The sequence below is a fragment of the Melospiza melodia genome, chromosome 15 (genome assembly GCF_035770615.1).
Source record: "Melospiza melodia melodia isolate bMelMel2 chromosome 15, bMelMel2.pri, whole genome shotgun sequence".
NCBI classification, from domain to species: Eukaryota; Metazoa; Chordata; class Aves; order Passeriformes; family Passerellidae; genus Melospiza; species Melospiza melodia.
Genome location: NC_086208.1, coordinates 1,372,375 through 1,482,765, shown reverse-complemented (window position 1 = coordinate 1,482,765; position 110,391 = coordinate 1,372,375). Strand labels below are relative to the sequence as shown.

Here is a 110,391-nt window from a genome sequence, read left to right as displayed (position 1 = left end):
CCTTATGCACAGAGTTGAGACTGACAAGTTCCCAGGCTGAGGAGAGCTGGCAGGGACCTGAGAGCAACAGAGGAAAAACAGTGTTCTCTTGTTCCCTGGTACCAACCAGCTCACCCTCAGAGCTGCTGAGTTGCCATCCTTGAATCCCTGGTTTTTATTCAGGTCTTTATGCCTTTCCAGGAAGTGACATTCTCCATCTCAACAATCTTGCCTCTGTCTGTAAGGTTCTCTTTCTCATTTTGTCCAGCCCCAGCTGACACACAGCTCTTGCTCACAATTTGGCGGTTTTCTCGGAAGTCTGAGTGGGGATTATGCTGCTGCAATTCAAAACAGAGCCTCAGGTTACAGAGGGCTGGGAAAAAAGGAGGAGAGTGCTGCCATGAACTCTGCTATCTGAGGCTGTGGGCTTAGCAGGCTGGCTGGTCTGGGAAATCTGGGAAATCTGGCACACACCCTCACACTGTGCTGCCACAGGGCTAAGAGCCCTTAGCTTGGATTAGGTAAAACTGCATGGAAACCATTTTGGAGCATCATTAGTGAAGAAAACAATTAATTCTCTCAATTGTTTAATACTGACACAACCCTATTTAGCAGGACCTAAAGGAACCACCCTAGCACCAGACAGTTCCTGCTTGCTTTAGAAAAAGAGTTATTAATATGTATCTTCCAGGAAAGTGCTCATCCAGCATTCCTGATGGAGGAGAGAACAGAAAATTTTAATGGCTAAGCTCTGCAGTTTAGGGACGAATTGAGCTCACAGTGAAGAAAAGGCAACCAGAGGATATTACAAACCTGTTAAGGATGGATGAGCATGCAAGAAGTCTGTGCCAAATATTTCAAACTCTACTCTTATGTTATAAAAAATGATAACTCTTGTGGTTACTTTTTTTTCCCCTTTTTTTTTCTCTATGTGTAATTTATTTTTTAAATTTTATTTTCCTTGCTAAGTATATGACAGTATTGAAATTCTATGAATTGAAATGCTGTGCTTGAAGTGAGAGCAGTTGAAGTAAAATCATCTGTCATAAAATCCAAATGGTGACCATGAAATTATAACAGATGTGAGACTGAGAAACTCAAGCTGCCTGGACATATTGAGTAAATGCTGTGCTGGGACACAAGGCAGGGTAATTGCTTGGTTCATCAAGTAGCTAGAGACCCAGAGCATGAGAATCAGTGCTGACATGCTCCTAAACCAGTATGCAAGATACATAGTAGTGGATGAATAGTTGTGATTTGCAGTAGAGACCATAATGTACTCATATACCAACCCTGGAGGAGGAAAAACATGATTTACTACAGTAATACATAAAAGAAGACAAATGAAGAGGCTTCTGAAAGGAGATTTAATATAAGCTGTGCAGAGAGGATTTAAAGAACTCTTATCAAAGACTTGGATGTATGCACCCCATCCAATGTGTTTTCAAAAAGACTAAACCACAAAGAAAGTGGTATGGCTAAACAGGAATGGGAGCCTTGTTAAAGTAAAGAAACATAAAAAAAAAATCTTATCCAAATCACAAAAATTGAGAAGAGCATAAGTTCTGGTTTTAGAATGAACTTCCCCCAAAAAGGAAGCCATAAGAACTGAGCTGTACCCTTATCATTCTTCAGTTTGCTAGTCAAGCTCTTCTATTATTCTCCTGTACAACTTGCTCACCTGTCCTCTGCTCATGCTAGTGGATACATTTGAATCCATCTTTCTTCACAAGGGGTGGCCAGCTCTAATGAAGGCCTTTGATTTTAGAAGTTCTAACTTGTGTTTCATGAGAAATTTGCAAAAGGCTGTTAAACATGAAGACATAATCTAGTTCTGTGTGCTTTTTCATATTTTATTATTTTAAATGATAAAGGTAAATATTAGCATCACAGAAGCACATCACATAGGCTTAACTACTATAAACTAAAATGAGCAATATTATAATCCAACCAAAATGACAGTTCAGATTAGATTGAGTGTTCACAACTTTATGAAGTCATAAATCTGGTACAGTATGTAATCAAAGCATGTGCCTACCAAAGAGCAGAATGGCTATTTGTTAATTTTACTCCTGTTAATTTTACTCCTGTTCCTGTTAATTTGTTAATTTTACTCCTGTTTGAAACAGGAGTTGTTTCCCTTTGGTAAAGGCCTGTCTGTAACAGAGGACTTGAGCAGCCAGGGATTGCCAGGGCCAGGGTTTGCTGCATGAAGGGTATTGACTGCAAGAGAGGATAAAGCCTCTTTAGCCAGGGTTAAGGAACTACAGAGATCTAAGCAGACCCTTTGCCATTTTCTGCTCCAACACTTTCTCCTGACAATCTCATTGCCTTGCAGAGCTATTGTTTACCCTTTCATTATTTGTTGCCTTTACCTACATGAGCACAAAGCTTGCCAATGGTTTTGCATAAAGGTTCATCTCTGGACCAGCCTCAGGACTAACAATGGTAGATCAATATGACCAACTTGCAGATCACTCTGCAATGATCTCAATTTAATCAACAGGATTATGAGCTGAGGTTTGCTTTTCAGCTAATTATGGACTGTCTCTACAAACCAGTTTTTCTGCACTAGCTGACAGTCAAGTTAATTGTGCACTTTGGGCACAATCTGTGGAACCCAGTCCTCTCCAAGTAAATCTTTAAACTTATGTCCTCTTCAGAAGTGGTGCTCATCCTCTGTGCTACAAATAAAAATCTCAGAAAGAATCCAACTATTTATTTTAGGGTAGGTAACTGGAAAAAATATTTTTTTATTTTTAGTTTATCTGAAAACACGTAATAATTTATGTGCCAGTTGTGTTTTTCATGATTATTCCTCTGTGTCCACTGAAGGTTTGGAGTTTCTGTGTGATCTGAGCACACTTTCTTTCATAAAAAAAGTACAAATCTAAACTGCTGTAAATGTACCTAAGTTGCCATGTCTTCTCTTTACAGTACATAAATGGGTTGTATTTTGGAGTTTGAGCTATTCAAATCACAGTTTAAATTCTATGGCTACATATTATTAGTGCTTCTTACATATTCAGTAAAAGCTAGTGTTATAGAAAATATTTTTAAAGTAAAAAATATATTTCTATACAGCTCATTAGCGTTAACTGTGGAAAAATTGGAAAAAACCTTTTTTTGCAATCATAGCCTGAAAAACTCCTATATGATTGAACTGACTGATGCCTTAATTAATTATGAGATGCTTTTATCCTTTCCTGTCTGCACTGGTTCCCAGAAACAGTGGTGCTTCTGCACACAGTTTAACTCCCTTGTAAACACACCCATCTGCTCAGTGTTTTCCTTCCTGCATAACTTTTACCTCAGAGGTAAAAGCAGCTGACTGAGGGCATTAGGCAAGAAATACATCTGTTCCTGCAGATCACCTTGTTAAAATGAAATGGGAAATCAGGCAATGGTGATTCTCTCAGATAATCCCTATGTTGACAAATGCCAGCTAGAGTTCAAGGGTGTGGGTGACAGGACACCTCAGTGACTTTTCCTTAAATGCTTATGTGTCAAAGAACATTTTTATTTACTTCTTGATATCTCAGCCTTGGAGACTGTTATAATTTAAAGTGGCTTTTATCAGAATTGTGTGCTCTCAAAAGCAATGAAATTTGATGTGATTATTAGCCAAACTGTTGTGTCATGGAAATCATTATTATTCCACTGACTCCAAATATTTTTCTTGGTCTCAAGAGAAGTAGTGTCATCTTCAGATTTGACCATTAAGTACACACAGAATGTTCCTATGAGGTTTAGAGCAGTGGAAGGATCGTTTCAAACTCTGATAGAGGTTGGGGTGGGCCCCTTTCATGCTGGTGACAAGTTTCAGAAGTAGGATGCCAGCAAAATTCAGCTCACCAAGGGCACTTATACTGACTGCCTCTGTACTTCGTGTACAAAAACCTCACGCTCCCTGCTTTATTCCATGGAATTTTTCCAAGAGCAGCTATCAGGTTCACAGGTCCCAGAGCCTCTACAGGAAAGAAATGTCACTGCAGACCAGACAATTTCAACAGCATAGTCATAGCTGCCATGTTATTCTTGTGCTGCTGTACTAAAATGCTGAATACAGAATCTGCTCGTTGCTGTAACGTTGAGTGGTTGTTGTGCTCCCGTTCTCATGAAGTGAACACAGACAAACTACATGGATTGTGTGTTTTGTGGCAATTGTACCCTTAGGTGTGCTCGGCTTCATTGATCCTCACAGGAGAACACTGTCTCACCAGGGAGTTTGCCAGCTTTCAAGCTGAATTTTGCTTGGAAGCTGTGCCTCCCCATGCTGACTTCAACTTCTTCCAGAGGATCAGGAGACATCTTCCATGTTTGGTTGTCCCTGGTTTTTAAAGTGAGGACTGACTGTTCTATTCTTACTGATTTTAACTTTGTGTAGATCTTATCCTGTGCATTTTAGAGGAGAAAAAATAAAAATTGAAATGACACAAACTGTCTGCAGGAGAAATGCTTCATGTTGGGACAAAATACCTGGGAATCTACCCAGGAGACAATCTGGTATTCTATAGGTGAGTAAGTTCAGCATGGACAGGCAGGTTACAAGGTGTGCTGGAGACTACTGTTTAGGTGTGTCAGCTGGATCAAAAATATTTAGCTTGGTATTTAAAGGATTTTAAAACTGAGATTAAAAATAAAGAAAAGTTTGAACAGGAGTGGTTTCTGATCCAGCAGTGGAATTCAGATAGATCCCTGTGTCCATGCAGCTAACCCCTTTAGTGACTAGGACTTGGTATAATGTGTAAGGTAACAGGCAACTTGATGTGTTGTTCAGGATTACTACTTTGCATTCTTTAATGCATAAACCAAGAGATTTATCATTCCAATAATCTGATTTGCACAGACTACTGCAGCACAGCATGTGAGTGCCTAATTCAGGTATTGTTTTTTTTAACACTGTACTTCTTTGTTATAGTAACACCAGGAAAAAAGTACATATGGTTCCTGCTGTCAAAAATAAAGATGTAGGAACATAGTAAGCAGAGGCTTCTAATTTCTTTCTCATCTGCCGAGAACAACCTTCCACCTAAAAACCCCAATGACCTGTAAAAGGTAATTGTTAAACTATTATTTTATTAGGTATTATTAAATAGCTTCCTCCTGATAAGTGACTGCTTACAATATGTGCAGCAACTTAAAATACCATTCGTATCCATAGGCTTCAGCCTTTCCAAGTCACGTAAGCTGAACGTGCAGAGGGTGAATGTTTCATGAGAAAGGCAAGCTTCAGAAATCAGGTTAATCTATAAAGAGCTTCATTATTGAATGGTGGCATTTAGGGCTGTGCAATATTCTGAAAATTAAGGGTTTGTGTTTTCCAGTATTTTCTACAAATAGTTAACGTATACTCTAGGCCAGGTTGCCTTTATTGCTTCCTCAGCAGCATACAAGAGGCTGTGGGGACAATCCACAATCCTGAGAGGTCACAAAGACTGGGATACAGATAGAACTGTCAAAAAAATTAGCCTCAGTAGGATGTTGCCAAAGAGCTCAATTCTTTGACTTTTCTTTTTCTCTGTTTGCATGGAAAGCATTTTATCAATAAAATATGAAGTGAAGGACAAGGAAAAGGAAGTGGCACTAATTTTTAGGAGAGCTGTACCAAACAAGGAGCCTTTCTGCTTGGTGACCATGACACTCCAGTGCCACTTTCTGATTTGGCACAGATGTATTACAGCCTTGAAAAATGTGGGTTCAGCACAATCTGAGTGTCAAACTTGACATCTCCACCCATGTTATGAACTGTCACTGGTCAAGTTTCCAATGGGAGTGAAATCAGGATTTCACTAGAACAGTATCAGTACTGAATCTCCTGTTTGGGTGGTGGCAGTGTTGCACTGTCACATTGCCTGTGGGGAAAAAGTTGCAACTCCTGGCTACAGCTTCAAGTATCTAAAAGTTACAAAAAGCCAAAAAATACTGAAGTTCCAGAGAAGATTGGAAGGCTAAATATAAGAGTGACATTTGAGGCAGACTTTTGGTCTTAAAATCATGCTTGAGCTGCTTAGTATCTCTTATCTGTTGAGAAGAACTAAAGAATTTAAGGGCAGATATTATGTGTTTGAGTTCAAGCACAGTATTTAAATATGTTGTATGTTGTGACCTTCAAGTGCCTCACTTCTGGAATAACTGATAACTTGCTACTTACATTTGGCTACATATCTACTTATATGAGAATCCTGGTCTAATAAATACCCAGATTATGCATATAAAACAATAAAGTTGGAATGGTAATTGTACTTATCTTCAATTGAAATACAATAAACCCTGAATTTAGATAAGCTTTAAAAATGTCATTTTAAAGTTAGTTCCTCATATGAAAGTTAGTTTCAACAATTAAGTGGCAATATAAAGACCATGTTTTTCTGTAGTGAGAAATGACAGTCTTTGCAATCTTGCTGAGGTGTGTGGAAAGGTGATCCCCAAACCCAGCAACTTACCCTCTCTGGAGTGTGGCCTTGCAGGCTCTGGAGAATGTGTGACCCACTGGGAGCAGCATCCACAAGTTCAGCTTTGAGTAGCACATTCTGCACCCATTGAAGCACCCAGCCACTGTACAACAGGGTAAAGAAGAAAAAGAAGATATTGGCATTAAAAAGTTGCTCAGAAGACTGTAATTCTCTTATGACTTACTGGGTTTTGCTGGGAGACTCTTCCAATGTCCAAGTGAATGTGCAAGAAAATGAAATTTCTAGGAAGGGCAATGGTTTGGCTTTGGATTAATAGATGTTTATGTGTGCTTCCACAATGAATAAATTCAAGTCCTTGTCCATGAATGAATTTACACTTATAATATAAAATAAATATGTTCTGTCCAGACTAGACTACTATTGCTTTCTTCCCCACTTGAAGGCAGCATATTCATTAAAATAAGCAAAATTTTATTTCAACCACTTTTCTACCCAACTAGTGGCATTTTCATCTTCACAGCACATCACTGAAACAAAAAGCTGTGACTCTCAAAAATTCTGTCAGACAAAGCCTTCATGAAAAATTAAGTTAGATTGTTCTTATGATAGAACTTAGGTGCTTTTTGAAGCTTCCCTGGCTCAGGATAAAATACAGCAATGTAATTTAGATTCCAAACTTCAGCTGGTATGACATGCATGTGATCAATACTGATAAGATAAACAAAGCCTCTTAGCCTAGAAATTTCATGCAGAAATGCAGATTCTATAATAAATCTTTCAGATGCTGATAAGGTGCAGGATATAAAGGAAATGATTCTTCAAACTCTATTGAGAACCACCTGTCACAGTCAGACTGGCCATGGAGCTGTCATCATCTGTGGATAGAGCATTATTTCATACCATGCAGTGTTTACACTTTGCTGTGCTTGTTTTTTCTAATCACATGGAAGCTGTAAAGATCTTGGGGTCTAGACTTTTAACTAAGGTCAGTGGGAATTCCAATTTTTTAAATCTAGATTTCTCTGAAAATATATTTATAGAACCCAGTGAGGATAATTTTATGCAGGGTTTGTCTTGGAGGATAATGGGTATACATTTATTTATTTATTTAGAAACAGATGTGGCATTTTTATAGGAGGAAAAATATAATCATTGTGTTCAGATTTAGACAACATGTCTGGTTTAAAATTATTCTGAGAAACAGAATTGGGCTTTCTGCAGATGATTGAAGTTATTTTTATGAATAAGACAGGCTTCTATTTGCATATCATTTAGTTCTTACATATTTGTGCACAGCGAGTCTTTTATATTTTATTGTTGGATCACAGAGAGAAAGGACACCCAGTGAAACAGTATCACAGCTTTTTGCAGATGTCAGTTCTTCTCCATTGAGAACTGAGACTCTCCAGCTGTTACAGGGGAAAAGGAAAAGCAGATTGCTGTGTGTTGGCAGCTGCTTAGTGCAGATATATTCAGATATATATTCAGACATCTGAATATATCTTAATCTGTTGGGTTTACTTACTGCTAATAAGATTAGTGTTGCAAAAATTCCTAAGAAATGTCTTAATTGTTAGCAGTGCTTTAAGTAGAAGCAGTTGTTTTAACTATTTTGCTACTCTAGTCCTTGTAATTTGGGTGTTTAATCTAGTATTTGACATAACTGTTTAAGCACCTTTTGTTTTCATTTATTGTCTACAAGTGCATTCAGCTCTAATGAAATCTCCTGTGTATTACTTAGGAAAAAGATTAAAACCAGTGCAAAATGAAGTTATTATAAAAATTTTAAATGAAAAGATAAATAAGAATAACTCCAGTATCACATACTACTATTTTACAGCATACTAAACTTTTCTTTAGAAAAGACAAATTGGCAAGAACATGAATATTGATCTCTTTCATTTGTTAGGTCCAAAAATATGTATTTTAAGTATATAGTTACTTCTGAGACTGTAATAATCCAAAATTGTGACAAGGGAAATCCTCGGTAGCTGGAAGGAATGAAACATCCCTCGTAATCAGAGTCCTCAAGGGACTGGCTGCTCAGAGAAGCTGTGACATAATTGGTTTTTGGAGATTTTCTAAAGTTGTCCAAACACTTTTGGCTTTGGCAACCTGATCTAACTCACCACAAGTCCCCTTATCTCTGCAGACTTTGTGATGAGAGTGATGCAACCTTACCTGGCTGATTTCCCAGCTGCTAACAGGCATACATTCTGTTTAGAGAGGTCCAGTGGATAAAATTTGCCATCTGTTCACTTGCCAACAGTCAGAGGGTAGGAGCTGAGACTTTATAATATTAATGCAGTAAAACAGGAGAAGAAAGCTTGGCTACTGAGCTTTCATCCCATGTAGCCACCTCAGATTTGAACTGATGTGGCTATTATCTATTGATGCATGCAAGATGGTGGAACAAGCAACTCTAAACAGATACTTGTTGCAGTTATCCAGAAAAACTGAAGCTCTAAATGATTCTTTCAATGCAGATTTCTTGTCTTTTTTTAGGCTTCATATTTTTGGTAAAGGTTTCCCTAAGAAGTTTGATCAAACCTGGCCACATAAAATAGCATACATACAAAGTGTCACAATCTTGTATTTATATATTTTTAGTAAATTAGTGCAGTGATGGAATCATCAGATCCTCTTATTTAACAGAGTGCTGCAATAATATAAAAGAAGCCTTTATACAGCAACTAAACCATGTTTTTGATGACTTTCACCTGAGTAAAGCTAATTATTCAATTCATATTTATCAAACCAATCATTAGGAAAAGGCAAGTAGAGTGCCTGGGGTTTTCCCCAGGAAGAATTAACATTATCTGTGTATTCAATGAATGGTGGGCAAACACCAATATTTCTGTTTGTCCTGGATCTGTTCTCCTAGATACAGAATCCTGACATCATACACCTGTGGATGAGGGGGTTTGGGGTTGTTTCCCTCCCCCCACTCCCTTTGGACTGTTTGCCTTTCTCATTGAGAACACCAGGAATGGCACCTACCTCCAGACAGAGCAGCTTTAATTAATCAGTCCCTTCTGAGTGGTGTCCTGTCTGCACGGAGGCTCAGGCAGATGAACAAAGGACTGTTGGTAATAGAGGTGTAATAATATGTGTCTTTATTTCCAAGTAATATTACAGTATTTAAACCACACATATGGTTGATAAAATATCTAATAAAACTGCTCACAGGTTTTCCATTGTTAATTCAATTTAATTTCCCTTTTATTTTTAAAAATTTATGTAGGATTTACTGAAATGGGATCTCTGACACGAATGTGGCTGGCTGGTGATCTTTTCCAGGTTAAATCACACTCCTTCAGGAGCAGTTTCTGATCCACTACATCTCATGCCTCTGTTTTCTGGGTAAGCATGGGATTATTTAGGTTGGAAAGGACCTTTAAGATCAAGCCAAACCTTTTGCCCTGCACTTCCCAGGCCACCACTAAACCATGTCCTTAAGAGTCACATCCACAGGTCTCTGAACATCCCCAGGGATGGATCCTCCACCCCTTCCCTGAGCAGCCTATTCCAACGCTTGGGAACCTGAAGAAATTTTTCCTAGTATCCAATTTAAGCCTCTCCAGGGGCTACTTGAGGCCATTTCCTCAAACAAGATGATTTTATAAATACATGGAGTTCTTTTAAGTTCTTTAGAACAACACTTTATCAATCAGGATATTATTTAACCACGTAAAAATTACTTTTTGTGGTTTTCAACACTCTTTATAGTTGTGATTAAATTTTCTTTGGGTTTTTTTTTCTGTGCAGAAATGATGACCATTATGAAAGATGAATTAGAAAATGGATATATCATCCTGGCTATATTGTATAATTGTTACAGAGAAAATTTACTACCATTGATTTGCACAATTGTTCTTAAATTGATGTACAGCTGCCCAAATTAGCCAGTACTTTTGCTTAACCTGTGGTTTGTATACACAGAAATTAAAATCTTTCAAAACTTCATTTTTAAAAATCACACATGAAAATTCATTACCTAATAGAACGGCAGCAGGAGGTTTATTCACAATTTCCTGACATGTTTTCTTCCATTTTCTCTTCCCAATGATGGGAAAAGCCAAGGCTGTACAAAATAATTAAACAAATAAATTGAACATAAAGGTAGGCATAAATATATGTGTGTGTATATATATATATATATATGTGTATGTGTGTTCCTAGAAAAGCTCTCTGGATTTTCCTTAACTGCAGCAAGAGGGAGCTTGCAAGCCTGAAACACAGGCTGTAACAGAACCTGAGTGGTAACAATTGCTGATGGACCTTTCCTTTGTCAAACTCAAATATTTTCCTTCAGCTTTGTGGTTTTGTAAGTTCTGCTTGCACTAAGCTCCACAATACATTTGAAGGCTATTTAAAGCAATATTTGTCTCACCGTGTCATATTTATGCGCTGCTGATGTATTTTCACATACTTTAGAGGGCGAATCCAATTGCTAATATTGTTTTCTGCTCGCCGGAATACATTTTTAGACTGAATGTGCCATTTCGAGCTACCAAGTGCTGTGCTTCCATGAATAATTGAGCTCCTATGAGTTCAGAATGACTTTACAGAACCAGTTTGAGATTAGCACTCCAGAGATTTAAAAATTTGTTCCAGGGTTGACACTGCTCCCTGCAGGTTCACCACATGGAGCAGCATGTTCCTATGCACATTCTCTGCAGTGCTGTTACCTCTAAAACATCAGGGCTTTGAGATTTTTTCCTCATTTGTGTTTACTTCCTCTGTGACCTTCCTGAACTGCTAGATTAACCGTTTAAACAGTTTAATCGGCAATTTTTAAAGCAGAAATGGAGATTAACCGTTTAAACAGTTTAATTAGCAGTTTTTAAAGCAGAAATAGTGTGAGAACACACAGGTTCCGTCAATCCCAGGTGAACTGACGTGAACAATTCGCCCTGGGGTGGCACCAGCACCGCCAGGGCCCCAGACGACGCGGCCCCACAGGGGGGCCCTGGCGGGACCCGCCTCAGGGGGACCTGAGGGCCGCCGGGCCGGCCGCCTTCCCCGCATCCCCATCAGCCTCCAGCCTAACCCGCACGGCTCTCCGGGGCTGCTGAGGAGCTGCCGGTGCCGGGACGGCGCCTGCGGGTGAGGAGCCGGGCCGCGGTGCCGGTGCCGGGACGGCGCCCGCAGCCGCTCCTCCCTCACGCGGTCTCCTGGCGCCGCGAAGCGCCGGGGGAGCCGCGGATCCGCGCCGCAAGGGGGCGCCGTGTGCCGCCCATCGACTCCGCCCCGCTCCGCGCGCTCCTTCGGCCCCGCGGCTCCGAGCGCTGGCGGCGGGTTCGGGATCCCCCACGGCCGCCCGGGGTCTGTCCATGCCCGGCACGGCAGCCGCTCAGCCGCTCCGCCGCTCCGAGTTCCCCCACGCCCCCCACCTCCGCACCCCGGCAGGCGCTGGGCTGCGCCCCGCCCCGTCAGCTGACTGCCGGGGGCGCGCCCGCGCTGGGTCACGCCGCGCTCGCCGCCCCCTCCCCTGCGCTCCGCTCCCCTCCCAGCCGGCGGCCGCGGCTGCGGGGCCGCCTACGCCATGGTGCTGGAATCCGTGGTGGCGGATCTGCTAAACCGCTTCCTGGGCGACTATGTGGAGAACCTGAACAAGTCTCAGCTCAAGCTGGGCATATGGGGGGGTAAGGAGCCCCTTCCCTCTGCCGCTCCCGGGCCGCCGGAGTCACTGGGGATAGGGTCTCGCTGGCCGCGGTTACCCTGTGAGGGGTGTGTGGGCCGTGCGAGAACCGACCCCTCTGAGGGGCGGGCGCTGGGTTGGCGGCCCCCTGTGAGCAGAAGGCGAGTTCCGGGGCCGCGGCCCTCCGAGACGGACGGACGGACGGACGGAGTGTCGGTGTGTGGCCGCACAGTCCCCGCTCCCTTGGAGCACCGTCGCTCCTTGTGTGCCCGTGGTCCCTGGCGCCCCTTCCCTGGCGTCGGTCTGTGGGGCGGGGGCAGGGGCGCACGGCGCTGGCCTCGGAGCGCTTCGAGGGAGGAAACCAGCGATAAACCCCCCGTTTTTTCTCCTATCCCTTCTCTCGGGTGCTGGGTGGAAGCACGATGGTGCTGTTGTGTCTGTGGGCGGGCTCATGGCGCAGTGCCCCGGGTGGCGGGAGCGCGGGGTGCCGGGGCAGCTGATGGGGTGCTTGGGCAGCCGTGTATTCCAGTTATCGGTGTAAACAATGCGTGTTAAACAGTTATCGGTGTAAATTAAACAGGGGTGCTTGGGCAGCCGTGTATTCCAGTTATCGGTGTAAACAATGCATGTTAAACAGGGGTGCTTGGGCAGCCGTGTATTTCAGTTATCGGTGTAAATTAAACAGGGGTGCTTGGGCAGCCGTGTATTCCAGTTATCGGTGTAAATAACGCGTGTTAAACAGCCAGGATAGTGCGGGTGCCTGGAGTAGCTGTTCTCGGTGAATGTATCACAACATTTCCGTTCGCTGCGCTGTAGTCGTGTAGAAAACCGGCTGAAGTGCTGCCTAGGGAAGCTGGCTGGTTTAGGTGCCTTCCCTAGGTAGGTCATCACCTTATTTTTGCTCGTCATGGTTGTACGTATTTTAGCATTTATGCAGTATTAATACCTATACTTCAAATGGAATATAGCTCTAAGGAATCTGACATGAAAGCACTAAGAGGTATATTATATGGGCTTTCCTCGGGTATAATTCTGTGCCAGTATTTCATTTAGAAATCCTATTACGTTGTTTGTTTCAGGAAAAGTTAATGTGTTTGTGAAAGTAGGCATGTGTTTTTGTGGCTCTGTGATTCATGATTTTTCTTTGATGTGAAATCATGAAAAACAAGATACCATTTTCCAAGTCTACCCTACGTTCTTAGAAGTGCAGTTGTCATTCACACTGAGTAATAAGAAAGGCTTCCTAATCTTGTGGGTGTATTTAATAGAGTAGAAACATGTTGACGTCTAAGTTGGTGATGTTTTTATCATCTCTTCCAACTGGAATTTTTTCTATAACCCATGTTTAGTGGCTCTTACAAATTACATGTTTATTGTACTATTCTGTAATGGAATAAGGTTTTCAGGTTTTATTCATAAGTACTTGGTAGGATTGTGGTTGTGTTCTTTTTTCCAACATAAGTAATACTTGAAATAATTTTTTCTGTACTTCTCCCTTTCTTCTAAACAGGTAATGTGGCACTTGACAATTTACAAATCAAGGAGAATGCATTGGTAAGTATCCTAAAAACTTCAAATTGCTTTTATGGGTCTGAAGACTGAGGCTTAGGATAAAATGTTGCTCACTGTAGTCTCACAAACGGATGCACTGAGTTCTTTTTGACTGGTATAGGAAGTAAGTTCTTGGTTAACTCCTTCTAATTTTGCTCATTTTGCTGGAACAGAGAAAGAAAAGCTGTGGTTGAAAAACAAGAAGTAACTTGCATTAAGTTCCCATACTCTTGTCTGGAAAAACAAATGCCTTGGCTAATTTTCATGTTCTTTAATTTGGCTAATGAACATCTCTACTACTGGGAGAATCTTACTCCAAAATTTAATGTGTTTCAACTTCACTAAAGAGAACTGTTACTATTCTGTGCATTGAAAACACATTGGGTCTTTATATGACCTGATCACTGACTTCTCTTTGTTATTTGAAAGTTTCATAATTTGCTTGTCCATTTCATCCATTCCTCATGGCTTTGTGATACTTCAAATCTCTTGCTACAAATATCTTCATGTCTAGTAGATAGGAAAGGAAAGAAGTGTTACTTTGTACACACCTTTCCTTCTTGTGGGGATGGATTCAGATTGCAGCAGTGCTGATGTAGAAAAATGCAGAGTCATGTATGTGAGTGACCAGAGCTGAGAGTGAGCTAAGACCAAATTGAGAGCATAAAGTAAGGGGTGGTTCTGACAGCCTTAAAATTTCAGTATGTTGGATTTCCATGCAAAAGTTATTATCAGAAGGTCAGTATTGAACACCACTTTTAGAGAAGTAGCCTACTCTTGAAAAAGAAGGGATCAAAGGAATATGATATGGTCCAGTTCTTCTTTTTTCCTCTAGTTTGCCTGTCTGCTGCTGTCTTGTTTTCCTTCTAAGATTTTCCAGTAGAAAAGAAGTAGCTTTTAATTTATGTATGTAAATAAAGTACTTTGCAAATATAATTTAAATAGATTTGATTTTTACTACTTCTGTTTAATACTTTATTTTTGTCATTTACAGAGTGAACTGGATGTACCTTTTAAAATAAAAGTTGGTCAGATAGGTAAGTTTTGGTTCCAACACAACAATTGCAGTGGAAATTTTAATATAGGCTGCAAGGTCAGTCTTGCCCCTGAATTTCTTTTATCAAGCTTTCTTAAGTGTAATTATACTCACTGTTGAAACTGGCATAGAAATTCAACTTGACTGCCATTGATGGTATCTGGCAAACCCTGTTTGTGTAACTTTACAGATTGATATGAAAAACACATCTGAGAGGTTCTTCCTGGAGACAGAAATGATTGAGGGAGCTGTTTAGTGTAGACAGAGAAACTGACAAATATGCCAAAGGTTTTGGAACTCTTAGATTTTTTTTTTTGTAAACTTCTTTCCCTGGTAATCATCATTGGTTTTTCACATGAAACATTTTTAGGCGATTTATATATGTGTCGTATTTTTTCTTCTCCTTCCTGGTAAAATCATATTCATCCCAGTGAATTGAACTTCAGTCATGATCTGAGGTTTTGATTTGAAGTATTCTGACTCAGACTGTGACTTTATGCTTAAAATCATGGCTTATGTTTCCTGTGTATGTATTTTATCACTTCAAGGGCTTTATAAAATGTTCATGTCCGTGTGGTTTCTCCTAACCTTCTAAGGTGTTTAGGATATCAAGATAGAGGATCAGTGCTCTTTAATGCTGGAGGTGTTCTTTGGACCAAGCACAGAACTGAGTGAGATGTTTGTTTTGATGTAACTGTATCTGCTTTGTTTAGATAAACTCACTCTGAAGATTCCTTGGAAGAATCTCTATGGGGAGGCAGTTGTTGCAACTCTAGAAGGCTTGTATCTTCTGATAGTTCCTGGAGCAAGTATGTCAACTTCTCAGCAACAGTTAAATAATGGAAGAGAAAAATATCCAAGGGTACCATGTAAATGAGTCTAGAATAGCAAGTAGTTCATGTGAGCCACCATTTTTACATTCTGCTCCTCAGGGAAGTTTCTACACATATGCTGGCAATTTAGTAGAAGGGTGGGAGAAAACAGCACTTGTTGCTTTTATGGAGATCCTTGGTTGTATCCATTCCAAGTTCAATTCAACAGCCAAGTTTCCTCTAAAATGTGCTTATCCTGAATCCAGCTTTGTGGCATGGTTTAGATCTTTAGCTGTTTATCTGCTGCTGAGTGATAACAGTCAAAATAGTAATTCCATTTGTACTGTGTGGAGGGAGAGGGAAGAGGGTCAAAGAACTTTATTAGTTTTCTCTGAAATCAGAACCTCTGGTGTGATGAGAAAACTTGCAGGTTCCTGGGGTATGAAATATATGTATAGAAGAACTTGAAAAATCTCTCTTATATTGCACAGACCACTCTTAGGAGTGTGAATTTCCATGGAAAATTTCTTCCTGTGAAATAGTGCATAATTGTTGTAAAACCAGCAGTTTTGGAGGCTGCCTGCAGTGTTCAGCAATGAAAAAAGAATAGCCTTTCCCTCAAACAAGGTGTTTTGCAACATGATGTTGTATATGGTGTGCATTGCTTGATAATGCATTTATATAACTTGAGATTTAGGATTAATGCTCTCCCAACTTGGCTTACAGGTGTTAAATATGATGCAGAGAAGGAAGAAAAATACTTGCAGGATAATAAACAAAAGGAACTGGCAAGGATTGAGGAAGCCTTGCAGAAAGCAGCAGAAAAAGGTACTGAGTTAATAATGCAAATCTCCATTGGAATTTGAGGACTTAAGCAGTGCTGTGAAAGAAGACTCCTGGTTTCTAATTGACTTAACAAATTTTGTTTTTTCAAGCATCTAGCTAATCTTACTACAGTGCTTTGAAATGTCTTTTTACTCTAAAGCTTGAAAGAAATGTTATTTGTTTGTTTACCATTCATTTCTCCAGTCAGCTTCCCTGGGAAATGGGAATTTATTCATCTGGTATGTCTTTTATTTTTTTTTTCCCTTGGTGCTTTAGGGGAACAGGACCATACAGAACCATAGAAAGTACATTCTGTGAGGGTAATGTTACCTTGCTTTAGCACCATAATAATAGATAGATGTTTAACTGTGTGGTTTAGAGGTGCAGGTAGGGTATTCTTTGATGAAAGGAACCTTTAAGGGGAAAGGTAAGGCTTTTAAACTTTTGCTGCAATGATAATGCTTTTGTTCCAGTTTCTGCTGTGCTTTTATGATGCACTGAGTTTGGACTGGTTTGGTAAATGAGACTCTTGTGAGCAGGAAATAATTTATGACACAACAGAACAACTGATTATGAACAGGAACCTTTAGGAACCTTAAACTTTTGCTCTAGATCATAAAAAGTGTTAAGCTCTCAATTAAGTCCTGTTAACTTGTTTTGTGGTGGTGATTTTTTTTTTCTGTTTGCTTAGATTGTCATAACCCATACCTTTAATAGAATTATGGTATCAGTTGGGCTTGTTTGGACAGAAACCAAGCTCAGAACCAGTGACAGGTAACTACTGTGTTGGAGGAAAAAGTTGGAGGAAAAAAAAAAACCTATCACTGAAAGTTTGTCTGAATTGAGACCTATTTGTTGGCTTGTGTAATGCTTCTAAAGATGCATTTCTGTGATTCTTGTAATGCTGCAACTCATGGAAAAGTTACTGGGAAAGAGATGATGCTTTCAACACTTGGAAAAAAGATAGTTTGGGTGTCATCTCTTTGCTCATTTAATTCTCCAGTTGTGGGATAGTCTGTGGCCTTTCTCCTGCTCTGCTGGTTTGAGAGGGACATGTGCAGTTTCCTTCAAATGGCAATCTGACAATCTGGCTGCAATAAAGAAAGGAGCTTTGCTTTATTTCTTGTCTTTAATATACCAGAAAATATGTGAGGGCTAAGTGAATGAATTTTGCAGCCAATCAATTCCCTTGATACTGGGGGGAAGGAATGTTGGTAGAGGTTTAACCTCAGTTATGTAGCACATGGAGCCTGTACAGCAGCAGTACTTCAGCCAATGCTCTTTGCACCAGTGGCAATAGCATGAAAGGAAAGAGAGATGAAAGGGTAAGACGAGCTTAACCTAATGAGTGCTGCTTGAGGAATTCCAGTTCTGTAGCTTTATGTATTTAAGAATGAGTCTGTGTGCCTCTGGCAGTTTTCTTTCTCAAGAAAAACTTACTGCATCCAGTGTTTGTAATGCTTTTGAAAAAAGTCATCATGGAAAAATGATGCTTTAGTAGTTAAGCTGGTTATATAAAGAATGGGAGTTAGATTTAGTCATGTTTTGCAGTTTTAAACTTTAAGCCTTGACAAGGAAAAGCAAGAGGATCATTTAAATTGGATTATTTTCTACTCTAACTTGAGAAGTTCTGTTATCCTGTGATCATATTTCAGTGGTAGCCATTTGTATTTGTGGTGCTGTACTAGAATATTGTAATCAAGAGGACTTTAGTAAGTCCTGCATGAGCAGATCCTTTGCTTTTGCTAGATATAGAAATCTTGGAGCCCATGTTGCCCTACTGAACCATTAAATTCTAAGAAATTCAGCTCTCTCTCTAGGCTTTTAAGAGCATGCAATAGCTGCTGGAAAGCTGGGAAATATCTTGAACAGAGAGTTGTCAGGGTTCATGAATTCTCAGTTGTATTTTCTTTTCTGATTAATACTTGGTTTATGGTAACATGTTTAGAATCTTGATTCAGTCCTTAGATTTAAGAGTATAAATAGGCCTAGAGATAATTTTTTTTTGAGATGCTATTCAAATACTGAGCCAAATGGTCATGGCACTGTGTTGGTAAGGATGTGTGAGGGGGAAGTGGAAACTGCTGACACAAGCTGATGAAACTATTTTCTTTTTCTAAGCTGTTACAATCTATCAGACCTCATACATGGACACCAGAGGCTGCAGGTCTTTTGCTGGTTACAAGAAAAAGTGTCAATTGCATGATTTCCCTATGTTGGTAATCACTGAAAGTAGATATTCTGAAGTGAATTGGGCTGTCAGGTACTGTAATGGAAATACTGCTGTGTCATACAGATTTGGTGAACTTAATATGAAATCATGAGTTGATTTCCTTCTTTTAAACCAAATGCATTTCTTTGGTTATTTGCTGCCGTTGGACCAAGGCACCCATTCACAAGACTCCTTGTATGGGTTGGAGAGTCTGGTTTACAAGGACACCAAGCCTGGTGGGTATGCATGGTTAGTCACATTTTATACATGCATGATGAACAGGCAGTTGAGGTTTTTAAATTCCCCCCTCTCCAGAGCAGCCAAAGGTAGAGGTGAAAAAACAATACTTGTTTGGTGAGCATCCACACATTGGTGGTTCTAGAAATAAGATTTTAATGAATATGGATTCAAGTGGAATCTTGAAATGACTTAGTCCCCTTTTTAATTGAGTGGCTGTTTCAGAAGATTAGGAGACCACTTAGATTTCTATCAGTCATGTTGAGCTCAAGAATGTTACAAAATGCTGACGATATTCTACTATGATTTTACAACACCATCTTTAGCTGTTTGGAGAGTAATTACCCTTACTTAATGTGTCTGGGCTTAAGATAAAGGAAGTCCAGGCTGTCTTGAACAAAATGAACTCTAGCAGGTTGAAGGCATTAGCATGCTTTCCCCTGCTTCTCTTTATTTGCATTGCTCTCAAGTTAGCCAAGGAAGCAGCTTCCCTTGAAGTTCAGGGGAACTTTTGTTTTTTGTACATGCTTTATTTTTAACTTCTGAAACCTGATTTTCAGAAATTTACACTTGGCCAAAGTTTCTTGCTTGAGCTGTTGTCTGAGCACAGGTTTAAAGTGAGCTTAAAAACATACATTTAGTGTAGGAATGTGCCCAGTTTCTCCATAGTAATGGATGTGGGTGAAGAAGTGAAATATCCTGTTTCCTTAGTTTTTTCATACATGGGACTGAAAGCCCGAGACCTGCAAATTCAATAGTAAGTGAGGGAAGCTGTCCTTTTAAAGTAACCTTGATAAAGGATTACTTGTAGTGCTAAAAGGAACTATGCAAAATAAAATGTTTCTATTTGTCTAGTTTTTCCTTTTTATTATTTATGTTATGACCACCTTACCTGCAAGACAGGTTGAAATCTTGGCAGGCAATTTCCCTCCTTTGTTTGAACAGGCTTGCAAATGACATCAAGGTGTTCCCCATGGTTAGGTTAGGTACACTGTTAAACTTACTTCCTTCTTGCTTTGTGGGATACACCCTTCCCATGCTCCAACCCCATAAAGATAAGCACAAGCAGCACTATTGCTGAATTATTTTTGCTGGGATGGCCAGAGGAGGAAAAGAAACAGTGCAGTTCACCAAACTGGTTTTCTTCAGAATTGTGGAGAAGCATGAGCATCATTTAAATAATGAAATGGTTGTGATTGTGTGGGTTGTAAAATGTGTGTTAATAATGGAATTTCATTTCATGTACAGCTTTTAGAATCATCATTTTTGTATGTCTTTTTTGTGGTTACTGGATTTGTTCTTTTAGAGTTGATTATCATGAGAATCCTGTTGAAAAGTGCTCTTTGGGTTTCCACATACATCTGTATCTTAACTTGAAAATTATGTCCTTGCATGGTGGAAGCCTCTTCTAGATGTATATTTTATGCTATGTGAAGTAGCTGATTGTTTGCTTACCACAGCTGCAATTCTTGAAAAGCTTTTAATGTCACCTTCTAAGCCACTATGCTTTAAGACAGGCTAAACCTTCTTCCATATTTTCTTATGCTTTCTTACATTTCTGCTTTACTAACTTGAATTTTATCCTTTTTCCAAAAAATTGCTTGCATTACAAAAGGACGTAAGCGTAAAAAGTACAAAAAGCATTTTAAGAGACCCTTTAGAGGTCGTGATCACTCAAAAGGTGGGTAACAGTAATGGCTTTTAACTTTAAGGCTTCTTTTTGCTTTCTGTTTGGATTAATTTTTAACAGCCTTGGCTGTCTGTCCAGTGAGATCTTTTCCTCCTGTTTGAAAGAGAGGTTATAAATTGGAGAGAGCTCTTTCTGCTGTTCATGTTCTCTGGAGCCATGAGGCTGAAGAGAGTCCTTGTTTCTCTTTACCTGGATAGGTGTGCTTGTTCCTTTAATTTGAGCTACCTGTAGTATTTGCAGCAGAACTGTAAACTAGTGGCATTTCACAGTGACTGTTGGAAAAAATGCTTGTGCAACTTAACACTTGTTTGTCTGATTTTTATAAGATTCCAGTAATAGGTAAAGAAAACCTGAAACTGCTGCTATAGCAGTAAACAGTCTTTTTTATCACCTTTTAGCTCTGTTCCAAATAACTGGTGTAGTGCTATGACATATTTAAGCAGGAATGAAGTTGATGTTGTTCCCCAGGAGGATAATCACTGTCTACAAACACCAAAGGATGCAGGATTGAGCATTAGCATGTGTCTAAGAATTGCCATGTCCCATGTGGTTGTGTTGTGTATTTGGTCTTGGAGGAAGCTGCAGCTGTACACAGACTTGCAGTTAGAGAGAAAACCTTGTGGGGACCCAAGATAAGCTCTGCAAGGTGTCACACACATTGCTGCTGGTAGCTGCATGTGGCTGCAAAAATGTTCATGGGTTCCTTGCACTTGGAGATCATGAAGCTTCGATAAGCACTTCTGCCTTTTTTTTTAGTCAGTTAATTGGAGGAAATGTGTGTGGCATATAAAAGTGATACAATGTTTCTGTTTTTTCTGAGTTCCTGACTAATTTTTTGATTGAAATCTAATGCTCTCTTGACTGAAACTGTTATATCATGTTCAGTAGTGAAGTCTTCATTTTTAAGCAGATTTCCTGAACTTCTGAAAGCTTTTAAAAGAAAATTCTCATTTTTTAAGCAGGATGTACAAAGTTAGGTACCTGCTTTGTTCTGTTTTTTGCATATGTAAAATGTTAGAAATAGTTGAAGTAAGCTGAGTGAAAACCTGTAGTCCTTATTTTTCTCTATAGCCATGACTATTTCTTCAACTTGAGCCATTTGTAGCATTTCCAACAAAAATGCATGAGCTTGGTAGGCTGATCAGTGGCATTTGCTGGAGTTGCCATGTTGTAGGGAGGGTACTGAACGCAGCAGTGCAGGCTGTAAAGGCAGCTAGAGGAAAAGCAGCTCACTGATCCAGCCAAACTGCAGGTGAAATGCTGAAACACAGCCTGAGATGGTAGAGCCATATCACTAGAGCCAAATAACGAGGGATTGTAAATATTACTCCTTGCATGTATTATTCCAGGGTAGTTTGTGTTAAAGTACTCTGTCTTACTCATTTGCTTCTTGAAACCCCTCACTGAGGTACTTTTAAGAGAGAACCTTTTACCTTAGAAGGAGTATATTAATCCAGAACTTGCTGTGTGCCAAACTGTTTTGACTGAAATTTAGACAGGTACTTTCATGTGTTTAAGTTGTGCATGGGCAGCTAATATCACATCTTTAGAATACAGATGTGCAGAAAAGGAAAAAAAATAAAAATATGTAATCTAAATAAGTGAAAACTGTAGTGTTAATTTAGAAGAAATATTACATTTACATTGATGTAGTTGTTGGTGTAATGAAATTCAGGATGCAATTATTACACTAAATAATGACTTTTTAAAAATTATTCTTCCAGACAAACCAAAGGAAGAGAAGAAGGATACTTTCTTAGAAAAGCTTGCAACTCAAGTTATAAAAAATGTGCAAGTCAAAATCACAGGCATTCATGTTAAATATGAAGATGATGTAAGTAACTGGGACGTATTGTCTTCATTTTAAATTGGACTTTAATGCATTTCTGATTCTGTTGTCCATAGAGAAACTGTATTTGCCACCTTGAAAAAGTTGCTGTGGTTTCTTCTGCACCACTTCAAATAAGTTGCCCCAGATATGACTGAATGCCAGAAATATGGATATGGGGAACAGATGTTCTCTTTGCCCTTGTCCAGTGCTGCCTTGCTCACTGAATGTGGGCAGTGTCTGTTCTCACACATTGCTGCATGCAGTGGATGCAGAGTTTTTCAGTGTCCTGGGCAGAGTCCAGAAGGGCAGAAGCTGAAGGGTTTACAGATGGGTCTGAAGGCAAACTGTTAAAAACACTTAACTGATAAACAAGAATGTTTGTTTATGTGAACCAAACTGGAATTACTAGTTTTACCTTCCTGTAGTAAAATGATTAAGTGGTTTGTTATGAAACGATTGAGTTTAAAAGAAAAGCACTGGATAAGAGGGTATTTCTCAAAACCTTTCTTTGTGACTGTTTTCAGAGACACTAAAGTTAAAGAAGTGCATATCATAAAGTGATATAGATGACTGAGATGTGGTACTCTAATTTTAATTTTTTTTCCTGTATGATGATGTTAGAATCCAAAAGAAAATTTTCAGTTTGAATTGAAGTCCTAAGTCTATACACTACAGCCATATTAATTTGGCCTATCTGAGTGGGTTCCAGTAATGTTTCAGTTGGATTAACTAAGCAAAGGAAGTTGCTCAGAACAGTTCAGGATTTCAGTCAACTTTAAAGGCTAGGTTTGTCTGCAGCAAGAGAAATAAATACCTTTTACTTTTCTATTTTTGTAGATCACAGACCCACAGTGCCCAATTTCCTTGGGAATGACGTTGGGGGAGCTGAGTTTACTGGTAATGTGTGTGTGACTGCCTGTTCTTGTGTGTTGTTTGCTTGTTTTGGAGTAGCAGAAAGGAAAATAAACATAATAAGGAGATACAGAGACAGTGTGCATACAGCTGGAACTGAAGACAGTCTTTTATTCATGCAGATAGACAGGCAGTATGAGCAAGCAGAAGGGAAGAGGATTGAGGAACATAACACTTTCTGAGAGTTGGTGATTTGTTCTAGTGATCTGAGTGACCTTTGAAACTGGGCAGGTTATATCCAGGCATAGTAAATGAGGGCAAACATTGCATCATGGTGATCAAGAGTTTGGTGTTTTGCCAGGAATTTTGAGAAATGGGAAGTGAAAATTTCAGCTAACCTCTCTTTGCCTTAGCTGTTAAGCATTATATGGGTAGGATGAGGAGTTGAATATCAAAGTATGAAAGTAAACTGACAGATTTTTGTATGTTATCTTGATATGTGTGTATGCAGAAAAACTGGATGCATTTGTTGCTTGGAAGCATAGGATAAACCCACAAATATGTTAGCTAAGATGCACAAAATTGCTTTTATCACTTTGAACTTTTAGACAACAAACGAGAACTGGACACCTTCCATTCTGAATGAAGCTGCAAAAATAATATACAAGGTAATGTATTGTGGTTTTTTCTCCTACACAAGTGAAGAAAGCAAGTGATCTTGAAGACTAGTAAACCTGGGGCTCTAAATGAAGTTGGAAAATAGTCTACTTTTTGAATTCTCCTGTTTTTCTTTATTTTTGATGTAGTTTAAGCACAAGTAGAGCACAAATTACTGGTTTTTATGCAAGGCATAAAGTTAAACAAACTCCATTGTTTAAGTAGTTTATGTTGAATGTGAATGCCCCTTGTTCAATGCACTATACAGCAAGCCTGAGTGGAAGCTGTGATTTCAGACATGTTGTCAAATTACCATTTCCTAATCTAATTTGAATTCCTAGTGTAATTGGGATTCTGGGAGCTAAGCAGTTTCTCTGTTCTCCCTGCCCACCTCCTGAACCATCCCCAAGCCTGTGCAGAAAGGAGTACACAGAGATCTAAGGAATTATAGGAACAATCTAAGAAGGGTTTAATAGTCTTGGCTTCTTCATTAGGCCAAGTACCAGTTTTGTGCACCCTTGCCCTTGTAATCCAGGGTCATGTTTAACAGATGTGCATGAATGTGTGCTTAAAGAACTTGCAATTCAATTATCATTTCAAAATAGTATTGTCAGATTAAATACATCTCAATCCTAATGGTTCATTTGCTGTCTCATCTGCTTTCATATGTTTTCTATTTTCACAAATGGAAAGCTGTATTTGTAGGATGGGTTGAATACAGAGTATGCAGTTTGTTGCATGTTTTCTTTCCTGTGCAGCTTTTGTGCCTGGACAGCCTCAGTGCTTATTGGAACATACACAGCAAAATGTATTATCATGGCTCCCGTGAACAAATACTGGTAATGTAGAAGAAAATGCATTAATTACTATATTGTCTGCCTCTTGTAGTATTCAAAACTACACCACACTGATTTTTACCCCACTCCTCACACTTATGGTCACTTGTTAATCCATTGCACTATTGTTGATTATTTTGTGAACCTCATTTGTTATCAACACCTATAGGGTGATATGATATATTTTTCACCATTGTGTTTATAAAGGTGCTCTATGTGCCCTTGTACAGTACTACTACTTACCCTTTTTCTTTTGTGCTCATCTTTATGGATACCTTTATTTTTGTTTTATTTTGTCCTTAACAAATAATGTACTTAACCCAAGTTAATGTACTTAACTTGGGTTAACATCAAAGATGGAATCAAAACTGTGCAGTACTTAAAACCATCCAGCTGTCTAAGAACAGCCAAGTTCATTTGGCATTGCCTGTCTGTGCATGTTTTCCTTTTTTTCTCTCTCGGAATCTCAGTCTGAAGTGAAAACACAAATTCATACACAGCTTGAATTGACAACTGCAAAAGTCTGCAAAGTACACGTGAACTTAAGTTGGTCTGCTCAAAGTTTTGATAACTCTAAACAAGTAATGCTCTTCAGCAACTGTTAGACAGAATCATATCCCTTTGCAGGACCAGCTGAAAAAAGGAATTCCCTGTCATGGTCACCAGCCTGAAGACTACCAGTACAGTAAGTGAGCTAGGAATGAGTGAATCTAAACTGTTCTGAGCACGTTGGTGTGCAACAGCCTGATCTGATCCTGCAGGCATGGCCATACTACCTTCCTTTTAGAAAAACCATAATGTGATAGGACATATTAGGGCTTGTATGCTTTTTGACTATTGCAGGACTATCTTAATTGTCATTGGTAATAATTGCATCCTGATTCTGGTGGGGCTGGAGCATGCATGTTATCTGTTGATGTGCTTGATCTGTTCCTTGTTATATTTAAGTAAAAAATCAATCTTTTTTTTTTTTTAATCTTCAAGTTTTCAGACCAGTGTCAGCCTCTGCAAGACTCTATATCAACCCATATGCAGAAGTAGAACTGAAAACTCCTAAGGTTGATTGTAATGTAGAAGTACAGAGAATTGTCATTGAATTCACGAAGCCACAGGCAAGTGGGTTTGGTATTTATCACACCTTTCAGTTTTGATGAACTATAGTGTTTTTTCACTGGAACACATTCTTAGGGATTTGTGTGCTTATATGCCTGTAGGATTTCTAAACTGTTTAGCAGTACCTGTGGGAGAAGCGTAGGATCTTTTCCCCCTCTGTGTAACAATCACTTCCTGGTGATTCTTGTGCTCTGACACTCTTACCTGTGGACCCACCTGATCTGTATTCAGCCCTTCCAGCAGCATTCTTTTCACCTAGAGAATGCAATCATGAGTAGCCCTTACCTTGTTAAATTACAATCCAGTTAGAACTGCAGAGATGCCAGAGTACAAGCAAGGGTGGGAATGAATGGAGTGTGCTGGCTTTGGCAACAAAGCCTGCTGAAGTATCAAGGAAGTAATTTAGATGGTTCCCCAGAAATTTTGTGTTCTCATTTATTGAGACATAACTTGCAGTTAGTTGGCTAAAGAGCTTTTTAGCTCTTACTCATGTCTGAATGTATATATATAGAGTTCAGAGCTGTATCAGTAAGGTGCACCAATGTAAATGCAGCTCTAAAATGAGGGCAACTGCATTGACAAACAGAAAAGTTGGTTTGAGAAAGCCTGGGAGGTTGTGCTGAGCAGGCTGGTAAAACTACAAACTGTTGTTCTTGGAGGGAAGCAGGGCTTCAAAGTGGTGTTCTTTGAGAAGAATGGGTGCAGTCAGTCCACTTTCAGTACTAATGAAAATGAATCAACTTAAATTTCTGTGTAGTTTGAGAAATGTGAGGGCCATGCAATTGGAGACTGCAAACAAAACCTGAGCCTTGCTAAGAAACTTTTTCCTGTGTTTAGTACCTCAGCATGATAGACCTGCTGGAGTCCATAGATTACATGGTTCGCAATGCACCCTACAGAAGATTTAGGCCAAATGTACCTCTCCATAAAAATGCCAAGGAATGGTAAGCTGTGTACATTCATGCATTCTCTGGGAGTCTTCTCCAGTCTCTTCATTCTCCTTTGTGATTAGAAGTACTTTTAAAACTACTCACATGCTGATATAACTTCCACAGAGCTTTGCTTAGCCGTTAGATTCAAGTGATAAAAGATCAAGTTGATGAAAATCTCACTTGCTAAGCTGAAGTCCCCGAAATTTGAACAAAATGCCAATGCTCTCACTGGAGGTTAAAATGTAATTTTAGAAAGGCTAAAGAAAAAGCTTGGCAAATGTTATACAAGGGAAACGTGTGTCAGCTGTAGATTTGAACTGATACGCTTTTTGTTGGCTTTTTTCAAAGTACTAACTGATGCTGATTATCAGAGTGCATAAGTTCACTTAGTGCTGTAACAGCCCAAATTTGCAAATGTGCAGAAGTCAATAATGAAGGTTTGTAGCTCTTCACTCATTAAATGTAAGCCCTCTGTATTCAGGGTCTGCATGAAAAATGAAAAAACGTTTGTCAAAAGTGATGTTGAGAACATTGAAAGTTTTATAAGCCAAGTTACTCAAATCACAAGTGGTGAGCAAAGTGTTTGCATACTAATAAACTACCTCTGCAACCTGTAAGTTGTAATGCACAAATGAAATGGCAAGTTGTTCACAAAGATGAAATTCTTATAGGTGGAAATATGCAGGTAACAGTGTTCTGGAAGTTCACATCAGAAGGCGTACTCGAATGTGGTCATGGAGTAACATAAAACAGCACAGGCAGCTTCTGAAGAGTTACAAAAATGTGTACAAGAACAAGCTCACACAGAGCAAACTGTCAGAAGAAACACAGAAGCAAATCCAGGTATGAGTCTTCTCTCTTTGGAGGAATTATGTTTTAGTCCCTCTATGAAATAATTCTTTAGATATAATTGAGAGTAATCCAGGTTGATGGTTTTACAAGAACAAAAGAGGTCTGTGAAAATACCTTCTTAATCTGAAGTTCGGTGTAACCTATTGTGGAAAACAAAATAAAATACTAGTCAAGTGCCATTAAAAACAATCTGTCTTTGGTTGAGGATTAGGGAGCATGGATGCTTTTAATGAAGAGCAAGAGTAATCTAGTTAAGAAAAAAAACTGGACTGCCTAACATCGATTTTAACTTCTAGTGAACTTTGCAACTGGAGGTGGGATATACCTGTGATAGAAGTGAGCAGAGCTAGAAATCAATTGGAATGTAAATATGAAGGAGCTGGTAGAAAATTTACAGTGGAGAGCTTTTCCTAAATGTGTTTTATCAGCAAATAATTTGATAATGCATTTTTGTAGGACCTAGAAAGAAAACTTGACGTCTTCAATACAATCTTAGCAAGGCAACAAGCACAAGTTGAGGTAAGGAGTCATTTCTGTTCAGTAATATTGCAGCACTTCAAATAGGATGGTTTTGTCATGATAGTATTTTTAAAAACATTGTGCTGATGTGTATGATAGGTAGGTTGGAAGACAAGTTTCCTATCTTTCCAGGACATGAGTAAAGTGATTTCCAAGCTGGAAACCAGTTCAAAAACAAGTTCAAAAGTTTTAAATGGTGCAGGATTGGTCCTCAGGTTTGTTACTACTAGGTTAAGAAATCTACTGGATTTAGGAATGTAAATGCTTTTTGTACTCTCTTAAATACTGTCTTTTTGTATGGTTCCTACCTTTCTGTAGTCTAAATGCTGGTGAAATGTGTAGAACAAACTACCTAAAGTAAAAATAAGGCATGCTTGTGTCTGTGCATGCACAGATACACAGAGACATGTCCCTCACCCTGGTCCTCTTTTTGGCTTTGTCTGGTGAGTCAAAGGGTTCTTAATTCCTTGTGGTGTGGTGTTGCTGTCCCTCACTTAAATGCGTGTTCAACATGCACACATACATGGATTATTTACAGAAAAATAGTAATACAATAATTTATGTATTTTGTCCAATTTGTTTTAATTTTTGGTTTGTAGACAATAAGATCAGGACAAAAGCTACTGAAGAAGAAGAGCACTGAAGCAGAAAAGAAAAGTGGAGGATGGTTTAGTGGTTTCTGGGGTAAAAGAGAATCTAAGATTAAAGAAGATGAAGAACCACTCGTGCCTGAAAGTAAGTGTAGATTGTAGTGCACTAGGGAGATTTTACATCTTCTTATACATTAAAAAGAATACAGTATTTTTGCTTCCTACTATGCAGGAGAGAGTATGGCATAAGCAGTGCATTTCATGGCACCTCTTACTGAATATTGAGCTGGCAAATAAGGCATTCTTCCAAATTGGCCATAAGCTTTTCAGAACCTTGGTGAGGAGAAAAATATCTCACTTACAGCTATAGTGATAATTGGCAACAATTGGAATACTCTGTTTCTGGTGATTTGCTGTCTGGATCCAAAGTTTGATCTACTAAAATTCCTGAAATCTGTTTTCATCATGAGGGGCTATGGATCCTTTTGTAATAAAAATTATATTGATTTCTGTGCTACATCTGTACCACCATACATGAAGACTGTTGTGTGAATTATTTTGCAATCTGGAATTTAGTTCAGTATGAAGAATCAATGGAATGCATCACCACAGCTGAAGTAGTAGGAGGCAAATGTGAACAAAAGGGATAATGGTTATTTACTAAGGTGCAAATTGTGTGGGTTTTTGGTTTTTAGCTCTTGATGAACTAATGACCCCAGAGGAGAAAGCTAAACTTTATACTGCTATTGGATATAGTGACAGCTCCCATCACCTTTCATTACCAAAGCAGGTAAGCAACCTATGGGATGGTTTAAAAAAAACAAACCACACAACAAATTCAAGATGCCTTCAGCTCTCTCATTACCCTAAAGAAATGTGAAGGCTTCAAATTCAGGTAGGAAATATTATTTGATCCTTCTGAAGCTGCTGATTTATGTAGTAATAAAATGGTACATATATTGGGAAGTCAGAACCGTCTTTTGGGAAAGCCAAGACTTGACATTTAGCAGTAAGAACAATAAAGGCATACAAGGTGTGTCTTCTGAAATGTAGTTATTTAATGGAATTACAATGATTTTGGTTGATGTACTGAGTCCTCTACTGAATGTAGTTTAGCTATGCTTGCCTCAGGGTTTAAAAAAATTTCCTCAATGCTGAAAAGAGTGAAACTATATTTGCTCTGCCCTAGTTGAATTACACTGTTTTATGTTAAAGAAATGACTGGTAAACATTGAATAAAGTAAAGAATCTGTACTTTTCTTTCTGCATAGAGATGAGTTTCTAATCTTAGTTGTCCGGAAAAACTTAGACACATTTTAGTTTAAAATGAGGAGTTCTGATTTTTTTTCTTATTGAGATGATTCATTTCAGTTTTCTCTATTTTCTCACTAGTATGTTGCCCATGTTGTGACACTGAAGCTGTTAAGCACTTCTCTTATAATTAAAGAAGACAAGAATGTGGCAGAAACTCTAAAAGTGCAGATGATTGATCTGAGCACCAAAATATCACAGCGCCCAGGAGCACAAGCCATTAAGTAATTGGATTGGTATTTTCTTTTTGTAGAACCATCTCTGCCCCTCCTCACCCCACTCCCCAGCTTCTTAACTTTTCTTGGGTAGTACATTGCCTTGTAAATTTGTTGGCATTCTGTAATTGTACTCTGTTGTAAATAATATAATTTGGTGAATGATATGGAGTGGGAGGAAGAAGGGAATGCTGTCTGCTGGTTTTCATGAACAATGGCAACCTTGTTCCTGAATATAAGTGTTGAAGTGCTGAATATGACTTTTGGAAAGTGATAGCTAAGCCATGTGAAATGGTGTGGCCAACACACTCCAGCCAAGCTAGTGAATGTGTTACTCACTGCCTAAGAAATGACAAATTATGTGATGTAGGTGGAAAATCAGCCTGAGCATAAGATACTGAGACCTTCCCGTGTTTTAGGAGAGGGCACATCAGAAATATTGGATTATTGGATTGCACAGTCAGTGAATAAGATTCCCGTGTCTGGAAAATGAATCTGTGCACTTTTTGCTTTCATTTGCAGTTCCTTCAGTTCAGGCTTCATACATAAGATCACCAGCTCAGCCACTGACAATTGAAATATTTCTGCTGAAAACCATTCTGGGGAATTTTCAAGGTGCAGCTTGAATGCTGCACAGAAACTAAGAGCTTTGGCATTATTTTACATAAATACATAACATAAAATTTAGTTGTCAAGACTGAAGCAGTAGAACAGATAGCCTTATAAGTTTTATGTTTCTGAAAAAAATGGAGTTCAGTTATTTCAACAGAGCCAGGAATATTACACTGATTGTGGCCAAATATGTTGCCTTGCAAAGTCAGGGATTTTAATGGTGGAGATGCAGGACCTGAAAATCAGTTTCTTATGTAACAAGTACTTGTAAGGATGAGTGAAGTTGGTGTGGTTTGGTGGTGTTCAGTGGCTTTCTTCAAAGGTGTTTTCCTCCAGGCTCCACTTAATACTGCTGTCAGGGCAGTTCTCAGTACAGAATTCCCATTTGCACCAAAAGAGGTCTGTGACTGCTTTTTGCATCCATACACACTAGTAAACATTCCTACACTTTTAATTTATGTAACATAGATATTCTGCCTGTCTTTTCTCTTGCAACTGATTCTAACCCTTGCCCAATTAAATATTTTTAACTATTCATTTTCTTTAGGGTTGAAGCAAAGCTTGAAAACTGGTATGTGACAGGCCTGAGACAAGAAAACATTGTGCCATCTCTTGTGGCTTCCATAGGGGACAGCAAATCTTCTCTGCTTAAGATTGAGTTTGATATTAACCCAGAGGACAGCACAGCTGACCAGAGCCTTACTATTGAATCACAGCCTGTGGAAGTAAAATATGATGCAGTGAGTAGTAACCAAAACTCTCAGGTGTTCCTGGGTCATCTTTCTCTGCTCTTACTCTCTTTGCTTTGTCCAGATCTGATTTTGAGTTTTTGTTGTGTAATGCTATATAATGCTAATTCTTGTCCTTTTTTTTTTTTTTTTAAGAGAACAATAAATGCAATGGTAGAATTCTTTCAGACAAGTAAGGGAATGGATCTTGAAAGATTAACAACAGCCACGTTAATGAAACTGGAGGAAATCAAGGAGAGAACTGCTACAGGTAAGACAGTAACAAATCTCAGTGAAGGCAAACCCTTAAATTGTTTCCATGTGATTACCCAAACACTTGGCTTATGTTTTGATTTGTGAGCAAATAGTAGCATTGGGATTTTTCCTTGAGTTGCTGCCCACATTTCAGCTGGGATACAGTTAATTACTTCTCACTTCATTGCTTGGAGATTTAGGGAATGTTTTGTGGGAAGGAGCATTGAGTTTAGTAAGAATCAGTAGAATGCTATGAAAGTCTTGATTCAAGAGGCTTTATCTTTCAGATAACATCTTTTTATATGCTGACTGTCACAGTTGTTTCACTTGTGAATAGCATTGACATTTCCATGGCCTTTCCTTTTCCTTTAAGGATTAGCTCACATTATTGAAATGAGGAAAGTCCTTGACTTGAAGATTAATCTGAAACCTTCCTACCTGGTGGTTCCACGGACTGGTTTCTACCATGAAAATTCAGATTTGCTGATTCTGGACTTTGGTACATTTCAGGTATATAAATGATGTCTCTTATAACCTCAGGGGAAGCAAATATTCTCTTTTAACATAGCTGTCATCTGGAAGCATCTTCCTTTCGGAAGGCAGGGTGATCATCTGTGGCAACATATTTTTAACTTATATTTCTAACCAAACAGATTTGGGTCAGCAGTTTGATCAGAGTTGCTAGGGTATCTTTGATGTACTCGAACTAGTTAATCCTCCCCAGGAAACATGATCATGTTACAATCATAATTGTAATACCTTGTCATTTAGTATCATTCATTTCTTCAGCAGAATACCTGAACTTTTGTTTCCTTTTTTGTAAAATTATAGCCTTTTATTAATAAAAGAGAAGATAATTTTTCTCTTGAACTTTGAAAATTAATTGTTTATCTAAAATGGAAAGATTGCAGTCATTTAACTTGATTTAATGACTGATTAAATATTTATTCTAGTGATATTCCATAAGTAAAACTATAGATTAGTGAAAAAAGGTTTTTGAATAGCTTGAATTAAGTGGATTGATAGAAGTAACAACAAAAAAAATCTACTTAGCAAGAATAAGTGAAGTGATTTAATCTTTCTCTGTAAGAGTCCAAATGTCAATTATTAACCCCTATAAATCATCTTTTCATCTTCACTAGAATGAATAGCACATGTCTGTTTTAAAGACTTAACTTTTATTTTGTTTTTTATGTGTTTAGCTGAACAGCATAAATCAAGGCAGTAGTGAAGCTTCTAACTTTTCATCTTTAGAGGAGATTATGGACAAAGCTTATGACAAATTTGATGTGAAAATTAAAAATGTGCAACTTCTTTTTGGAAGAACAGGTAACAAAACCACATAGCTGCTGTTTATGCAAAACATTTTCAAAGGCTACATACCTGTAATAAAGAAATATGTTTTTTAAAGAAAAAAAGACAAACTAAAATCAGTAGTTAATGAAAAGATGCGTTATAAAATATGTAGGGTGTCAAACTTTGAAAAAATTTGTTAGTTTCTGCTCATTTTTTCTTTGAACCTGTGCATCACTACTGGTAGCAATGAATGTAAATAAAAAGAACTATTATATTTTCCATCATACACAGGAAGTCACAGCTAAAATTTGCCTTAGTTCTTCACTTAAGTTTATGTAACCAAAAGAATGCTAGGTTGCTCTTCTATCTTTTATCTGTCTGTCCATTTGTTTTTCTAGGGGTCAATGTAGATACATCTTTTAGTGTAGAATTGGGTTTAGTGCTGCTGAGGCAGTAGTGTTCACAAATGGGATTAAAAGCTCTTAAAATACTTCATCTAAGTTGTTTTACGTTTCTTAAGCTGGTTTTTTACCCTCCTAGTGATACCATTTGATTACTTTAATGATGCCTGAATTAAAGCAATTAGCAAGGGTTGTTTTTTTAATCTAAATTTACTGGACATTTTCAGGTGAAGACTGGAAGAAGGCTCGTTTTCAACACCCATCAACTTTGCATATTTTGCAGCCTATGGATATCCATGTACAGTTGGCAAAATCAATGGTGGAAAGAGATTCCAGGATGGCAAAGTAATGTATTAATGTTGAAAAGACTCATTTAGAATTACTTTGTACTTAGAGAAAAGAAAGCTGTGTTTTCCCTAAGGGTTCATTTGTAATTTGCACCATGTTCATTTGCACTCTGTAATTTGAAGATATTAACTAAGAAACTGAAATAAGTTACTACTGTTGGCAAAATCTTTTTTTTGGGTAGTGATTCTCTGAAGCTTTTGCTGGTTACTAACTACTGCTTAAGTCCATGCCCTGTTTTAATGCAGAATCCCTGGCTTCACTGTGATGTGATCTCTGTAGAGGAGTATCCATGTTGTTAAGATTTAAATGAAGAATTGGTACTTTTGTGTAGGAGTTTAATCAGTTGTTTTCATTTAAAAAAGGTTTAAAGTGTCAGGAGGACTTCCTTTGGTGCATGTCAGACTCTCTGACCAGAAAATCAAGGCAATCTCTGATCTAATTGATAGCATTCCACTGCCTCAGAAGTCATCTGTGTCAGTTCCAAGCACAAAGGTAAGCTGACTACAGCTAAAAAAACTTTAAAAAAAAAACCCAAAACAAGTAAAAAAACATCATTAGTGTCTTTTGATTTACCATCAGAACATTCTGGGCTTCCTCAAGCAATGGTGGAGCTTTGTCATTGTTCTGCTGGTTTCAATATAAGTATTGGCAGAACTGACCTTGCCAAAGAATGTGGGGAAAGCCCTGTGGAACATTCATCATCACTAGAAAATATGAACATATCAAGTTATATAAACTTTAAAATACTGTGTTGGTTATTTTGCTCTTTTCTTTCCCTCTAGGTACCAGCTATTCCCACAATTCCTGTTGTTGGCAAAGGGCTGCTTAGTACACCCCAGCTGTTAGCAGAAATGGTGTCAGGTAAGAATCCACAGATGGGTCTTTGTAAAGGTAGCAGCCATAATAGCTAAAATATCAGCTATCAGGGGATAGCTGATATTTTAGCTATTAATATAATACTAATAATAATATTATAGCTGTTATTATTATAGCTGTTATTGATGTTAAAGCATGTAAGGACAACAGAGATGAGTGGGCTGGGTCATATCTGCCCTCAAACACATAAGGAGATTTGATTAAGATGCTGGTGTTACCTCAGATGAATAAACTTGCTTTTTCTAAAAAGCAAACCCACTTTTAAAAAAAATCATTATACATAAGCAACCTCTTCAAATGAGTGTACTGTAAATACTGACTGCATTAGGTTGTCCTGACTGTTTTGTATTAGCAAAGCGCTCCTTTTTCTGAAAAGGCAGAACTGGAATAGCACATTACTGAGAAATTACTGTTTTGACTCTGGATTTGAGCATTTATTTTCATGGCTGTTCTAGAGAAAAATTTCCTATGGTGGAACCTGGACACTTATTTCCTGGAATTTCTCTTGTTATTACATTCTTATGTGTTCTTGAAAGTCTAAGGATGCCTTTAGACTCTAGTGCTGTCTTTAATAGGGTTTTAATTTTGTTTACTTCTCATTCAGTGGGTAAGAGAGCAGTATAGATCTAAAGTTTATTTTATCAAGTTAGATTTAAAGTGATCAAGCTGTCAAAAATGCAATTGGAATGGGAAAGAGAGAGTGGGATATTTAGTCCTGTTTCTGGAAAAGGTTTATTTACAAAGTAATTTTGCTTCTGTAGACTCTGAAGAAGAATATTTTGATTTTGAGGAAAGCTCTGAACCAACTGACAGTTCAGTAATTAAAGGAGAAGAAATAAGAAAAGAGGAGCCTGCTCAGGAGGAACTGACAGATCTTCACCTCAAGTTTGAAATTAAAGAAGTAAGTCTCTAATTCTGTTTTCCCCTGCCTAAAGAATACTTTAAAAAATTTCTCATATTCTTTTACCAGTATTCTCCAGATTAGTGGATGCAGAAACATAATCACCAAACAAAAATCTTTCATGTACACACATACGTATTTCTATGCATATGAGATATTTCTTGTCTGTATGGGATGCATATAAATAAAACATAAGGCATATGTACAGATGTATTAAAAAAAAAAGGAATAAATTCCTTATTGGAGTATTTTTACTAGAAAAAATTCATACCAACTCATAATTAAGGGGTCAGAAGTGGGAATTTTGCACTGGAGAAACAAACTCAGTCCCAGGCAGGTCTCTTGCAAAGAGAAAATCCCCAAATATTTTTTGTATTTATATCTTTCACCATCAATCACTTCTCCTTTCTATTATATACTCTAAATCTGTAATAAAAACAGTGCTTCTGACAAAGCAGAGAGGGCAGTAATCTTGCACTTTTATTGTTGGTTTAAATGGTGAGAATACTGCATGTGAGAATATGGCATAACTGTATTTCTTTTTCATCCAGGTTTTAGTAGAACTCACCAGACAAAAGACAATTGAGGAAACAGTGCTTGTATTTGATGTAATGCATCTTGGGACAGAAGCTACTGTCAAAACCTACAATTTAGCAGCTGTATCTTATTTGAAGAAGATAAGCTTGGATTACTATGGAACTGGAGGTAATAAGCAGGGGCAGAGAAATGGACTTGTGTGTGTGTAGCAATTAGCTGGAGCTCTCCTGTGCCTTGTGCTCTCTGAAATGCAAATGTTGTTCCAGTTTCCCAGCTCATGTGCTGCTGTCCATTGCAGTGCTTGTGCCACTGATAGAGTTGGTGAGCTCTGGAATCTCACCATAATGCTTATGGGATAAATAAATGGCTTAGAGCTCAGTCTTTGGGTGGAGAAGGGATTTGCCATTTTGGATTTAGCAAAGAGAAACCAGTGACTCATATTTGGTGGTGCAATGTGTTTTAGCAAATGGTACTGAAAGTTAATCCCTACCTTCAAGGCACAAATTTTTTGGTTCTCTGAAAGAACAGAAATGATTCTAATTCTTGTTTATCTCCTGTGGTGTTTTACAGGTAAAAAAGGACCCATTCATCTAATTAGTTCCTCAGACAAGCCTGGCTTAGACCTGCTGAAAGTGGAATATGTCAAGGTATACACAAAGCTTTTTAAAATTATTTTTAAAGCATTTCTACATATTCTTAATATATAGTCTATATATAGTCCTATAGCTACTATTCAGAGCTAGTTGGATTATTTTGTATCTTCTGAAGAGAGCAGTGACTGGTTGAAATGAATATTAAACATCATGCAAATCATTATTTTCAGGCTGACAGAAATGGGCCACAGTTTCAGACAATTTTTAACAACACTGAACAGATGATTCAAGTGAGTATTTACAGATTTTATTGCTTATTTTCTTTTGGTTTGCTTGCTCAGAATGGAGGAATTAATAAGACTTGTTTTGCTTTCCTGTTTTCCTGCCTTCCAGCAGGAGACTTCAGATGTTAAAATGTCCTTGAAAATTTTTATACCACCTTTAGAGCAGAATGTTTGTCTGTTGAACTGCTGAAAAAGTGTCTGTGTAGCTCATGTGGATGGAATTCAAACTACTGTAAAATAGCACCTTCTCATGCATCAGGGGTCATGACATTCAGGGGCCCAGTGTGGGAAGCTACAGTGGAGTCACAAAGTCTTTCACTTTCATGTCAAATAATCTGTGTTGTGAGTGCTATGTATTCAGCACTCTGCTGGCTGTCTTTTATAAGGAGTCTAAACCCATGTCTGACTGTGATTTTTTTATTTTACTGATGGTGTATTTCTGAGGCAGATTTTAGTCTAAAGAAAAGAATGACTGACATCTTGAAATAGATGATATTGAAAGGATGGTGTTTTTTGGACAGGTTATTTCTCCTCTTTATACCTCTATGTCATTATTTTACCTGCCTTATTTTAGTATGAAGACTGAAATATTTCACTTGTTATGTAATAGTTTTAGGTGTCTATAGATTTCATCTGAGATCTTTAATTATTGAAATCTTTTTGCCAAAAACCAGTTCCTGACGCTGCAGCAGGAGATGAGAGTTCTAATACTCCAGTGCTGCTGAGTTACCTGTCTTTATACTATGGGCTAGTGCTAATGTCAAGAGGACTGAATTTTCTGTATATCACCTGGAGTTGGAGCTCTTCAGGGGGACTTGTGTGCCTGGAAGAATTGCATTTGGGCTCTGTTTCCAGTTTCAAACCCGTTCAAGTGGACAACCTTTATTAAACTCCATAGCAGGCACTTACTTACCTTTTAGACTCCTTAGTGGATTTTTGTAAGGAATACCCATATTCTAAATATCTGCATATCAGCCACCTGCTGTAGTACTTTATTGTAGGAGCATTCAAGTCTAAGGCTGTGGTTGACAAAATTAATTTTGCATCACTTTTTTTGTACTGTGGAGGTTACAGGTTAGCAGTTTCAGCTGTAAGAGCTGGGTTGTTGATAGGTTCCCTTATTTTCTAAGCTTATCCCCATTCTGCTTTACAGAAAGCTTTTTCCTTTGTGATCTGTTGCTGGCCACACGTGCAGCTTTTCTGTTTCTAAAGGATGGTTCTGTTACACTGGGTACTTTTGCACCTCAGTCTGATTCTGACACCTTTAAATAACTCTTTGGTCCTATGGACTCTCATGTTTTCAACAGGTGACTTTTTCATCACTGAACCTCCTGTTGCACACAGAGGCCCTTATGTCTGCTGTCAGCTTTCTAACAGCTGTTAGTCCATCCGGCAGTGAAAGAAGTGGAGAGACACCATCCAAAGAAGAAAAAAAGCAAGAAGATGAGTCTAGATTGAAGAAAGGTACAGTTGTGATTATCCAAATGATGGTTCTAGAAGGATGTGTTGCATACAAGTAAATCCAGTGAAACACAATGAGCTTTGTAGAAGTAAAGATGAAAGTGAAAAAAAGACTTATAGGTATCTTGAAAATCCCACCTTCTCTTATTTCTAGTGTCTAAACCTTCCAAGGATAAGGATGTGTTTGACTTCAAGATTTTTGCCAAGCTGGATGCCTTCTGTTTAAATATTTGTGATGAAAAAAAGAACATTGCAGAGATCAAGATACAAGGTATTAAATTCTTTATTAGAAATAACTGCTCTGGTAATTTAGTTTCAAAGCAATTGCTAATCATTGGACTAAAAAATAAGGTGTAAACAGGCAGCATCTGTTTTGATTTATTTGTTTATTTATTGTTATCTGTGCAAGAATGGCTTGTTGTCTTGTTTTCAAAGTCAGCCTTCAAGTCTGTCGTAATGTTTTGGCCTCCAGCCAGAAAGATGTGTTATGTTATTACTCAAATTATTAGGATAATTCTTTGAAGGAGTTTGATTATGGATGGCTTTTCATGTTGCACTAAGTGTTTTTCATGTTGTACTAATATATTTTGTGGTATACCTTAAAGTTATTTAGGATAAATAATTAGGTAGGATAAGAAAACCCCTTCAAAATGTTTTCTTTAGTTTTTAACCCAAAGGGGTTTGTTTGGGTTCCTTGTTTTGGTTTTGTTTCCTTGATTGGTTTTACCCCTTGAAAGGGCTATCAATAATTCTTTGGGGGAGTTTCACTTCTGTCTGACTTCACCTGCCATCCTCATAGTTGCTAACACTCTCACGAATATTTAAGAATGTGTGATATGCAAGATTAGTACTACAGTTAATAAAGTCTTTGCTTGTGCCCATCTCTAAATCATATAATGTATTCACACAAGATTATATATGCAAAATATTGGGTTCAAATAGTTCAGTTTAGTAACATTTTTCCTGATAGAAAATCTCAGTGCACTCACTCAATAACTTGAAATGCACTCACTCAATAGCTTGCTTATTAAGAAGTGGAGGATTGATTATTTTTCTATGAATTGTAGCTCAGTTATTTCCAGAGATGATTGATATTGAGGCAGTATTGTATTACAAGTATTTCTATTTTGTTTTGGCTGAAGCTGTAGTGCAGTCATTCTTAAAGTAACTTAGTAACTTTCCCTCACTTCCTCTGCTGGTGTCCCCACCCTGAAAATAACTGTTACTTCTGCTGTGCAAGCCTCTGTTTCTATTTTTGTACTTTGCAGGTCTTGACTCATCTCTTTGCCTTCAGCCAAGCCAAACTGTATTCTTTGCCCGACTTAAGGACATAGTTGTCACAGATGTTGATTCAAGGACCCTTCATAAAAAAGTACTCAACTACAAGATTTTAACTTTTACTTGATTCTTGGTTAGTTTGATGTGTATAAAAGTGAAATGTAATACACATTCCACTCTTCTAAAAGTATTTGATTTGTCATGAATAAGTTTTTTCAAGTAAGATACATCATAAAAAATTCATATTACAAGAATAGATTTCTAAAAGGATTAGAAAAACTAGAAATCTAACTTGTAATCTGATAGGCTGATGGTATCTTTAGTTCTTTGTGTCATTACCTCTGTAGAAGCTGCTGATGGCTGGTGGGTGCTGTTTCTCTTTCTAGGCTGTGTCTATAGTGGGAGATGAAGTTTTCAGTTTCAATCTGACATTAAATCCTCATGCTACTGAGGGAGAAGCCTACACTGACATGTCAAAAGTGGATGGTTCTGTATGTTTGAAAGTGGGCTGCATCCAGCTGGTGTACCTTCACAAATTTCTCATGTCTCTCCTGGTAAGTCTTATTTCCCTTTCTGTGTTTCTGCAGCATTCTCAGATTAGTCTTCTGGGCTGTGCTCTCAGTACAAGTGTTAGGTTTCATTTCCTGAGAGACAAGGGATGGGTTTAATTTTTCCTGTGTGCTATTAAAAACTTTGGTTAGTAACTAATTTAAATTTCAATTGGGTCACTTCCCACGCTCAGTTTTGGAAATAGAGAAAATCTTGGTGCTATTGAGGTAGCTTGGGGGTTTTATGTTTGCTGCCCTTTCCACCCCTAGCAAAATTCTGAGTTCATTGCAGACATGTCAGAGCTAACACTAGAGGAAAATCTTCCTGCAGGGTGGGTGTCATGATGCCTGCAAATTAACCAGTGTAAATATCAGTGTGTCTGAGTACCCTAATGATAGCTTTTTCAACCAAGTAACAATGGGCTTTCTCTCATTCAATAGGTTCTTAAATAGGAATTCAATACTATTCAGGGAGGGCAAGAGGAGCTTTCAAAATTGTGTCCCTAAAAGCTAATGAGCTAAGGAAAGAAGGAAAAACAGAGATGAATTTAGAATAAGTGGATTGTATGGGTTAGTACTTCTTTGGCCCTCCATTAGAGGTCATGCAGAAGGTACTCAGTTGTCTTTTCTGTGGAAAATTCAGCTCCCATTGATGCAGGCAGCATAACTGGCAGCAATAATTAGTGAATGATGGTGGAAAATGAAAAAGTAACCTAGAATAAAAACTATTTACAGACATTATTCTCTTCAACTGCTTTTCTAGACCTTCTTGAACAACTTCCAGACAGCCAAGGAGACCCTGAGTGCTGCCACAGTCCAGGCTGCAGAGAAGGCTGCTACCAGTGTGAAGGACCTGGCCCAGAGGAGTTTCCGCCTTGCCATGGACATTCACTTGAAAGCACCAGTCATAGTTATCCCCCAGTCCTCCATTTCCCCCAATGCCATAGTAATAGATCTGGGCTTGATTAAGGTTCAGAACCAGTTTGTCTTGGTGTCCTCAGAGGGCAGTTCACTCCCTCCAGTCATTGACAAAATGGATGTGCAGCTGACAAAGCTGAAACTGTCAAGGTAGGGTGAGTAATACTCTGCAGAACGTGAATGTTCATGCCTAGAAACCATGATTGGTGCTAGTGTCAAGTATTTGGTATTAAAATACCTTTTATCTTAGAGCAGTTAGATCAGTAACAAAATCAGAAACTGGTTCTGCTTAGGAAAGTGTTTGGTGCTGCATTTGAGATTGTAAGATTTTCAAAAAATCTTAAGTTGTGCCTTCCATCTTTCCAACTGTTTTCTTTTTTTCCTTTCTGTGTTTCAAGGATCACTTTGGAGACAGATTTGACACATCCAGATATTCAGATACTTCACCCTATTAATTTAAGCCTGTCTGTGAAACGAAATCTCTCTGCAGCTTGGTTTCACAAGTTGCCAGTGTTGGAGGTCACAGGGTATCTGGATACAATGAATGTAAGTCTTGTGAGAAGGTGGTGATAATACTGTGAGAGCAACCCTTAATGTTGTTTCTGGGCACAAATGGGCAACATGCTGCTAATTTTTAGTAGGTGTGGGGTGGATTTCAGCAAAGAAATAGGATTTATCCCCACCTAGGTGAATGCAGTGGTTTGAGAGGATCACATAAATGGTTTTGTGACCAGTTCTCTGAGCAAGAATTCTTTGAAGTGAAGCAAGAATTCTTTTCTTCTTTAGAAAAAGAATCTTCTTGAGAGGAGTTTAAATTAATGCAAACATTTGCTTTAGTAACTCCACCTTCCTACCTTCCCATCACCCTTGAGTTTGTTGTGGCATTTTATGTACTGTGAAAGAAAGTACCAGGGACATCTTGGCTGAAACTGAAATGAAAATATCAAGGAGGGGCATGTCATTGACAAGAATGTATTAAAAGGATAGGTACATTAAATACTGCAATGTATATTGATACAGCACTGGAGGTCAAAACCTTTAATCTCCTCAGACTTTTACAATAAGTGGTTGAAAGAATTTAATTTTCTTATTGAAGGGATGATTCTGCTGGCAAAATAGCTGTAAATAAGCATTCTTCTTGCCAGGAAGCATTGTTCTGCTTTGTTAGCAGGTGATAAGTTCAAGGAACAATGTGTTTTTCCTGACAATTGTCATCTGCAACTTTTTAGGTTGTATTAAGTCAAGAGGATTTGAATGTCTGTCTCAAAGTGTTGATGGAAAACCTGGGTGAAGCAGAAGAAACTCAAAAGGGTGCAAAATCAGTGCTGCAAAAGGAAGGTCAGAGATGGAATTTGTTGTGAATGCTAAGTGTGTTTGCTTTCAGGAGTAAGGAAAAGTATTTATTTTCTGGAAAGGAAGTTTAGATCTGAGAGTATGATAATAAGCTGAGTCTAATCGATAAACTCTTTAATTTTGCAAGGACAATGTTCATACTTTGATACTTAAAAATTGGAAACATTACAAGACAAAATTTGGTAATTTTATTAGCTGAGTTGTCAAGGAACTAGCAAGGTATTGAGATGTCAGTGTAATCTTATTGCCAGAACAGGTTTCTATTTCCCTTTCATGCTCTGAGTTTAAGGGCTCTGCTTGTGGAAATGTTATTAGCTTATCTTAGGTGAATGTAATCCATCCAAATGAATGAAAGAATTGGATGTGTTTCTTGAGCTAAACAAATGATGGCAGTTTCTAAAGTTAAGCAATATATTGAATGTTCCAGGTAAAATGAAAGAAGTGGAGAGATCAGTTTTGATACAGGATAAGAGTGTTTCAGAAGGATTGCTGGCTGAAAAGAGAAAAATAACATTAAATGAAGATGTAATCAATATGCTACTTAATTTTGAAATCAAAGAGGTATGTATCCATCTGTACAACTTACTCAGTCTGAGCTCATCTGTACTCATCTGTTTCTTAGAAGTAATGGGCTATAAAGTCCTTTTTAACAGTTTGACTTGGCAACTAAAAGAAAACTAACAAGAGGAAGAGAGCAGGGGGCCAGGGGAAATCTTTAGCAAATTGGTCTTATAGGGTCTATTTATAAAAATGCAAAATGTCTAGATTAATATTAAGTTTCACATTTAGCCTGTTTATAACTGCCTGCTGTGTCTGAACAGCTTCACTGAAATACTGAACTTACTTTCCTTTCTATATTCAAGGTTGTAATTACCTTGATGAAGCAGGTTCAGAAGGAGAGATATCCATTACATATTCTAACTGTGCTACAGCTTGGCACCAAAACCAAAATTAGAAATCATGAATTGGCTGCAGCAGCATATCTGAAGAAAATTACAATGAGATGCACTGAAATACATGGTAAGTCTTCTAGGGAACTGATACAATCAGTAGAGTGTGTGCAACTGGATTTACAGCCAGAGGATAACATATAGCAACCAATAATGAGGGGAGGGGAAAGGGTAATTTAGATAGAATTAATCTGTTTTACCTGATACCAAGTTTTACTGCTATTGCTGAGTTAATTTATTTGAGTGAGTTGAGTACTTTGAGCAGGAGTGTTCCTGAGAAGTGTTCCAACTGTTCAGTGGGTTTTGATGAGCTGCTGATTCTGTGCTTTATGACCAGTTCTGGTAGCACTGGAAATGCTTCTTTGGTTGGTCAGGTAACTATTCAAAGTGACAGTGAAGTGATAACTGAAATAGCCATTTATCCAAAATAGAAAAGTAAGGTTTTGATTATGAAAACATTAAGGTAGGAATGCAAAGAACTTTCAGTTTTAAGTCTTGCTTCAAGAGCAAGATAAATTAATTTTTACTAGTTTAATTTAAAATGAAGTGAATGCAGCATTTCACAAAATAATGCTTCATTTGTAGTTTCTCAGTGAAAGTAGCTGTTTACTTTCACTATTTCAGCAAGAATAGTATTTAGTTAGTATGTAATAGAGAATTAGCATGGAGTCATTGCATATAGGTGGAATAAAGCTTGAGTGGAAACACTTGACATTTTTATTTCTTTGTTTGCAGACTCAAAAGGAGATCCTCTTTGCATTCTTAATTCCTCGAGTGAGACAGATGAACATCTTTTGAAAATGGAATATATTAAGGTTTCAATACATTTTCAGTAAAATTACATGGGAAGGAAAGTAAGGCTTCCATACTGAGCCTGTAGATTTGTATCTAAAACCTACCCAGGCCTTCTCTCAAATACCTGTTTTTCAGTTTAACATTTAATTTAATTCTCCACTGCTTCCATATAGCTCTTGCTTCATAAGTCAGTGCTATTACTGAAATCACTGGCAAGACAAATATTTGTTTGTGTTCTGTGTGTACAGCACAAATGAGCACCTGTGTGAAACTTAACAGGTGTGATGGTCTTTGTGCAAGTGAAGAGTGACCCTACAGGTGATAAAACTGCATTTGGAGAGTGATATGTTGGTAGCTTAAAAAGCCTTTAAAAATTGCATGAACACTTGGGAATCTGATAGGTTGTAGAACCAGTGGGCTCCTCAGTACTCTTATCTGGACTGGCATCATTTACATAGGGAAAAGTAATTAATTTGTACTGGCAAAGGATTAAGCATAAATGGATCCAGTTTAAGTAGATTCTAGATGAGACAAAGTTTTGTAACTAGCCCGTTGAATTTTCATAAAATATGTGCTATGAAATGTCTGAGCAGAGCATTGTGAATAACCCATTCTGGTTATCTTGCTTGTGCATTATTTCAAGAACTTGTTTGTTCAGACTTCATCACTTTCCTTTGTTTTCTTTTCCAATTGGAATAATCCTAAATATTTTCCAATTGTTTGTGGCCTAAATGCAAATAATTCAGTTAATAAAATTATTCATAATTAATATTAAATTATTGGCTAATTCAATAGAGATTGACTATGTCCCTCTTCTGTTTTTTCCTCTTTAGGCTGATCCTGATGGACCAGACTTTGTTACTACTTACCAAAGCACTAAGCAAAACATCAATGTAAGTTTTGGATGTACTTAATTTGTTTTTTTAAGCTTTTTGAATCATAGCAACTGCATTAGTTACTCCCTTTTGTCTTATTGAAGAGGAAAAAAAAGGGAACAAAACCAACCCAAAACCAAAGCCCTGACTCTCATCATTAAAACCTACTGCTTTATATTTAACTACTTCAAAGACAAATCCAGGTAGAAAAAATGGATTTTTTTTTAACTGAAGTATTTATTGTAATAATTTATTTAAACTAAAAACTATGCATTTTCTGCTAGTTGGAAACACATCCTTATGAATTTTAACTGAGGCCTTTAGCATGTGCTTTGTTTCTGGAGTGATCCACTTGGCACAGGGATAAACCAGGGCCTTGTGTTTCTGAGCTTGTAACAGTAACAGTGAAATTGAGATGTGAGCTGGAATATCCAAGGAGCATTCTCAGGGGTCTTGAGTGCAATTAGTCCTTTTACTTCTCCTGAAAGCAGCTGCTCATGAGTAGTTTTTCAAGTGACTTCTGTAGTAAGCATGTCATTGTGCTTTTGAAATGTTTCCTTTAAAACAGTAGTGGTGGGTCAAGCAGCTTCTTGAGGGCCTTGTGTGGAATAAGTGACTGATGCTGGATTTCACTCAGCAGCACTGGCAGGAATAGTTGCTGCTCACATACTCCCTGCTCTGATTGCAAATTTTGGATCCTAGTGGGTTTTTTGTGGTTGTTGTACCAAATCTCCTAAAACATCTTCACACGTGGCTCTGAAGTTGTCAATCAAAGTGCTGAATGCAAAGCAATGAAAGGAAATGCAGCAGAACTCAAGAGAATGTCCTGAAAAGGCACAACCACATGAGGCCTCAGTTTTCAGATTGGCACAGTTCCTCTGTAGCTGCTGTAAGCTTCCCTTCCACAGTTCCCTCATCTGTTCTGGAGCTTGTGAGATTGAAGAGGATGGAGATAGAAGACTCAAATACTTGTGAAATTGAGCAAGAGGCTTTTTTCCTTGATTCTACGACAGCAACTCTGAGTTGTTAGGGTATAAACTGCTACTAAACCACAGTATGACTTTGTCTCCTTGCCTTCCTCCAGGTCATCTTTTCCTGTTTGGATATAGTGCTTCACACAGAGGCTTTGCTTTCCATCATGAGTTTCCTCACCTTCAGTGTTCCATCAAGCAGTCTTCCCAGTACTGAGAAATCATCAGAGCACAAGCCTCAAATGAAAGAACAGGAAAAAGGAAGCACTCTTAGACCAGGTAGTGTCATGTTACACAGGCTGTACTTGTGTTGTTTAACAGCATCTCACCTTCAGTTTCACAGGATATTATTTCCAGTGACAGCATTGCAGTCTATTTGGTGGAAAACAAAGCATGCACAACTGTAAATGGGGAGAAAATCTTATTAAAAAAAACCCCAGCAGACATTTTTCCTGTTGCTTAATTTTACAGATTCTCCTTACTCAATATAACTTTTCCCTGGGTGGTGGTCTGATTTTCATAATGAAAGTTGAATAAATGGTGTTGCAGTGTGCAGCCTTTCCAAAGGTTTAGTGTCACAGCAGTGGCTTTGCAATCTGAAGGCTCTAAAGAGTGCTTACATTGCTGAAAATAAAGACTGCTCTGGGGAAGCAAAGAGAAGTTCTGAACTGAAGGGGTGGTGTATTTATTTTAGGTATGGGTCTTTGTAACCTTAAAATAGGAAGAGTTTTTGCATGGAAGCTCCTGAATATTTTGTCAGGTCCTGTGTTGTTGATTCTTGTGCTTGTAGTTTTTGTGAAATTCAAGGTTTTCTAATCCAAAAACTATTGGGATTGAGTCCAGTGGCTGCTCCATTTTCTGATTGTGCAGTGTTGCTGCAGCTAATATCCCTAAATTGGCTTTGCTACTTGACACAGAGAGGGGCACTTCTCATGTGCTGAGACAGTGTTTCAAATAATGTGGTGTATACTGCACTCAGCAACTGATGCATGAAAACTAGATATTATTGAGTAGATAAGATACCTTGATGACATTGCTGATTGGTGACAATTTGTGTGCCTGAAGGAAACTCTTAATAAATGACTTTTTTCACATTTTGACTAAAGATTATCATATCTTTTATGGAATGACTGCAGGCTGCTTTTGAATAGTTCATATATTTACAGAACTACTAGTCTAATATTTGTTTAAACAGTGGGCTTGTAATATTTGAACTCCTTGTATGTCTCTTGTGTTTCCTGCCCAGTGTCTGGTGATGCAGCCTGTGATGATGTCTCTGAATTAAAGCTCACTGCAAAGCTGAATGCATTCAGTATTAGAGTGTGTGATCAGACCTGCACAATTGCAGACATTAGAGTACAAGGTAAGGTGGTTTTTATTTAAATACTAAATGAAACTGGCTGTAGCCAGAAATAGGCTGTTTCCCTCCCTTCACTTCTAAAAGGCCAGTGTCTGCATTGTGTTAGAGACACAATGCAGGTGTCTCTAACATTTGTTGAAATATATTTTGATTGCATGAAATGATCTGCAAGGAAAAAAATGTTTGATTCAGAAAACAAAGATGATTTCCAAGTGTAGTAAAATTAAAAAAAGTGAAGGCACTATGTTTTAGATAACACAGACTTCCATTTTTTAATAGCTAAATCCTAGATAGTGTTGGGGAATTGTACTCTACTCTTACAATCAGGTTATGTTGGCAACTTTGTCATGTGCAGTAAGGCCCTGACTTCTCTCTCAGGCTTAGCAATCATTGTTACATAGGAAAAGGCTGGATTTAAAGCTGTTATTATTCTTTATATTCAGTAGTAAATAATTCTGGGGGTTTGATTGTTTGTTTTTTAGCAGAAGTGTTTACTTAGAAATTTGTTGAACTGCGTTTATTTCCTTCCTTCTTTTGTTTCATTCAGGAATGGATGCATCTGTGGCTATGAAGCCTAAAGAGATTAAAGTGTTCTCCAGACTTAAGGACATTGTAATTACAAATGTTGATCCAAAAACAATCCATAAAAAGGTAATGTGTTAAGCAGATTGTAAACAACTGATGAGACCCAGTTTTTCAAGTGATTTAGTGTCAGCACTGTAGTTTAATTTGCTGTATAACAGAATGCAGTGTACAATGTAATACTAAGCAAAATGTATTGGTTAATTTTCTTCCCCTCAGAGAAGCAAAACATTCTTCCAATTAATGTTTAGTTCTTTTTAATTACATTTGCACTGGTATGTTTAATTCTGAGGAGCAGGGGTTAAATATAAAATGGGCTATGGATAAGCAAGTGAGAAGAGGCATGTACTATAAAATAGGGAATTCTGTTTTCTTTTGTGCCTACCATATGTCCAAGTACTGCTTCTGAGTTGCTGTGGATCTTTCTGAGGAAATATTTTTTGTTTCAGAAATACCTGGTAGTATTAACTGTGTGAACTTAATCTTCTAGGCTGTCTCCATAATGGGAGATGAAGTGTTTAGATTTCACATGTCACTTTATCCAGATGCCACTGCAGGGGAGGCCTATGCTGATATGTCAAGAGTGGATGGTAAAATGTCTCTGAAAGTGGGCTGCATCCAGATAATTTACCTGCATAAGTTCTTCATGTCTCTCTTGGTAAGACATTAGTTTAAGTTCTTTTATTGACATTAAAAGTCCTTTTTAATGAGATAAAATGCAATCAGCTCATTTTGCCCTGTACCTGGTGGTGAGCTGATGTGCAAGCACATAGAAGTATTTTGCTTTAGAGTTACCATTTAAGTTGCACTGCTTTACAGAAGATTGCCAAGGAGAATGGTGACAGAAGTAATGAATGGAGCTGATAGCTTTCATAGTATCTTAAAAATTACACAGTTAAATTATGTTTAAGCTTATTCATGATTTTAACATTTTTCTCTTTTGAAACAAGTGTGGTTGAATTAGCAATTTCACATTTAAACCAGAGGTGTAAATTTTTTTAAATTTACATTTTACCTGGACGTTGCCTTTGAGAAGCTTACTTGTTTTCATGGAACTTTTACTTTTTTTCCTACCTGCGAATAGAACTTCCTGAACAATTTCCAAGCAGCACAAGAAGCCCTGACTGCAGTCACTGCACAGGCAGCAGAAATGGCTGCTTCCAGCATGAAGGACTTTGCTAAAAAGAGCTTCCGCCTCCTGATGGATATCAACTTGAAAGCTCCAGTCATAGTTGTCCCTGAATCTTCAGCTTCATCTAATGCTTTGGTAGCTGATCTTGGCTTAATCAGAGTTCAGAATGAATTCAAGCTGGTGTCCTCAGATGAATCTCCTCTTCCTCCAGTCATTGACAACATGGATGTGCAGCTGACTCACCTGAAATTATCGAGGTAAATATGGAGCTGTTTCCTGAGTTGAAGTGTCTTTGTAAAGGAAAAGTGTCCATGTTCTGTATGCAGCATTCTTCTCTTATTTGAACGTGGAGGCAATGAGAACATGCTAAAACTAAGCAAAAAACCATGCCAAGCTAAGTTTAGGAGTGCTTTTAGAGAGAGTCACAGGTCAACAATCTCTAAACCTCCTTGGAAAGAAAGCAATGATAGCACGGTAACTTGAGTTCATCTGGAATGCATACAAGGGTGTAAGTGCCTATGTGCTTATTCTTGAATTAATTATGCCTGTAATTTTGCTAGATTAATGTGATATTATTTTGCCTTCTGCAATCAGTCAACATTTTCCCTCTGTTGCTTCCATTGTCTTTTTTTAGGTGCATTATATCCACAGATTCACAACCAGATTCTGAAATCCTGCGTCCTGTGAGTTTGACTTTACTGGTCCAGAGAAACTTAGCAGCAGCATGGTATCATAAATGCCCAACAATTGGCATCAAGGGAGACCTAAAACCAATGCAGGTAATAAATATCATGAGTAATTATATCAAAAGTTACGCAGATTCTCAGAATAGTCCTCAGTCTAGTTAAGGATCTTTTAAACTCATTTCAGTTAGTGTCCTTTACAGTTTGTTGAAAGACTTCCAGCTGGATCATCCAGTTTATAGATTTCTTAGAGTTTTGATACTGTATAATGAATAGTTTTGGTGTAGCTGCATGCAAGTGGAATAAAATGTGATTTTCTTTTTCTGGAGGTCTATTGGAGCTATCCATGGACTCAACAGGCAGTAAAATCTTTGAGGTTATTTGTTGAGTTGCCATTTAAAAACAAAACTTGACAATTCAAATTGTTTAATCTGTAGCATTCAGGTTATTTGAATGCTTAATAGATGTATTAGGAATGAAAAGGTTATCTCTAATACACAGCAATTAAAATTATCTTTGCAGAGGGAGGGCTCTATTTTTCTTTTCCTGCATTAACGATGTGGATTGTAATGGGTAAAACCAAACTGGGGCACTTTTTCCTTGTTCCTAAGCCCTTTTACTTGTTCATTTCTGTATCTGTGCTGTGGCCAAATGTCACACTGGTGAAGCACAGAGAAATAAGAAATTTAAAGGAGTAGCAGCAAAATGAATCAAATGTAGGAAAAATATTCTTACACTGTGTGCTATGGGCTAAGTGACTGCATCTTGTCACTCAGCACTGCTTGCTTTTCTGTGATTCTGTAATGTTATGACTGGATACTTATTCATTAAATCTTTGGAGGCTTACTGAATGGCAATTGCTTTAGTGTGTACAATGCAAATCTTGGCTTTAATATTTTCTGGTCATGTTTTTGGGTTACTGAATTGTTGAGAAGTGCTTATGTTTCTCAGTTACCCATATTTTTAATAGGCAAAGATCCTTTACAAATCTAGAAAGTATTTATCGTGTGGACTGTTATTTCTTCTTGTAACTCCTGTTTATAACAAGTAAAAAATGATACAGGAGAAATGGGCAGATAATTTTGGTTATTTTGGACAGGATAATTGTGATTGTCCCATTTGTTTCTGCTGGAAGCAGCCCATGGTTTCTCCTCAATGTTTGCATACTGTGTTAGAAGAAATGTTGTCACCAAAACTGAACTTGTGGCTTTATCACTTTACAGATTGCACTCAGTGAAGGTGATCTAACTGTTATCATGAAAATTTTACTTGAAAACCTTGGAGGGGCTTCTTCCCAGCCACATACTGTGCAAGAGAATATTGAGGATATGCAGATAGCTAAAAAAGGGAAAGCTCCACATGAATCTGGTGGCACTGAGGGTATGTTCAGTTCAAAGGCTGAATATGTGTAGGCAGAGGGCTGTTTGCAGATTCAAATATCATATTTTTCTGAAGCATTACAAATTGTTTTAACTGTTACAAATATATTGTAGACATGAAAAGTTATAAGTAAGAACGTATGCACTTCCATGGAGTGTGAGCTCCTGATGGTCAGAAGTTTTTGTGGTGTGTTTTTTGTGATTCATTTCTCATATGATGGTGTTGTTCAGTTTATATCAATCACTCTTCTGTCTGCATGTGGTTAAAAAAGAAAAAAGCCAAATCATCTACCCCAGAATGTTAATGCACAATTATAAAAATTGAGGAAGATATTAGTATTCAAATTGCTCATTAGTGAGTCAGTGTAAACAATGCATGTCTCTGGATGAAATATTGTTAACACTTTGCCACATCTATTTCTTCCCCAAACTTAACATTTTCACTGTCAAAAAATTGCTCTTTAGCCAATAGTTGAATGGCTCTGCTGTGAATAGGAGCTGGAAGGAAGGGTACTGCAGACTCCTTGAGCAGACTTGGTACTTTATATTGTTCTTCAATAAAGTGAACAAAGAACTTCAGTAAACTTATGACAGCTTCTTTTAAGGTTCTCATCCACTCTGTGCTAGATAATTTTATTTTGCATTGGGTAGAACAAAATTAAAAATGTGAATTGAGTAGTTTTCTGAATTTAGAGCTTTCCCTCTTTTTGTGATTTTCTGATCTTAATTTAGAAACCCCCAAACACCAAACTAATCAACAACAGCAACAAAAAAATAAAGCAGCCAACAACAAAAAACCCCAAAACCAGCAAGCCCAGTGTTCAGAAGAAATGTAAAAATGTTTTCTTTTCACTGACAGGTACCCTTGTTGATTCTGGACAAAAATGTGATTCTGCAGTTCAGTCTTCTGTGGAGTGCTCTACATTGCTTAAATTTGACTTCAATTTTGAGTCCCTTTCTGTAACTCTCTACAACAGTGACACAACTCAGGTTTGTGACAAAGCTTTTACCACACAGGTGGGGTTGGCAGCCAGGGCTTCTCACATGGACAGAACTCAGGTCAGAAAAATGAAGTTATATCAGCTGCAATGGCTTTGTAATGCTTTCCTAATGGAGCCTTGAGCTTTCCTGGGCAGGCAGTGTCCTTAAGAGGAAGAAGGTGTGTGCATTTCTGAAAGTCACACTAAAAATAGTTCTAAACCACCAAAACCACCCAGCATTTGATTTGGCCATTCAAACTTTGGTTCCAGTTAGCCAAAATAAAAATGAATATTTGAAAATTAGGAATTGTTAGTTCAGGCAGTGCTAGTTCTATGCATGCTGCCTCTAGAGGTAGTAAGCAGATCCAAGCTGTATATTGCCCATAATTTCCTCTTGCATATCCCTGGGTATGAGCAATCATGGGCATCCTCTCTCTGCTGAAAACAGAAGAGAAAGATGTGAAATGTTGTCTTGTTTTTATGACTTAATCAAGTCTGCTTTGTGTAGATGTGAAGATGCTTGCTTTATGCATCTTTGTGTATAGTGAATGTTTTTTGTGTATAATTTTAAAGATGTTCTTGTGCAGTGAGCCTCACAGGGAAGGACACTGTAGTGGGATGTTATTTTAATTTCACTGCCATGTAATTCCCACTTGTTGCTGAGGTGCTCTTGTAGATGAGTTAGAGTGATGAGAGTGGAGAGATCCTTTGGGAAGGGATCTAGAGTTGAAATAGGTTATCCTTCAGTGAAGCATTCTGAGCAACTGCTGCCAGTGTGGTGCAGAAACAACTTCACTGCAGCCCAGCAGGATTTTGGTTTTCTCAGTGAATTTCTTGAACTCATTTGTATGAGTGGAGGACTGATGACAGCAACAGGCAAGTCAGATCCCTCAGTTCATGGATGATGATGCACATGGCTAGCAGCAAGGCAAATGTGTCACAGCTTTGTTCAGGGTCCCCAGCCCTGCACTCTGTCCTTGTGCAGGAGTCTCTGCTCTCGGTGCACAGTGACAAGCTGCGCCTCGGGGAGCTCCGGCTGCACCTCATGGCATCCGCAGGGGAGATGTTCTCAGATGGCTCCATGGACATCACTGTCAAACTCAAGGCATGCACCTTGGATGATCTCAGAGAAGGAATTCAGAATGTCACTGCAAGGTGGGTTTGAATGCATCAGAAATGACACTACTCCAGCTTACGAGGAAGGCTTTTTCCTTGTTCTGTACTTTGCTTCCCATGGGATTGATAAAACTCAGTAGTGCTGTCAGCTGTGGCCTGTAATACTGTGTGCTTAAGCAATGAACAATTCTAATAATGTTCAAGAAGTTTCTACTCTTTTATGTTGATTTCTCAAGTTATCTAAAACAAAAAGACATCTTGGAGGCTGGCATATTGCAGTAAACTGTAGAACAGCTGAATAGAGGACACCCAGCCTCATCTAGAGAGTTGTGTGCCCTGAAACTTCAGTGTGATTGTCATGTGCTGCATGCATACTTTCAAAACTGTAGCAACTAGTTGTAAATGAAATTACTCTTCTGCTGGAAAAGCCTCTACCCTTTTATTTCTAGAAGAAACACTGCTTGTGTATATAGTAATTCTTCTTTATAAAGGGCATGGGGAGAAAAAATGGCAGTACTTCTGCATCTTTATTTTCCTAGATCTAGTGTTATGATGTTTGAGATGTTTCTTACTGAACTTGTTTTCCAGAATGATAGACAAGAAAGATGACACAAACGACACTTCTATGATTGATATAAGATACAAGCAGGATAAAAATGGAACTGAAGTTGTTGCTGTCCTCGACAAGCTGTACATATGTGCTAGTATGGAATTTTTGTTGGCAGTAGCACATTTTTTCATTAAGTCAATGCCAGTATCTTCAGCTGAAGGATCTGCACAATTCCAATTAAAGCAAGTTGCTGCTGGGAAATCCAAGGCAGATACAGGTCTGTAAAACCAGTTTCCACACACCTCCATTTCCCTCCTTTGCAGATTTCATTCTGAAAATTATTCATTCAAAAGTTTTCAAGATGCTGTCTTGGTATCAGACTTAAGAAATTAGTTTATTCTTCCATAATATGTAGACTGGCCACTGACAGAGTAGATGGCTTTCCTCTTTCTGGTTTTTATATTCAAGGTGTTTTTTTACCTTGTTTTCACAGAGATATCTGTACGGCCAAACATGACAGTAAAAGCTGTGATTCTGGATCCAGAAATTGTATTTGTTGCTAATTTGACCAGTGCTGATGCCCCTGCCTTAAAAGTTTCCTTCCAATGTGACTTTTCTCTGACATCAGACAAGCTTGCACAAAGGATGACTGCTCAAGTGATGGCCTTCAAAGTGTTGGCCTGTGCTTTTCTCAAGGAAAAACAAGGCAAGAATGTTACTACGGTAAGGAAACCAGTGTTTCATGGTGAAAAAAAACAATTAGAAGGGGTGGCAGGCATCTCCCTTAGCTGGCATATCTATAGCACTCAAAACTCAGTTTTCATATCACTGATTATTCAGGAGAGAGGAGGGACCTGTGCCATTTAAAGGTGAATCCTTATCAGTAGGTGCAGGACTTGAGCACTTAGAGCTCTGTCTGAAACCTGTGCTGTGCATTTGTAAATGACATTAAAAGTTTCTTAGTGAAGAAACTGTATGAGGGGTTTAGAAGCCCAAGGCCTTTTGCAGTGTTTTTCAGTGCCTGTTGGTTTCCTTGGTGCAGTAGAGCCCTGAGCAGCATTTTGTCTGGAACCTGGTGGGCACATTCCTGCCAAGGGACCCTCAAAGGTGGCCTATGTGCTTCATTTCACATGTGCTTATCTTCCCTTAAACATTTAAGTTTTTTAAGGATTCAGATTGTTTTTTAAATTATTTTTTCACTGTGTGTGGGGCTTTTGTTTTGTCTGCTTTTTAAGCATTATGTCAGAAGCTTTTATTTCACTGGCTTTTAATCTTCCAGTACAAAGTGGTGCTTGTGCAAATTGGGATGTGGGGTTGTTGCACTATATGGATTGTTTTTGCTCTGAGACATGTTGTTGCTTCATGGGATCAGTGCCCCTTTGGCCTATGGAGTGAAAAAAATGCAAGACCTTATGAAAAGGTTAGATTTAAGGAAATGAAATTGTTTTAATAATGAATAATAATGAAATTGTTAATAATGAAGTTGTTTTCACTCAGGTGTTACGGCCATGTTTTTTGGTCATGGAAAATATGGTGCACACTTCAGGGTTACACACTGTGGCAGTAACAATGGAGGAACTAACTATTAAGGTAAGATTATTAAAATTATCTTTGGAAGAACAGGTACATTTCTCAAACTGTAGCTTTGTTGTTGTGTAGGGTTTAAAAAATTGTTTTAAAATTATTATTATTATTATTATTTTATTTTGTTTGCATATTGTTATTTACATTTTTTATTTCCCCATGAGTCTAATGCCAGAAATATGCATTTTAAAACTGCTCTGTGTTGGAAGAACTCATTGTGTGTTTGTCATTTTGACAGTCCCTTGACTAGAAAGGAATAAGTTAAATACTTCAGATTCTAGGATTCCTCCTACCACTTCCCTCCAAAGTTACAAAATAACTCTTCCCCCTGCTGCTGCCACCACTATTTTTGGGATATTTTACTGGAAAGGAAAACAGGAGGAGGTCCATGAATAGATTCTTTTCTTTGGAAATTAAGTTGCATCCCTGAAAAGTCTTTTCATGTTTGCTATTTCTATTTATCATAGATTTTGTATTTTAATTGAAGACTTTTTTCTTTTTTCGAGATATCACCAATAATTTTGAATACTGTTGTGACCATTATGGCTGCCCTAAAACCCAAAACAACAGAGGAGGATTCTAGAGGAGCAGCAGAAGTTTCTGAGAACTTGTGGCAAGTGAAGCCTGTGGATGAGTGCAATGCTTGGTTCCTTGGTGTTGACATAGCCACAGAAGCAACAGAAACTTTTAGGGACCATGAACAAATTCTGAAGCAAGAGAAATTTGATATTGTAGTGAAATCAGTTCAGATGACCTTGGAATGTGGCCTGGGCCATCGAACTGTCCCTTTATTGTTAGTGGAATCTACATTTTCAGGTGTCCTTAAAAACTGGTCCTCACTGATGGAGGTCACTGCTGATATGTCACTGGAGGTATGTGGGGTCAGACTCTTAGTTTAAAACACTTCTGCACAGTGCCTGAGTTCAAGTAACTTTTTGATATACATTATATGTGCTGAATTAATGATAGCTTTAAATTGAAATGCTCTCAGGATTTCTTTAGTCAGGCAAGTGAGCATAATGTGCTTTGTACAGAAAGTTGGATGTCCAGGAAGTTGGATTTTAAAGGCAGTTGTAATGTGAAATAATCTAGTCCTCTGTTTTTGTATTATTTTTGCATATTGAAGTTCTGCTGTGTGAACAATGAGCTTGGCTTACTTGAATAGTCACATTTAACTCTTCTTGCCCCCCCATTTTGTTTGTTTCTCCAGCATTATGTTTATTGGTAAGGTAGAAGTTACACTCCTTTTGCAAAATGAGATTCCCTTCTGAGATGGTAAAAGCCTCTTATGGAGACAGCATGTTAGAATTTCATACAGCCAGATGTGCAGCTGCTTTATGCAATGCATTTACTACCCCTTGTCATTTTACCAAATTACCTCATTTTTCATTCTGTTCTTGGATATCCAAGTAGCTTTCTTCCATTGCCCTGTGTGCAAATCCTGGTGGAGTTTGGATGCTTGATTGTGTACCCCTGGGGGAGGTCACTGTGCTTTCAGGAGGGACAAGCAGAATAGCTGAAAGGGAGCATCCACAGCTCCTGAGTCCACAGCTTCCATTCAGATCTGCAGTGATGGAGGCAAATTTAAAGCTTGGTGTTGGCTATGAGTTAGAGGAGTCATTCAGTGGACCACATTCAGATTATAGTTGGCTCAAACTAGTTGTTATTTCATAGTACTAAAAACTACTTGTGGCAGTGAAGTTCCTGGTCTCAAAGTATTTCTCTCAAACCATGTGGGGGCAGATAAGAGACTTGATTATGTTAATTGAAAGTGTTAAAAAGATATGGCATTACCAGGATGCTTGGTTGCTCTCAAAGCAAGCCAGAAAATGAACTCTTGAAAAAGGTGTAATTTGTGAAAAATATATGATTTATTACACTTCTGTGTATTGGTTTTTAAAACCATTAAAAGTTAATAGTTGACCTCCAAAACATGAAATTAAGATTTGTTGTTTTCTTATTAATGTTTTTCATAATAATTGCTTTATATTTAGATACCTTATTTAATTTTGTATATTTCTTTAGGTTCATTATTACAATGAAACCTATGCAGTGTGGGAGCCCCTTATTGAACGAGTTGAAGGAGGAAGGAAGCAATGGAATTTAAAGCTGGAGGTATGTAAAGATACTTGACATTATGTGCAATGGTTTGTACAGGCAGCTATTTTTAAATTTCTTTGAAGTTTTATGGGACATTGACCTTTTGAATGCTGTTGCTTGAAGGAGCTATGCAGTTTTACATGAAAAAAAAATTAAAAAATCTTTCTTTAGAGATCTTAAGGTTTATCTGTAATGTGAATTATCAGTGCATGGGTGCAATGAAGTGTGTAACCATGCAGAGAAGAGAAACAAATTTGCCTCCTGTGTTGGTATAAAATTTCCATCTTTGCTTAAAACATCTGAGATTTACAAGGCAAAGTAGATGTCACTTTGTTTGCACGATTGTCAAGTGTAAGTCAAGTAGATTTTTCCTGTTTTGACATAGGAGAAAGTAACCTATAGGTTTGTAATTGTCTAATGGAATTTTTCTTTCAGATGAAGACTAACCCTGTCCAGGAGAGAAGTCTGCTGCCTGGGGATGATTTCATTGTTATTCCTGAGCCACAAACTGCAATTAACATCTCTTCAATGGACACAATGAATATTACAATATCCAAATGTTGTCTTGCTGTTTTCAGTAACCTAGCCAAGGTAATAACAATCAGTTATGTGCTTCCATAGGAAATTCTGAATTATCTTTGTTTTAAGAACTATATTGGCTCCCAGTCAAATGACTTCTATGCAGCTCTGACAAAAGTTGCCTGGAAGGGCTAAGGAGTTTTACTCAGCTCCTTTAGGCTCAACAAAAAGGTGGGGGTATCTTTTCAAAGAAGTAGCTTCTGTGTTAGACCAACAAATGTGCCTATGCAGGATTTAAGGAAGTGTCATACATGCAGGTTAACTGAACGTGAAATGCTTTAATAAACACAGCTGTTTCCTACTATACTCCTTCTGAAATATTGAAACAAAAATTTACTTCCTTTCCATATTTTCTGTTTAATTGAATACTGAGAAAAATGTGCATTTTAGGATTTGCCTTTAAACTGCAGGAGTAGAATGTCCCATGTGTTAAAAATACCTTTTACCCCTGTAGTAGGTGTGCTTATGAATGGTCAAGGATGCTTTTCCCTCCTTTTTTTTTCTGGGGTGGGGAAATTTTGGTCACTAAATCAATCTGTTTTTACAGAATGTGACATATGACTATTTATTTTTTAATTCTGAATGAACAGCAGTTCTCTACGTACTTACTTACACTGTCAGTCTGTGTTGGCAGTCAGTTGCTGTGGCTTCTGTGTAACCAAACAAAAGTTTGTAAGTCCAAGTTGTGATTGAATTTGGAGCTTGTACATGTTCCATCTCCTTGTGACTTCTGTATCCCAGATCTTATGTTTCTCTTACACCCTAAGATTTGGAAAAATTCCCCGTGAGGAGCAGGAAGGCTTATTGTAGCATCAACATTTGCTGCAAATCACAGAAGGAAATTAGATTCTCTGGAAATAACCGTACTTGCCTGAAATATTGCTGTACAAAACATAGATCTACTGTATATAATTCCTCTCCTCATTAAAAAGGTAGTTGCTAGGAACTGTCTTTTAAAGCCCTTATAGGTATGTGATTGTGCCTATTTATGTATGACATATTGTAAATGTTTTTTTTTACAGGCATTTTCAGAAGCAACTGCATCCACCTTTGGCTATTCCTTTAAAGAGACAGCACCTATCATAGTGAAGAATGCCCTGGGTGTTTCTCTCAAAGTGATTCCTAGCTCCAGTTTTCGGATAGTGGGTTCAGTTGAAAAAGAAAATGTGAATGAAATAGAAACTGGCCAGAGCATGGAACTGGAATATTCTGTTTTTGAAGCCCCCCAGCGAGGAAGGTTGTCTGCACTGCACCGACAGGAAAGCTCTGTCTTCTCTTTAAATTTAGGTATTATGCTAAGGAGTGTTGTTTGCTATCACAGGCTGGGCATGGGAAGATGGGAGTTTAATTCAATGTGGTAGAAATTCAAGTCAAGTGTGTTGTGTTGGAATTACCTTTGAATATTGATGCCACTTAAAAAAAAAACACCACAAAACAGGTACTGGGCTTCTTAAAAAGATGGAAAATTCCTCTGCTCCAGTTTTTCAGAAAGAGAAAAGAGTGATATTTTTTTGTACCCCTTGAGAGAGTTGGAAGCCATTCTAGTGGAGTCATTAATAAACCATCTTAGAGGCCCCTGTGATATAGGCCTGTGTGTTCCAGCTCCTTTTTAATTTCTCCTATCACTATTTTTATTTGGCTTTCTGTAGTTACCCAGCTACTTGAGACCAGTTATGATTCTGTGGCTTTAGCTTTGCCAGGAAATAGTCCTAAGAAAACAGGTTACAATAGCCACTAATATGTAATCATCTGAATTTTTCCCTTTCCATCACATTCTATATGAAGGTGATACAAGGCTTGTTCTGTGTTCATTAACTCAGCCAACAAATACCTTTGATAATTGTTTGTAGTATTTCCCATGCTGTGTATAAATCATAATGTAAAGTTGTGGAGTTGAGGAGTATTTGGACCCCAAAGCTTTCCTTCAGTGGTATTTGAGTACCATTTAAGGTGGATACTTTGCCAGAGGATACTTTGGTGTCTTGGGACTTCTCCTGGTCAGAGTGACCCTGAGATATGTCAGAAAGTCTCTTTTCCCAGCCCAGCAGCCGAAGAAGAGGTCAGGACTCTTCTATCTAATTTCTCAAGGTTGTTTATTGTTTCTTATCTATAAAATTCTTTCTCAGGCCTGCCTAGGTCTGTTCAGCAGGTCAGACAGAGGCACTCTGGCTGCCCTCAGGGCAGTGTTATCTTTTTATACTAAAAACTGCGTGTACATTATTGACCAATACCCATTATATGGGTAAACTGCATGTACATAACTTCCCAATACCCATCACCTATGTTAGACAGTGAGTTTCCTCCTTAAACCAATCCAAAAGTGCCAGCATCACGGTAGAAGATGGAGGCCAAGAAGGAGAAAGGCTGGACATGCCCAGATTCCTGCATCTTGCCCCCTGAACCCCCATTCTAAAAACCCCAAAAAATCTATTTTTCACCCTGTGACAAACTAATTATTATTCTGTTTAGACTTTGGTGGCTTGCAGATCCTCATGCAAGGTTGGTAATTTTTTCCATGGGTCATAATCAAAGGCAGAGGCATCTTAGGCTCTGTGCCAAGGTCTCTGAGCCCCCTGGCAGGGGTTCAGGCAATCCAGGACAGCCAGAGGGATGTCCTGAATTCCAACACTTTGGTTCTGGTTGTTGCTGAGTTTTGAGTAGCTTAAGCACTGTTCAAATAGGAAATGGCAGTGTGATTTGTGTTGCTAATAAAGGCTTTTGTCTGTTTTTGTGGATCAGAACTGGAGGGGTACAAGGAGGCCCTGAGCATTCCCGTGGCCAAGCCAGGCCGGCGCCTGTACAGCGTGAGGGACGGCGCCGGCCGCCCGGACTCCGTGCTGGTGCAGATCGACGCCACGGAGGGAAATAAAGTCATTACTGTGCGCTGCCCCCTGCAGGTAAAACCCAGCCCAGGCTCCAGCCCTGGCAGCGCTGCTCTGCCAGTCTCACCTTCCTTTGCTTCCTTAAGGCGTTTCTTCAAGATGGTACTTTTCCAAAATGTTACTTAAAGGCCACTTACTAAGTATTTTGCTCTGTTTGTTATGTGAGTTTTCCTTTGGTTTTCCCTTTCCTGTTTGGCTTTCTAATATCCTCAGCCTTGGGGATATGTGACATCCCAAGCCTGTTTGGCTTTCTAATATCCTCAGCCTTTTATGCTATGTGACATTTTAAGCATGTTTTTCAATTCTTGGGACTTAGAGTTTTCTCATATACTTGTGTATGAACACAGCTCAAGTTTGTTTTCTAGAGGAATTTGGTTAAATCTACTAATGTTGGTTTTCCTTGTTGTTACTGATACTTTTTCCTGTAGAAATTTGTACCATAGAAATATAATGAAAACTTACTCATTCTGATTCCAGATCAAGAACCATTTCTCAATTCCATTTGTCATCTACCAGCTGGCTAAAGGCTCCAAGTTCCTGAAGCCAATTGGCATATCCAAGCCAGAAGAAGAGTTTCATGTTCCTTTGCATTCATACAGGTACATTTCCTCTGCTCTGTAGGGCCAGTCTCTGTCACACTGATGCACAAATACAGCATTAGTTTTGAAACCTTAATTTGCATGTGAAAGTTGTCCTGACTGGACTAAAACTCCAAAGTGCTGTCTTAGGTAATCAGTGTGCTGCAAAAGCCATGACTTTAAAATAGATGAAGTTAGGTGTCAGTGCAAAGCCACTGTGTACAATTCCTGCTGTTTTCTTACAGGTGCCATCTGTATGTCCAACCAACAGGAATATTTGAGGGTCAGTACAAGGAGTCTACAACTTATATTGCCTGGAGGGAAGAGCTACACAGGAGTGATGAAGTCAAGTGCTTGTTACAGTGCCCAGCCACTGAGACCAATTTCTTGCCTCTAATAATCAGCTCAGCAGCTGTACCCGATGAACTGAATTTTATTTCAAGTTCTGTAGACGAGTTGGATCCTGCCTACATTATCCACCTTTGCCCTACACTGACTATGAGGAATCTTCTACCATACACCTTGAGATTTTTACTTGAGGTAAGTTACTTCATGGTTTTATTTGTAAATTCCTTCCTTGGTTTTGAGTAAGAATGCATTTAGTTAGAAGTGAAGGTGAATGCAGTGTGGAAGATGCTGAATGTTGGGTTTTGTATTTTCTGTTGTAAATGAATGAGGCTGATATAACATTCTGGATGTTTTGGAGATTTTTTAAAAAATGTGTGTGTACCTGACCAGCTCTGCCTTGCTCCTTTATCAGGAATCCTGTACTGGATTAGTCTTTTTCTTTTACATACTTCTGAGATTCTATTTCTGTTTTGCAAGCTGTCTTTAGCTTCACAAGAAGAGGTATAAGAGAAAGCATCTATAATTTCTAGAGCCTTTTTTTTCCTATGTAGAAAATGAAAATTCTCTCCATTCTGACACTGATTCTTTACTGGTGACTATTGTGAGGTCTTGCACAAATTGGAAGAATCCTTGAAGGATGCTACACAGACAGTTTTCCTCCTGTCTGTTCAGTATTTTCAGTATCTAGTATTTCTTCATTAATCTGAGTGATTTTAGTAAATACAAGAGGTGTGAGCATTTAGAACCACCATCCTTGTTTGTTCTGTTTTGTCCTACTTGCATAACTGGCTGTGACATTCATTGAGATCTTTCTTTCACTCTTTCCAACATCACATTGGCACTATTCCCAGTTTTCCTCACCTCCATTGTACTTCAGTACTTGGAGTAACTGAAGAATGTAACTACAGAATGTAGAACAGAGTGGTGTTGCCTTGACTGAGGAGCTAGAAACCAGTAATTCATATCTATTTCTGAATTCACTGTACCTGTACAAGGGTTTGTGCTTATTGTCTTCACATCCCTGGGCTAATCAAGCCTGGATGCTACTCCATACAGTTAAATATAGTGTTTATCAGTAAAAATGTTTTATCAGTAAAAAGTAGGAAAGCTGTTGTTGTTGGATGCCACTGCCTGAGCCAAGTTGTGCTACCAAATAGCATGGCAGAACTGGCAGGTCTGTGCCTTGGGGGTTCTTTAGTGTGAAAAATCCTGGCTGTGTATCTGCAGCATAGTCCAGTGCAGTCTTACACCCAGTATTGTAAGAATATGAATAAGAAATCATTGCCAAAATCCTTTGGAAATCATGGAGGAGAGAGGGAGGGAGTGGAAACAGGGAATATGTTAGAGCAAGTTTGCCTCCCTGAGATCCAGAATAACTTGCAGAGCAGTACAGAGTGCTTCAAGTGTTGTTCTCAAATTATTCACAGGATCAATCTCAAGTGAGAGTGATTGGAGGTTAAGACATGGGTTACTGAGGTATCCGAAATGTACATCTTACAAGAGAATAAAACACTGGTTCTTAAACCAGCATTTAAAATCTAACTTTTATGTGTTGAAAACTTAATTTACCTTATCTAATTTTGCTACAGGGAACCGCAGAAGACGGTGAATTAACTGAAGGAAGTACTGCAGATGTTTTTCATTCAAGAATCAGTGGAGAAATAATGGAGCTTGTGTTGTTAAAATACCAAGGCAAAGACTGGCATGGCCATCTTAAAATCTGTGATGGGATGTGTGAATTTTTCCCTGTGCGTTTCGTGTCCCACAGTGCCTCAGAGCTGGCCGTGGATGTTTACATCCATGCCAGGCGGGTCGGGGGCCACATGGTCCTGTCTGTGTTCAGCCCCTACTGGATCATCAACAAGACCTCCCGAGTTCTGCAGTACCGAGCTGAAGACACTCATGTGAAGCATCCAGCAGACTACAGAGATATTGTTTTGTTTTCTTTTAAAAAGAAAAATATTTTTAGTAAGAACAAGGTATGCTTCATTTAGGTCTTTAGGCTGTGTTCTGAGGGAGAAAACACACACACTTGTTATAAAAGGGATATTTTAATGTAGTTTTTAAGTCTAAAGGTTTTAATTTGACTGCTGCTTTCTTTGGTAGTTGGACATTTAAAATGCACACTGCAAATATTCTATTTTGTGTTACATACATTCCTTTTGTTTTGATTTTAGTGTGACGTTTACATGGTCAAGTGAAGAGCACTGCAGTAGAAGTTTTTTTGAATACTTTTGGATTTTGGAAAAAATTTTGGATTTTTTTTGGAATTTAGAATTTTTTAAATAACTTTTTTTACCTAACAATAGTTGAAGAAATGGTTGAAAAACTATTCATTTGATTATTTCCTTCCATCTCTTCAAGTTTGTGAAGCACCACAAAGTGATGGGCTTTTTTTCCCCCATCTATGTGTGCTGTCATGAGCAAGAGTCAATGAGAGCTACTCTGCTTTGATACCTTCTACTGTAACATCTTTCCCAGAACTCAATCACAGATTAATAAACCACAATATGAATAGTGATACTACATTATTAGGTTATCCTAATTTATGGGAGGTGCTAAAAGCACTGAAGTGTTGTGTTTACATTGCTATATGTGATATAACTGCAGTCCATAATGCACGAACCACAGAATGAAAATGAGTTTACTGAATTACTTTGCATGTTGTTGTTTTTTGTGTGTAGATCCAGCTGTGTATTTCAACCAGCACTTGGTCCAACAGCTTTTCCCTTGATACTGTAGGAAGCTATGGTTGTGTCAAGTGTCCAGCTAATAACATGGACTACCTGGTAAGATCTGTTGCAGTGATTTGTGAAGCTCTCTGTGTTCTTTTGGCTTGACTTTTTACTAACATGTAGTGCTCTGTGTTTGAAAACACAATGATGGGTGTGCATGGTGGAGATAATTGTTCACAATTGTTAGCAAGTGTTTGGATCTGCACTCCTTATCCAAGACTGCATTTTCACAACTAAGCAGAGTAAAGAGATGTGGGGAGTTGTGTTTTCATGTACTCTTTAACTGTGTTCTGATGATAATGGTCATTTTAAGTTGTCAGGGTTTACTCTAGAGGGATTTTTGGTGGATTTTCCCCACAAAAACCACAGCTGCAAAATGCTGCTGCTAAACCTGTCAGTTTACACTTGTGTTAGTTGTATTGCATAATCTGCTGATTTTACTGCATGGTTGGTGCTTTTACTTCAGGTGGAAGGAACAAGAGTGTTGTGTGTTAGACTTTGTAATTACACTGATATTGACTTTTCTATCCTGACTTTTCTCCTTAGCTTCTTGCTGATTATTTGCTCAAATTCTCCTTGTTCAACAGGTTGGAGTCAGCATCAAAATGAGCAGTTTCAACCTTACCAGGATAGTTACCTTCACTCCATTCTACACAATAGCAAACAAATCTTCTCTGGAACTTGAAGTTGGAGAAATTGGTCCTAATGGTTCTCTTCCAACTAATAAATGGAGTTATATCTCAGCTTCAGAGGTAATGCTTCATGTTTTTTCTTTTTGATATCACTGTAGACAAATGCCTGATGTTAAGGTGTCACTTGAGGGAAGAGGAGTTCCCTTACAGAAGCTGTCTCTTCTGGTGGCATGACATGGATATTTCACATCCTAAGGGAACTTGAACAGTACAGGTTGCATGTGCTGGTACATTATTCAAGTCCTTCAGTTTAGATGTGGATGTGTTAATCAGGAGATACTTGGCTAAGAACTAAGGCATGTGAAATAGTCTCAGTCACACAACCCTGTTTGTTTTACTGCTGGGTTACCATATTAAACCATATATGAAATGTTAAAATCATGTGTATTTCTTGTCTTACAGTGTCTTCCATTTTGGCCTGAAAACTCATCTGGTGAACTTTGTGTAAGAGTAGTTGGCTATGAAAGCTCATCCAAACCATTCCTGTTTAAAGCCCAAGATAATGGTACTCTGCTGAAACTGGAAGAATTGGTGAGACTGACTTTGTGTAGTCTGTTGTTAATTCTCCATTTTAGCCCTGTGGTAGCTTGACTCAATGAAATCATCAAGATCAAAACCTTGTGCCTTAAGTTATGGGTACACTGCTCTTCATTCAGTTCTGTTGCATTAAAAAAGTTATGAATCAAGTTTGCAGTGTTGTTAATGTTTTCATAGCTGAGTAGTCAAGTTGATTTGCTTGTGATGAGCTTATAGGAAACTGAACAGCTCTATTGCTATTAAGTTACAAAGGTATCTGACATCTGGCATTTTTGCAGAGGGTATGTCTGGGTGCCTTCAGTTTAAGTAGGTAACAAAAAATAGATTCTATTTTAGGATTTCTTGATCAGCTATTATATGTTGGAGACACACAGTTCATGGTTAAATTAATTTGATTCAAATAAAGAATATTATAATTTCAGAATTCACCCTAGCCTGGCATTAGGCAATGTGTTTATAAAGGAACCATGTTCAGTAAAGTCTTTGGATATAATGTTTATCATAGTTCTAACCTGAATTAATGCTGGGCTTTGTCTAACTTCCTCTCCAGAATGGGGGCTTGCTGGTAGATGTGAATGTCTCAGAGCATTCCACTGTGATCAGCTTCACAGATTACCACGAGGGAGCTGCCCCAGCTCTGATTGTGAACCACACTCCATGGGATTCCCTCAGATATAAACAGAGGTATGGGAAAGGAAAAATTCATCATTGCTTATTTAACCGGGGTATCCTGGTTAAACATCACCAAGGTGTCACATGAGTATCTCCAAGAGCTGATGAACCTGCAGCTGGAGCGGTGGAGTAGTGAGCACTGGGGTTTGCTTGCACCACTTCCATCAGTGCTTTTAACCAGTGAGTGCTGTTATTTTGTCCTTTTCTTTTAACCTGCAGTGGATTACAGGAGGAAATGGAGTTGAAACCAAGGCAAGTATGCCTCTTTGCCTGGACAGATCCAACCAAACCGAGAAAACTGACTTGGGGCTACTCTCAATGTTTTGGTGAACATGACCTTCTTAAGGTAAATTTTCTGAGGGGAGAAGGAAATGCTGAACCAATTTAGGACTATTCCAAAATTAAAACTGTGTGAGAAAAAGCTTCCTCAGTAACTTTGTCTCAATCTGTAGGAGACTTATAGGTACCATCAAGAAACAAGATTTTAGATGTTTTGATAGTCCAGTGTGTCTGTCTTTAATTAGCTGCCCACTTGCACCTTACACTACAATGAATTCTTCAGAGGTGGCTTGGTTTTTCTGTTGAGTAACACAGAGTTGACAAAACTGAAAAGTTTTGCTAGCTAAAAGAAGGTATAGGAAAGCAAATTTGAGTTTCAGTTGTACTGGAAATGGGTTTAATTTCACACACCTGAACTCAGACAGAACCAGTTACTGTGTGCTTTACTGTATAAGCACTTCCTTGGGTCAAATTTTTCACATTAAAAAATGGGTTTAGTTTAAAACCCATTTCCTTACCATATAATTATGGTTGCATTCAAGATTCTTTGGGGCTTTTGAGTAAAGGGCTTTAATTATCTCAGTTTTACCTTACAAATTATAAAAAAGGAGTATCTGCCTTTGAAAAGCAGAGATCTTAGTACTTGCCTGGTTTTACTGTTTGATGGTATATGATTTATTGCCTTCTTCTGCCAGTACTAAGATTTGAAGCCTTTTGCTTTGCTCTGAAGGCTTTTGTTCCCTAATGATTTCCAATATTATTCTAAACCACAGATATTGCTGGAATATTTAGTTTATAAAAGTGGGAAAAAAATATCCCAACCTCAGCTTCTTTCCAGTGTTAGGGTACAAGGTGCAACCAAGTCAGGACAATGCAGTAAACTGAACAAACAGGGAAAGTACTGAGTTCTGGTTTGTGTTTGTCTGTAAACTTGCTTATAAACATAGAGCAACAGCAGGGATTTACTCATGTAATATGCTTTTTTTCCCCTTTGATACAGGATGACTGTGGCCAGTTCCCCTACAATGCAAACACTCAAATTCACTGGGTGTCTTTCCTGGATGGACGACAGCGAGTGCTGCTTTTCACAGATGATGTGGCTCTGGTGTCCAAAGCACGACAAGCAGAGGAGCTGGAGCAACCTGACCAAGAAATAAATTTGTCAATCCATAGTCTTGGACTTTCTCTAGTTAACAATGAAAATAAAAAAGAAATCTCTTACATAGGAATTACTAGGTACTGCCCATGGAAGTATAAATATTGCTTTGAATAATCAAAATTTGGCAGTGTATTATAATTTTAGCAATAGAGTTGAAGGGGATATGTTTCAAGTTAAATTAAGTGAAACATTTTTAATTAAAATTAAATTTTGCATTTACTCCTATAGTGGAATTAGAACCAACAGGATTTAACTGCCCCCCTTTTTTAGCTTACATTAAAAAAGACATAATGGAGTTTTTTGAGCCTGAGAAATTAGAAAATTATGTTTTACATGGTTTGCATGCATAAGAAAAGGATAAGTACTCTAAAATTGTTAACTTTGTTATTTGTCTTGCAGTTCTGATGTTGTTTGGGAACGGAAACCAAGGCAAAAGTGGAAACCATTTAATCAAAAACAAATAAACCTATTGGAACAGGCATATCAAAAGTATCTCTCCAAGACTGCTTTCCAAGGTCCTGGTTGGCATAAACTGGACAGCAATACTGAGGTAGGTATTGAGTTTTAGTGTTTAAATGCTTGCAGACAAGTGCAACAGTTAAAACAGATTTCTGGTTTGCTAAGTTGGGATAGATGCTGTGTGAAGAGAAGAGAAATAAGAGGCAGGATTTTTATTTAAGTAGTTACACATTTTACACAGTAGAATGTTTTTGTCTTGTGATACTGAGGCAGTACTGAGGTATCATCCAGGCTTGTATTATGAAGTAGGAATTTTAAAGGATTTTTCTTTTGTGTGGTAGGAAAGATTGCTCAGTGTCTGCCCATTAGTTGTGAACCTATATTTGCAGTATATACCCTAAATTCTTTGCAGAAATTTTGGTTTTAGCTTTTTAATAAGGTGCAGTTCCCATTACTTGATATGGTAAAGGAGTCTTCAGTGTTCAAGGACTCTGGAAATTAATCCACTTACCTGAGCTTGTTCAGACATTAATTATACATCCCTGTATTCCATGCATAAAGAGTGTATTCACATGACTAAGTCCAATACAACCATTTTAAAGTACCATAGTCAGGCTTATTTCCTATATCATCCTTTCATATGAAAAACATGTATATACCCTCAGCTCTTTGAAAACTTGAATTTTGACCATTACAGTAGTGCATTTATAGTATATGGTATCAAATCTTTTATTTGTAGGTCATTGCATTGCACTCTCAATAAAGGAGAGCTTTATGCTTCTGCTTCTCATAACTTAAAAGTTGCAGGATCAGGGGGGAAATGTCAGTTGGGAAAGTAAATCAGCTGCATATAAATATCTTTAATTATGCCCGTGTAATATATAACTCATGAAGAAATAGCTACTTAGATGACACAGAGGTTCCTGCTTGGGACAACTAAAGCTGCCATGTAATGTCCTTGTCAGACTAACTGGTGGTTTTCATTGCTTTCCATGCAGTTAATTAGATGGAGAAATTCAGCAGCCTGTGATCTGATAATGAGGAAAACCACAGGGTTTATTTGCTAGTCTGTCAACTAGTAATGTACCATTTTATTGTTTCCCAAATTAAACTGTATCTTAGCTGTGCTTCCTTATATTTGCAGGTGAATTTTAGCAAGTCTCCAATGGAAATGCGTCTCCCCGTCAGATGCAGCATCCGCCGTAACTTCCTGTCAGGAATTCAGGTTGAATTCAAGCAGTCACCTCACCAAAGGAGCCTACGGGCTCAGCTCTACTGGCTGCAGGTACCTACAATTTAATATTTAATCCTTCCTCTGGTTTCAAAACCAGACAGACATATTAAGGCTTTGATTTCCTTCATTTATGTGAAGAAGTATTGAAAAATCAGGGATGCCCCAACGAAGGCAGGGAATGATGCATCTGACTCCATGTTCTCAGAAGGCTAATTTACTACTTTATATTATATTAAAGAATACTCTACTATACTAAAAAATACAGAAAGGATACTTAATGAATGCTAAAGAGATAATAATGAAAACTTGTGACTCTTTCAAGAGTCCTGACACTGTCCACAACTGGCTAATGGGTGAAAACAACTCACAGCAGAATGCAATGAAACAATCACCTGTGGGTAAACAATCTCCAAACACATTTCACATATGAGCACAACACAGGAGAACCAAATGAGATAAGAATTGTTTTCCTTTTCTTTGAGGCCTCTTGCTGCCTTTCAGCTTCCCAGGAGAAAAACCCTGGGTGAAGGAATTTTTTCAGAGAATGTGAATTCCACAAAGAAATATCTTGAAATCCATATGCATGTGGTGCCTGTCTCCCTACATCAGAGTAACAGGGGTGCTGTGATGGGAAAGTATTGCAGAATTGTCATCCCAGGATTTTGAAGTAGTGTGGGAAGAATTCCACATAACTGTGTGCTAATGTACAGCAGGGTGCTATGGTGGAGAGTTTATTTCTAAAGAGCTGTGTTTTGGTGTTTTAAAACCTCAGAGAGCTGTGTTTTGGTTTTTTAAAACAGACCTCAACCTTTTTCAAAATTTTACTGTAGTTTTTACACAGAAGTGTAACATTATTTTACAGAGTATATCTAAGAGTTTAGAGACCTTAGTACAAAAACTGCCTGTCTAATGGGAAGTAGAGAACAGGCATTTAAATATGCTCAAATAGTATGCAGTAATGTATCTACATGTAATATTAACACTGAATTAATGTGCAACACTTGCAGCAGGTCAGCATAGTCCTGTCAGTACTAATAGTGTTGCTAAATTTGCCAGTAGAGCACTTTAGCAGGTACTGGCAAGAAGTGTTCAGAGCTAGAGGGAGATGATGTTGAGTGATCATCATTGCCATCTTCATCTCCATTTGCTGCCCTTCTCTGAGGGCCCTGGTGCTTTTTCTGACCAGCTGGTGGGAAGTTTGCTCTTTCCTTTTATCTTTCATTTTGTTTTTACTTTGGCCTGAAGGTGGTTTTCACTATACAGTCAGTGTTTGCCATCAGCTGCAGACCTTGTAAGGGAGTCTTTGTGGGTGTGAACATCTCTAAGCATCCCTTGTGCAGCACTTGGAATCATCTGACCTTTTATAACTGAATGAGTAACATTCCACAATGGTATCAGAGTAATCCTTTTGCTCTTTCCTCCTTCCACCCTAATAAGTAGGGCATTCCTCTTGAACACAATTTATAAACAAGTTACTCAAACCTTCTGAAATTAAAACTGTTTGATTATCATGTCACTAAAATATTCCTGTAATTATGCAATAATTTTTTAGGTTGATAATCAATTACCAGGATCGATGTTTCCTGTTGTATTTCACCCTGTAGCCCCTCCCAAGTCCATTGCTTTGGATTCAGGTAAGAGAAAGCCTATAGTCATATCAGATTTATTCAGCCTTGAAAGTAGGAGCTTGACAATTTATTTTTGAGTGTTTTTTTCTCTTTAGAACCAAAACCCTTCATTGACATCAGCATCATCACTAGATTCAATGAATACAGCCAAGTCCTGCAATTCAAGTGAGTGTAACAGTGAATTGTAATTTAATTTTAGAGATGTGATATATTTTAGAAGGGAACTTTGTTCTTAAGTTTGTTCTCCTATCTAAACCACTTTTGACTTCAGATTGAGTTTTTAGATGTCTCCAATAAAAAAAAAAATTGAAAAAGGAACTTAAATGAGGACTGACCATGTGAAGGGACTGTTATGAAAAGCCTTTAGTAATCAAAATTATTTCTTTCTTGTACTACAGTATCAGAGTTGTGTGTCTGTTTTGTTTTGCAGTCCTGGCCAGTAGGCACTTCTAACTATAAATTGAGAGTTGATATTTTGAATTGTAAATCTTAATGTGTGATATATGGGTAAATCTTAATATGTGTGACCTTGCACAGCAAGACTTAACTTGTATAGGCTAAGCATGTAATATTTGAGTTAAATTTGTACAGGTATACACTTTCTTTCCCATTCTAGGTACTTCATGGTTCTTATCCAGGAAATGGCACTGAAAATTGATCAAGGATTTTTAGGAGCACTTAGTGAACTTTTCACTCCATCTACAGACCCAGAAGCTGAAAGACAAAGGGTAATGTATGAGAGAAACAGATTTTTGCTGGAATGGGATCATAGGTGATTGAGGAATTTAAGTGAAAATCAATATAATATAAAATGGAAAAATCACCCAGAAATTTTGTGTCTGTTATGGGTTGTTTGAGTTTTCTTTGCTATCCCTGGATTCATTAGTACACTCATATTTAAGTAGTTAGTTAACTGTATTTAACTATGATTATTTTTTCTACTGTTTATTTATATATATATGAAAACACATTTAGATATAATATGGTTAATTGTATTACATATATGGATGAGATTAACTTCTTTTTTTTCTTTTAAATATTGAAACCAGTCTAAATTAATTCAGCAAGATTTGGATGCACTTAACACCGAGCTGATGGAGTCTTCCCTAACAGATGTGTCAATGCTCAGCTTCTTTGAACATTTCCATATTTCTCCAATTAAGGTATGCAGTAGAGAGATTATTAGTTAATAAATCATCCAATTAATTCATTACAGTAAATCCCTAGTGGGGATTTTACATTCTCTAGAATTTAATACTTTGTTGGAAAACTTTCTCTGTTGCCCATGAGTACAAACAGACCTTTAACCATAACTAAGTGGGGAGAATCAATGGGTATAATAATGCTGAAAGCCAGATAAAATACTGGATAATGTGTCATAAATTGTATTAAAATACAATTTAATGGGATTATCTTAATGTGTCTCTTCAAGCAGTTAGATTGTTTTGGAGCAAGGGAAGAAAAATCATCACTAGATTAAATGATAGCTTTCCTCATTTTTCATCACTGATTTGTTTACATGTGCACCACATGACCTGCTCTGGTTTGGCTTTTCTGTGGTCTTGATTTGTCTTCTTTTACTAACTCTGCCTTGACAGTTGCATTTGAGTTTGTCCCTGGCTGCTGGTGGAGAAGCATCGGATAAGGGGGAAGAAATGATAGCTATCCATTCTCTGAATTTGCTGTTGAAAAGTATTGGAGCTACTCTAACAGATGTGGATGATGTTGTTTTCAAGTAAGCGAATTCATTTGTTTGGGGTTGTTTGTTTGGGGTTTTTTTGTTTAATACTTTGTCTGCTGTACACTTAATAATTGGACCCATGGTAAACCTTGCTGACTGACTAGTGTAAATTTATACAGCCTTAGGGGAAAGGGAGGAATGGAGAGAAGATGGGGTTTGGGATTCTTTTTAAGGCAAGTCTTCAGGATTCTCTGAAGGAAAGCAGAGAAGTATTTGAATGAGGAAGGATGTCTTTAACTTATGAATCATTACTTGTCTTTCAGACTTGCTTTCTTTGAAATTAAATACCAGTTCTACAAGAGAGACCAACTGAGGATGAGAGTTATTAGGCATTACAGTGAACAAGTAAGCTTGTTTAGTCAAGTCTTTGTGTACAATTTTGAGTATGTGTCTTAAAGAAAATTTTATTTTTCTTCACCGAACACTTAGTTGGGCACTCTAATACCTTACTTGGGTAGTAAATTAAAAAATGAACCAGGCTGGGATTCTGATGTGTGTGACAACAGCTCATAACACTGCTTTTGTTGTTTGCCTTTTTTCTTCCCTCTCATCATTTAGTTCCTGAAACAGATGTATGTTCTTGTACTTGGATTAGATGTTCTTGGGAATCCATTTGGTTTGATCAGAGGGCTGTCTGAGGGAGTTGAAGCTTTCTTCTATGAGCCATTCCAGGTAGGAGTTCCTGATTCTTTAACTGTGTCTTTATAAAGGGCTGATTGAATGATGTACTGGTAGGGGTTATAGTTTATTGTCACTATACTCCACACTCTGAACAGGCAGGCAGCAGTAATTTTTTAATGTGAATGTCAAAGGAATAACCTATTCAGATGGCCTTACTTGCATCAATGTAAAGGAATTGCTAGTTTTTCTTGAAACAGATGCATCATTGTGTGGTTTTCTGCTATTCCTTATTAATTTCATTTTTAGGGAGCTGTTCAAGGACCTGAAGAATTTGCTGAAGGTTTTGTAATTGGTGTTAGAAGTCTTCTTGGGCACACAGTGGGTATGTTCATAGTGTTCTTTTTTGATGAATTCCCACATTATTTTTCTAGTGAGTGTTTAAGGTTGTCATACTGTTGCCAGTGTTTGTGGTACAGATCATTCACACATAATTTACCTGAGACCATCTGAATATCTGTTTGTAGACTGAGCAACCAATGTGAGAAACATTGCATAACATTGCATTGCATCACATTGCATATATAACTAAGTTAGTAACATGCTCTGAATAAATAAGAAGCATAATTTTAATGGTTCTAAAATGTCTGGAAAAGCCTGAGCAGTGTTCTGTTACAATTACTTTAGATTTTTAGCTCTGTCTTGACAGTAATTAGAGAAAACATTGTTTCATCCATTATGCTATGTAACATGTAGTAAAGTGCTATAAATGTTCTCTGTTGCTGTATGTATGGATATCAGACCACATTCTGGAATGTTCTCATGGATAGCATGGCTCTGTGTGAATTCACCATATCTAAACTGAATAGGAAGGGAAATTGCTATGAACTTGCTGGCTGTGTGTTGTTTGCTGTTAAGATGTGAAAGCACAGTAACTCCTTCTTTGTGTTCCCTCAGGTGGGGCAGCAGGGATGGTGTCCAGGATCACTGGCACTGTTGGCAAGGGCTTGGCTGCCATCACTCTGGATGAGGAATTTCAGCAGAAGAGGAGAGAGGAGATGGGTCGGCAGCCAAAGGACTTTGGGGAGAGCCTGGCCAAAGGAGGAAAAGGCCTGTTAAGGGTATGGTCTGTGGATGAGTGTTTCATGTGCCTGCTTGCTTGAAAATCACCTGCAGGAATTTTGAGATCTTTTTTGTCAGTTAATTAGCCAAGCAGAAGAGACAGGCAGTGGGTTTATAGGAGATTCCGTGTAGTGCATCAGCTGTAGTGTTTGAGGTCCTGGTTCTGGTCACCTGAGGAACTGGAGTTAGGATCATGGGTGGGAAATAACACCAATTTCTGCTGTGTATTGTATAAATAAATGGTTACTCATATTCAACAAATGTGTTAGGTAATTAAGGTAACTGGGCTTGTAGGCACAGAGTTTGTGGTAATTGGGGATGGGCACAGCTGTGAGCAGCACTGCCAGCAGTGAGCCAGGGAGTGCCCAGGGGCACTGAGCAACCACCAACGGGAGCAGAGGGCACACAGGGCAGTGCATCAACATCAGGGGGGTAAGAGGCTGGGCTGGAGAACAAGAGGAGCAGATGCTGGCAGCCTTCTGCAGGGGTGAGGTGTTACTCTGTGTGGGTTGAAGCTTTCTGAAATTGTATGGTGAGACTCTGTGCATCGTGGCCATCTCAGCTGTTACATGTGGTGCACCAGGCCCTTACCTGACCTTGCAGTCAATTCTGTCTTTAAAGTCTTTGCCTTTGTTATAGTTTTCTTAAAAATATCAAGTAAGAGAAAAAACAAAGCCAAAACCCCTAGCCAAACAGTGTTTCCGATACTGAACTTTACATTATAAACTATTAAAATAAAGATTTGAGACAATAGATTGCCCAGTTGGACTGACAGCATTTCAGTTTCTCATTGGGAACTTAATTATCTTTGTTTTAGGGTGTTGTTGGAGGTGTGACAGGCATCATCACTAAACCAGTAGAAGGTAAGCACAAAGGCTGCATTGCACTGCTTAAGTGGTTTCTCAATACTTGACAATTTATTTTGTAATGTTAAGAAATAGCAAACCAAGTATGGTGATGCTAAGGCATAGCAAAATTTTTATATTTCTTATTCTAATGTGAATTTACATGATGATTTCCTCAAATGTCTTTATATCTGTTGTTGGCTTCACCACCTTTTAAACATTTGTATGGTTAAGAATAGGTTATCTCTGTGATGTATTTTGTTAGGCCTGCTGTAGTACCCAATTCCTTGTCTGAAGCCAGAATAAAGATAGTAAAAATAACAAAGTAAAAATCACCAGCTGAAAAAGTTTTTTGGGGCTCTAAAGGTCACAAATCTTAAAAAACAAATTTAGTTTTGTTGCTGAAGTCAGTATTTGTTCCTGTTACTTCATGAAAATGATAGATGATGAAAAATATCTGGGATAAAATGCCTCTTATTAATCTTCATGTGGCAGTGATTTAAATGTTGGGAGTCAGCTGTAGCTGTGTGGTGTTTTACAGCTTTTGTGCAGTACTTAGATATGTAGGCCTTGTCTCTTGAGTGGGTGACCTCACCTGCTTTCTGAACACTCCTTTGGTTCTCCCATAGTTATATATCACTAGAATATGTAACTTTGAGATAGAAACAGTTAACTTCTATCACACTTCTGCATCTTAGTGTCTTCAGAACATTAACATTTTGTTATTACTGTCAACCTAGAAAAAACTTGTCTATTGGCCTATATTCCAGATGGAAAGTGTGAGAAGGAGAATCTTGATAACATCTCAGTTCTGGGCCCTTCAGAGGCTGGTGAGGTGTTAAGTGGACAGAGATGTGTCTGGGCAGACCAGGAGGCAGTGGGTGACTTTCCACAGACAGCTCTTTGTACAATAGGACTCTGCAATCACTGCCTGTGGGCTGTTTCCAACACAAAACAGCTCCCCTGTAGCAATAATGGTTTAATTCTGTGATTAAGTAGGTCATGAAAACATGTATTTTTCTCTTTCTATTCTGTCCAAGGGGCTAAAAAAGAAGGTGCAGCTGGATTCTTTAAAGGCATTGGGAAGGGGCTGGTAGGAGTGGTAGCCCGGCCAACAGGAGGCATTGTGGATATGGCAAGCAGCACCTTCCAGGGAATTCAAAGGTACAGTGCAAGGGGAAGTTCTCCTCCTATGGTGGATACCAGGTGGCAAAGTGCTCCAGTAGTGCCACACAACTATTTGTAAATACAAAAATCAGAATGATATGTGAGGTTGAGGAGTGTCCAGTGGCCTGTAGCAAATCTATTTTGTGATGACGAGGAAATTGCTGCTTCAGAGAACGTGCTGCTCTGTGGTAGCTCAGGTAGGCAGTAACTAATCACTGTGGTAGTTCAGGCAGACAGTAACTAATCCATTTTTTCATTTTGCTCCTTCCACTGAGGAGAAACGTCTGTTAAATTTACTGTGAAAAACAGACCACTGAAATTTTCAGAGTAAAACTTCCCAGTCTGAAATTTGGTTAGCAGTGCCCATCAGGGCCTTCTTGTATTTTAATCAACTTGGGAACCCTTAGTAAGTTATCTGCATTTGGGAATCAACTTCTCCAGCTTATTCTGTAGCTGTTTAATTGACTAGTGCTACTTTTGATTTATTATTAGCAGTCTGTCTTTACTATTTACATCTGCAGGGTACCCAGGATGTGTAAGTGGGATGTGTGGCAAGTGAAAGGCTGACTTCTAAAGATGTACTGGTGAAACTCAGACTTGTATTAAGCTTACCAGAATCATGTTGCACTGTCTGTGGCAGGGTGGCAGAGTCAACTGAGGAAGTGTCAAATCTGCGTCCCCCACGCCTCATCCGTGAGGATGGCATCATCCGGCCCTACAACAGGGTGGAAGCTGAGGGCTATGATTTATTTGAGGTATGTTCTGCATTGTAAACACAGTTAAAATTCTCTTTAGAGAATTTTAGGGCTCCATAAAGGATTAAGTGCAATCAATCTGTAGCAGTCATGATCTGAAGTAAAAATTTGCCCCAGCCAATTTCATAAAGCAAGCCTGGATAGCAGGGAAGGCCCAGCGCTTGGAGTAAGCTGAATGCAAAATGGAAGCTGCAGCATTGCTGTTGTATGGTCTTCTCCATTTTATGTTCACTTCTCATACACTGGAAGGAGGTAGTAGGATGAAAAATTGCATAAGGATTACGATTTAAAGATGTGAAAACCCCTCCATTTTGATAGATCCAGATTTTTGTCTTTATAATAAAGCTAAGGTTGGTTTACAGACTAAGCAACTAAGCAATAGACCTTGAATTGTTTGGTTGTATCAGCAATTAAAAAAACTGCATGAATTTTCATACCACTGCTGTTTGGTTTTTCCTTATGTTGTTCATAATAGCAATCTGTCATAGCTACAGGCACTGTGTGGACATTTAGCCTGCTTTCTCATGTGGATGTGCCTAACATATGGGAGATGAACAACATGAGTTTTCAAGTTCTTGACAGTCAGAATCAGTTAATTTGTATTTTAGACTTTGTGTTCTTAATACTTACCTTTAAATGCTTATTCTGTTGCTAAAAAGTTGGAGTAAAATAACTGTCTGCATTAACTTCTATATTTGCTAGTTGCTTGTACATGGTCTTTTAATCCTTATTCCCTGTTCTATTTCTAACATTTATTTTCTTTCTCCTTCTCTCCTGGCATGCAGCAAGAACTGGAATAATGGAGTAAACATTTTCTGTATTTCTTGTCTGTTTCTCTCATGGTTTTTCATCTGCCTTAAGTATTTAGATCAAGGGCATGATTGCATTTACCATGTCCTCTCCCCTTCTCAATCTTTTCTGTGTAGCAGTTGAATAAAACGGTGTTTGATGTTGTCCAGGCTCAGAAAACAAACTTGAATAACCATCTTCAGTAAGATTAGATGGGAGAGACAGGGAGGGTTTGTTTCCTGTATATTTATTTTTCTGGGGATGCTTAGCTCCTTATGAATGGCAACAACAGAAGGCACTTGGAAAAAAGGATCACGGTAGGTTAGATCCTGAATTTATTTATTTATTGGTGCTCTCCAGAGGTGGAGCTGTGGACAGAAGGGCAGAGCAGATCTTGAGCAAAATTTAAAATAGTGATAGAGAATGGAATTTAATTCTGGGAAAGTGTTTGTAATTTCAAGTTTTTTATAGAAGTGCTGAGAAAACCTGTTCTTGTGGTTTCTGTGCCGTGCCATAGCCCTGACAGCTACACATCTGCTGACCCACTCTGCCTTCAAGTTACTACTGCTGGTTCTTTATGAATTTGCTCGGTTAAACATACAGCTAGCTTAGTTCTCTCTAGCTTTTAGTCACAGAATCTTCAGGGGCTTTGCTCTTCAACATAAAAAAAAAGTATAAACTGTCAGCTGTTAACAGGAATCTCCACACACACACATATATAAATAAGTATACATGTATTTCTATACTAAGCAATGCCATAAACTTCATTACTAATACATTTTAGAAATTAGCAAGCTAAGCTTAAGCTGTTGTCAGAGCAAATTTTTTGCCTATAATATGTGAAAATATGTTGAACAGAAGCATTTTTGCTGGCAATGCCTTTTAGAATGTAATGGTCAATTTAAAATCATTCAAAAGAACATTTAGTGAGTTTTTTAGAGGATTAAATGAGATTAAGTTGTGATATACTAAGCAGGCCAAATTTTTTCTTCTTGAATGTTTTGGTTTGGTTTTTTTTTTCTCCCTATGTTTTTTATATCTGGCAAAAAGGAAAAGATGGCACAGTCAACACGGAAAATTTGATATTATGCAGTTCCTCCACATCTGGTATTTGTACTTTCTTAAGAGGTGTAGATTGGAGCAGAATACAAACCAGGAATAGATCCTCTGTACAGTTCACTAAATACAATTGGTTTCTTTCAGCAAGTCACTTAATGGGATACAGGAGAGGTGTAATTAACTGTTCTTGGTTTTCGTGCTAGAGGTCAGTGTTGGGAAGGCTTTGTTTTCTAATGTAAGCTAGCAAGCAATGTAAAGCAAGACAGGACAGTGTCTTTACATGAAATTGGATATTTAATGAAAAAATAAGAGTCAGTCCTATGTGCATTTACAAATTTAATCACAATAGGTACAAGTGCTGCTTATTTTTGGATCCAGTTTTGATCCTTTATTAGAAGTAGTTCAACCAGGACCCACACCTTCTCATCTACTTTAACTACATTCAGTGCATATGTCCCTTTAAAATAAATATAAACTCACGGGGTGGAAACCTTGTAAGGTTACCTTAAGGATCACATGCCTCAGTACCATCCAGTGATTGGATGGAAAAATGTTTTACTTAATTACTTTTGTGTGAAATGTAGGCATTAGAGCTTGTCTTAGAGGAGCAAAATGTAGGTTTTAACAGGAAAGTGAGGGTTTTGGTGCAAACTGAGGGTGAAGTGGATGAGTTGAGTTGTGTAAAGTTGTTTCTGCAGTTCCTTGTCCCAGAAGTGCTGGATGTGATGTCTGTGGGATGTGTAGGGATGTGCTCGGTTGGTCCCAAAGCTGGGAGTGAGATGTGATGTGAGCAGGCTGTGCCTCAGCCCATGGGCAGCACACCGTGGCTTTGCTACTCAGAAATGCACAGCAGAACTCAGAGGGCAAATAGGGCAGCTCTAGCAGAATTGTTTTCCAAGGAATCACTTCTCAAGAGTTCCAGTCATGGTGTGAGCAGTGTTGGAGCTGAGCTTTGCAGGAGCAGGTGCTGGGAGCCCGTGGTGTGGTGGGGCTGTGCCTGTGCTGGCAGGGCTGTGCTGGCCCAGCTCCTCGGGGCTGCCATGATGTCACTCATGCATTATTCAATGCCCGTGGCATTACTTTGTTTCACATCCCAGTTAAAGCAGGAGCTTTATAAAGAATGCAGAACACCTCATGAATAATTGAGGCAGGGTGGTGAGGCAGTGTTGTGTGGCAGAGCATAGACTACGCTGGAAACTGCAGATTCTATTTCTGCTTGACTCACTGTTCTGCTGTGTAAATCTGCATTGCTTCTTTCATTTCCATGTAAAATAAGAATGAGTTAACTTCTTCAAAGTGCTGTAGTATGCTCATAAAAATAACAGCTTTTGATTAAGATGTCTAAATTTTAAGAGTGTGCAGATCATGGAGTAATTTACATCAAGTGCAAGCTCCTTTTTACATAATGCCACCACCATTGTGCTGGCATCTATCAGGTGTATTGAGAATAGCTCACAAACACAGCATCTTTTCAGCACAGGCCTCAGTGGGAGCTCTTACTTTGGTAACATATCGCATGTAAAATCTAAAAATACTATTGGGATTGTTTCTGAAGTTATGAGAAACAGGCTTTCTCTCCAAAGCTTTGAGTTTGAATAGAGAAATATGCTTATGAATAAATCTGTTTAAATATGTGGCATGTCTAATTTCTTCATATTCAACAAAAGGATTCAGAATATGGATTGCAGCCTTTGAATTACAGTCCTCACATGGTGGTGGTTTTTCTATTTCTTAAATTTTTTACTTGTTTTTGAAACAACTAAGGTTCAGGTATAAAATGTGAGTTCATATTTTCATTTTAGTCATATGCTGCCATGTTTCTTCTAATGTTTTGAAGAGGCTTTGAGATAAGCAGTTTTTCTGGCATCTTTTTTTTCCTTTCATATCTACACTGTACAGTTTCAGAAATTTTTAAGATGGTCAGAAAGGGATATTTTTTATAGAAGATGTTGGTTGACCCTATGGTTTTGCTTACTAAAAAATGCTGGATTAAAATGTGTTTCAAAACATAACATCACTAGAGATCAAGTATAGGAAAACACTATGCTGTTGATTTCAGCTCTTGAATATTCATCAGCTTTTAGATTAAAGGGTTTTTTGGAGTCAGTTGTGATGTATGATGATGCTTTAAGATATTTGTTGAACTTTTGAATATATGAAAATAAAATGCAAATAAAAAAATTCAAATGTTCTTTTAATTGATTCTTATGTAAGCTGATCTTTCAATTTTGGTTACTGAAACTGCATAGAATGAAACCTGTTAATCACAGTCAGACAAATGGGGAGTCAAGTGCAGCCTCTATTGTCATCTCATTGGTTTTTGGGTCCATCTAAGGAAATAAAAAAGAAATGGCTATTTACAAGAAGTAACTGAAAACCTACTGAATTCTTAGTCCTTCCTCTTTAGGTTATTGTTACTAGTTAGTCAGAAACTTGAGGAATGAGACCTTGAGGAATTTACTGTTGTAGAGGCTGAATTCCACAGTAACAGCTGTAAAATGAACTGAAAGTTGTCCTACTTTGCTCTGAAGAATATCAAACCAATTTTGGGGCACCCATTTGCTAGAAGTTGATCTGAAGTATTTGCATTCTGCATCCAGGCATTCTTCCTTCTGTTTCCCCATTTTTCTACACAGGAGCTGCCCATTTTCCCTTACAACAGTTTATATCATAAAAAAGGTGCTTTTATTGACCTGGAGGGTGCTATTGACCTTGGAGGGTATTGAATAAAGTCAATGTACATTGACTTCATACTTATATAATTGTCTGGCTACTTTTTGCTGATTAAACACTATTTTTCAGTGTATTTTTTTAAAAGACTTACTGCATATTAGGAAAACCAGTAGTTGATATAGATTTGTTGTCATACTGACTTTGAGGCTAGGTTCCCACTAGTAGCATGTTCTTAATTTCGTGCTTTAAGCTTTTCCTGCATGATGTTTTGATTTGTATTCCTTTCCCACAAACATGCTCAGGTATCACTCTGTGAGTCCTGCTTGTGTTTAATCCAGTGTTATTGGGAGCTTGGTACGGGGGTGACTGTGAGCCTGTGTTCTGTGCTGTCTGTGTTGGTGATGGAATATTGTAATCCTGGTGACATGCTCTAGAAAACATTTTACTTTAGTCAAAGAGTGTGTACAGAATGGGAAATCTGAAAAAAACCTCAATGAATAAGTGCCAGAAAAGTCCTAGGAGTATCATAGGATCCTATCCTTCAGTACTTTTATTTCAAAACTTTTTCTGTGTTTGTAGGTTGTCACTTGAGTTGTGGTTGTCTAATCAAAATGTGATGAGTGATTTAATCTGCACTTTCATTTTGGGTATTGAGTGGTCCTATCTGCTCAGTTCAGAAATCTGATGTTGAGGTGTATTGAGCATTTGTATCTTGAGACTTTGTTTCTGAGGGTCTGAGTCATGTGCCTTATAAAAATGCATGACCTTTGCAGGGTTTTCACTCTTGAATGAAGCCTGCAGCATGGGCTGTAGCAGCATGAACATTATTAAACAATTGCTAGCACAGAAAGGAAATCAAAGCTGAAGAAATAGTCTGATACAGCAGTGTCAGTGTTCTGCCTTTGAGTGGAATGGATCAGACTTCTCAGTGACTCAGCTTCAGGACTGAGAGCACTGTGAGAACCTCCCTTTAAAGAACTAACAATGAGGTAACTTTTCAGAAGGCTTTTCAATTCAAGACACCAATTTGATTTGTGGTTTTTGGTGTTTAGTGTTTTGTGTTTTGTTTTTTTTTTTTAAATTTGATTTTTTTGGTTTTGGTTTGGGTTTTTTGTTTGTTTGTTTGTTTCTGTTCAGCCCCACAATTATTTTCTGTTTCAGAAGTTGCACATCAGGAAGCTGGAAAAAGAGGTTTATCGATACCACTGTCCAATTCCAAGAGGCAGAAGAGCAAATCTTATTGTTACCAACAGGTATTGAATTTTGTGTGCTTTCTAAGGGCTTGAGATGATTTCAGCTTGGGGATTAGACATCTGGCTAAGTCTAAACTGATTGCTCTTTTCTGCATATATTCTGCATATATTTTCCTTCTCCATTTTCTTTTTGATTTTTTTTTTAATATTTAATTTTGTTTCCTTAATGGACAGTGTGATTTAGTTGTGATGTCAGTGCTGGATACTAATTTGGGAAGATGGTTTACTCTGAGATCCTTTTATCATAGTGGGGGGAAAATAGTCTTTTGTTCCCCTCTTCATTTTTGATTTTTCAACTTAGCTTGTTATAAGTGTTTGCAGTCAAGCTAACAGTTTGGTAATACATGGTTATCATATTGTTAATTAAAGAATATTCTAAATGAAGTCTTAAGTCTGTGTACCAGCATGAAAATTATTATTTAATAATCTGACAGGTTTTAGAATTCAAGATATTGGCAGTGCTGAATTTGAGGACTCAAAACTTTCTAAATATGCTTAGATAATGAAAAGGATTATGATCTCCACAACCCACAGGTCACCAGTTTGCACCTTGCCTGAATGTATGAGAGAGGCTCATCCATAATAAGACCATGGAGGTTTCCCAGTGTGGTTTTTTTGATAATGACCAGCCCAGCTCAGAATTCAGGCTGCAGATGGATGAGATTTCAAGGCCATGGATGATAATTGGGCAGTTTAGTTGTTTTCAGCCTTAGCTAAATGTGCACTTCTCTCCTTAGCCCAGTCCTTGGCCTGCTCATGGTGTGTGATGTCTTGGATCATCTCTGGCTTTTAAACACCAAGTGATTGTCTCAGAATGCATTAAGGAAATAAGGGTGCACTGTGGCTGAGTGGATACTTGTAATCTGCACAGAAAATGCCTTCTTCAACAAATGCTTTCATTTTGTTTAGATTTTCTAGTAAACTTGTAATCCGAGGGAGAAATTGAGTATGAACTCCTTTTTTTCTTGAACAGGAGGGTGATATATGTGAAAGAAGTGGAAATCTTAGGCCATTTAACAACAGAGTGGGATTACTTATTTGAAGAATTCACGCGTTATCCCTCCTATGAAGCAAATGTTTTAAAAATTACTGTTTGGGTAAGAATAGCATGTAAATTTTTTTGTATTTAATATTCACTAGAGGTCCATACATGCTTTTAGCTTATTTATGGTTCTAACTGCTAACTAAGAGACTGTGTGACAGGATTTGCTGAAAGTTTCTTGAAAGTATTACAGTTGGGTTGGACAGAGACCATGTTGAAATTTCACCTGAAGTTGGCATTCAAACCATTTATGTATGAGATTCTGCATTCTTGTTTTGTGAGTCATCTGAAGCACGTTTTTGTTCCCCTCTGCAGGAAGAACAAAACATGTTCCAAAGAAAGGACAGTGCAGGTTATGAATGTGTAAAGACTGTTCAGCTTTGGGATGAAGCTACAGCAAGGGTATATTCTTTTCTTTTTAAATTTAATCTTCTTTTCTTATAATATTGTTAACACTCAGCATGTGAAAAGATGGTAATGTCCAAAGGCTTGCTAGAGAATAGGCTGCTGTGCCTGAGGATCATTTACCATAATTTTGTGTTGAAAAATATGCTTTACCAAGAGTATGATGAGACCAGATAGTCCAAAGCATTCAAGAGAGTTTATGCAACAATAATTTAATGTTGAAGCTACATAGTCTTAGGGTCTATATGTTAAAGCTCTTTAAAGGGAAATAATTCCAATATCTGAAGTACTAGGTTGTAATAAATTCCCTATAGTCTGTAGGGTTCCACATAGCTCCTCATTATTTCAAGATCACCTATGCCAGTACAAGTGGACCTTGTATGCACAGGCTTATTTAGATTGCTCCCTCCTCTGTCCCCACACATATTTTTTCTACCATTTATCTCTAAATGTTCCTGTTAGTGCCAGGGAGGCTGGAGTGTTTTGTGAGCCTTTGTTCTGTGGATGGTTGGATCTTGTAGTTAACTTACCTAAAGGTGATCCATCAGTTTGGGGAAATTCCAGGGTACTTCAAGAATAGAAAAATTTACCTAGGAAACCATGTGTGTGACTGTGATGTTGTACCAGGTGATGAGAGAGGAGGTGTTCTGATACCAAATGTGAAATCAATTAGGTCCACAGTGTCTTGGGAGCATGCTTGAAATTGTAGCTGCAGTAAATGGCAAGTCAGCAGATGGAATCAGAACCAGGGCCAAATTGCTGCTATTAAATTGATTGAGCCTCCTAAAATAATGGGTTAGACTGGGAAGGAAAAAAAATTGCTATAATTTTGAGGCACTTTATATACTGGAAGAATCTAAGTTAGTTCTTCACTGTGTCTTGTCTAAAAGTGTTCCTTCAGCTTTCTCTTCCAGCATATTGTCCAAATCACTCTTGGCATTAAGTAATTGAAATCCTTTTAGTTTCTCTGTGTCTTAGTGGCATGGCCAAAGCTGGAGCACAGAACACACAGGTCACACTAGAAGGAGACTTCCTTGTGCTTAATTACCTTTTTTGGGATTATTTCCTAACTGCATTTTGCTTTGCTAATGTTTATGCTGGTACCTATACATTAAAAATCTATTTTTCTGCTCTCACCTGCAACACTGCCCATTTACTTTTTGTGGATTTCTGTTCATCACTTGAATATTGTGCATATGAATCAGGAGTTAAGTACCTAAATTAGACCAGCCTGTGTGTATGTGGGTTTACATCTTTGTTGAATTATTTTTTAGTGACATCTTATGGAAGAAAAGTGCTACCTGCTTTCATTGTTGATTGCTCTCTCTGTGTTGTTTTGCAGAGGGTTTGTGGTGCCATTCAGGACGCCCTGGCAACACGAAAACAGGAGAAGCTGGTGAAGAGAGCATCCTTAAAGTGGAGGAAACCTTAAATGCAGTCTTGATAGCCAGGATTTGTCGGGTTTGACACTTGGTATGCAATTTTCTCCCTAAAATTGATTACAAGCAACATGGAAACTTGGGGCAAAAAGTAAAAATAAAATATCTGAGGTCTTCTTTCAAAGTCAGCAGCCATTAACACTTCAGTTTTAGAAGTTATGCATCATTTGGAGGAATGGGTTTCTAAAACATGCATTTCAGTTTAAAAATTCTTTTTTTTTTTTTTTGATAAAATGTTTTCCCACTCTGAAATATTATTTTCTGTCCTTTTAATGTCAGAGATGTTAAAATGAAATGGTTACCTTATTTGCACTCTAAGGTTATGGTTTACAGACCAGTGGTAGTGGTTGTGGTGTTTTTTCAGATGGAGCACTTCTGTTAGTGATTGAAACAAATTAAGAACTCTATTTTAGACAACATTCTCCTTAAATGACTCTACACAATTTAGCTAATATAATTTCATCTCTGAATGTTTAGTATTAGAAAATACTGCATAGAAGCAATGTAATAATTTCTATATATGAAAGAAATAGGCTGTGGTTGTCTGGAAATGTTTACTTTGAAATGTTGTCACGTTGTAAATGAAAATCTGCACTTTAAAAATGGAAAATATTATTCACCTGTCATGTGCCTGTTAATGGTTTTGGTTGTGTCACTGTAGACTAAAGAACTCTCCAGGAGGAACAGCACACTGGGTTTAGCATTGGATGTCAAAAACTTAAATCTGAGAAATTAGCTGTCCATATTTCAGTGTACAGTTGCTCCACTGGAAGAATGCCATCTCACTGAGTTAGAAGTCACTTCTGATGCAACCTTTTTGTGGCAGTTTCTCCTCCTGAAGGCTGTCAGCATTCAGTTTAACACAACAGGTAAACACAAATAGTATGAATAACCCCATGAACTTCCTTGAGACAAGTTCCATTCTTACCAGGAGGCCCATCCATAGGTAACTGAGTCAGGACTAGAGGAGCAAACAGATTTGAGGTCAGTGATCAGGGAACTGGGAGCTGTTGCTGTTGGATCAGAAAATCAGTGTCCTTGCAAAAACTCATGAAAATTTGACCTTCCTAATTTCCTTTTCTTGGAAACAATATTTTCTATTTCTTACTTCTCTTTTGTGCTAGATAACAGCTGTAGATACAAACTTGATGAACTAAAATGACAGTATTTTTCTATAGATCCATACAGTGCACCAGGCCTGGATTTTTAAACTCTACACTTAAGGGCTGGTGCATTGAATAAATGCACTCTTTACCTGTACCTATGAGCTCACCAAAGTTAGAAAGTTTAAGATATTTGTGTGCTGCCAAACACAGAATTTGCAGAGAGCATTGCACACATGATTTGATTGTTGTTATATGCACATGGCTATTAATCCACTTTGCTACAAGGGGAAAAATGTGGTACAGCTTTAATTCTTGCTATCACCTGTTTTCTAGAAAGCTCTGCTCAACAATAAAGAAAAGAGCTATCCAGCTTGTATGTATATCAAGTTCATGTTTTTAAAAAAAAGACAATAAAGTTTTATATGCAAGTATTTGTGCTATGATTTAAAGTTTTGTTTCTTCTCAAGTGCTTTGGTTTGCCTCATGTCACTGACACTAAGAAATCCATCAGCGTACAAAGGTACTGCAAAAGAGCTTTCTACAGCTCAGCAGTTTCTGCATCTTGTGTTCTGACATTTAGGGACAGTTGGATGAGTACTGCCTTTTAATTCATACTTGAAAATAGATGTCACTTCAGTCTACTTAGTGCATGTTCAGATAGTATCATGTGCCTGCTTTTAGGTGAATTGGAGCTTAAAGCAGTTCTGAAGACACCTTACTGACTCCAGTCTTCTGCTTGATTCCCTTATATACTCCCTCATGATTTTGATAAGCTTTCTGCTTGAACTGTAAACAGGAGATATTTCATTTGCTCACTATTTGTGATAAAGTTCAATGAAGAAAATTCTATTTAAAATAGTCTGAAGAAGCAGTAGGTTTTGTTTTGAACTGCACATCTTTGCAGTTTGGGTTGCTAGCTGAATTTGAGCTGGTAGGTGACCTCCAGCTGTAGTGATGAATGACCTTCTTTGCCTCTTGGACCAAGAGGACATGAGAGAGGAATTTCATTTGTTTCTTAAATGAAGATGGATGTTTGGGATGAATAGGCTTCCAGTGCTTGTCCTGGGCTTGCCTCTAGTGTTCCATTCTACTTTACCATGTCTCCTTCTGACTCTGCTTTGTTTTTAAAGTGGCCTTTGGCATAGCTGCATCCTCTGCAGCTGCTGTTGGCTCTACCTGAGCTTTGATCTCTGACTTTGGGAACTTTTCCTGTTCCATGCCAGTTCTTCTCCTTAAGCTGGTCATGTTCTTGAAGTGCTGGCTGAGGAAGTTAAGGGACAAGGAGTGGCTCTTGCCTAATCTCTGTCTGTATGTCCAGCAGAAGAACAAGTGCAGAATTAAATTATTTTTGTATGGTCTATTGGGGTAAGAGGGTTACAGTGTGTTTCAGACAGTCCTCAGAGATGAATTTCAACTAGGTGGAAGTGAAAAGAGTTTTCAAAGGTTTTGGTATTGTTGTGGGGAGTTTTTTACTTTATTTTGTTGTTGTTGTTGATTTTGTGTTTTGTTTTTTTAAGTATCTGGCAACAGAATGTTTTTCCATACCTTAAGGATTTTATGCCTCTGTGAAGCTGTGGAGTTTTTCAGTATTACTGAGCACACCAGGTTGCCAAGCTGTTGACATCTTCCTACTTTTTCCTGTCAGTGAGTGCCCAGAAGCTTTTTGCTGTCTCAAAGGCAATTTTTTTACTGAATATTAAGACAGAAAATTAGTGTTAATTAGAACTCCAAGCATTTAGGTCAGGCCTAGGTCCTGTCTTTGTTACTCCTTTGCTTTCTGGCTCATCACAGTTTCTCCAACTCTTCAAAAGTGTTTTTGTCACAAGGTGTGGGTGAATGTTGAGTCCTTGTGACTGTTTCTCAGTCTGTAGCTCCAGCTGTAGCCTCCTGAAGGCCTTGTGAAACTCACTCAGTCCTCTGTGCCGTGCCCTCTGTGCCCTGGCGTGCTCAGTTGTCCCCAAGGCAGAGAACAGTTCAGCCTCCCTCAGTGTAGGTCTGTGACCCAGTAACCATTTTAAAAAAAGAGTAGCAGGAAAATGGTAATACAGTCAAGCTGTTTTATTGGAAAACACATTAATATCCTTGTGCTTACATATTTGGAGCCATTTAATTCTTTACAAAAAGAGAGAATGATGTGAGAACTTTAGGAGTAGATAATGGCTGTGTGTGCTTCTTCCCAGGATAGTGCTACCAATTCCACTTAACCATGAGCTTTAAGGGGCATCTTACTTTGAGAATTTTCCTGGAGTTTCTGCCCAATCTGGAGACAAGTAAATATTCACCTGCTGAAATGTTGTATTTTAAAAGTGCAGTCAGCTTCTTTACTGATTTCTTACACAAGCTTGGTCCATTTTGCTGTTAACTGTTCAAGGGGATTTTAGGCTTTCTTTCAATGATAATTTTTAATGGATTTTATTTAGGCTTTTTTCCTTTCAAAGTCACCCTATATTCATTGAGTACTGCCAGTCATTCTCTACATTTCTGTATTGTATTCTGTATTCTCTACAATTCTGTATTGTCATTCTAGAGAATTGCAATAAACCAACCACTTACAAGTACTTATGTGGAATTTTAAAGAAACAAATAGCATCTCACCATTCTCAAAGCCCCTCAGACTGTGGGATATCATTGCAGATGTTTGCAGCCTGAGTCCATGTGGTCCTGGACAGCTCTCTCTGTGCCTGCCTGTGCAGTACCCAGAGATGCCTTAAAGCTCTGCTGATCTGGGATTCTGTCACAACAGGAAATCTAAAATGCCCCCTCTCCCCCAACACCAAAGAAAATTACCCAGGAGAATTTGGAAAATTACCTGAAATTACCCATTTGTGTTTCCAGTGCTAAAGTATATGCATCAAAAGAGCTCATACCTCTCACTATCACATTTAACAATTTTCTCAAAGTTTGCAGAGCCTGGAAGATTGTTTGGTTTTTTATAGGGAGAATAGGGAGTAGTTTACCAGTAAGAGAATAAATAGTTTTGAAGGGGATAAATGGTGAAGTTGAAGGAGGGGATAAGTAATTGATCTCAACAATCAAGTACCAATGTTCTTATTTCATTTCTGGCAGTAAATAAGGTTTTGTTGTGGTGTAATAACACAGAAATTACAGTAGGTGTATCCTAATCTTGGGCTATGCTTGGCAACAAAGTTTATTTATATAAGGGTCACTCAGAAGATTTAAAAATAAAATGAAAAAGATTTAGTTTTAACAGTGTAAAGTGACTTGTGAAACCTTTTGAAACTAGCTAACATCTGTTTGAAAAAATAATTCTTTCAACAGTTTATAAAGTTGCATTTCATCAAACCTGAGTGTGAAGACTTAAATTGGAATAGATGCCCCAGTGGACTGACCAGAGAAGTTTTATCATATGAAACAAATGGAGGGATTTGAGAATCAACACATACAGCTTCGAGTTTCATTGGAAAAACCAAAGCTTTTTTATTCAGCTTTATTTACAATCTGTTAAGCTTGTTTATTAAGCTTTCCTGGACAAAGGTATGCTTTGGAGGGAGAGGGCAGTTCCCAGTTAAACCTGTGATGCCACATAGCAGGAGAAGGACAGATCAAAGTGGGGGGGAAAAGTTATTTTAGAAATAGATGTCTTAATTAAAATTGATTCCAGGTATGTGAATATTTGTTTAGTTTACTAATGATCCTAATGCAATTCCACCCCTTGGATTATAGATCTTATTTGCACATTCACTAAGTAACAGTGAGGCAAATACATAGATCTCCAGATCTCACTATTTATTATCTCTGTGCTGCAAATGCTTCTGTTTTGGATCTTTCTAGATATTTGCCATCAGCTAAGGTGGTAGCTTAATCTGGTTGCCTCATTTGTCTGAGGGAGAAAAGCTGAAACATAAAAGCAGAAGTAACTCCTAAAGGGAGAAAAACTGACCTGTTGAAAGGAACATGTGGATTTAAAGCTTGATTCAGTTCACTGTAAGTCAACAAGTAAACCTCTAGGTTGACAACATTTTATATTATTTATTATAAAATGAGATGGTCAGTTGTTTATCCTGATCTTTAGATGGCATAGAGGCCAGGGGAACAAGGAGGATGGGAGGAACCCCATAATACTGACATGGTAGGTTGGGAGTGGAGGAAGGTGGCAGCAGGATAATGATAAATCCATGAAATGGCTAGGCCTTCTGAGGCAAAACCAAATTATTAAAAACCTGATTTGGTATCCTGACACAAATTCCTTTTACATCAGCAATTGGGAAAATAGCTAGTTGTGAAGACCAACAGCAGTATTGAAAGCAGTAACTTTGTTAGATTTTAACAAGGAAAAGAATTGGATTTGATTTCATTCAGAGGTAGAGCCATTCCCAGGTACTTTACTGGAGTCAGCAGATGCAGCACTGAAAATGCACTTTATTGCTAAAATGACAGCACTCAAATTCCAGTGCTGGTCTTGTGTGTGTGTCCACATTATTTTTACACTCTGCTGTTTATCAGAGGCACACTGAAGATGTCCAAGTCTGCAAAACACTTGTCCAAAACAAAAGACTTGAAAAGTAGGGAAGCAGTTTGTGCACTAAATAATGGAGTGAGTTTCCAGGGATTTGAAGCATCTCCCCACCAGGTGTGACATACATTCCTCTCACATAGAATAAAAGCTTTATAGCTAAATCACTGAGCTGTACAGGTCTGGTCTCTGCACTGATAAATGTGGCCCTGAATGTGCCCTTGGTTGAGTTGATGTATGAGGGCTGGGTTGTGCTTATGAACCTTCCTCTCCTGTTTGTCATCTTCACCTCTGGCTGTGCTTTCCCTTTCCCTGCTGGAAAGAAATTTGCTGTTGACTTCTCAAGATCTATGACATTGCACTAAGGTGCTGATAAGGAATCCAAAAAGACTTTGGCAACTGATCTCATGGAATTGTTGCCGGTTAATTGTCATTAAAAGCAGCACAAAGGGATATAATCAAATAAAAAGAAAATGCATGTTTAATATAATGAGAAACTTGAAACAGTTGAGCAACTAACTCTTTAGGAGCTTCTCCACACAAACAGAGTGCACCAACCTAGAGTAACTGATGCTGATAAACATCATTCTCTAAGTTGCTGTGAAATTTAAAAAAGAAAACAGCATATTACTTAAAACAGCTTGGAGTTAATCACAAAGATGTTTTACATTTGGACACTGGCTGTAGCACAGCAGAAATCCGTGTGGAGTGGCACAGATGAGTGTGGCAGGGCTGCAAATGAAGGGATGCTGCTGTAAATTGTTGTTCCAGTAGTTACCCACAAGGTGGGGGAATGGACCTTTGTATTTCACTGCTGTTGTCTTGCATCTTTCCTGCCCCCCTCCTCCTGCCTGGGTTTTAAAATCACCTGCTTGATGTGGTCAGTGCAGAGCATGGAGCAGTAAATCAGAGCCTGTCTGGGGCTTTTCAAGCTGTAGATCCAAATCTGGAGTTTTACAAGTGTTGAAAAAACACTACAAAGATCATTCACATGTTATTTCTTATTTGTACACAGTGTAATAAATTGGTGCAGATTTCCATGGGTGCAGATTTCTTTAGTGGGGAATGTTTTAGTGTAAAAGCTTTTCTGTGTGGTTTTTACTTATGTGTTCAATCTGTTAATGGTATTATTGATCTGTAGGTGGCTGTGTAACAGGTGGTGTCATATTTTCCCTCTCTGTATCTGATAAATTCAGAGAGATCTAAGGCAGCCCAGGAAGCCATCAGAGGACTCTTTAACAGGGTTGTGTACTTTGTGCTGTTTAGCTGATTTTTTCTTAGTACTTTATAGTAGATACTGCACCTGTTTTAAATAGTACTAAAAATCTAAGAGTAATGCAGACAAAACAAAAATTAAAGATTAGAAATATTATTCTGTATTTTGGTCATGACTTCTGCTTCTTGCTTTAGAGACTGCCACAATGAGCTGCTGATAAAGAGTCCTCACTCAGCTTGTGTGGTTCAGTTTTGGGAACCATTCTCACACCCCTGAGCTTCCAGGGCTCAGAGTCGTGGATGTTCCTTTGCAGCGTGCAAGAACTTCAGATGCATAAGCTCATTTGCCCTTTTTGTGTCTGTATTGTTTGTTGCAAGTCTCTTTCTTTGTCTGGTGTTAGGATCCTTTCCAGTTCCTTCTTTCTAAAGATCTCTTCCCAATTCTTTGCAAAGTAAGGCTACCTAAATGTTTCATAATTTGGCTGGATTTTTTACAAGCATAAAAATATTTAGTGAGAGAAAATATTCCTGGAAGGGCATATGGGAGAAAAGACAGTCTTGATTGTAGGGGAATTAGACATTCTAAACCAGGTTATCTCTGGTATTGTCAGGCAAAGAGTGCTCTGTGCTGGGTTCTGAGGGCTGCTCACATCCTCCTGCCATCACTCACAGTTTCCTAACCTTGGAGCATTTAGGGCTTGCAGGCCAGGGCTGAGAGCTGAGGAGAAGGCAGGAAAGAAGGAAATGAAGCACTGGGAATGAGATTGCTGCCCTACTCCTTTTGTAGAGTCTGCCCAGCTGCTCTCATCCTAGCCAGGAGGAGAAAATACCTTGGGACTCTCTGGTCCAGCTAATGTATCCAGCTTAGCCAGAAAGTAACAAAGGTTGTGTTTTAGTTCCCAGTTTGGCTTTTTTATTCAAAGAATTCTGCTGGACATTGTGCCTGGGTTAATATCTGCCGTTTTTTGGGGAAAAATTAAGGCTTCCATTGGCACAAAGACAAACTGAGCCAACTGTGGTAGCACTGACACACTTGGGATAACCTGAGTAACAAATTCTGGGTGGCCTCTCATTTCCTTCTAATAATTTCTTTGGCTCATTCCTGACTAATCTAGTGACATTTGAAGGATTTGGGAGCTTAGAACAAAGGAAAAATGGAGAATGAAAAGTGGAGAAACCTGAACAGGCCAAGAGACTTGAGAATGTTGTTCTGACTCCAGTACTTGCTCTCTGTGATCTGTACTCACAAAGTTTAAAACCTTAACATAACCTAGGTAGCAGAAACATTTCTATTTGACTTGTAAGATGTTCTTTAAAACTTTGCTTTAGCTAGAGGTAACACTTTCTTGTTTATAGATAAAAGTCAGTGGAGGAGTTCTTCAGGTTTGCTCTGGAGATGTGTTACATGTTCTACCTCTTGCTCCTATGTTTCTGTTTCATTGCTAAAGTTAGAAATGCTAAAGAATTAGTACATGTTTTTTAACTCAAGTTGCATGCTGAAATGGGGACTTTCATTTGAATGAAGTTTTAATTGAAAAGTGACTCCTTTTTAAGGTATTTCCATTTTTGTTGACACTGAAGAATTGAGTACCAGAAAAGAAATAAAAAAAAATTCATCTGGAATCTGGAATAGTCTGGTTCTGAAGTGTTCCAGTGTTGTCTGATACAAGGTTCAGAGGCTTCATTGGTTCTGTTCTTTTCTGTGTGCTGAGGTGTCACAGTCAAATTTTCTGGAAAAATCCCTTTGCCCAGGATTCTTCTCCTGGGAAGCTGAGAAGCCTCAGAGAAAAAGAAAAACAATAATTATCTGATTTGCTTCTCCTGTCTTTTGCTGCTTTGGAATGTGTTTGGAGATTATTTATCCAACAGGTGATTGTTTCATTGGTTTTCTGTGAATTATTTTGACTCTTTGGCCAATCAGTGCTAAGCTGTGTCAAGGCTTTGGAAAGAGTAATGAGTTTTCATTATTATCTTTTTAGCCTGTAAGTATCTTTTCTGTACTCTTTAGTAGAGTTCAGTTTAGTATTCTTTAATATAATATAGTATCATAAAATAATAAATGAGCCTTCTGAGAACATGGAGTCAGATCCATCATTCCCTCCTTTGTCAGGGCACCCCACAAATACAATACTGAGCTCTGTGACCACTTCTGGGGCACATCAATAATGCTGCCTCTGGCAGAGTGGACTCCACAAAATGCCCCAAATCCAGAGGCAGGAGCAAAGAGAGGAGTGTGAAGTTCTAGCAGGGAGGCTGTTGGCAGGCAGGCTGTTGATCAGTGCAGCAGCAGATACTCAGGTGTGGCATTTCCAAAGGGCCCTGCCAGATGAGCACCAAGCAGGCAGCTGAAGCTCCAAGTCCTTGCAGTGACATTAGTCAGGCAGGTGCCAGTGGGCAGTAAACAGGCCATGATTTAGGATCCAGTCACCAGTGCACCTAGTGAAGATAAATTGATATAAAAGCTTTGCAGGATGGAGTCTGTCCAAGTTGTGAGCATACCTGTGCACTTGGGAGCAGGGCAGCTATCCACTGGCTTTCTGAGGGGATTTGGGAACAAACCCTCTTCACATTTTATGTTTATAAATACACAAAGGAAATGGTGGGAGAGCACAGCGTGGATCTGAACTTCTAGCAGTTCAGTTAAGAGACTTATTGTGCATTTTCAGTGGAACCTGGAATAGATTCAGTTTGTGAGACACAAAGCAATACAGGACAGAGGAATGGCATTGTCCTTGCAACACAGGTGAATGCTTTTATTACCAGCTTTTCTTGAGAAAATATGCTTCTCTTTAAGCATCCAGGTGGAGATCATAGCATAAGTGATTGCCTGCATAATTTATTATTCAGCTGTTCCACCAGGCCTACCCTGTTACAGGTGATAAGGGCTTGGGAAAAACCTTATAATTAAGATAATTATAAATCCCATTTTTAGCATTCACTCTGGACTAAAATGGGGAGGGGAAAGCACAATATAGTCTCACATTTCTTTCATAAATTTACAGTAAATGTTGGAAGAGTGGATCATAGGGAAAATGACTTTCTGTATTGAAACTTGTAAACACCAAAAGATTTGTGTGAGTGGTGAAGGTGCCATGCTAGTGAGTATTAATTCCTATAGTCTGTATTAGAATAGAGTGGTGATGTTACAATATGGAATTAAGAGAGTTTTATGTCTTTTGCAATCCTGTCAGCTTATGGAAGCTAAGTGACATACAAGATGAGGTGGCTGAGACCTCCCAAGAAGTTGTGACAAGAATAGTGTATTATGGAGCATAAAACCATTTTGAGCTTGGAACATTGGAAAGCTGTGAGAGTAGCAGACTTCAGCAACAAGACATATGGAAGGTATCTTAGCCACTTGATAAGCAATGCTGGAGCCACTGATCACAATAATTTAAGGTTTCCTCTCCCAGGTGGTTGACTTAGGCACTTGCTTTTCACTGGGAAAGGCAGAGCTGGGGATGACAGTGCTACTTTGGGGTTGGTGTGCAGTTGCTAACATTGACTTTGAGGGTGTCTTACAGCAGGGTTTTTATGTGCTTTTTAAAGCCTCACCCTTAAACACTCTGGCTTCCCATCTGGCAAGCAGGATTGCAATGCTTTTGTAAATGACTGGTATTTGATGTTGAAAATTGTCAAGTAATCAAATGTAATTAATGTAGATACTGTTAACTCCTGTTAAATCTCTGTTCAAGTGATTCTGTGCATTGACAGAGCACATATGTCAGTAACAAGGAATGATAGATGTTTGCTGGTCCTTTGATGTTTTATAAACATCAGAAATATTAATCCCTTTACACGTGCTCATTTTGGCAGATGCTTGTGAACTAAAACATGCCAAATATATCTATGTCTTCATACACCTTGCCCCTCACTTCTGTAACAATTAGTTAGAGTTCCTGTGGGGCACTTTAAAATACAATAATAATTGCTGCTCAATATTTTAATAAAAACATTCCCTGAAATCTCAACAGCTGAATTATGTCAAACTGGAATTTTTTTTTAAGAAATAGGTTTAAAGACAAAGTGATTCTTTGCTATCCAGACCTCCTACTCACTGCTTGATCAGATCTACTTCCCTATTAGAGCAGCACACAAAAATTGGAATAGTTGGTTTTTGAAATGTTGTTTTTTCAATCCTAGTAAAAGCAAAACTTTCAAACTTAAGAATTTTTTGCAAAGCTGATTTGATCTCTTGAGCCAAACCTATTAGGGATGGCACAAAAATTAAACACAGTGGGTTGTTAGCCTTCCAAATAATGTATGCAAAAGCTTAGGAAAGAATGTTCTTGTTCAACTTTCATAAATGAAATATTGTGTTCCTATTTTGTTAATGGGAGGGAAAGGGGATTAGTTAAAAGGGTAAGTATGCTGGCACATTGATCTGAAGAAGAGTTCCTTGGGTTGAGTTAAGAAGTGAAATCAAAACCAGAGACTTCTGTCCCTCTTCCCTCAATGAAGAGCAGTGACACGTGGATCAGAGCAGCAGCCTCCACATTCCAGGTAACCAAATGCTGCTGAAACTTTGCTTTCTTTGATTGTATCATGGAACCTCCAAAACTTGGTGGTTTTGTCCTAATGGGTGCTGAAGGAAAAAGTGAAAAAGGTATTACTGGAACAGGAAATTAGATTTTTTTTCATAGATGGATTTTAGATTCAACCGGCTCCTCTTACATTTTCCTATTAAGCCTTAGGAAAAAAAAATGGTCTGCTGAGTATATCAGTCTTTGAATGATACTGTGGAATGGAGAACATGAGGCAGTGCTGAATTCTTCTCAAGACACCAGTGTTCTAGAGAGGCTGGAGCTATATTTCTCCTGTGTGGGTGTTTGAGCATTTGAATTGGCCATCTGTAGGGACAGCAAACTGCTTAAACTTTGTTTGCTTCTTTGTGAGATATTTCTGTAACAGTCTGAGAATTAAAAGAGGAAATGGAGATGGCTAGCTCTTTCTGTTTAGAAAAGATATAATGCTTATCTGGAGAATTTTCTTAAGAACTTTAGAAGCATAGTAAATAAAAGCATGGAGTGTTTTTAGGTTATATTTAACATGAGAAATCTTTATTTTGTGCATTTGGAGGTCTACATTAACTTAGTTAAAATAATAACTCTGTGATAATAAGTAAATTCCTCCAAAGAGTTTTCACAAGGTTTAAAAAAAGCCTTAAACTTTTAAACCCCAAAAATTAGGTACATGTGTTTTACTTGTTTCTGTCTTCACTGCTGTCAGTGCTAAACCAGTGAGCACTGTTTATTATACCTTCAGTCACACTCAATGTGCTGAAATTCACTTTCTAAGCTATTTATTTCATATAAGAAAACTGGCTTCTACTCTGATTATGCATAGTTTTCCCCAGACCTATTTCTAGTTCACAGTGAAGCTCCCAGCATTTCTCCTGTGCAGAGTTTCTACAGATAAATGTCATTAGTGAGCCATCATCATGTGTGAAAGCTCCACGGCCTGCCCAGCCACTGCTTAAGTTGAAAAGTTTTCATCTAAACCCCTCAATTACAGAGCTTTCTGCTTGTGACAGTTCCTGATCTATCTCAATTGCCTTCCTTTCCAAAGAGACAATGATTTAAGATTTGCTGTAAGCATAATGCAAATGATGGATGGTACCTGCCAGTTGCCATTGTTTATCCAAACAGATTATTATGAGCAGGAAGGTCTGAGCAGTCAGTCTGGGTTCAGTTCTGTTCTGGGCTGAAGTACACTGTGTGCATTTTCCCTCTTGACCACCAAGGCAGGTGTTTTCCATGGTGTTCCTTTTCAGCAGGAAGTCAGCGCTGGCAGTTCTAAGAAAGAAGTTCTGATACCAAATTTTAACTACCTTGCAAAACTTCGTTGCTCAAAACAAGCCTATGGAAGGGCTGATGCTGTTAATGAACAGCATGGTGATAAAATTACTTTAAAAACAAGTTTTCCATGGTTTGGTAATAAATTCCTCCACACAAGAACCTTGTATTCTGTCTGTGTTGTGTTAGACCACAATTCTTGGCAGTAGCTCATTTAAGGAAATCCAGAAACATTGAGAAAGAACCAAGTTATCTTTTCTTCTCGTCATATTTATTTGAAATTTAGGTACTGTAGAGAGACAACTGCTGAAGCTAGTTTTATGTACTGTGTGCATTTTTCCTCTTGACCACCGAGAAAGGTGCTTTTCATGGTGTTCCTTTTCAGCAGGAACTGTCAGCACTGGCAGGTCTAAGAAAGAAGTTCTGATACCAAATTTTAGCTATCTTGCAAGAATTTTGTTGCTCAAAACAAGCCTATGGAGGGGCTGATGCTCTTAATGAATACTGATGATAAAATTACTTTAAAAACAAGTTTTCCATGGGTTGGTATTAAATTCCTCCACACAAGAACCTTATTTTCTGTATTCTGTGTTAGACCATAATTTTTACAGTGGCTCATTTAAGGAAGTCTAGAAACATTGAGAAATGACCAGAAGAAAAGATAACTTGGTTCTATTTACTTGAAATTTAAGTACCATAGAGACACAACTGCTGAGCAGTTATTTTTGTGAAGGTCCACATTTCTGTTGCACATAGGCAGCAGGAGTGGAAGCTGTCTCAGGCAGACATTGTTCCACATGGAACAATCTGTTTGTAGAAAATATCTTCCAGGCTGGATGCTGCACTAGCCTGAGGAGCAAAGCTAGCAATCAGGTGCCATTTAGAGGGATTAAGGAATTAAATTCGGGTTTGTTTGCTTTGTTTTTGGTGAGTGTTCATGTTTATTTCATGAAGTTCAATTAGCAGACTGTAACAATTCGATCTTGGTTAATTTTCTATCAAATCTGTGAAAACAGGAGCACATGGTGCTGGGTTTGTAGGAATATGAGCTTTGGAAAACCTATCAAGAATTTCCTTATTTCAAGAGAACATTTGCTACAGTGATGGCAGCTGAATTTTGTATAATGGGGACAGTGCACTGGTTTGGAGATTTCATTATTCAGAATGGAGGTGAACTTTAAAACCACTTTTGTTTGTGAATAATTCCTCTGTTTCTGGTGATCAAGATACACTGACAGGTTAAAAAAAAAGGAAAGAAAAAGGCAATATCTTTTTATGAAGACAGCAAGTCCTACATGCACACCAAGCATATCAGAGCAGTGACACTGCCACAATAAAGCAAATACAGCACTTAAATTTCACAAAAGGTTTCAGCATTAGCTGATGCTTAATCTGTTACAGAAAGAACCTTTGAATTTTCTGCTATATTTTATCTGAGAAAAGCATGGTCAGAATTTTTATTGATTTTGAATAACGCCAAGCTGCTGTAGGGGAGGCACTAAAATGCCAGGTTCCACATTTGTGACATGTTGGGCTCCCACCCAGTGTATTTACAGCTGGATGTGAAAAATGTCCTTTGGTTTTGATAGGAGGAAAAAGGAGTGTTATAGCTTTAATGCAGCTTTCAGTGATCTCATTAATTATGAAGGGATGTGTAGCCATATGCTCAAATGGCTGACTAGGCTTGAACATCTCCCAGTCCTGCTGGAGCCCTTGAAGGTTGTTGAACTAAATGTAAACTTCTTTTTTCCTCCATATTGTTCCCCCCAGCATATGAGATGCCATAAGGTGATCCAAATCTGAGATCTCATGCTGCACTTCCAGTGTTGTTTTCACAATAAAGAGCAAGAACCCAAGTGAGGCATGATGTTTGAGTTGGAATCTGATTGCATCATTCTAGTTGAAGCCTTCCTGAACCTGGATCTCAGAATTCACAGCAGCTTTGTAGTTATTAATGGTTCAGTAGGAGCTGGGTCAGCAGGACTTTGTGCTTTATTTGATTATAAAGAATTATCTTTCATTACAGGCTGCTTTTGCTGCACCTTTCTGCTCATAGTTTTTGCCTCTTCTCTCCTTCCAGCTGTCCACTTTGGACATGGTTTCCTTCTCATTGTTACAGGTAGCCAGTAGCTATTTTGCCAATTGTCAGGAGCAGTGATACACCTAAACACACCAAGAACATGGCATTGCAGTTGGAATTGATAGCAGATACCTGGCAATTCCCCATGTACCAGTCAGTGCCCTGTGAGTAAATACTGTGATTACCTCAGGAATCATCCTGCTGCTGCTGGAGCTCAGTGTTTGCCCTGTTGTGGTGTCACCACTGTTCATGCAGCTCTGTGTAGGAATGTGTCCTCTGATGGTGGAGTGACAAAACTATCCTTTGTCTCCTTGAAAAGGAAAAAGGCCCAGAAGTTTCTTTCCTCAATTAGCAAAAAAGACAGCTCATAGGACCTGGGGGACTTCATTCAAACCTAAGGATGGCCAATTGGACAGGAGTCCAAAGTCCTGCCTGAGCAATTTATTAGAAAAAGAAGAGAACAAAGAAACCAATGGCTTTTGTGAGGTGTTTTACCAGGAGCAAGAACCTCTTGCACCTAGCTCACTTTTTCTCTGTAAAGAGTTTTGTTATTTTGCCTTTTATTACAACTTTTGTTTCCAACACCACCACAAAAAACATCCTACTGATTTTATGCCTGCTAAGGTAGCTGAGCTATCTTGGGTGCGAAATAAATCTCCAAGAGCTTATGAGACCTAGCTTGAGGAGACCCATATATCAGCTATGCTTGTGAACAAAGCAAGGAAGTGTTAAGAAAGCACTTCTTCACCTGGGTCAGGTTTCTTGTCCAAGGCACAGCCTGGCCCTGCAGACGGCGGGACTGGCACAGCCACATGGCAGCCTGGGGGCAGCAGGAGGCAGCCAGCTGGAATCTCTCCTGGGGATATTCATGTTCTTACTCAACATGCACATGAAGGTGCTATCTGGAAGCGTGTCCTAAGCAAGGCAAGTTAAAATGGTTGGATCTGAAGGCTTATCCTAAATAAGACAAGTTAAAATGCTCTGGAAACAAAGGTTCTCCCTGATATTTGATGGGGTGTTTTCCTAATCAGCCATGATCAGGAGTACAGGGATTGTATTTTCTCTTTATAAATGATGTCATACATCAGAGAAACACCAGATGTTACCTCTTATTTTCTCCTAGTGGAAGCAGAGTACAAGAACCCCAAAATTAATTCTGGAGAACAGAACTAAAAAAATATATCTGGAAATTAGGGATCTAGCCAGTGAACTAAAAGTCTTTTAGTAGATAGAGACACACCAGGGTAGCCAAAACATAATGATTCTACCCACAAGAAATGCTGCATTTTGCAGTGTGAAAATTTGCAATATGCTATACCTTTTGTGGCGAAGAAATACAAATTTTGCCCCTGTAAATTGATGCATTCCTGTACAAATTGAAATGAATATGCATTAATGTAAATAATAAAATAGGCAGAACTTGCCATGAATTGGGTTTTTTTTGCATAAGCTTCAAATGTGCCATAAATATCATACTCAATAGTGTTGACAATTCCAATAAGTTCAGAGGCACTGTAAGGCAAAGCTGAAGAGCACCAAAGCTGAGTGTTTCCTAACTGTTGTGGAAGGTAAGCTGAAAGATAATGTCACTGCGTCAGGGTGGGGGAGCATGAGGTGACAGAAGGATGAAGATTAATCAGCTGTGGCCATAGCACACCCAACTGCCTGTCCAGCACACCTTTTGTTGTAGGAAACTTGCCAAAGATGATTTATAGGAGTGGTTTGCATGCTCTGATGTGGGAACTGGCAAGGGACAGGTCTGATTTCTGATTAAAACAAAAGACATATTTGAAATATAAATTAGGCTGATTAGGTAATCTGGTGAATAACTTGGAAATAGTATCATTTGTAGCTGTGGTAGTCTATGGCATAGCTCATATTCCAGCTGCTTGAGCAGCTATTTGAGTTTAGAGTTGCTGTAGGTAGGGAAGGTGGTGTACAATGTTTGATCCCAGTGACTTCCAGCCTTGCTGACTTGTACTGTGGCCATATCTGAGCCATAATTCATGTTTGGCTTTCTACTGAAAAAGCAACTCTGAAGCTTTTGTTCATGTTCAGCAGCAAATCCAGCTCAGTTGGCTCTACAGTTGCTGCCATCAGTCCTCTCCTCTGCTGTCCTCTCCTCTTTTTCTGCTTGCCAGCATGCACACCAAAAAGGGCTGCTGAAGATACAACGCAGCCTTCTACTCTCTCTGTTTAAAAGCTATTTTGTTGATAGCTATTTTATACTAATATGTCAGATGCTAAGTATCTGTTCAGCTGACAAGGGCTGTTTTCAGCTGTCCTGATGGTGCCTGTGGTGTAGATGCTGGTGGCAAAGCAGGCAAAGTGACACAAGCTGTTCTCCATGTCCAGAGGGAGGATTTTGGTAAGTGCTATTTTACTAAATGAATCTTGATTTTGTTGCTGTAGCTGCCACAGGAGCCCATTACAGAGCTGCTCTTTCATTCCCCCCCTCTTATCCCACCCCCAGTGTCAGTGATCACCCCACAGGGAGAGGGAATCAGTTTGTCCTGGTCAGTAGAGACAGTTAGAAACAGAACAAGCAACAACCATCCCTTCACAGAAGTTATTGAAGGGACTGACTGCTTTCACAGCCAATACCCTGTAAATTAGGTGATGCAAATCTTGCTGGAGATGATAGTTATGAGGATAACCTTGTAAAGATTACAAGGTGTTGGTGGTGTTAAAAATGTGAGACCAAGTAGACTCCTGAGCACAGAGCTGGTAATCTGTTTATCCTCTAACTGTGAATAAATCAAGCAGCACCAAGATGAAACCTTAGCTGGGCACACAGTGCTTCAGCAGCTTGGCTAAATGCATGCATGCACTCTGTTACTGCTGGGAGGAATGCAGGGAAAACATCAAGGAAGGCTGGAAAAAAAATGTTTTCCAGGTGTCTTAGTGCTCATTCCACAAGCTCATCTTTTGCCCCTGGTTTGGAGCCTCGTGTCAAATCTGTTTCTCTGCATGTGCATGAAGGAAGCACACTTGGCTCTGGAGAGGTCAGGGGAAGGAACAGACCTGTCCTTGCATTTGTGCTCCTTGTAGCTTTAGAAAATGTTCCTTTTTCCAAAAGGGACATGGAGCACAAGGGGAAGCTGCTTTGAGGAGTCCCGAGGCTTCTCCTTCTTCCTGTCCTCTGTCCCCAAAAGGGAGAGAAAAATGCAAAATGCAGAGTCCCTCTTGGTGTTTCTGATGTGCAAGGCAAATTTGCAATGTTGTCTGGCCTTTCTTTGATGGTGTATGTGAACCTACTTCCTTGGGCAAAGGAATCAATTCAGTAAGGACTGCATGCTCTATCAACAGGTATAAAAATATATAAATGAGAATTAACCAAGAAAATAATATTTAGAAGTCCTGAAATATCATTGCTTTCAGGGAAGGTCCCTAGTAGGAATTTTTTTTCCAATTTTATATATAAAAATATGTGTAAAAATGGAATTACTAATTTTATGATTATTTTAAATAAAAATTCTTGCTCGATAATTTAAATAAAAATTCTGCAGAGTAGCAGTGGCACAAAGAGTTTCTACGGTAAAACTTCAACAGTTGCTTGAAATGCAACTTTGCATTGTAGGTCAAACCTTCATGTGATGTTTTTGTGTGTATGTTGGTCGCAATCATTAACTTGAAAATACTATGATTGCTAAAGGAATCTCTTCACAGCTAAACCACCTGTAGGATATTTTATTATGAAAAGATCTCAGACTGAACATAGACCTAAAAATCACTGTAATGCATGAATATTGTTACCATCTAGCAGTGTATTCCCTGGAGTTCTGGGGTCTTGGTTAAACTGACAATTCTCTGTATAAATCTGTATTTATATTTTAAAAGTGAATGAAAATATGATCAGAGATCAAAATTGAGGAAGCTTGAATCCTTACTTGGCCACATTTTTAAATACTCCTAGCAATACAGTTCTTAAAAGCATTGATTTGTCCTAGATTCAAACTGGATTAATATATTAAATGTCATGGTGTAAAAATGGAGGAAAATGGAAAAAAATTAATATGTTATGTGGCTTCAGTTTTTTAACCAGCAAGTATCCTAATTTTCTAAGGAAGTTTTATCATTGGTTTGTCTCCAGAAAAAATTGTTAACAAGTGGAAATATACAGGATATATGAGGAGTTTACAAACCTTCATTTTCTTATCTCACCAGTTGTTTCTTCATGTAGGTTGTCCAGAGGCCTTTACTGTGTGATGCAGTATATTAAATTGCCTGAATAAGAGAAAAAGCTTACCTAAACTTAATAGTTCATGATTGAGAATCTTGGCTGGATCTTGGTGACTTCAGTCATTCTTTTCTGATTTTTCTTTTGCTATTTTCTGCCATATCCATTCCAGATTTTCAGCTGCAATAAATTAAACATCTACTAGACTCTGTTTTTAAGAAAAGCTGAAAATCTGTATTAAGTAATGCCCACAGCAAATGTGTTTGCCTTTGGCTTAGCCTCCAGCTTGAAGATTGTCCAAAATTTGATGTTACTGAAGGAACATGATTTCCATGGGTTTGCCTTGTTAATGCTGAAACATTTATATACACTGTGGTTTGGGCTTCATAATAAACTCTGGTTGTGTGTGACTGTCCCAAACAGGGAATTTTCCTGGTAGTGCTGAAATGGATTTCCCAGTCAGTGAGGATGCACAGTTACTCTAAGAGAGGCAAGGCCTGTCTGCTGTGTCATTTGGAGATTATTTCTGACTCGGGGTATTTTATCTCTGTCTGAGCCAGCTCAGTGGCAATAGCTGATCTGAGGGGGAGTTTCCTGTCCTGGGGTGTTGGCCAAAAGAAGCCAAAACAAAATCCAACTCCACAAAAAGCCCAGAAGCAGCACTGATTGCCTGGCCTGGGCTGGTGCGTTGGGTTTGGATGTTTTGAGCCATCTGACATCTGCCTTTTAATCAGTGTCTGGGCTGTGCCTCCCACATTTCAGCAGTGGTTGCTAAGTGGGATACTGACATTTCATCTTAGCTTTGGTGTATAAGGATTACATCATGAATCTCTCTGCCCCAGCTACTTTCATTTATCTAAGATTTGGCTTATTTTCACAAATGGGCATATTGGTAGCTATTAGTATTGGCAAGACTTGGCAGCTGCAGGTTTCCTTACAGCAAAGTCCCTGGCTATTTTTCCAGGAGATTGTGATCTTCATTAATGCAAGGTCATTCCCACTTCCTTCTTTCTTTTCTTCCCATCCCAGCAGATCAACTTGAATAAATAAACTGAATTAAATAAATGATCTTTCCTTTTCAGTTGCACTTGATATGCCACGATGCTACATAATTTTCAAAGTGTCTTTTTTAAGAGATGCCTGCAAACAGCAGGGAACCCAAATGCAAGGTCATGTCTGTCCACATTTCTTTTAAAAACTCTTATCCTGGAGTCTGTTCCCCTCCAGCCTCACACCCTAAGGCTCCTTTGCAGGGGAGCTGAGAAGGGTTGTGCCTGTTGCAGGCTGACAAATATGGTTTCCATTGAGCCAATGCAAAGGTATTTGGTACCTGAACTACTTCGAGCACTTGTGGACCATGTAAAATACCCTTGCAGCCCTTTTTGAGCAATGCACAACCAGGCTCATTTCAGTAATGACAGTAATGGCATGCAAGCAGAAGCCCAGGTGTGCCCAGGGAGGCCAATGGCACCTGGCCTGGAGCAGCCATGGTGTGTCCAGCAGCACAGGGACAGTGACCATCCCCTGGGCTGGGCACTGCTGAGGCCACCCCTCAGTGCTGTGTCCAGTTCTGCAAGCTGAGGGGCTGGAATAATTCCAGAGAAGTGCAGGAGAGCTGGGAAGGCTCTGGAGCACAAATCTGCTGAGGAGGAGCAGGTGAGGGAGCTGGGAGTGTTTGGGCTGGAGAAAAGGACAAAACCTTGAAAGGACGGTGTGGTGATGTGGGGGTTGGTCTCTTCTCCCTGGTAGCAAGTGACAGAATGAGAGGAAATGGCCTCAAGTTGCACCAGAGGAGGTTTGGATTGGACATTATAAACACTTTGTTCAGGGAAGGCGTTGTGGAGTGTGGGGGGATAGAATGTGAGAAAATAGTGCAGAAGGTAATCTCACCCCTGAGGAGGTGCAGCTGCACTAATCACCAAAGGTTAGGAACAGGCCTGCCCTTAACAGGCACAGCTGTGTCCAATAAGGATGAGTGCTGTACAGGAGTGGGGTAGCTGGGTGAGAAGAGAGTTGGAGTTTTTGGCTGTGCTGTGAAGAAGGAGGAGTCAGTGCTGTGAGGAGGTGTCCATGAGAAATCACCAAGAAGGTGTGGAACTTTTGCAATAAGGTGGCCACAGTGGAGCATTGGAACAGGCTGCTCAGGGAGGTGCTGGATTCCCCATGTCTGGAGTTATTTAAAGCCAGGGAGATAGCCAGGGGGTGCTCTGGGACATGGTTTAGTGGTGGGTTTGGCAGTGCTGAGTTGATGACTGGACTCTATGACCTCAGGGGGCTTTTCCAACTTGAGCAATCCTGTCCTGCTATGATTCTAAGTGCCCCTGTGATGCTGCATGCTCTTCACCTCTCCTGCTGGAGTGTGAGAAAAGGTGATACTGGGAGCTGTGGGTACCAGGGATGTCTGCTGGTTCGCAGCCTCCTGATGCTCCACACGCTCCTTAGGCAAGAGAGGGGACCCAAACAGACTTGGGTCACCTCCAGCCTGTTGGAGGCTTTGTTGCAGAGGACCAGTTGGCCAGGTTGTAACCCATCCAGGGTCTCACTGCAGCTCTGAGGTCTCCCCTGTGATTTTCCTGCAGTGCAGTACAGTGGTCATGAACAGTGATCTCAGAAACAGCTTCCAGAGATTCTGGAGATGGAATGACACACTCATTTTCTTCTTAAGATAGTAGCAAACTGTATGATTTGGATGAAAGCAATAATTAATTCAGAAAATGTTTTTAATCTCAAAACATGGCTTTTCTACTGATTTCTAAAGTCTGAAACCAAGTGATAAAAGGTCAAGGAAATACCTGCACCAGGGATTTCGGCTATTTAAAGTTCTTTGTTAAAATCATTGAAAAAAGTCCTGGTAAAAATGAAAAGTTTTCATTGGTATGAGAACGTATCCTTCTAAGGAAGTGACAAAATAAATGGCTGTTAATTCTTCCATCTAAGCAGGAAAGGGTAGTGTCACTTCATGTAGTGCATTTCTTCTGTGTTCACAGAGCATTTGGTTAAAATAGGAAACCTGGTTAAAAGGACACGCTTTAGTTTTGACTTGAAGTCAATCTAGTTTAGCAACTTTTGCAGGAAACTCAGGTAACTTTAATGCCCTGTTCAGGCATTGTTTACTTGACAGGCTTGTAACAGCTACACCGCTTGAGCTCCTAGAAGACAAAATTTGTTTCATACCTTGAGGGTGCAAAGTCCCAGGGCAGCAGATGGCCCTATGATTATTATTTCCAACCTGTCTTACCTGACCATTCCTTCCCTGTATGAACAGCTGTTTCACTCACTTCAGTGCAGCCCAGCCTGAGTGGCTATTTTTCTTCTGCCCTTTTCTTTGCACACAACATAAATCTCTTCTTTCCTTTGACCTGGCCTGCAGTTTCATCCACCTGTGCATGCCTTCAGCAATGTCAAACTCTTGCCAGATCTACTTCCCTTTTTCTAGATAAATTCTTTTGAAACTAAACTTTGTTTTTCAGCAGTGCTGAATAGATGGAGTCTTCACTTCTTAGATGCTCACCCTGGGAGTGCTCAGTGGGTGTGAATTTAGTCCACTTAGTGTGTTTTAGTGGACTCAGCCCAGTTATTGAGTGGCATCAGGCCATGAGTGTTAACCACTGAAATGGACCCACATTCTGAAACTTGCAAGTTTTTAGCTGTGCAAAGCACTTCATATCAACCAGTGAAGTTAATTTTGTGTCTAATATCATGAAGGTAAATGTTCAAATTAGAACACGTCAGAATTAAGATGTTCGCAGACAACCTCAGGTTGGCCTCCTTATGAAAAAAGGCACTTATAAGGTGATTTTAATTGTGTAATTACATACCTTTTCTGCAAGATCTCATTTCATTAACTATGCAGGATACTCAGAGCTCAACAAATGAGCAGTTTTTCAGTATTTCATTTTATCCTTATTGCATAGGCTCATGTCCTATTTACTGTGCAGTACTCACACTGTACTGAATATGGAAATAATGATTTCCATGAGGAAACTCATCCTTCACAGTTAAGAATTCCTTTTTTGGAATACCCCTTTTAGACAAGGTGGAGGCATTCCTTTCAGTTGTGGAATGGACAGCTGGGGCAGACAAAAGTCTGGTACACACTTTACTGGATGATGACATTTCCAGAACCTCAGTTACCCATCTTTTGTTGTTTTTAACTGCAGGGACAACTCTTGCAGTGTTTAACAGTGCTCAGATTCTGCAGATCACATTACTCAAGATGGACCCCCATAAAATGAAAAATAAACAGAAACCACAGAGTTTCTGCCTTGTGTAATTCGCACAGCATCACAGATTCCTGGGGACAGAGCCAGCAGCAAAAGCCAGAGGAGGAAACATGACAGGAAGTTTGTTCTATTGTGTATGATCTTTTTCTCCTCAAGCTTTCCAGATTGTCTCAGAAAGGAAGACAGGGCAAGGGGATGCTACAGGCACCAGCTGTCTTCCTTTTTCTTTTCTGGACATTATAATTTTATTCCCTGAGTTATCATTTTGTTCCCTGCTCCCGTCAGAGATTTAAGGGCTTGCAGATAATGCACACAGGCAAAGAAAACTTGCTGAAGTTGCACAGTGGATCTGAGCCTCTTTCCATTTAGTTTTTGTAGGAAAAAACCTAAATTTCCCATGGAAATTTCCCTGTTTTCACCTCCTTCAGTAGGTAAGAAGAGTCATGCTTGGTGGAACAGAGTAACTTGTAGCATAGCAAATCTCTGTTGTTGTTGTTATGACTGTGTCTTTCTTTTATTATATGGATATTTCTTCCCTCAATCAAATGTCTTGATTCACAACCCATGTCTGGATTTATCCACTTTGAAACGCTGATAGCAGTTTCTTTTAGGTAACTTGAAATGCAAATAAGGATATATTTGTAACAAACTAATCCCTAAAAAGACTTGATGAAGTACTTGTAAGCTTATTTTTCTGAAAGCTGAGTCAAGTCCCACTTAAACATCAAACTGTCTTCCTGCACACAAAATAATGAGTAAGTGATGCTCTGAAAAAGCATCACCAGACACACTGCTGATTATGTTCTGTGGGTTTTATTTTTACAGTAGAAACAGTGTTTTACTAGATCTAATTCTCTGTTGCAAGTAAAAATATGTATTCCCAAAATAGGAATATTGCATGGCAATTTAAAGATCTAAGAGATAGTAGCTTTAAAAAAGGAGAAGTTGCTCCTGAAAAATTTTCTTAAGCTAAAATCTGGCTGGTTATAGGTATGTTCTACCTGTAGATCTGCTTCTCTTTGAATGCAGAAATATTTACCAGGTGTAGTAAACAGCTGTAGAACTGAGGGGG

The 110,391-nt window shown here is 38.5% G+C and overlaps 1 protein-coding gene across 3 annotated transcripts; it reads left to right on the top strand.

Moving 5' to 3' along the window:
* Window positions 1-11,895: 11,895 nt before the first annotated feature.
* Window positions 11,896-87,783, top strand: VPS13C (vacuolar protein sorting 13 homolog C). 3 transcript variants are annotated; one of them, XM_063169269.1, is made up of 85 exons: window positions 11,896-12,043; window positions 13,550-13,593; window positions 14,585-14,627; window positions 15,340-15,435; window positions 16,165-16,266; window positions 18,649-18,711; window positions 20,328-20,393; window positions 22,127-22,236; window positions 23,071-23,130; window positions 23,694-23,753; window positions 24,501-24,581; window positions 25,206-25,263; window positions 25,563-25,690; window positions 26,529-26,635; window positions 27,295-27,466; window positions 27,932-27,994; window positions 28,594-28,729; window positions 29,280-29,374; window positions 29,977-30,119; window positions 31,270-31,462; window positions 31,607-31,721; window positions 32,079-32,215; window positions 32,908-33,034; window positions 33,630-33,747; window positions 34,113-34,242; window positions 34,533-34,611; window positions 35,388-35,527; window positions 36,079-36,232; window positions 36,635-36,711; window positions 36,888-36,947; window positions 38,249-38,405; window positions 38,557-38,673; window positions 39,671-39,774; window positions 40,067-40,234; window positions 40,992-41,296; window positions 41,545-41,692; window positions 42,376-42,484; window positions 42,927-43,060; window positions 43,363-43,519; window positions 44,185-44,264; window positions 45,078-45,137; window positions 46,204-46,369; window positions 47,337-47,453; window positions 47,998-48,101; window positions 48,523-48,690; window positions 49,117-49,421; window positions 49,799-49,943; window positions 51,071-51,227; window positions 52,086-52,216; window positions 53,192-53,361; window positions 53,911-54,149; window positions 54,366-54,595; window positions 55,370-55,462; window positions 55,963-56,328; window positions 57,482-57,571; window positions 57,992-58,147; window positions 59,158-59,422; window positions 60,875-61,032; window positions 61,495-61,616; window positions 61,841-62,135; window positions 63,533-63,922; window positions 64,628-64,732; window positions 65,266-65,430; window positions 65,773-65,901; window positions 66,458-66,591; window positions 66,799-66,925; window positions 67,859-68,094; window positions 68,417-68,567; window positions 69,621-69,761; window positions 71,263-71,344; window positions 71,434-71,503; window positions 71,955-72,066; window positions 72,388-72,501; window positions 72,937-73,073; window positions 73,343-73,424; window positions 73,638-73,751; window positions 74,007-74,082; window positions 74,655-74,818; window positions 75,637-75,682; window positions 76,705-76,828; window positions 77,472-77,586; window positions 83,269-83,360; window positions 84,334-84,457; window positions 84,718-84,804; window positions 86,150-87,783. In XM_063169269.1, exons 1-85 carry the CDS (start codon window positions 11,944-11,946, stop codon window positions 86,237-86,239), a joined length of 11,280 nt encoding a protein of 3,759 aa, XP_063025339.1. In that variant the 5' UTR covers window positions 11,896-11,943; the 3' UTR covers window positions 86,240-87,783. The 3 variants fall into 3 exon arrangements, 2 of the variants coding, with proteins under 2 accessions (XP_063025339.1, XP_063025338.1); XR_010029593.1 differs by lacking the exons at window positions 11,896-12,043; window positions 13,550-13,593; window positions 14,585-14,627; ... (10 more) ...; window positions 84,718-84,804; window positions 86,150-87,783 and adding an exon at window positions 82,881-83,096 and having other exon boundaries at window positions 26,508-26,635; window positions 84,334-84,351; XM_063169268.1 differs by lacking the exons at window positions 11,896-12,043; window positions 13,550-13,593; window positions 14,585-14,627; ... (12 more) ...; window positions 84,718-84,804; window positions 86,150-87,783 and adding an exon at window positions 78,372-81,632 and having other exon boundaries at window positions 26,508-26,635.
* The last annotated feature ends 22,608 nt before the right edge of the window (window positions 87,784-110,391 follow it).

Excerpts from the sequence above, each read along its gene's own strand:
- VPS13C (XM_063169269.1), top strand. The coding sequence starts at position 11,944 with ATGGTGCTGGAATCCGTGGTGGCGGATCTGCTAAACCGCTTCCTGGGC. Across the intron at positions 26,636-27,294 it reads CATAAAAATGCCAAGGAATG|GTGGAAATATGCAGGTAACA; the intron begins GTAAGCTGTGTA and ends AAATTCTTATAG. Across the intron at positions 53,362-53,910 it reads ATTCAGAATGTCACTGCAAG|AATGATAGACAAGAAAGATG; the intron begins GTGGGTTTGAAT and ends CTTGTTTTCCAG.